The 123,150-nt window shown below is 34.2% G+C and overlaps 10 protein-coding genes and 2 pseudogenes across 14 annotated transcripts in view; 6 read left to right on the top strand and 6 right to left on the bottom strand.

The window, feature by feature from the left end:
• Window positions 1-20,845: 20,845 nt before the first annotated feature.
• On the top strand, window positions 20,846-27,353 carry LOC132605748 (laccase-2-like). Its single transcript, XM_060318969.1, has 6 exons — window positions 20,846-21,031; window positions 21,142-21,293; window positions 21,931-22,175; window positions 22,257-22,385; window positions 25,613-26,590; window positions 27,017-27,353. The coding sequence occupies exons 1-6, from the start codon at window positions 20,915-20,917 to the stop codon at window positions 27,145-27,147; spliced, it is 1,752 nt and encodes a 583-aa protein (XP_060174952.1). The 5' UTR covers window positions 20,846-20,914; the 3' UTR covers window positions 27,148-27,353.
• Window positions 27,354-37,458: 10,105 nt separating this feature from the next.
• Window positions 37,459-38,177, bottom strand: LOC132626405 (cyclin-dependent protein kinase inhibitor SMR5-like). The gene has a single exon (XM_060341269.1). The coding sequence runs from the start codon at window positions 38,001-38,003 to the stop codon at window positions 37,761-37,763; it is 243 nt and encodes an 80-aa protein (XP_060197252.1). The 5' UTR covers window positions 38,004-38,177; the 3' UTR covers window positions 37,459-37,760.
• Window positions 38,178-40,933: 2,756 nt separating this feature from the next.
• LOC132617739 (uncharacterized) lies at window positions 40,934-42,850 on the top strand (annotated as a pseudogene).
• An 18,008-nt stretch (window positions 42,851-60,858) lies between these two features.
• Window positions 60,859-64,037, top strand: LOC132605741 (uncharacterized protein C24B11.05). The gene is made up of 10 exons (XM_060318955.1): window positions 60,859-61,015; window positions 62,189-62,263; window positions 62,357-62,422; window positions 62,529-62,626; window positions 62,714-62,751; window positions 62,858-62,945; window positions 63,058-63,178; window positions 63,266-63,354; window positions 63,445-63,510; window positions 63,616-64,037. Exons 2-10 carry the CDS (start codon window positions 62,203-62,205, stop codon window positions 63,757-63,759), a joined length of 771 nt encoding a protein of 256 aa, XP_060174938.1. The 5' UTR covers window positions 60,859-61,015; window positions 62,189-62,202; the 3' UTR covers window positions 63,760-64,037.
• An 829-nt stretch (window positions 64,038-64,866) lies between these two features.
• On the bottom strand, window positions 64,867-66,981 carry LOC132626397 (scarecrow-like protein 14; annotated as a pseudogene).
• Window positions 66,982-71,022: 4,041 nt separating this feature from the next.
• LOC132605733 (scarecrow-like protein 33) lies at window positions 71,023-74,833 on the bottom strand. The gene is made up of 2 exons (XM_060318942.1): window positions 74,496-74,833; window positions 71,023-73,616 (listed from the first exon to the last, which is right to left on the bottom strand). The coding sequence occupies exon 2, from the start codon at window positions 73,593-73,595 to the stop codon at window positions 71,301-71,303; it is 2,295 nt and encodes a 764-aa protein (XP_060174925.1). The 5' UTR covers window positions 73,596-73,616; window positions 74,496-74,833; the 3' UTR covers window positions 71,023-71,300.
• Window positions 74,834-81,296: 6,463 nt separating this feature from the next.
• LOC132605720 (telomere repeat-binding protein 5-like) lies at window positions 81,297-87,844 on the bottom strand. Of its 3 annotated transcripts, none has more exons than XM_060318920.1 (10): window positions 87,400-87,841; window positions 85,472-85,688; window positions 84,566-85,373; window positions 84,274-84,489; window positions 84,051-84,140; window positions 83,651-83,730; window positions 83,284-83,525; window positions 82,431-82,748; window positions 82,222-82,285; window positions 81,297-81,851 (listed from the first exon to the last, which is right to left on the bottom strand). In XM_060318920.1, exons 2-10 carry the CDS (start codon window positions 85,550-85,552, stop codon window positions 81,681-81,683), a joined length of 2,070 nt encoding a protein of 689 aa, XP_060174903.1. In that variant the 5' UTR covers window positions 85,553-85,688; window positions 87,400-87,841; the 3' UTR covers window positions 81,297-81,680. The 3 variants fall into 3 exon arrangements, 2 of the variants coding, with proteins under 2 accessions (XP_060174903.1, XP_060174911.1); XM_060318928.1 differs by lacking the exon at window positions 87,400-87,841 and adding an exon at window positions 87,246-87,392; XR_009569418.1 differs by having other exon boundaries at window positions 81,768-81,851; window positions 82,400-82,748; window positions 87,400-87,844.
• Window positions 87,845-91,113: 3,269 nt separating this feature from the next.
• Window positions 91,114-95,041, top strand: LOC132605713 (uncharacterized). Its single transcript, XM_060318907.1, has 4 exons — window positions 91,114-91,449; window positions 92,049-92,152; window positions 94,416-94,545; window positions 94,682-95,041. Exons 1-4 carry the CDS (start codon window positions 91,339-91,341, stop codon window positions 94,718-94,720), a joined length of 384 nt encoding a protein of 127 aa, XP_060174890.1. The 5' UTR covers window positions 91,114-91,338; the 3' UTR covers window positions 94,721-95,041.
• A 668-nt stretch (window positions 95,042-95,709) lies between these two features.
• On the bottom strand, window positions 95,710-101,406 carry LOC132605707 (PGR5-like protein 1B, chloroplastic). Its single transcript, XM_060318894.1, has 7 exons — window positions 100,987-101,406; window positions 99,472-99,534; window positions 99,297-99,383; window positions 98,456-98,687; window positions 97,314-97,387; window positions 97,076-97,174; window positions 95,710-96,200 (listed from the first exon to the last, which is right to left on the bottom strand). Exons 1-7 carry the CDS (start codon window positions 101,194-101,196, stop codon window positions 96,123-96,125), a joined length of 843 nt encoding a protein of 280 aa, XP_060174877.1. The 5' UTR covers window positions 101,197-101,406; the 3' UTR covers window positions 95,710-96,122.
• A 989-nt stretch (window positions 101,407-102,395) lies between these two features.
• LOC132605684 (uncharacterized) lies at window positions 102,396-108,127 on the top strand. Of its 3 annotated transcripts, none has more exons than XM_060318885.1 (3): window positions 102,396-105,446; window positions 106,524-106,640; window positions 106,759-108,127. In XM_060318885.1, exon 1 carries the CDS (start codon window positions 103,526-103,528, stop codon window positions 104,510-104,512), a length of 987 nt encoding a protein of 328 aa, XP_060174868.1. In that variant the 5' UTR covers window positions 102,396-103,525; the 3' UTR covers window positions 104,513-105,446; window positions 106,524-106,640; window positions 106,759-108,127. The 3 variants fall into 3 exon arrangements, with proteins under 3 accessions (XP_060174868.1, XP_060174860.1, XP_060174854.1); XM_060318877.1 differs by having other exon boundaries at window positions 102,396-106,640; window positions 106,759-107,760; window positions 107,884-108,127; XM_060318871.1 differs by having other exon boundaries at window positions 102,396-106,640.
• A 9,174-nt stretch (window positions 108,128-117,301) lies between these two features.
• Window positions 117,302-120,174, top strand: LOC132605681 (expansin-A6-like). Its single transcript, XM_060318860.1, has 3 exons — window positions 117,302-117,521; window positions 117,827-118,145; window positions 119,465-120,174. Exons 1-3 carry the CDS (start codon window positions 117,371-117,373, stop codon window positions 119,772-119,774), a joined length of 780 nt encoding a protein of 259 aa, XP_060174843.1. The 5' UTR covers window positions 117,302-117,370; the 3' UTR covers window positions 119,775-120,174.
• Window positions 120,175-121,290: 1,116 nt separating this feature from the next.
• The window catches only part of LOC132605677 (factor of DNA methylation 4-like), a 6,941-nt gene continuing 5,081 nt past the window's right edge, over window positions 121,291-123,150 (bottom strand). The window contains exons 6-7 of the mRNA XM_060318848.1: window positions 122,007-122,219; window positions 121,291-121,915 (exon numbers count right to left, since the gene is read on the bottom strand). Coding sequence (XP_060174831.1) covers window positions 121,685-121,915; window positions 122,007-122,219 — 444 coding nt within the window. The 3' untranslated portion in view covers window positions 121,291-121,684. The remainder of the gene's footprint in view (window positions 121,916-122,006; window positions 122,220-123,150) is intronic.

The following is a 123,150-nucleotide window of genomic DNA, read 5'->3' as shown; positions in this document are numbered from 1 at the left end:
ATCTATTCATCGAATTGGGCCCACTGGTCTTAAATCTAGTTATGGATCTAAGCCCTAAGGTTTCCAGTCTGGCCCAGTATTCCTCCTTCCTACTCTGGTCCAGATTTTCACTCTCTTTGCCAAGCCATTTCTACAACGTAACCACCTAAATCTCTCATTTTACCTCCTCATGTGACACATCCACAATCTAAAAACAGGTTGGAAACCAAGAAATTACACGCAATGATCTTGAAGTGGGCGGTCTTGAATTTTTGACCTCGCTTGTCTTATGGACAGACCTTCAGGTCAAAAGTCCAAGACTAGTTAAATTTAAAATTGTACCCATGAGCAAGCAGAGGTCAAAAAAATTCAGAACCACCCCATCCAAACTTATTGTTGTAAATCAACCATCATAAAAGCTACTTGTGCCTCACCTCCCCCATCAAAATTCCCATTGTGCCTTCTAGCTTTGGTAATTCTTTAGGTGCTTATATATATGTCAGCTTTGTGCAAGCTAGATATATGAATATATTCTAATTTACCTTGCTTCTAAAAGTTGTAAATAGTATGTCTTTATCAAGTAGAAACCTCACTTAAAGTTCAAATGATTTCCCTTTATGGAAATACTCGCCCCATAAAAACTCATAACATAATTGATTCATCCTTTAGTTTACTATTGCAAATCCTTGATTTCATGACAAGTGTAAAACCCCCGGCTGAATCTACACTTGATAAGACATTAGACAACTATATAATTGTTAAAAGGGATTAATTAAGTAATATATATTGTCACTGTTTTATACCATCATGTCATATTGACTTGTTATAACAAGTAACTTGTTTTATTTTAAGATCATATATTTTATATTTTAAGAAAGCTTACTTGTATTTATCTTTTACATGAGCTAATAGTGTGAAAATATGTTTATGCTATGATGTATATAACCTAAACTCTAGTTTAATAAACGAACCTTTACCTTCATGGTTTTCTCACATTGACATTTAACAGTGTGATTGCTCGGACTTAAGTAACACATCAGTCTACACATAGTAACAGAGAGTAAGGAAGTTCAAAAGCAACATTAATCAAGATGTCTTTGAGATTCAAACTCCAAGACATCGTTACTTAAATTGTGGACCTGCCCAACATAAATTTCAACTGAAGTCTAAAGCCCTTAAATTATAAATCAATGTTTGATTAGAGAGTGAAGTTCAAAATTTGACTAAGTAGGCGTTTCATGAGATGAAATCCCAAATCATCTAAAAAGGTATGATTTGGGATTCCAAATCATGATTTCAAACTTTTTATATGTAAAAGTTGACCCATAAATTTATATTTTGTAAAAATAGATCCATAAGTTGGTAAAAATAGATATATTTACTAATCATGTATACCAATCATTTATATCAAATATTAAAATTAAAAGATCTACAAGTAGATAGTATGTTTATAACAAATTTACTCTTACCAACCATGTGAGAGGATTATATTAAAGGGTAGTTACACTATAACTCCTGTTTAATTTTTCATTTTATTGAACTAAAGTTTGATCAATTGATGTTATAAATTTTAGAAAGGTCTTCTAGTAGCGTATTAATTTTGTTATGAACTATGATTTGCTCATTTAGTAAGATTGTATAAGAATTGGAAAAGTTTTGATGGTTTTCACAATTTGTGAGGTTTTTATGTCTACAAGAAAAAATACAACTTAAAAATCCAAATTTTATGTTCAAACTTGATTTCATCTCGTAATTTTAAATCACGTCCAAATGGCTCCTAAATTTGTTGGGGGAGGCGGATGGACCATGTATTTGATGGGTCCATTTTTGGACAAGAAACATAAATGGACTTGTGAAAAATCACTAAGATATTCATAAATGTTATATCTCGAATTCATAATTTCAGAAATACAACGGGTTCAAAGATTAAAAAGTTAAAAGTTGAATTTATTAAGTATAAATTATAAATCCATCTTGTTCGGACCATTTGATATACAAGTTTGAGCAAAAGACATATGGAACTCTCATCACCACTAATTTAAAATATAATTTCGGTACTTTACATATATTTGGTAATGAGTTTTTTATGGGAAATATTATCGGAATGTTTAACCTAAAATCTAGATTAAAGATTAACAATTGAATTTATAAAATAAGGTCACAGACAAGTGAATTATCTAATTTTAATTAATATCTAGACAGTGGTTGTCACGTGTCGGCTTTATGATTACTTAATCTTTAATATTGAATTATTTTAGTTGTAACATGTTTTCTATACGAGTAAAAAGAAGAAAAATGTAAATACCGGCAACATCAATTTCAAAGAAGTATTAAGTAGATACAATCCTATACTATAGTAATATTTTTATAACTCATTAAATAAATATATATAATTACAAATAATATTATCTAATATCTTTTAAAGTGGTTGAGATTGACATGAAATAACGTGCAACTGCACGTTTATAATTATTTTAAAAGCATGAATATAAATGTTGGTAGACCAAAATATCCTTTAAATCTTAAATGACTTTTTGTCACGACCCAAATCGCGAGTCGTGGTGGTACCTACACTATCCCTCCGAGTAGGCGAACCACATTACCAATAACAAGTTAAATAAGCGGAAAATTAAAATAAGAAGAAGTTATCAAGTCTTAAATACTTATCATAACTAGAAATGTCACGACATCCCCAAAATCTAGTCAAAGGGTACAAGAGCGCTAAACATAATATGGAATAAAAGTCCGAAAATATCCGGAGGCTATATACTATCTGTCAAAATAAAAGAACACAGCATTAAATAAGAGGGTCCTTCAAGGGCCACGGATGACCAAGTAGCTCACCCTGGACGACAAAAGATGTCACTCTCGCGTATCAACCACGGGGCGTAGAACTGGAGCCTGGATCGTACTCTGCACTCGCAAAAAGTGCAAAAAGAGTAGTATCAGCACAACACTAGTACCAGTAAGCATCATAGGCCGACAATGATTAGATAACGTATGAAGAAGTGGAAACTAACAAGTAGCACATAGAGCACACGGGTATGGTCACGTCTCATATACAAGTAAAGTGTAGCTGAATCATGAAATCAACCAAGACAGATATAGCTCATCAAATGATCAGTCAAATAGATGAGTGGATGAATGCAATGCAATGCAACAGTCACCTCTCTCACTCCACTCTCGTATACACATGCTAAGGGCAGTGCTTCAAAGCCATGACCCATGGTGGACCCGCGAAGTCCATGTACCACTTGTGCTCTCCGGCAAAACCTCGGAGGCTATCAATCACTCTCAATCTCCGGCAAAGACCTCGGAGTCTCTCTGTTACTCACCTCACCATCGTCACAAGAAAATATGGAAGGCATGTCATGCATGATATCAGTCTCAATAATACCACCAATATAAAATCCACATATACGAGTCATATCACGGTCAACTGTGCATTTATGATGAGCTAGTATGTGGCAGAGGTACAAATAGGTAATAAAAACATAAATAACACGCATGGCGACAAGCTCACGTAACAACTAACAAAAGCCAATTTGATTGGAATTCACCTCCACCCCATGACCGAAGGCCCATATACTATCCCGTTAATTTCTACGATTACATACGACTCTCTAATCAGAGTCTAACTAAAGTTGACCGTAACCTACCTCGAAGGCCGAGCGGGTGCCGCGAACGATCAAGCCAGCATCTTCCCTTTGCGGAGAGCATCTGAACGATCAAAGTCTATCAAATATGAATTATACGTTAAAAAACGAATCCATGGATACCCATATTGCCACAGTTTTACTCAGAACCCAAAATATGACAAAAAAAAATGACCCCAAGCCCACAAGGGCAAGATTGGAATTTTATTGGAAATTAATTTCACCCATTATCTAAGGATCATGTATTTAAAAAAAAAAATAGTCAATTTCATCTATAAATGGACTTCCAAATCATTGATCTTCTTCCATAGGACTAGGACTCGAAACCTTTAATTACCCCAATATTTTAACTCAGACAAAAATGCTAAACCCAATCCGTGAATTCACTTAGGGGTGTTCATGGTTCGGTTTGGGTCGGTTATTGATTAAAACCATAACCAAACCAATTTAGTCGGTTTTTAAATGTCTAAAATCATAACCAAACCAAATAAAATAATAACCACCGGTTTGGTTATTGTCGGTTTGATTCGATTTTTCGGTTTATGACTAGCAACCATAAGACTTATCAGTAAAACATTAAAAAGTTGAAAAAGACATGTCTTCTTTTTGGTTCAAACGATAACTTTTATTTATAGTTTAAGGTGGAACATACATCATAGAAACATTTTCACTATTAGTGATAGTGTAGTACTCAAGTTACTCAAAGTTGTTAAACTTTTACATATAGAGCCAAAAACTAACTTAGTAGTGCTTGCACCATTTTTGTCATCTTAATACACATACCTGGAAATACAGTAGAGCATAGGAGCTTTTAGTTGTTGTTACAAACATACTTATTAATTAAACATAAAGACTACCTAAAATTAAAATGAAAATATATGAAATAAAAAAACTTTGTGTAGTGATCCAAACTTTGGGGCAGTACTTGCATTTTGCCCTTAATTCTCCCATTTTATTAAAAAAACTTTGTGTAATGATCCCAAACTTCAGATGTTTTTCTATCATTATCTCCAAGGCTAGGGTCTCGACTACAAGGAGTTGTTCTTTTCTGCTTTTTAGGAGTATTACCCACAGAGGAAGTATTAGGGCATTACTATGTGCTTGAGTTGCAGCAAATGCTGATGTTACTGAAGTATCTTCTATAGGAACCTCCAAATCTACAACTTCTGTCCTTTTTATATGAAAAATATTAGAAGTTTAGGACTCATTCAGACAAGAAAAAAGAAAGGTCTAAATTCAAAAAAAAAAAAAAAAAAAAAAACCTAAAATCAAATGGTTGACAAACAAAGGCTAAAAATTTAAGTTAAAAACATTAGACTCTAACGTGAGCTTTTGTTAGTAGGTTTATACTTAACATTTAAAAGAGTTAAAAGACTTAAAGACATGGTGTTAGTAGGTTTATACTTAACATTTAAAAGAGTTAAAAGACTTAAAGACATGGGCCTGGATATATTCTTAAAAACATGGGTCTGGACATATTATTAAAAACATGGGCCTTAAACAATCATGTGAAATAAGTAGATCAAAAATCAAATTAATGATTAAAATGTATAAAATATTTATAATTAGTTATGAAAAACTAATATTATACATATAAATAATTATAAAATTTATGTATATAATTTATCGGTTTGGTTCGGTTATTTATTCGGTTATTTTTTAATAGAACCATAACAAAACCAAATATTATCAGTTTTTAAAATTTAAAACCAAATCAAACCAAACCAAACCAAATGTCGGTTTTTTTATTCGATTTGGTTAAATTTTTGGTTTGGTTTTGGTTTTAACCAAAACTGTGAACAACCCTAAATTCACTATAAAGAAGAAGAAAAGGACGTACTGTGCAGTCAATGTAGGGAGGAAAACGTGTGAAATTTTCAAATTTTCTTTTCTTTGACGTGATGCCATTAAATGGATTTTCAATGCACTTTGCAAAAGCCAGTTAAATAACTGGTTATAAATCTTTTTTTTTTCCAGTTGATAGGCACCATCAATGTGTTAAGATTACTATTTGGTGCACCATCTATTTCACGTTTTCATTTTTTTTTTTTTAGTTATATATATATAAAGAAAGTCATAGATTACATTTAAAATAAAGGAAGAAGAACGAAAGTGGGCTGCCATTATTTCCCACCTGCTCGTCCTTTCCACTGCCAGCCACTGTTGTTAGCAGTGTACTGCTGCACGTGATTTACTCCTCCATAGACCAAATCCTTAGTACAAAAATTGCCATAACTACCACAGATTCATGAGAACCAATGCGTAACGAATCTTCAATAAGGGAGTCATACATCTTTTACGGAGCAAGCCGAGTGAAAAAGAGAATGAACCTAATGTAATACCTGTGTACGATAGTAGATAGTAGGAACTTCTACTCCTTCTCACTCTCAGTTAACGCTGCCAAATCCCCTTGCCTAATGTTATGATGTTACCTCCTTTCAAAAACGTGGCCTACACTATGGGGTGAATTGGCCCGCTCCTTTCCTTAAAAAAAAAAAAACAGTCCTTAATTATTCAATCTAAGTAAAGGGGTATCGGCCCATTATCTAGTAATTAACTGACTAGCCCAGACTCTATATATATATTCACACACATTAAATAAAAAAAAAAAGTCCAAACATCAACCATCAATTATATCGCCGTGCCACCCACTCCCGCAAGTCAAACTACCTTTTAAAAGTACGAAAGTGGTATTTTAGCGAAAAAGAATCCAAAAGTGTTAAACGATCAAACGGGTCGTTACACTTTTATACCTTTTTAGTCTAATTCTACTATATTTCTATTGACTATTTTGGTAAATATAAAAAGTGTCACAACTAAAACTAGAGTCTAAAGCAAATACTGCTTCTAATTTTTGATTTCGAATCAAATTAGTTAAAGAGTTGCTATCACATTCAAATTAGGAAGTATCAAACGGATGTCCTTATTTTCCTTGGAGTAAGTATGTGATTGAAAGTTATTTGTGCAGGTTAGAATTTGAAGTCTAACAAATAAAATGATTAGATAATTATTAGACCATAATTTGATAGGGTTAGGTATTTTTAGATTACTTTATATGTGTGGTCTTAAAAGATAGAATAAGAGTCGTTAAACTAAAGTAACATATTAATTTCAAGACAATGAGTAACATAAACGTTGACGAAAGTTATAATCTTAAATATTTTATCCAATATTTAGGACTTTGAATTCAATTAATAATAAAATATTATTAAATTAATTACTCCATTTGGAGAAATTAAGGTACGTGTAAGGAACTAAGTATTTAAGTTTCTATTTTTAATAGGTTAAAAGAGACGAAAGGAATTTCTTAAATATTTGGAAATCAACGAGAAAAACATTTGCAGTTGAAGGTTTATATTTTAGGTACGCAATTCGTAAAACGTATATAGAGACTACTAGCAGATCAATTTTTGTTTATTTAGTTATTTTACAAATTTGATAATCTGCATTGTGTAGGATATGGTATGAGTTTCTTTTCCCTATATCTATTTTTTGTGGTTTATTAATTATGTTAACTTATTTTTCATGCGGTGCTAATTCTTGAATTGATATTTATATTTATTTATGGATTGGTTGGATGTATTTTTTTTATGTATTACTTGAATTTTTAATAGAAAATATTATTATACCTTATTTTAGTGATCACTTTATTTTTAAGTTATTAACTAAATATTTTTAAAATTGATAGATATTCTTGTAATGTAATTTGGTTTAGCAATGATTTTCAACACCTTCGTATTTGTAAATGACAATAAACAAATATATGGTCACTTATTCTAAAATATTGTATTATCTTAGTCGTGACTCATGACATGTTTTCTATATGGGGAAAAAGAAGAAAAAATAAATACTGAGAACATCAATTTCAATGAAGTATAACATAGGTACAACAGTGGCGGATTCAGGATTTTCATTCAGGGGATTCGGAGAAAACAATAAAAGCTAAATATAAAAAATAATGTTGTCAATGGGAATCGAACCTAGGACGCTAGAGACTGTTGACACCCAATTTTGTCCCGCCTCTCCTCCAAAATACCTATTTACGCTTCTAATATTTTTAGAAAATTAAAAATATATATATTTATTTTTTACTAAATTATTAGCCTCTTATCAATACCGGCACTTTATTATTCTATTACAGTTACTAATTATTGTTATTATTATTATTATTATTATTATTATTATTATTATTATTATTACTATTACTATTATTATTATTATTATTATTATTATTATTATTATTAGTTCAAATCCGAGCCCAATCAACTCATACTATTTTGGACCAGTCCATTAATAACCAGCCCATATTTTAATTCATCAACACCCTATTCATAAAATCAGCCCACATTTTAATTCACCTCAGCCCAAAAATAAATAAATACTCAGCCGACATTTTCAGTCCATTCCTTCTACCCGACCCGGCCCACCACCCTACCCGACCCGGCCTAATATTCTTATTCCCTACCCTAATCCCTTTTCCCTCATCCTCTTTTCCCTCTCTCTTTCTCCTTCATCTCCTCATCGTCACCCCCACCACCGCCGCTCCTCTTCATCATCTCCCAACCCCACCACCACCGCCCCCTACACCCCACTCCCACTTCCCTCTGTTCCCCACCTTCGTCTTGTCCCCCCGCTCCTCTCTCTCCTTTTCCCGCTCCCTCTCCCTTTCTTCTACACAAAACCTAAAAAAAACCTATAAATAGTTGAGAGTGGAAACGTGTTTTGGACGAGATTTTGGAAGGCGAGAATCCCTTTACGAAAACAGGTTTTAAAACCCCAAAAAATTGCCAAAAAAAAAAACGGATCTGGAACCCCGAAATCCCCTAAGAATCAAGGCTTTTGAATCGCAAAATTCCCTTGAAATTATGTTCTGAAACAAGCTCCTTTTTGTTGTTTTTTTTTTTGAAATCTTCGAAAAATCTCTAAAATATAAGCCCTTTTTTGCCGCATAGAATTCCTTAAAAATCAGTTTCTTTAGCAGTCGTAATCTTATTTTAATATCGGGTCAAAATACTAGCTTCAATTCGTATTCGTTTGCCCTGTTGTTGTCGTGAATCCGAGCATCGCAAGCTCGGATTTAATAGTCTTCGAGGTAGATATCGAAACCTTCGCCTCACTTCGCTGCACCCGGAGAAGGTAATTCCCCTTTTTCTACTTGTTTTCGCATCCTTCAGTTGCTATTCTACATGCTGTTTAGTAGTAGAGTTGATTAGCTCAGTTTAAATAGTTTGTTTGCATGTTGATAGTAATTCAGACTTAATTTGTTTGGTATGATGGTTTGATTATCGAGCTTGGCTCTGTTTGTGTAATTACATGCATTAGGTGCGATAACTGGGCTTTAATTGATTCAAATGTGTGGGTTAATCATGTTAGCTGGTTTAAATGGCGTATTGTTATACAAATCTGGTTAATTGGTCAGTAGGATATTCGAACTCGTTTAAGGGTTGTTGTTAGGTCAGACATGATTAGTAGTCGAATCTGTGGCTGATTTCTGTTTTACTTCTGATTATATTAACGAAGAATACCTCTATAAGTTTGTTCAATGTGTTTTAATAATGTCATAGTAATAAGGTAGGTTAGCATAATCCTCGGAGATTCACTGATTACTTGTTTATGTTCAGTTTTAATTAGTTTTCAGTCACCTGTGATTTGTTGAAATGAAATCAGTATGATTAGACATGCTATTAGTATAGTCCATAGATCTTGTTTGATATTGAAGTAGCCTGGGGTGCTGTTTGGTTTTGTTAACTGAATCAGGATTCTGTATCGAATTATTGACTCATAATTTGTGAAAACATGGTTAGTTTAAACTTCAATAATGTAGAGGATTTTACCTAGTCCAATCCAGTTTGCACATGTCACTCTAAATTGGCCTTTGTGTCCAAATTCGTATGATGAATTACCTGCAATTTAGTGGTATATTTAATTAAGACCTTCTGCCTAATATTTAAGACTCTGGTTGTTTTGTTCTTGTCATGTTATACCTTCCCCTTCTTCTCTGCTATTTTCCTCTATTTCTAGGTAGCTAGTTCATGCCCTGTTAAATATAAGTCCAGTCTGCAAATCTGTTTGTTTGTATGTTGTGTGTTGTCTCTTTCGAGTGCTTGTTGCAGTGTCTCAAAATGATATCTTAAGTACGCTAACAAGTTGAAAATTGCTGCTGTTTGAGTATCCTTTGTCATCATAGATAGGACATTATCAAATATATTTTTTTTAAGGTCTAAATACAGGTTCGGCTGGGATTAGTATATTCAGTTGTAATGGGGCTCTCTTTGCTTTGTTTTGTTACCTGACCCTGCTGTCCCTGTTCTCTGTCAAAACTGCATTAAAACTAAGCAGCTTATTTCATTTCCTGATGTTGTACAAAGTCCCCAATTCCTATATAGAGATAGTGAAAGCCAGCAAATCAACCACTGCTCAACTCTGCAAATGTGCAGATTAACTTGTAAACCATGAGAAACTGTAATAGTTTCGTTATGATTGTTTGAGGTAATATAAATGTGAGGTTTAATTCACAGATCAGTGTGTGTTTATGTTTAATGTGGACACTGTTTGGTATAATTATTAGGATGTGTTAGCATCAGTTTCCTTCTATTATGATTAGTGTAAGTTGATTTAATGTGGAGCATGATTTAAACTTAAAAACCTCTTCTACCCGAAACTTTCTTTTGGGACAACTGATTAAGGATGTAGCCTTGTAACATGATCCTTGTGGTTATTATTGTTGTTGATTCCCATTTGCACTCTACATTTAGGTTGAGTATAATTAGTTGTTGAAACATTTTAGTTTGACTTCCCTCTGGTGGATTGGTTGCTGCATTAGGTTTTAATGTTCATTACTTTGTTATGTACTGATGTATCTAGTAGCCTTACTTTGTGTCGGTTGATGTCAAGTGTTGATCTTTGTATAGTTTGTTTGGGATTTACTGAATAGTAAATGGTTTAAGGGCCAAAGCAATGTTATTATGGACATGTGTAATAGGAAAAGGACATTTCATGATGTCATTCTTTCGTATCTCATCTTTGGTTCAAAAATTTAGTTCAATGCCCTTTCCCCTATCCCTTTACAACTGTTAGCCTTTGTAATACGTACATGCCCATTCTGAGATTTTAACTATAAGCTCTAAAGCATGAATTCTGCCAAAAAAAAAAAAAAAAAAGTAACAAAAAGTGCTTTAACCTTGACTTTGTATGATCACATCTTTCAAATCTATGCTTCCTTCTATTCTAACTAGTTGTTTTGAATACTAAGAGGAATTCCTAAAACGCCATACTCTGTGTACTGTCATCTTCAGTGTAGGTTCTAATAAACTGGAAATTGATTTGAACTGAAATTTGCCTCAGTGATATTTGGTGTCCTCTTAAGTGTATGAGTTGTTGAAATGAAAAAGGGGTCATTATCTTTGTTTGGTTTGCTGGCTTATTGCTGGTGCATTTGTAAGCTGCTGATACTTAAAATGTGTTAAATAGTAAAAGAATAGTTTCAGGTCTATATGAATGCTGTGATGAGTTTATCCTTGTTTAAGTCCATACATGTTTGTGCATTTGCAAGTGTGGGCTGTTTGATTATGTATATGTATATACATAATATATACATATATTACACATATAAATCAGTCGCCTGTTGAGATTGCTCTATTATATTGGCACGTCAAGGTCCTACTCTTGTTTATTAGTTATGTGATGGTTTATTTGGTTTCGATTACTTGTTTTTCTTTTTTCTTTTTTAGCGTGTCTTGCATATCTTCACTATATTAATCCTTTTCTTCCCTTTTTTTTTATGCATGGCTATCGCGTACGAGTCTAAGACTCGTTGTCTTCCGCAGTCGATGTTGGGCCAAGGTCCAACGAAACAGCCTTCTCTCTCTCCGTCCAGCCTTTATAGGAAAACAGGAAATCTTCTGGGCCAAAGCCCAACAGCAGCAGTGATCGCAACAGTCTAAGATGGGCTGAGCCCATTCCTGCTCGCAGCAGTTGGGCCTGGAAAATGGGCCAGATCCATTTAACTTTCTTCCCCTCTCCTTTATTTTATTGTTGTATATTATGATTTGCTTTGTATGACTAACCTTATCTTATTTTATTTTCTTAACCTAGATGAATCCTAATGAATTAGTAGGTTTAGTTTTAGTAGTGGGTAGTTTAGTTTAAGAAAGACCAACAATCAATTCCATAAATTTTACTCTCTTCTTTTCATGTTAAAACTATTTATAATGTCTAATATTTATTTTATCTGCAACAATTGATTTGCTAAATGGCATGACTATATATTTCAAGTAAAGGGAGTCATATTTTTATCATAAACGTTTCAAAACGTCACTAATACGCAAGTAAAAGTATATTTTATAAGTAACTCTTCAAGTTTTGAATCAATCATGCATATTTTTAGCTAAGCATAATTAATAAGAAATAATAAAAAAAGGAGAAAGAAAATTCACTTCCTTTTGAATCTTATTTATAAGCCTAGATTTTCTACATTGCTACATTCATATAATATAATTTATTCAAAGTTCAAAATTACTAAATCTTTTCTCAAAAGCTATTATTCATGGGCAAATTATCATATTTTATACAAATCTTATATTAAACAGCATTTTATTTTAAAGTTTAGCCACATTTATAAGTCTTCTTTAAATGACATTTTTTTCTTAACAATGCTTAAGTTTTATTTCATGCAAATTATCACATTTCCTATAAATCTTATTAAATATTATCTTTTATTTAAGGCTTCATCAATATTTTCAAGTCCCATTTAAATTTTTAGAATCTTCTTTTACACACGTTATTATGTTTTTCTACGAGTATTATTTTAAACAACACTATTATACTTTCGTCTAAAACCTTAACAACATTCATAAATCGTATTTTTTTTAAAATGGCATTCAAAGTCTCTGATTATTATATTTTCTGTAAATCTTATTTTAACTAACATTATTTTCTTTTAAAACTTTAGCAATATCTAAAAATCATTTTCTAAATTTTAAGCATTTTATTTACTCTCAATTAATTAACCTAAGTTTGGTCGGATAACCGTAAGTTAACGGATTCTAAAGGATGCCTAACCCCTTCCCTTTAGGATAATATAGAGCCCTTACTTAGAATCACACTGGTTAAGCAGACTATTAACGGAGGTTTAGTTTTAACTTTGCCTTAGTTAACATCTAGGTGTCCTAATTCACCGTCAAATTAATTAGGTGGCGACTCCTTAAGTAAAAAATAGGAATCACCAATACGTCATACTCCCTAACCTAAACCCATCCGGATTAAAATGGGGTGTGACAGAGACAATCTTGAACACCCTGGACCGCTTGAGCTAACCTTTTGCATTTGTTCAGGGTGTTCAAAAGTTAATATATGTACATAAACACGGAAAATCTACCCTATATATACACTGTAATTTTTTACCGAGGGTGTTCGGGTGAACACCCTCGGGCCCCTTTAAATCCGTCCCTGAGGTACAATCCTAAATCATATACTATAGTAACATTTTTGTAACTCACAAAATAAATTTAAATAATTACAAATAATGTTATCTAATAATTTTTTAGTATGATTAAGATTGACTAGGAATAACGCGTAACTGCACGTTTGAGAAGTATTAAGTGGCTACAACCAAATAATATTTTTTTACCTCATGAAATAAATAGTACGTATGTAATTTCAAACAATAATACCTAACATATGTTATGATTGACATGGATTAACGTGCGAAACACGTTCATAGACTAGTCTATACTATATTAAAAGCACGAAGGGTCTTAGAAATGTTGATTGAACTTTTTGCCCTTCATTAAAATACTTTACAACAGACAAAATTATCATTTACTATTTTCTTAAATATTAAATACGTATAATTGTTTTACAAAAACAAATAGGTTATTTTGGTAAGAAGTGTGATAAAAATAGAAGTCTTTCTAATGTCAAGATTCAAAAGTAACTTTAATTAAGGAGATACGAAATAATATCATACAAGTAATTAAGACCTCATTTGTTTGCACTTAATAGAGGTCTGAATCTGAATGGTTCAGATCTTAGGCCATTAAGTGCATCTGTTTACATTAAGATCTAAACACTTATTTGGTATGAATAGGTCTTAATTATTAAGATCTTGAACAAAGTCTTAATATCATTAAGAGGTATTTTGTATAGATATTTTTACCACCTGATCCACCCCACCCCTACTCCACCACCCACCATCCCAACCCCAACACCCCACCACTATCCACCTACCCCCACCTCAACACCCACCCACCACCACCCCATCCCCCACCCCACCTACCCACCACCCATCCCCCCACTACTACTCACTTAGCCTCACCTCATAACCCACTCACCACCACCACCCAACACCCACCCCATTCACCACCTCCACCCCACCCCCTACCTTACCCCCAACCACGCCTCTCACCACCATTCACCCCTCACCCTACCTCTCGACCCATCCCCCCAACACTACTCCCACAACCCCCCACCACTACCTATACCCCCAAAACTTCTACCCATTACCACTACAAAACATCTCCATCATTACTATCAAACATAAAATTTTCATTTTTTTTATCAACTAATATTTTTATTTTATTAAATTTGTATTTATTTTCTAATATGTAGTAACTTTTTTAAATTTTAATTATGTATTTATTATGTTTAAATAAATACATTATGCACATTCAGATGTTGAAAACAAACAGTCTTAATCATTCAGTGTTTAGATCTAGAGACAACATCTTAATCATTCAGATGTGCATTCAGATTCAAACATCTTAATCTTAATGAAAACAAATGAGGCCTAATAATAGGAGTCTTTACCTTAATTACATAGGTAGTAGAGCTCAAATATGGTATAGAATTTAATATAATTACTACTTCCTGAATTTTAGCTTCCAAACTAATTATTTTGACGGTCTTTGATCACTATTTGCTATCACGCAGTGGTCTTATTTACCTTGAAGTTTCTTTGCCAAATAATCCCACGTGTAGAAGTTGACGGCCAAAGACATGCACAAAAAGGAAGAAAAGAAAAGCTGTGTCCTTGGCTGAATCTGTTGGTAAGGAATTTAATATCCATGCTCAAAGTCTCTTTATTTATTACTTTTTGTAAACTTCATCTATATTTCTTCAGTAATGCAATAAATTTTAGATAAAGTGAAAGGTACTATTTTAAAATATTATTAAATGATTTTTTAGGACCATTTTTCGTTTGAATACTTATTCACTATTCACGACAACAATTTTTTTTTTCAGTCTTAGTTTGTTCGTTGTTGTTTGATTTGGAATTTCTTACGCTAGGAAATTATAATGACAATAATTTGATTTGCTTTGAAGGTACATTGATTTTGTAGGTATCTTAAAGACATGATGAATATATACACAGTTGATGAACAACACTTTGAAATCAGATTAGTTTTAGAGATCTTCTTCTCTTTAATCCGTGCTACCAAGCAGGAAGCCCGTTCGCTGCATTGAAGTTGAAGAATTTCGCAATCAGAAAGAGGAACTTTTCTTTCTTCCCTTGGTAAGACAAAACACAATTTTATAGGGTACTCCAATAGATATAGCTAATTGAAGATGGCGGGAGCTGGAAGAGTCTTGCTGATATCTTAAGATACATGTTGGAAGGTAAAATTTAGAAGCGAGCAGTTGATATTGTCCATACGAAAAACAACTTGAAAAATTTTAAAGTTTTGGTGAGATCGTGAACTTCACAAGAGAACAAAGAAACCTTGATAAGAGACTAGAGATGAGAAGAAACTTGATAGTCTTGAAATTGGAGGCATAACTATGGAATCATAATTAATTTTTGTAAGTTTGTCACAAATTTTTATTTTTCTTCGGGGATTTTTCAAAAGGTAGTTGTAGGTAATTCAAAAGATGAAAATTTAGTCCTTTGACCACGTTATTGCAAGTTAATAGAAAATTATTGTAGATCACCTTTTGAGTCAAAAGTGTAAATTTGATGCTACTCACTGCCCTAGCATAATAACTGTGAGTTTAACATTTTTTATTTTTTTTTATAACTTGAGATATTTTACAAGCACAATAGTATTAATTAGCATTCTCTTCATTTGTGTTCCTGTTCGTTTTCTTTCCCTCAGAAATTATCTTTGTTATGTATGATTGATTCTTTTATTTTAATCTCTGATACTTAAATCAGGCAATCAATAATTACATGAGAGTTTTCACATGTTATTTTCATTATTAGAAGTTAACGTTTTGAAACTAATTATAAAGTTTCTAGTATCTAAATATTGGTGTACTTAAGTTATTCTTTGGCTAATTAAGTTGTAACGTGAAAAAAGAAATTAATATTGTAACTTGACTAACTAAATTCTTTTATATTATGCATGATTTCCACATCACTATCTTTTTAAACGTCATCAGTTGTATCTATTATAACGTCAATTGCTATTTCATATAATTTTTAATGATTTACGCGTTAGATATGTGCAACGCGTGTACGCTAAACCTTAAGAAGCCTAAGGGATCAGTGGATGTAGTTTACAAAAAGTTTTAGATTCTTATATTAGGGCAATACATTAAATTTAGAATACAAACATAATTGGTACTAATATTTTTTAAAGGAATTAAATAAATGAATAGTGAATATTTTAATATTCTACGATTAATATAATATATTGTAAATAAATTAATTGGAAATAATTTTTTACCAAGTACCAACAACCATAGTGTTATTGACCAATTTTAATTAAAAAAGTACGAAGGGTCTTAGAAATATTGATTGAACTTTTTGCCCTTCATTAAAGAACTCTACAATAGACAAAATAGTCATTTAATAATTGTCTAATATTTAGGAGTTAAAAATTCATTAAAATTTGATTATTAAACCTTTCCTTATTGGAATAATGCACCTAAAATTTAGGACTTTGAAATCAACTAAAATTTTAATTATTAATTTTTCCTTTTTTGTTTATATAAAATATAACATATATGCAAAAAAAATAAAAAAAATAATAACACATGCGAAGTACATTACGAGATTATGAATAGTTTATGGTAATATTTTGCTAGCTTTGTATCAATGGCAATAACTACTGGCTATGATTTGTACGAGTTAAAATTAAATGCAAAGATACGTAAAAGTAGTATGCACTAAATAGGATTTTGACCAATTAAAGTTCCCTCCAAAAAAAAAAAAAAAAAAGATCTACATATATTTTAAAAATATATATATCATCAATTAAGTAGGATATCAGATTTGCTTGGCGTTCAACTCCTTTTAGGTTAAGACTTAAGAAGTACTTTTTTGGTTACAAAATTTTAGATTTAGGAGCTAAATCCTCTTTCTTTACTTAGAGTTGTTATTAGTTTTTTTTTACCTTCTTCTAATAAATCTGTATAAGTCATTATCGATTGATTCTTCATCATTCTTGTGCAGGCAAAACAAGATTGAAATATGTAATTGAGACTTCTTGCTGATTAAGCTCGAATTTAAGGGTATGCTTCTTTTCTGAATCTTATTTCTAATTCATTTTGTTCTATTTTTGTTAAGGTTTTTATCACCTATTTGAATATGTAATAGGTATTGAATGATAGTCTAATTATTAGACGTGGTTGCGAAACTGAAAAAAACGAGCTTCAAAGTTCAAACTTGTGGAAAGAAGTTGTTTAATATTTGAAGTTAACTAATATTAATTAAAAAATTTAAATTAATAATAGAATTGTGAAGTTAACTACATGCAACTATTTCAATTGTGAATAAATCATGAGATCTAGCATATCGTCATTATTTAATAATAGAAGCTAATAATAGAAGCTAATTTTTTTTTTTGGTACAGGCTCTAATGATTATGTTATCAAATGGCTGTTTAGCGGTATTTTTTTTTTTTATTATTATCAATTCAAATCAATTTCTTTCGCCGGTAGAGAAGTTGCATCTATATTTTGATGTCCATTGATATTTTACAATTTTTATTTATTTATAGAATTTTAATTTATTGACATATGCAATGCACGTACACTAAAGCTAGTATTTACCAATAAATGCAAATTGACATCCTCTTAAGTCTTAACACACACGAATGTGAAAAATGTCATAAAATTTGGACATAAACTTACAAGCCAGTAGGAATTGAACCCGAGGTCTTTAAGATTAACCTCTGAAGTTATAATAATGGCAAAGGCTCAAATATGCCCCTAACGTTTGCGAAATTGTACACATTTGCCCGTCGTTAAAGGTTGGTGCAAAGATGCCTCTAACGTTTTTTTTTTGCCATATGTGCCCTTGAGTTAACGGAAAATATTGGAGGGCATATTTGTTCAATTTCGCAAACGTTAGGGGCATATTTGAGTTATTGAAATTCCTGAATATTATGACACAAATAGTTCTCAGTTTTTTTTGTAGGGCACTTTATGCTAGCCAATGATTTATTGCAACTGCATTTTGAAACTCCACACTTATCATACAACCCCTCACTTTTCTCTCTTATTCTTTCACTTGTTCATGAAATGTCGGAAGCTTCGAGTTCTTCAAATAGCTGTGGAAGGGTTTGTGGATGTGGAGTTGTGGAAGGGTTTGTGGATGTGGAGTTGTGGAAGGGTTTGTGGACGTGGTGTTACTGCACTCCATCTCACTTATGGACTTCAAATAATTCTACTAAATTTTAGTTATGCGTGAAATTCGTGAAAGGGCCAAACCGCATTGAATGTTATGTAAGAAACCGTATAAATGCTTAAAATGTGATACTCTTTCTATTATTATTATCAAAATTTTGAGCACTGCGGGAGACATATTTTCATGTGTCATAAGTCTAACGTAAGTTATCTCCTTTTTTATGTTTATGTTTTATTGCGGCAATTGTTGCATTCATTATCATGTAGATATTGGGACTGAGAAGACGAAAAATATCCAGAAAGAACTATCCAGATCATCAACAAATTAAAAAATAAAAATGGTATTATCATTAATAAAAAAAATCTTTTGAAAAGGGGAAATGACGCTCTTATTTGTGAAAATAGTCTTTAAAAGATGGTTGTAATCGCATCTGCACTTTTAGTTGTATAATTTTGATGTGATGCAATGGTGGATGGATTGTAATTACAAATGTTTTGGATGCAATGATATTTTGTGCCATAATATTCAGGAATTTCAATGGCTCAAATATGCCCCTAACGTTTGCGAAACTGAAGAAATATGCCCTCAAATATTTTCCGTTAACTCAAAGGCACATATGGCCAAAAAAAAAAAAAAACGTTAGGAGCATCCTTGCACCAACCTTTTAACGAGCGGGCAAATGTGTACAATTTCGAAAACGTTAGGGGCATATTTGAGCCTTTGCCGTTATAATAATAACCCTTGGCCAAGACTTCAATATTAGCTTAGGTTATTTCATCGAAATATTCGAAAAACAAATTCACAGATTAAGGAGGAAGTTTCAAATATAATTATGTCCTCAGTGGGGCGAAGAGAATGTAACTTAATTGATTCTACTATCTAGGTGTAGGGTGATAAATTAGATAAACTCAGTTTTAACGTAGGTAACCACCAACTGCAATTTGTATCAATGGCCAATTAGTACCTCGGAAGGGGTGTGGTATGGAAGCATTTTCGCCGGTTATCCATTGTTTGGGACAACTGTTTAGTTTTTGGCCTGCTTTTTATTTCTTTTGTAATTTATGGGCCTTATAAACCACCCTATAAAGAAAATGTTTAGACCAAGTCTAAAATTTTGTGGATGTAAGACAATAGTCTTAATGTTTTGTCAGTTCCAAGGATTATATAATATCTGCACAACTTCCAACATTAAGGACAAAATCTAAATAATGGCCTAAAAAGCATTTACGTAACTCAGCCAAAACAACACGGAAAGAGAATTCTCACACTTAATGCCTCGTAAATCACTCATTCTTTGTCTCAATTTAGGTGACATATATCTTTTGTTTCAATTTATGTGACATACTTTCTTTCTTAGTTTGTTTCAAGAAAAATGTTACATATCTATATTTAGAAATAATTTATCTTTAAAATTTTCATTTTATTCACAATGAGATGATTAATAGTCATACAAATTTCCAAGACTTATTTTAGATCACAAGTTTAAGAAGTATTCTCATACAAATCTCTAAGACTTATTTTAGATCACAAGTTTAAGAAGCATATTCCCTTATTTCTTAAACTTCGTGCTCAATCAAAAATGCCACATAATATGTTGTATTAATCATGTGGTTTTCTCATATTCCGCTAGTTTAAATTGCTTTATTACAAAGAAACACAGCAAGTAGCTAGTGTGTTGATTACAATAGGTCATCACTAAGTGATGTTAGTAGCAGTATGTACCCAACAAGGTACGTAGTTGGTGTAACTGAAAAAACGATTAGCCATTGTATTGAACAATTTATCCTAGTTATGAATAACTAATTGCATAAAAAAGGAAATAGAATACACACTTTATACTTTGTAAAACACTACTAATCACGGGGTTCTCCTAAATTTGCTTTATTACAAAGAAATAGTAAGTTGTGTGTTGATCACAATACAAAATTCACGGAACGACATAATGTATTGTCAATCTTTTCTTGCTTGGAAGAAAGGTGTGGGTCAAATGTCACACTAATGTTTTTTTTTTTTAAAACAATTTTCTAATAAGGTACAGTCCTACACGAAAATGATGAATTAGAATATGACATATGAAGAGAATACACTATCTTGGTCAGCAAGATTAACAGTTGAAATTCGAGTGTTTTATCTAAATTATGCAAAATTGCTAGAACACCCTCCAAGATAGGCAACATAAGGAGTTTAATTATAACTTCTATATATTAATAGTATGAAAAGAATTTTAATTTGACACAATCAAGTTTTCTAAAAGATATTACAGGCATCTGCTGCAACATGTTAAACTACATTGACAGTACAATTTGTTTTTGCATTTTCGGTGTATCATAGTATAAGTGTAATCCCTACATATGTAATTTTCTGGTTAGAGTTATCATGTGTATTCTTGGTGAGAACTTTTTAATTGTTATGAGTAGATAAGGTTTTACTGAATAGACTTTAGGTACACTCTTACCAATTGGTGGGATATCTCTTTCCTAGTGATAGTCTTTTTTTTTTCCCTTTGTCTGGAGGTTTTTCTTCACAGTACTGAGAATTTAATAAGACAAATATTAGTACCTAATTATTAACCAAGCAATATCTAAACATGTCTATATAAGCATATCTCATGGGTTCCTCAAGAATCATTCCATGCAAAGAAACGTATTAAACTTTCACAGTATCTCTCTCTTATTTGCCAAACATAAAAAAAAAATAAAGAAGAATCAATATGGGTGCTTTTGTTTTTTCACGACCAGCACTTTTATTTGCTTTTTTCTGCATTTGTAGCATTATTCTATTTCCAGACTTTGTCACTGCTGGCATTACAAGGCATTACAAGTTCGATGTAGGTTTATTCAACTTACGTTGTCACTCTTGAAATTCAGTAAATTAATTATTAATTGTATTCATTTGAACGTTTCAGAACATTTTTTTCATGTTTTATAATTTTTGCAGATAAGATTGAAAAATGTGACTAGGTTATGCAAAACAAAGACCATTGTCACTGTGAATGGGAAATTCCCAGGACCAAGAGTTGTTGCTAGAGAAGGTGATCGTCTAGTGGTCAAGGTTGTTAATCATGTCTCCAACAATGTTAGCTTTCATTGGTATGAACTCTCATCTTTTTAATTTTCAATTGGAACACTATTATGACTAGTGACGAATCTAGAATTTAGAATCAATTCATAAAGAATGAATATAAAAGTCTAGCCATAACATTCATAAACTAGAGATTGATAGATAAATAGAGAAGTACAACCATAATATATCATTATAGATTTGTCAGGGAAGAGTTCAACTGCTTGTGTAGGCTGCATTGTCTGTCGTACCGTTGACTCTATCTATTCATTAAATTTTCCTTATTTCATCTTATATTTTATGTAGGCGTGATCCCTCTTTTTTCAATATCATTCATCCACTTTACTTTACTCCACATAGCCTTCTCTAATAGGAAAAAACCTTCTATTTTCGTCAAATGACTCAACCTCCTTCGCTGGATCTTATTATATGTATGTATTTTAACCCTTTTTCTTTGTGTCTCAATGTGCACATATACCATTGTTTGAACTTAAAACAATATCTGAGTAATTTATTTGAACCCACAGAACTCGTTCTAGATTCACCTATGCTATTATCACCAGTTTAATTTCTAACAATCTTTAGTTGTCCAAATATATGAATAATAAAATTATCTTTAGTGTTAATTATCTATATTTGGTTAATTAGTTTTTTTCAATAAAACAGGCATGGTATTAAACAACTTCGAAGTGGATGGGCGGATGGACCAGCATATATCACCCAATGCCCAATACAAACTGGCCAAAGTTATGTCTACAACTTCACCATTACTGGCCAAAGAGGAACCCTTTGGTGGCATGCTCATATTTCATGGATGAGGGCTACCCTCTATGGTCCTCTTATCATCTATCCCCAGCATAATACTTCTTATCCATTTGCCAAACCCCACAAAGAAGTCCCCCTCATGTTTGGTAATTAACACCACTCAATGTCTATATTATAGTTTTATGATGATTAAAAAGGATGTTAATACTAAATTACAATGCTTGCAGGTGAATGGTGGAATGCTAATGTTGAGGCTGTGATTAATCAATCACTTGTAACTGGAGCTGGACCTAATGTCTCTGATTCATACTCTATTAATGGTCTTCCTGGACCATTATACAATTGTTCTGCAAAGGGTATAGTATAGTTTTATACTTTCTTACTTTGGCATAGCTCCCGTATAATTTGGTCAATGAACCATCCCGGGTCCCGGCCATATAAAAGGAAAAATATTGTAAACTAGGAGGCAACGGCCCGTGCTGGTTATGAAAATTGAAACTATTAATATATCTTGGTCAAAACAAAATATCACGATTACAATATGCACAGCCTAATCTATATTTAATATTGAAAGCACGATCAGTTTTAGAAATGTTGATTGAATATTTTGCCTTTTATTAGTACTTTATGTAGTTACTTAATGATTACCCTTTTCTATATATTAGAAAGGACCGTTTCAACATGCATACTTAATGATTACCCTTAAGATTAGAAGAAACTAATAAATCTCTCTTGATTTGCTATTGAACAAGAAAAAAGAAAAACTTATTTTTAGTATAAGGGAAAATTAAGAACAAAGAAAAGGAATATATGACATTTAGTTACTTTTAGTAATTAATCATGATTAACTAATATGAATTATAACCTCATTAAGTTACTTAACTATACTTAATGATTACCCTTAAGATTAGAAAGAACCTAATCTCTCTTGATTTGCTAAAATGAACAAGTAAAAAGATAAACTTATTTTTAGTATAAGGGACAATTAAGAAAAAAGAAAAGGAATATATGACATGTAGTTACTTTTAGTAATTAATCATGATTAAATAATATGAATTATAACCTCATTAAGTTACTTAACTATACTTAATGATTACTCTTAAGATTAGAAATAACCTAATCTATCTTGATTTGCTAAAATGAACAAGTAAAGAGATAAACTTATTTTCAGTTTAAGGGAAGATTAAGAAGAAAGAAAAGGAATATATGACATTTGCTTTTAGTAATTAATCTTGATTAATATGAATCATAACCTCATTAAGTTACTTAACTATACTTAATGATTACCCTTAAGATTAAAAAGAACTTAATCTCTCTTGATTTGCTAAAATGAACGAGTAAAAAGATAAACTTATTTTTAGTATAAGGGACAATTAAGAAGAAAGAAAAGGAATATATGACATTTAGTTATTAGTAGTATTTAATCATCATTAACTAATATGAATTATAACCTCATTAAGTTACTTAACTATATTAAATTTACACAATTTTTTGATATAAACGTGGATATAGATGGTAAGTATTTACCCCTTTTTTTTCATAGTATTTACCCTTCACCAAATATATTTATATACGGAGAAAATTATTTACCGTTCACCAGATCCAAATGGGAAATATATGGAGGAAACTAAATAAATATGACATAATCACAGGTCTTACGTTAGTACGAGTCAATTTGAAAAGTTATATGGGCCCACCATATTCATGACATTTCAATGTGGGTCATGATTTGTAATTTAATAGGAAATGTTGGACTTTTTCTAAAGGTATATTCATAAGGTCCAAATAACTAAGCAAAACTGATCTGCGTCCAAAATGGTTTCAAAGACTAATACACGTAGATAGCTAATTGTTAAGGGCCTGTTTGAAAAGCCACCCAGGTAATTGGAATTGGGTGTAATTACACAGTTTGATCTGTTTGTTTGATCATGTAATTACACAGTTAGGTGGGAATTGAGTGTAATTACACTCTTCAATTCTCAAGGGGAGGGCTGAGAATTGGGTGTAATTACAGGGTTACTTTTTAGTTTTATTTTTTATATTTCTATTATTTAATTTCTTTTTTATTTTAATTTCTTTTCTTTTCTAATTTATTTTTTATTTCTATTATTTGATTTCTTTTTTATTTTTACTTTTTAATTATTTTTGTTTTTAAAAAATATATATTCTTTTTATAATATTTATATTTCATTTCCTTTCTTCTCATTCTCAACTTTTACTTCTCGTGGTTCCATGTAATTGCTCGTATTTTTTTATTTTATTCATTTAGCATAACCGTGTTAATATTCTAATTTTGGAAACTACATCTCTTAATATTAGAAAGAATCAGTCATTAACAAACTTGGCATATAATGAGTTACGTTATTACAGTAGAATTTTATTGTGAATGAGGTTATAGACTTAAATTTTTCCTTTCTTTTGAATTATAGGAGTATTTACTTATGTTACTTTAAAACTTACTTATGTAATGTTGAAATTTGACATAAGAGTATTACGTTAAAAAAATTTCCTTTGGATTCTGAATTTAGGTTATATTTTCGATTTTAATTTATTTGCTTTAGTACTATTGACTTGTTATTTCACATTGCATGCTGTTTATTTTTCACTTACGGTTGATAGAATTATTGTCAAACATTTGAATAATGTTATGACATTATATTTATAAATATTCTTTTTTTGTCAAACATCCAATCCCATAATGTTCTCACAGAAAAGGTATGCTTTTAAGTTTTATAATCAATTAAAATTAAAATATTATTAATTTGAAATTATATATCAATTATTTTTTTACAATATTAGTTTCAAATATATGATTATTAATTAACATATTTTCAAGAAACAATTTATTATTAAATAACTAATTTAATATCATTTATAAAGGCACATATTTTTTAAATATTAGTGTTAAATTTTTTTATAATTAAATTTTATTTTAAAATTAAACTAACTGTGTAATTACACTTGTGCAACCAAACAACACACTTGTAATTACACTGTAATTACATTATGACAAACAAACATGTCATTGTAATTGCAATACTATGTAATTACTAGGCTATGTAATTACTAGGGTAGTAATTACACCAATTCCAATTACCGGGTGGCTTTCCAAACAGGCTCTAAATGTCAGAATTGCCTTTAATTTCTATTACAATGACTTTAAGCATACATGTTGAAACCATGCTTCTAATATATAGAAAATTATATAGGCTAACCACTTTTTCAAGCGATTTTTTAAACATAAACAGTATCTGAAAATTCGTTGAAAAGTAATCACTTTTGATACTGAAATATCATGACAATGTCACAGATTTTAATCTTAATTAAGTGAAAATCTCAGGATACTGTTATGGATTTCAAATATTAAAAAAGTAAAATTCCATGATAGCATCCCCGGCAAAGTGTCACAGATTCCAACAATTGGCTATTTTAAATGACTTTTAAATTTATGACTATTTTTAATTACAAGTTTGAAAAATGACTATCTTTGAATTTTACCCAAAATTATCACTTAAACGTTCTTTTATACCGTTGATGTATAGATTGACTAACTGAGAAATTGTTTTGACGTTGCATTTTGTAGATACTTTTAAGTTGAAGGTAAAACCAGGAAAGACATATTTGCTGCGTATAATCAATGCTGCACTCAATGACGATCTTTTCTTCAGAATAGCTAATCATACTATGACAGTCGTTGAAGCAGATGCAAATTACGTCAAGCCCTTCGAAGCAGACACAATTCTAATTACTCCTGGACAAACCACAAATGTCCTCCTTAAAACACACCATAATCCTCAACAAACCACTTTCATAATGGCTGCTAGACCCTATTTCACTGGCCAGGGCACATTTGATAATTCCACAATTGCTGGAATTCTTATGTATGATCATAATTTACTTGGAACTAGCTCATCATCATCTCACACATCAATTAAAAATCTCCCGATCCCAATTCTTCCACCAATTAATTCCACCTCATTTGTAGCCAATTTTACTAGCAAATTTCGCGCTTTGGCTAGCGCAAAATTCCCAGCTAATGTTCCACAAAAAGTTGACAAGCATTTTTTCTTTACCGTAGGCCTGGGTAGTAACCCGTGCCCAAAAAACCAAACTTGTCAAGGTCCTAATAATTCCTCAAAATTTGCTGCTTCTGTTAATAATGTCTCTATGATTCTCCCAACCACAGCACTACTCCAATCCTACTTCTTCAAAAAATCAAATGGAATATACACTAGTGATTTTCCAAGTTTTCCTCTGATGCCCTTTAATTACACTGGCACCACTCCAAATAATACTAATGTCTCTAATGGCACAAAAGTTGTGGTGCTTCCTTACAATACTTCAGTGGAATTGGTAATGCAGGACACTAGTATTCTTGGTGCTGAAAGTCATCCTCTTCATCTTCATGGTTATAATTTCTATGTTGTTGGCCAAGGTTTTGGTAATTTTGATCCTAAGAGGGACCCTGCTAAATACAATCTTGTTGATCCTGTTGAAAGAAACACCATTGGAGTTCCAGCTGGTGGATGGGTAGCCATTCGTTTTCTAGCTGACAATCCAGGTGAGTTATCATTCCTATAGTCACTTTAAAAGTTCTATACATTGACATGGTAAAAAAACTTACAAAATCAGGTAACTAGTAAGTTAATTATAGGTAAATCTGTTATAATACACATTGATTCGTAACTTGGTAAAAATGATAATTAACTTGCTATTACATGTTAAACTACACCATCGTGTATATAACTTATTAAATCCTTAAGAAAACAAAAGTTTTGCCATATAAGTTCTCATTAGTTTTTAACTTCTTTACAACGACAGTATACTTTTTTTTTTTACGTCACCTAAAGAAGACTACAAGTAACTGTTCTATAAAAGTGGGATTAGTAACCTGGATATAAGGTTATTTGTTATAAACATGTTAAATTATACTGATAGCGTAAAAATAAATGCGATTAACCTTGTTTTTTCTTGGTGGTATAAACAGGAGTATGGCTCATGCATTGTCACTTTGACGTGCATTTGAGTTGGGGATTGAGGATGGCTTGGTTAGTGTTAGATGGAGATCTTCCTAACCAAAAGTTGCTCCCACCACCAGCTGATCTTCCCAAGTGTTAAGAAACTCATCAGTTCTCCAGCGTTTTTCTTCTTTCAATTATGTATTTGACTTCTTTTGGTTTAATTTTGTTGCAATCTTGTGTATTTTGTTTTTTTCTTGCTTGAGATTCTTCATTGAAGAATAAGAAAGGGAGGAGAGTGACGGAGATTTTGTTTATGTAAAACTTTTGCCGGATTAATCAATAAAACATTTTAAATTTCTCCTATTGGAAAAGTTCTCGATAGCGATTTCCCCCTAATTTTCCTATTATTCACTCTGCGCTGACATCCTTAAAGTTTACTTCAATTCAATCCACATTTCTCTTTTATGTTAAGTTTCTCTTTTATGATTGACTTGTGGTAAATCAGAAAAGGCTCAATTTTAATCGTGTCAATAACGGATCCATTATAGTGTACTTGCTTGAAAGAAAGGCGAGTCAAGTGTCCCTCTCCCACAGTTCCGTTCAAACTTCCAATATTATTTTTTAGTCCGTTACAAATATTATTTTTGTTTTATGACCTTTTTCACAGAAAATAAGTAAAAAAGTAACACATGAAATTTATTAAGAAAACACATGAAATTTTTGTTGGATCATTTTCTTTTATTTAGATTATAGGTAGACATTGAATTGAAGATCATTTCTTCGAGCTAAATTCGATTGAAATAGCTGGATTACCATACCAACACATACATACTATGAATATTCCTCATGAAGATGCATTAGACTTTCCCAAGATTTCAAATCATAAACAAAACATAGATTAACGTGATATTTACTCCCTCTTACAATTGTTGACAATTGAGTTAGTTCCTTAATTCCTAGCAATTAAGGCCATAATCTGTTATGTTTCGTGTAAAAAGAGCACATGATTATTTGACGGAATTAATTCCGAGGAGATTTTAGTACTGAAGGAATGGTATTTCGTCAAGAGTGTTATTGGAAAACAATTTTTTGTTATAGGATTTAAGTTTGACGACAGAAGGTGGTCAATGTGATAAAACTTATTCTAAAAAAAACACTGGATTTTATGGACCACCAGTTGATGTAGATTGATTTCCTTTTCATCCAATGTTTGGTTGAAAATTATTTTACTATGAATTGTAATTATAATCTCAGTGAACCAAATTATAAGTGGAAAAATTATTTACATAATCATATAACTTTAAAATCAATTACAAAAATGTGTGATTTACCGGTCAGTAACCTGGAAAGTTGATGCTAACTAATTGTAATTGGAACAGGTCGAATTACATTGAACATGGAAACTTTTTTTTAACACCACTAGAAGATAAAATTCTTAAAGAAACAACTTTTATAGTACTTGATCTTTGTACTCGTTGGAGTAACATAAGAACTGACTCAAAAAATTAAAATAGGCTATGTGGGTAAACCATATAAATTTATTAACACCTGGTGTTTACACTAAGCTAATAAATGCAAAATATGTTTCCTTCATATGTAGATTAATCACTTAACTATGGTTGGTTGAGTGATATGTATTCTTGAATTAAGTTTTAACTATTATTATTAAATTGTTTGATTTGATGTAAATATCGAATGTCAGCAACTATTTAACGTGCTTGAACATTCCTGGTATGCGAGAGACTAGAAACGTGAAAATGAATGCTCCGAAAGGGGGGGTGTATTCCTCCTTCAAACATTTTGGATTAAGTTCACTTTAATGGATACTTCTGCACTAAGGCCCTGTTTGGACATGGTTTGAAAACATGATTTCAAATCATGTTTGGACATGCAATTTGGATATTTTAAGTTGTATTTTCACTTATAGACATAAAACCCCCACAAATTGTGAAAACTATCAAAACATTCTTAATTCTTATACAATCTTACCAAATGAGCAAGTCATAGTTCATCACAAAATCAGTACACTATTAGAAGGCCTTTCTAAAAAATATAATATTAATTAATCAAACTTTAGTTCAATAAAAACGAAAATTTAACATGAATAGTAATATAACTACTCTTTAATATAATTCTTCCACATAAATTAAAGGTTGGTAGACATAAATAAAGGTTGGTGGAAGTTAATGAGATTAGTAAATGATTGATGAGGGTAATTGTTAAAAATATCTATCAACTTATGGTTTTTTTTTTACAAAATATAAACTTATGGGTTAAATTTTATATTTAAAAAAGTTGAAACCATGGTTTGAAACCCAAATCATGCATTTTTGGATGATTTGGGGTTTGAAAAACGCATATCCAAACGGTGGTTTGGAGTCATGATTTCAAACCGTTTGAAAACGCATGCCAAACGCCTACTGAGGTTCAGTTTTATTATGATCATGTGCCATATGTTTTCTAAGATTTACTGATCCCCATGATTTCCTTTCTGTATGGGGACAAAAGATGACCATTCCTCTATGTCCTCTTCTTTGGTAGTTCCAATTACAGAAAAAAGAATCTTTCTATATTGCAGATGAAAGAGTAAGTGATGCAGAAAATACAGCTTTCCCAGACAATACCATGTGACATTGTTTTACCGGTATTCTTCAAGGCAACTTAACCAAAATCCATAGAATTACATTTTCTTGGAATCTGTTTTACTATATATATTGCAGTTTCACCGCCTCCTGACATTGTCACCGAGGCACGGATCTAAAACATTGATTCAACTGAATTCACTAGTATATATGTAAAAAAAAAAAAAAGTAGCAGTGTACGAAACATTTCTCATTCATGCAGGGTTCAGTGTAGCTGTAAGGTCGGCAGCCTACATTGCTTGATGTAAATATGAGTGACAGATTTTATCGAACCCCTAATCTATGTATATATGCCAAAAAGAATTCAAAATGTATACGTAAGTAAAATCACACTCATTCTGAATTCACTGATTTTAAATCTTGAATCCATTTCGATGTACAAAAACAGAGTACAACTACTACGATCTGTTCTTCTCTATATGATGGCAGAGAAACATGTGTTCTCACACATAAAGGGTACTTTAGGAGATCTTACTTGTGGAAACTCTGCCAATAATATCAAGTAATTTCAAGAATCTCCATGTTTGTTCCATCGAACAAGCATACCAATGCACCTCTTTACAATATAAAATTTTGACTTCTGTTCTTTAGCCAAGTTACTGCATTTGCTTCTGAAATTGGCACACCTTTGTGACGCACTTTTTGTAAGTCGAGATTTTGAAGTAGTACTCTTTTGTGAAAAACTCCTCGAGAGTGAAGATTTGTATGGATTCTTTTGTGAAAAACTTCTAGGAAGAGAGGGAATATTTGAGTTGGGGCTTTTTTGTGAAAAGCTCCTAAGTAAAGATGATGACTTGGAGGATGAATATGAATGACAACATGGATCATCCTTTGATAGTTTCCATTTCTCATCCATGTAATACTCCATTTTGCTGGTCCTTAATTAACGAACTCCGCACAGTTGATCCTCGAACTTTCTGAAGGCTTTTTTCTTCGAAATTTCTGATAATTCTTGTAGCGTGTATCGAGAGAAAATGGAGGAGCGGAACAAAAATAGATGTCGATAATGTATGGAAGAAAAGGGAAGGTGGATAAATAGTTGATAACAGTATGACAGAATGATGCTGAACAGTCGGTATCTATTTATAGCAACTTGGGACAACGGTAGGACTTTATAAGGTTTTTTTCACCAAAAAAAAAAAAAAAAAAAAAAAGAAAGAAAGAAAGAAAGAAAAAGAAAAAGTGAAGTAGGTTTTTGAATTTTGACCAGTGTTTTTTAATAATGTGGTAGCATCGCACGTTAATGCTTACGTATAATGTCTGGTGTTCATCCTAGCTGTAACATTTTTATATATATTCCTGTACTGCTGTTGTGGCACAATGTAATTGGGCCTTGTCTTGAAGCATTGTCAGACTCGGGCCTTCATCTATTTTTGACGTTAGTTTTTGATAAGAGTAACAAATGAACAAGTTAAGCCACATTTGAACGAATTAAAATGGATCAATTCAATTAAAAAATCGAGTCATAACTTGTTTAATGTTTGCTTGGGTGAAAGACGGGCCAATTTGAGTTCAGTTAGTTATAACTCAACCTTCTGTACTAAAAATTATTTTTGTTTTTGTTTCCAATCCGAACAAATTATATTTTTTATGAGCTAATTTGACACGTCTAATTTCTGGTTCTTGAACCTCCTTATGGAGATCATCATCCTTTATGTAGATGCGATTCATGGATGGTGCTCCATTCGACACTCTTACATCTATCCCATATTGTGTTTGTTTTTAATTTGTTTGAAGAGGCAAAGGCACACGCATACACATGAGGAAGTGTTTGATGGTAGATGGGAAATGTGACAGGGATTTGAATATTTGATATATTTATTTAATACTATATCCTTCAAATTAAATGGTGTTGAAATTCGAAACCCATATCACAAAAATGGTCGGTAGGATTATTAAATGATTGAAGATTTTGCAGTCTTTCACTTGTATGATGGACAATTGGTCAATTACTGTGGTGATTTCTGTGTTCCTGAATTTCTGAGAGATGCTCTTTTTCTTTCGTCAGACTTCCCCTGTCACAAACTCCCTGCTAGATTTCAGTAAACTATATAAAGTGGAGTATCCAATGTTTAATACTTGCATATTAATTTCTCTTCGAAATTTGGATTAAGAATTTTTCAAAAAGTCAAGGACCGACCTTTTAGTTTGCAGGCTTGCAGCTAATTTACTGGTGTGAATGTGTTCAGCCACGGTACATATTGATCTTGAACTTAAAGTATATCAATAAAGATTTATATGTAATTGTTTTATAAGTGATCTGGTTATGTACAAGCTTTTTACCCGTTACTACATAGAATTTGTGCCGTCCCCATATGTGGTAAAAATAAATTTGTTAAGATTTCCTTTGGGGGAATTAACATGTTGATACTACTACTATTTATTTTATATAATTTCATATAAATTCCGTGTTTCTTGCCTTCCAAATTTTAGTTGTGCAAGTATTGATTGATGATCATAGTCCTAGAATTTGAGAATTAAATCACTAATCTGGTTTCGTCGGAAGATCACTTAATTAAGAATAGGACCTTTTCTATTGGTAAATTGCAGTGGAAAATGTTCTAGCACATGCCCGTGTACGGCGCTAAAATCAGAACTCATTAAGTATCAATTTTCAAATTGTAACATTATACTATAAGTTATGTCTAGCCTACTTAATTTGAAAACTTAATCAGGCTGCCAGGCGACTGACCAATAATATTGTTCCAATTATTAATCAGGATTTTGTATTGTTTTTTCTTTGATTGGATAATCTCATTTATGTGTTAGTTTAGAGGCGCCTCGCCTTATTTAACTTTTCACTAGCATGCTAAGAAGTAAGAAGTAACTTTGTCTATCAAAATTAATACAAATATAAAAAACAATCTATTAGGTGTTTTCGTATCTCAAGATGTAAACCATAGTCTCCCATCTCACTTTAGTGGCCACTAGATAATACCCTCAAATATACATTTATATTGATTTCAACTAGAAAAAAACAGATTGCACACTTTACCTAATAGTCGTGGTTATAAGTCGTAAAACAAAATAAAAGGTTTAGAAATTTCTAAATAACCAAATTAGGAACTTCTTTCAACCCAATTAAATAGTTCTCCCTCGGTCCATATTATTGTCACGTTTCTCTTTTGTACGCCTTTTAAGAAATTATAAATAAAAGTGTTTTTAATTAATTTACTCTTCTCTCTTTAATAATTATGGACTCTATATAAGAACAAGACTAAGTTAATCTTATTGGTACTTGAACAATCATAATATTAACGAATAATCACTTATTTGAACTTTTCAAATTTATAATTTCTATATTATGTAATCAATATTGGTTAATTACTTTCAAAAACATTTAATATTAAGGGCTAAATGGGCCAAAATTAATTAATTCATCTTGATTTTGTAAAATAAAAGTATATTGGGGCAATTATTTTTTAATAATCTTGACAACTAATATGGGACGGGGAGTAAAATGAAGAGTAAGATGTGATTGGATCCAGTCCCCATATGTGCACGACTGGTTCTGCTTACAAGCAATAGTTGCATGCAGGACTTTGTAAAAGTTTCAGTAGTACAGTTGCAAAATTTGACTTTGGTTTAATTCCTTCTGTATATCTATAGTGGGCGGGTATGGGTTTCACATGTAGTATTGATAACTACACTTCAAGTAAAGAAGCAATGTTAATATATGTGAATTACTCAGCTTGCTTGGCACCCGATGAAATGATACTACTATATACATTGAATATATAGTACATACTGCTATATAGTAAGGATTTCAAATTTCACTGGCTCATGTTATGTACAGAAAAAGAAATAAGAAGAGTGGAAAAGGACAGGGAGAACATGCTGTGTTTGTAACCGTTGTTGTCAGAGGATACCTCATGAGTGTGAAATGAAGATGTGAATGAGAAAAGAGGTTGAAATGCATGGCAACTTCTGTATTTGTCATTCCCACGCCACGAATGCTTTGACTGTATGACATGAATCCTATGCTGATTGTTTAATAGTTTATAAGGTTTCGGCTGTCTTCTGTCCAGTACACTGAGATATTGCAGGTTTTTTTATGTATTTATTTAACTATATATATTATGGTGTTTGAAATCCACGTATCCGATTAATTCAAATTCATACCGCATAAGATCCATCTAAAGGGGAAAATGCTCCCTATCGGGAATTTCTCCATTCCCGAGGTCGAACCTGAAATTTTTGGTTCAAGGTGAAGGAATCTATTCAACCCATCATTGTTTTTAAGGGAGGTCCAAATAAACATAGTGACACGAGGCATTAAAATTTGATCCTCGCAACAATGCGTTGTAATTTTAGTCAGAGTATGAAATATTTTTGTTAGTAATTTATACGAGTCCAGTCCACCACATATTATTTCTTATATTTTGTAAAAAAGAATTATTCATACATGCATATTTAAAACTGCATAATATTACTCAAAGGAAAAACTGCTTGATTCTGTATAATAACAAACAATGTCATTGTTTTTCAGGACGGAGGGAAATATTTGGTGTATATTGATAATTTACTCACACCATATTCATTTTCGCTGATAATCATTAATTTAATGAAAACAACAATTCACAATCACATGTAAATTATTAGACAGTGATGAATACTAACCTCGATCTTCTCAGGTTTTGGTACTGAATAGTTGGATCTTCTAAGAGCCCGTTTGAATGGGCTTATGACTTTTGACTTATGTGCCGAAAGCAATAAATTAGGAATCCTAACCTATGGCTTTTAACTTATTTTTGTTATTTTGATTTAAAAACAAGTGCTTAAAAATACTTTTTTCTCTTACCCAAAAAAGTTATTTTGGCTTACAAGCACCTAAAATAAGCTAATCCAAATAGGCTCTAAGTCTCTTAACACACTATATTTTGTGTCTTCTCAGAAATGAGGTAGAGAAAGAAAATTATGTGTTAAACTTAGGTACCAACCGTATATATTCTAATAACTCTTCAAAAATGACTCTTCACAATAGGTACATATATTTTCATCAAATATAAAAGAAAAGAAATAACAGCTATTTTCTAGGCCAGAAATGGACTTATCTATCTAATATGTTAGCCTATAAATAGAAAATTACTAACATAATTGGCTTTAGAGTATAATATGTCAATTAGCGCCTCAATTTTAGCATGGGAATCAAGTGTCGTAAAATGAGAGTGGTCAAAGAAAGAAGAAAGTTGGGTCAAACTTCAATGTCCAAATTGATCAACATTTTGCAGAATCACATGGTCTGTACGAAAGGCAAACCGAAAAAAGGTAAACCAATGCAATGCATCTTCCACACATTAGTATTTCTTTCGTATAAGTTTGTGAGGGGTAGCTATCTTGTGATTCTGGAATAATTGCATCTGGACGGCCCACATGACACCATTGAAAGAAAAATAATGTATTTTCTTTGGTCGAAAATATATAAATAGTATTGTTTCATGAGTAACTTCTTGAAAAATTCACTGGATTCGATATAGTATCCGAGAAAGAAATTTTTTGTTTGACTTTTGATCCCTTCCGCACAGGATAAAAGAAATACTTTCTCGTATTTAGTCTGGAGAAAAGGAATAAAATTGCACGTCACCCGCGTTGCAAACATGAAATAAAAATATAAAAACGCTAATACCTCTGATAATTTTTTATAATGAATCGGTGAGATTAATTAATACAAGCATTCATTTTGGTGTATAATCTTTTTTCTTTTGCGGAATCTAGTTACGCTGCAGTTGGTGCACTACTTGGGATGTTAGATGCCAAAAACTTCTCCATTTTTCAATGAAGACCGAAGACAAATTCTGGGTGTTAGTAGTGGCCCAATGGCCAAACCAATTTTAACCTACACGGGCCACCCACAAACCCACTAAACCAAACGCGAACATTTTAGGGTCATTTCACGATTGGCCTTCAAAGACACTGGTCTTTAATTTTGTCCCTCAAATTGATGGTCTTTAATTTTTAGACCTCGCTTAAAAATCTTTTAATTTTGAATTCGAATCCCGCTCAATCAATTTTAAAAAAAATCACAAGCTAGAATTTAAATTCTCAAGATAGCAAAATTCTACCTCAAGCAGAGTTTCAAATCCCTACCTCAAGGTAGAGTTTTACATGGACAAAAAATAAAAACCACCAATTTCAGGGACAAAAACCAGAGCAAAGGCCAATCCGCACAAAAAATGAACATTTTATTACAAAACCAACTTTTCTGTTGGTCTTATATTTTTGGAATTTTTATCAAAATAAGTCATTATTTCAGCCAATTCACCAAAATAATGCATTCTTTTGAAAATTTGCAGAAGTAGAATAAAGGCATTTCGCAATAACATATTAGGCATTATTTTATTCAAAAAATTTAACGGGCAAAAAAGTCAATGGTTAATGGTGTTAAAGGGTAATTCGTTACTGTGAGTAACGTTTTATGGTTAATTAATTTGGTTTCAATGTTCCACTGATTTGAGTTCTTTATTTTATCGTAGCTGATTTGAGTACTTTATTTTATGGAGTATATATGATTCACTAAGGTCTCTTAGTCTACAGCTTGATGGACACCATTCTTAGCTGTTGTTGTGCTTTATACAAATTTAGTTTCAGCGAAGTGAATTGAGAGACCAAATTTAGCTATTGTCATGCTTCTGAAAAATGTAGTATTTTTCGTTAAGCAGTAGATATGAAAGATGATTTCTTCTTAATTTTTATATATGAAAAGACCGTGATATATAAATATTAATTACTAGTAGTTATTATTGTAAACTTTAAGACGTATCTTTAATTTCTTTTGGATCTTAACCGTCTCGCACTTTAAAATGTATAAGAACATGCTGAAAGGGAGAATTAATCAACTTCTGCTCATATAGTTTCTCGATGTTGTTTTGAAACTAAAAAAAAAAATGCTTTATTTAGCTAATTAGTATTTTTTTTGTAAGACTAATCAATACTTTTTTTATCCTAATCAGTACCTTTTTTTTAAGGGTAATCAATATTATCGGTAACGTTTTATAGATACATCAATCAGAAGGGTTTGCAATTGCAGAATTCTTTACAGGATTTGACTGCTCGTGCCTGAATTTTGTGTAAACGTTACTATCAGTTACGTTTTAACCCGAAGTTGTCTGAGTTGCGACTTTATAATCAATCAATGTCAGCTTTTGTATTCTTTAGAGTCGTTACTCACAGTAACGTATTAATCATAAAACGTTACTCACATTAACACATTAACCATAAAACGTTACTCACATTAACGCATTAACCATAAAACGTTATTCACATTAACGAATTATTCTTTAACACCGTTAACCATTAACTTTTTTACCCGTTAAATTTTTTCAATAAAATAATACCTAATACGTTACTGCGGAATAGGTTTATTCTACTTCTGTAAATTTTCAAAATAATATATTATTTTGGTGAATTGGTTGAAATAATGACTTATTTTGGTCAAAATTCCTATATTTCTGAAAAGATCAATTACAATTAGGTAGCATCGGCACTTCCATAGTATCCCAAATAGCGAAAAAATTAGGAAGTAAATTCCAGTCATCTAGAAAAATTCTGTTAAATGTGGGTGCACCGGTTAAACCGATCCAACACAGTTTCATTCACAATGCAAGTAACCCAATAACTCTTCTGCAGTTCAATTAGAACAAAAGTTAAACTTCTTATAGTTGATTCGTATTTAAGAACAGTTGGTCCTAAGAAATAAATTGCTCTGGGTCTTCACTTATTCCTCTTGGATTCTTTGGTTAGAGGGAATAAATAATGGGGGATCGTCACATATATAATTTCTTTCACCAATATATGTGACAATAGGTTACATTTATTAAGGTGCTTGATTTAAATTTTAATTTGACGAGAACTATATAAGCCACCGAATGAAAGCTATATATACAGTACAGTACAACTTAAGCATCTCAACTACAAAATGCATTAGCAAGCATATTTATGTACACATGCATCTCCTATTTACTAGCAATACTAGTAGTTTATATCCCCCCAAAACACAAAAATACCCCAATAGCAAAACATCACGTACTCCTAAATATTTTAGCCGGCAAACAAAAACGAATTAACCAACCAAGTGGGGTCTTGATCAGAGAAGGGGCTATATAACACAACATTAGCAGTCATTAATTAACTAAGCAAAAGTGCCTTGACATCTAGGCTGCATGGCGAAGAAAAGTTCCAGCTCGGGGGATTGAAAATACCCATTTTCCGGCAGCTTTCTTTTATCTCCACCGCAATCGTACGTCCGCTTCTTCCTTGGCGGCGGTGGTGGGACCGTCATCGCCGGAATTTGACAATCGTCACGTTTAGGCGTCGAGCACCCTTCTTCTTCTACTTCCATCACCGTAACATCCTCGTACCCCTTAATCTCCATTATACTAGTACTAAATAATTCCACTAAAAATGAATAGAACACGCAATATTCCCTTTTTCGGATTAACCCAGGTTTATCTAAGAGTTATAATAATAGTCGTCGAATGAATATGAAAAACGTGTGAAACAAGTGTCGTATATAAGGAAGCAGTTGGGGTAGCTTACTTAGCACTTTTTAATTAAAGAAAGGTAATTCTGGAAAGTGCTAGGGAGAAATAGAATGGAGTGGGGGATGAGGACAGCTAAGTAGGATTTGATGTCCACGTGTGGGTACCAGAGAACATTCTGGGCCGACATGGATGAGGTACGTGGTTCGTCCTGAGCCGTTAATCCAAAAGGAAGAGGGTTTTTTCTGGCGGGAAGATCAAGGCAACGTTGGATTCGAATTTGAGCCACTAGTTAGCTGTCTCCAGAGTTCAGAATACTCATGTGGTAATATAAGAATTTTTTACTGTTAAGATATCTTTTGTACTGTCAATACACTAAATTTAGTAGACGTTTCGATATAAATGGATTGATTTTTTTTTTTTTGTTAAAAGTATAGCTGATGTCAAGTTAAAAAATTATATTTGAAATAAAACTTATGGTTGGACATAATAAAAATATAATTGAAGAGCAGATAATAAAGAATTGCAAGTTGATCCTTTAAAACGGTCAAATAATGGTATTATTGCAAGTTGATCCTTTAAAACGGTCAAATAATGCTCCATTCGCGGACTAAATTCATGCGTGAAAGGCAAAATGATTTCACGCATGAAATTAGTGCGTGAAAGGAGTATATCCTATTACATTTCATGCGTGAAAGGAGTATATGGTATTATTGCAAGTTGGTCCTTTAACGCATGAATTTTGTGCGTGAATACTACTTATGTTTTTTTTTTAATACTAATTTGGTTCAACTTTTTATTTTTTGTGCTACTTAAGTCGCGGATTCGGAGTTTTACTTGTTGAAGCTACGCACCCCAACACTGTGCTCGAGTTGTCACAAAGGTACGTTTCTTTAGGTATTATTTTTTTCCTTGAACTTTTTTAATTATATTTAAATAGTTATTAAAAATTAATGAGCGATTCCAAAACTAATCTTCCGGGCTAATCATTACCATTTTCTGTCAAAATACCATTTTCTGCCCAATATAATGGGCTACATTTTGTCTTCACAAGAATGGGAAACTGTTTACAGGCCAACTTAAGGCCCATGATATCATCTGTGCCGAACTGTTGTAAGCCCAGCTTCTTCCTTAATGTTATAAGCCCACTGCCAAACAATGGAATCTTTTACTCCATCAATTTACCAATATTTTATTTCTCAACAATTTGTATCTCAAAATGATAGGTTCCTGTCTTGACCGACTCTTATCTCGTCTCACTTATAAACCATGAAACATTTTAAAGATTTCAATAGTTTCATGTACAGTTTCGTTTTCAAAAAGATGTTATGGAAAGGAAAATGATCCGAGCCTTTCCTATGGATATGTTTATACTAACATTCTTATCTCTACTATTGAGTTTTTATATTAAGATTACTTTTTCATGAATCCAAATTAATGAGCCCTTATAGTTTTTATGAGCATCTTTCTAGTTTGGATAAGATTTGATCAAGGATCGACGTATCTGGTTCCTCGCTTTACAAACTTTCCAAGTCTGTTTAAATTATAGCCAAATGTTGTGATGTGAACGTGGCTATCCTACCATGGTTCCATTAGTACAAAATATCATGGAGTATAAAATAATACAAAATATCATGGAGTATAAAATATCATGTCGGTTGACTAATTTTGGAGAAGTGAAAACTTTTCCAGAACGTTATTACACTCCAAAAGTAAAATCTTTGGATGTGATTTTTGTTGGGTTTTGATATTGGTGAATGGAAAATGATGGGATGAAAAATGAAGGAAATGTAAAGGTCTTTTTTGCTTTGGTTAAAGCATTTGTCTCACATAAGAAAAAGAGAGGAAAAGAGAGGTGTATATATTACATTACACCTTCTCTAGTCACTAAAAAGGTTGAGGGGGGCAAGGACTCCTCGCGCCGTCGTCGTCGCTCGCTCCGCTTCCGCTTCGGCTTCGGCTTCGGATTTGGATTTGGAAAAGATTGATTGATTATCTTTTTGGACAAACTTTTTCTTAATTATTTAATTAAATGAAAAAAAAAAAAAAAAACATCCAACGCGGATCGACCCTGACCCGCGACTTGTGACCGACCGGGTCCATTTTTCTCTTCCCGGATATTTTTGAATTTCCCTCCGAAAAACCTGGTGACTGATCTGAATGGTTGCAAACGAATTTTCTGCGCTCAAAAACAAAATAAAATCTTTCTCTCCAAAACTCTCTTGTTTTATTCTGTGTGATACACTGCCGTTGAGTGGTTCGCCGCTACCTGAATTTGGAGTATTACTATTCTGGTAAGATAATCGTTCTATCTTGGGAGGGGATATTCCATCAACCTCGAGTACTGTGAGGGGAATAATTTCCTTAAGGACACACTTTAAACTAAGTGGGCTCGATTATATTCTGATTTTTTTTTCCAACACTGTTTCTGTTCATTTTTCCAGTTTCTGTAGTCTACTGGTTTTAAGTATTTTACTGTTGAGTATTTTATACTGTGTAATATGTTTTTACTAAGTGTTTTACAGATTGTGTTGAAACTTTATTTAAACTTATACAAATTACTTTGCCAACAATCTTAAGGAAATTACATATAATATTATAATCTGTATTCTGTTTAAGGACATTAAAACTTGTGTAGTTTTCTACTCCATATGAATATTAGCATTCTGACTCGAAGATATAAAAACTTCGTTGGAATACCAAAGTTCATAATTATACTGCGATTTGAAGAAATAAAATCTTCATCGTTTAAGTTTGTGACTTAATTGCTATTCTGGTTTTATTAACTAAAACAGTTTGTCGATTTGACAGTGACAAAGAAATAATGGCAATTGAGACTGGAACTCCCTCTGCGAATATTGCACCAGCGGTTACTCCTACAACCCGTACCGCTGTGCCACCGGCTGAGAAACCTGCGAAGTTCACCGGTGCCAACTTTAAAGGATGGCATCAAAGAATGATCTTTTGGCTTACCACCCTTGGTATGCAAAAGTTCACTAGTGAGGACCCTCCCGTGCCTGCCGCCGACATGCCTGACAACCAAAAGTTCATGGTTACTGAGGCTTGGAAACAGGCTGATTTTTTGTGCAAAGGCTACATTTTGAGTGCCTTAAAAGATGACTTGTACAACGTCTACAGTGCAGTAGAGACCTCCAAAGAACTATGGAGTGCACTTGAAAAGAAGTACAAAACCGAAGATGCTTGCTTGAAGAAGTTTGTGGTTGCCAAATTCCTAGACTACAAAATGGTGGATGGAAAAACCGTTGGAACCCAAGTTCAAGAGCTTCAACTTATCTTCCATGACCTTATTGCTGAAGATATGGTAGTGAATGAAGCGTTCCAAGTGGCTGCAATGATTGAGAAGTTGCCGCCCTCATGGAAAGATTTCAAGAATTATCTTAAGCACAAAAGAAAGGAAATGAAGTTGGAGGATCTTGTGATTCGTCTCAAGATCGAGGAAGATAACAAAACCGCTGAGAAGAGGTACCGTAAGAGTTCATCGATTGAAGGGGCAAACGTCGTTGAAGATGCTTCTCCGAAAAAAACAACAAAAGGAAGAGGCCTTCTGGAAAGGAGAAGGATCCTAACAAGAAAAAATTCAAGGGCAACTGTTATAATTGTGGTAAAGCAGGCCATAAAGCTCCCGACTATCATGCCCCCAAGAAGGACAAAGAGAAAAACAAGGGTTAGGCAAACATGGTGGAAGATGTTGATGACCTGTGTGCAATGTTGTCTGAGTGCAACCTGGTTGGTAACCCAAAGGAGTTGTGGCTTGATTCTGGCGCCACTCGACATGTGTGTGCCGTTAAGGAAGCATTTGCAACCTACACTCCCGCTGGACCCGAAGAGGAGCTATACATGGGAAATACTACAACAGCCAAAGTTGAAGGATATGGGAAGATACTTCTGAAGATGACTTCCGGCAAGGTGCTGACTCTCAACAATGTTCTGCACGTTCCAACAATTAGGAAGAATTTAGTTTCAGCCGGACTACTCGTCAAAAACGGGTTTAAGTGCGTGCTGGTTAGTGAGAAAATTGTAATAAGTAAGAATGATATGTTCATAGGAAAGGGCTACCTCACCGAGGGCCTTTTCAAACTCAATGTAATGGTTGTTGACAGTATTAATAAGAATTCAGCTTCGTCTTACTTATTGGAGTCAAATGATTTATGGCATGTTCGTTTAGGACATGTCAACTACAAAACCTTGCGAAAATTGATTAATTTAGAAGTATTGCCTAAATTCGAGTGTAATAAATCAAAATGTGAAATCTGTGTTGAATCTAAGTTTGTTAAACATCCATATAAGTCTATTTATAGGAGTTCAAATCTTTAGACTTAATCCACACATATATATGTGATATGAAGTCAATACCATCTCGCGGTGGGAAAAAGTATTTTATAACTTTTGTTAACTATTGCACTCGATATTGTTATGTGTATTTGCTTAATAGTAAGGATGAAGCAATTGATGCATTTAAGCAATACAAAAACGAAGTGGAAAATCAATTGAATAAAAAGATAAAAATGATTAGAAGTGATAGGGGTGGAGAATACGAATCTCCTTTTGCAGAGATATGTTTAGAATATGGGATTATTCATCAAACTACTGCCCCCTACACACCACAATCAAATGGAATTGCGGAAAGGAAAAACCGAACATTAAAGGAGATGATGAATGCTTTATTAATAAGTTTCGGTTTACCGCAGAGCTTGTGGGGGGAAGCTATCGTTACAGCTAATCGAATACTCAACAGGGTGCTCCGCAGCAAAACACAATCTATTCCATATGAACTATGGAAAGGAAGAAAACCCAACTCGAAATATTTCAAAGAGTGGGGGTGTTTAGCAAAGGTCCAAGTTCCTTTGCCCAAAAGGGTAAAAATCGGACCAAAAACCGTGGATTGTGTTTTTATTGGCTATGCTACAAACATCAAAGCTTGTCGGTTTTTGGTTCACAAATCGGACAATCCCGAAATTCATGTTAATACGGTAATTGAATCAGATAATGTTGAATTCTTTGAAAACATTTATCCGTATAAAACTGAACGTGAGTCGTCAAGTGAAAGATCTAAACGACCGCGGGAAGAACCAAAGGAAAGTACACCAAGTGAAGAGGATCCAAGGCGTAGCAAACGTCAAAGGACATCTACTTCCTTTGGACCAGATTTTGTGACATTCTTGCTTGAAAATGAGCCTCAAACATTTAAAGCAGCGATGTCATCTTCTGATTTAGCATTTTGGAAAGAGGCAGTCAATAGTGAGATTGAATCAATTTTGAACAACCATACATGGGAATTGGTTGATCTTCCTCCTGGAAATAAACCTTTAGGATCAAAATGGATTTTTAAAAGGAAAATGAAAGCTGATGGCACTATTGACAAATATAAGGCAAGACATGTGGTCAAAGGTTATAGACAAAAAGAAGGCCTTGATTTCTTTGACATATACTCGCCGGTAACAAGAATAACATCTATTCGGGTGTTAGTGGCACTGGCAGCTGTATATGGTCTTGAAATCCATCAAATGGATGTCAAGACAGCTTTCTTAAATGGAGAATTGGAGGAAGAAATTTACATGGAACAACTTGAGGGTTTTGTGGTTCCTGGTAAAGAAAGGAAAGTGTGCAAACTTGTTAAGTCACTTTATGGACTTAAACAAGCACCCATACAATGGCATGCGAAATTTGACCACACAATGTTGGCAAATGGATTTAAGATTAATGAGTGTGACAAATGTGTTTACATTAAAAATACTCCAAATCATGAAGTCATTGTTTATTTATATGTTGATGACATGTTGATAATGAGTAGAGATATTGCCGATGTAAATGCTACGAAGCGTATGCTCGCTAGCAAATTTGACATGAAAGACTTAGGGGTTGCTGATTTGATCTTTGGAATTAGGATCCATAAAACTCCACAAGGTCTAGCATTATCACAGTCACATTATATTGAAAAGGTACTTGACAAGTTCAAGTATTTAAATTTCAATGTTGCAAAGACTCCAATTGATGTAAGTTTTGCACTTCATAAGAATGAAGGTGAAAGTGACTCACAATTGGACTATGCACGAGTTTTGGGAAGTTTGATGTATATTATGAATTGTACATGACCAGATATAGCATGTGCTATTAGCAAGCTGAGTCGATTCACGAGTAATCCCAATCAAACTCATTGGATGACAATGAAACGAGTCTTGGGGTATTTAAAACACACCCAAAACTATGCTTTGCATTATAATAAATATCCCACAGTAATTGAGGGATATAGTGATGCAAACTGGATCACCGGATCATCTGAAGTTAAATCCACGAGTGGATATGTTTTCACCGTTGGTGGAGGAGCAGTGTCTTGGAAATCATCAAAACAGACATGCATCGCCCGCTCTACAATGGAATCTGAATTTATAGCTTTAGACAAGGCCGGTGAAGAAGCTGAATGGCTCCGGAATTTCTTAGAAGATTTTCCATTTTGGCCCAAACCTTTGGCTCCTATATGTATACATTGTGACAGTCAAGCAACAATAGGTAGGGCAGGGAGCGTAATGTATAACGGAAAATCTCGTCACATACGACGGAGACACAATACCGTTAGACAACTCCTCTCTAGTGGCGTTATCACGATTGACTATGTAAAGTCAAGAGATAACGTAGCGGATCCGCTTACAAAAGGCTTATCTAGAGAGAGAGTTAGTAGATCATCAATGGGAATGGGGTTAAGGCCGAGGACAAGTCATCATGGCGGTAACTCTACCTAGCAGACTGGAGATCCCAAGAGCTAGGTTCAAGGAGATCAAACAAAGTTGTGACTGACGGTTCAACATTGTCAAATAACTCAACCCATTCTCGGATGAAGACAATGTTCAGAAATAAGAATAAAACTTTATGGCTTGTTAATGAGTTAATAAAGCATTAAGATTTTTAATGATTATCTAAATCTGGCAGTGTATGACCAGATAATGTGGCTATAGGACCACATGTTTATAAATCACCTATGTGAGTGTTAAGTGTAAGCCGCTTTAAAGGGGAATGACAGTGAAGGCCCATTCTCTATGCACTCATGAAACCAGGCGGTGTTCATGGCTGAAACGAATACAACCGTGAGAACCATAAACGGTTGAGGGTTGATTGTGTGACTTATGTTGTCTAGGTATACAACAAAGTTCGACGGTTCAAAGATATCAAATCTACCGATTGATCGAGTATATCCGATATAAGTTCACTACGGAAAGTTCAAAGGGAAACCTACTTATCCAGATGCAGTCTATCTTTGCTTGTATATCACACTTGTCCGCACATTTTTTTATATTATGGCCATTCCCCATTCATGTGGGGGATTGCTGGGTTTTGATATTGGTGAATGGGAAATGATGGGATGAAAAGTGAAGGGAATGTAAAAGGTCCCTTTTGCTTTGGTTAAAGCATTTGTCCCACATAGGAAAAAGAGAGGTGTATACATTACATTACACCTTCTCTAGTCGCTAAAAGGGTTGAGGGGGCAAGGACCCCTCGCGCCGTCGTCGTCGCTCGCTCGGCTCGGCTTTGGCTTAGGCTTCGGCTTCGGATTTGGATTTAGAAAAGATCGATTGATTGATTATCTTTTTGGACAAACTTTTCCTTAATTATTTAATTAAATGGAAAAAAAAAAAAACATCCAACGCGGATCGACCCTGACCCGCGACTTGTGACCGACCCGGTCCGTTTTTCTCTTCCCAGATATTTTCGAATTTCCCTCCAAAAAACTTGGTGACTGATCTGAATGGTTGCAAACATTCAGAATCAGTACCTCCAACTGCTATAAATTCCTGATTTGTTCCAGAATTCACAACGAATTTTCTGCGCTAAAAAACAAAATAAAACCTTTCTCTTCAAAACTCTCTTGTTTTATTCTGTGTGATACACTGCCGTTGAGTGGTTCGCCGCTACCTGAGTTTGGAGTACTACTATTCTGGTAAGATAATCGTTCTATCCTGGGAGGGGATATTCCATCAACCTCGAGTACTGTGAGGGGAATAATTTCCTTAAGGACACACTTTGAACTAAGTGGGCTCGATTATATTCTGATTTTTTTTTTCAACACTGTTTCCGTTCATTTTTCCAGTTTCTGTAGTCTACTGGTTTTAAGTATTTTACTGTTAAGTATTTTATACTGTGTAATCTGTTTTTACTAAGTGTTTTACAGATTGTATTGAAACTTTATTTAAACTTATACAGATTACTTTGCCAACAATTTTAGTTAGGGGAAACAACAACAACAACAACAACAACAACAACAACAACATGCCAGTATAATCTCACCAGGTTGAATCTGGGAAGAATAGAGTATACACAGACATTACCTCAACTTTTTAACGGGTAGAGAGGCTGTTTCTGATAGACTTCTGGCTCAAAGAGAGATGAAAAAGCATCATGAATAATAAATAGTAATAATCAGCAATAATAACAGCAAGATAATATGATAAATAACATAGGAAAAGAAGAACTAAAATAGTACTAGCGACAAGAACAAACAGTTTAAAGCAGTATAAAAGGCATGGTGAATAAATACTATAGAAATTAAAACAATTTGATAATCGAAGTACAATCAACAACAAATAGTATCAGGAATCAGAAGACAAGGACCTACAAAGATAATACTACAACTGTTAGTATGAAATGATAGTGATTTTAGGGGGAAATATCTTAATATATGATTTCTTTTATCTTAATATTTGATTTCTATTTGATTTCTTTTATTTACAAAGAAGGGACTTTTCCCAAACAAGAAAGGATTAACCTATCATTTCTTATGGGTAAAGGAAACTTACACATCACGTTATTAGAATTGACCCCTTCATCGAAAATTGTCTTTCAAGTATAGGAATGGGCATACAGTAAAGTCATTGATTCAGAAAGTTGATCACCTTCGAGAATGTAAGAAAACACATATTGGAACGAGTTCGGATCCTAAATAACGGAAAAAGAGCCAAATGAACTGAAGTAAGGTGGAAAAAGAACTGTGGCGAATCTACTATGAAAGGTCGTTAATGTCTTTTTTTGTTTTTGTTTTAATAATAAAAGAAGTTGAATATATACAAGGCATGATACGAACTAGACTCCTGAGCGATGATTCAATATGATTCATAGGAACTACACTCAACAAACTCTTTATAACGGCATTCGCATATAACAATACCTCTCTATAACAATTACGTTTTTTCAGAACCGACTTTTTATGTTATATTTTAGTTTTTTATAACAGCATTTCACCAATAACAACAACATCCATCTTTATAACAGTTCGCTCTTTGTAAAATTATTCGCCATATAACAACTATCTTATTTTTTGATAATATAATAATTAACTATCTTTATAAAAATAGAATATTTATAATTACAATTAAAAAGTGTAGAGATTTTGACTAAATATTTAATCCTTTAATACATTATAATGACAAAAAAATATCATATATATATATGTGTGTGTGTATATAAAAGATTTTCTTTCGTTATACATAGTGTAATTAATCTTAGAATTTGACAATTAAAATGAAAAATTAAATTTTATGAATCTTTTTGACCGATAACAGCTAAATATTATTTAAATATCAATGCTGCTATAGATATATAACAGTCATTTTTTATAATAGTTAAAATTTTTCTAAATATAATAATGTTGTTATAGAGAGGTCTGAGAGTATTTGAAGATGTTCTTGTTTGACAACTACGTTTCCCGGTCAAAAGCAAGAAAGGAATCTCCCTAATAAATTAATTTGTATTCACATTTTAAATTAAGCAAATAAACGTGGTGTAATAAATGAATTTCACCAATTCTTAAGAAATTAAAATATAAAAAGCATTGTTGAAGAATAATTAAGCCATGTGAAAGCGGGGATTTTTGGTATTAAAAGGACGGTCTGAGCATGTGGCCGAAGATTGAATGCATTAATTAGAGACATAGGAATTTGTGGTGGCTGGATATAGCGTGTTGTCCTAATAAGAATACTCCAACACATAGTATTCGATTTCGTAATAATTAAGAATTTCTTTTTTGTTTTTGGAGGGAGGGCGTGGGGAAGGGGGTTTGGATGCATAATTAATTATAATAAAGATTTGACTTCTTTAAAAGGGGTGTTGGCCATTGAAGGTGGTATTCATGCCTCTTTGAAAATAAGTTGCGTTATTCCTCAGACGATCATTAAATTTATAAAAAAAATTTACTAAAGTAACTTTTGAATTTTTTTAAACAATAAGGTTATTAAATTATATCTTTATTTCCAATAAAGTAAATTAACCTATTTTTAGACATAAAATCCCTTAACCCATATATAAATTATAAAACCCATTACCTAGGCACAATTTTTAGATACTCCAAAATTCTTGTTCAAGTTTTAATAATAAAATAGAAATATTCAAGCTATAAGAATAAAACACTATAATCGTTCAAACTTTAAGTATGCTATAAGCTGATTTTCTTTGTTATATCAACATCTTTTGAACTATTTTGATATTTTTCTATTGTTCAAAGTCGGAAGTTAAATATTTTACTGAATAGAAGTGTTTGGACATAATTGAAACACATGAGACGTTATATAAATTCATGATGCATGTAGCTATTATTTTCGGTTTATATATATATAGAGAGAGAGAGAGAGAGAATTAGAACGAAATTGGTTTATTGGTAGAATATTTGGATAAATTTTCTCAAGAAAAAAATCGTGTTGGATAACGACGTCGCAAAAATGAAAACACTTTTACAATTAGTTGTATATATGCTTTCTAAAAATATAAATGTTTACATTAATTGTAATCCACTTACTTATAAAACTTAAATAAAATCAAAATATTACAAGTTCACCTCCAAGAAAATAAAAATACTAAATATTTTCTTTTATTATTGAAAATTTTATATATCGAGGAGAATAATTTACAATCAGTTAAAAAACCTATAGTTAAGCTTTGTGCTCAGTTCTATTACCATTCAACTGTATTCTCTTATTGTCCACTGAGTTATAGTTTTGCAATATTCTGAAATTATTATTCGAATTAATATTTCACATTTTGAAAGTAAAATAGAAATATTCAAATGGATTTTATAATTTAAAAATGAGTTAAGGGGTTTTTATGTCAAAAAATGGATGGTTTTACTTTTTTGAAAACATGGACATAGTTTGATGACCTTATTATCCAAAAAAATTCAAAAGTTATTTTAGGGGGACTTTCTTACAAGTTCAATGACCATTTGTGGATTGATTCAACTAAGCTTGAAGCATAGAATGAATTGGAGTAATCGGTTATTTATCAATTCATGTGATGTTTTTAAGAGTTATTGCACAGATACTACTACTTATGTTTCATTTTATGTGACAGGAGGCAAATAATTTTTTTTTTCAAACATTCTTCGGATATTGTGTTATTAATTGTTGTGCTTATAGTAAAATTAATTTTTCCCCCAATATATAAAGTTATATTTCAAAACTCGAAGAATATATATACTATTCCATATTGAAAACAAAGTAGCTTGACGTTCACACGCCAAACTTGCGACGAATGGAAGAAGTATCTGTTAATCTACTTAAACTTACGTATTTTTTTAATTTAGTGTCCATACCTACATTGAACCTGATTAACTAGGAGTTACTTTATTTAATTTTTCATATGATTAACGAAAAAGAAAAATATTATGCATATAAAAGGACTAGAGAAAATTAATATGCATATAAAAGGACTACAGAGTGTCTACTTGTAGAACTACGGTATATTTCAAACTTTTAATTAGATATGTAGTGGGATGGGTCAGATCATTTCATTCCTAATAAGAAAATTGCGCGGATTCCTCTTCATATGGATTGGTCTTTAATTTTTATCCTCAAATTGATGGTCTTTAATGTTTGTCCCTATTTTTCATTTAATGAAAATTTGTGGGCCAGAATACATTTATTCGCTGGTCTATGAAATCAGAGATTCTGGGTTAGAACCCAACCAAAGTAAAAAATAAGTAATAATTTCGCAAAACAAGATTTCATAGAAACTATGCTTATTCGGGACTGAAAGAAATGTTTTCCGTGCCTCATTTCATTCCTTGACTTGGTTAATATACAAACTATAGATTTTGGGTTCGAACCCAAGCAGAGTAAAAAATAAGTAATAATTTCGCAAAACAAGATTTTCATAGAAACTATGCTTATTCGGGACTGAAAGAAATGTTTTCCGTGCCTCATTTCATTCCTTGACTTGGTTAATATACAAACTATACAACCATAATGTTAGGCTAGAATCAAGGAGCTAATTCTACCAAATAATATGTTAAGCAAAGCTAACCTAAAATAGGAGATTACAAAATATTTTAACTAATATTTACATAATCTATCACACCCCCACAGTCGAAACGAGATGTTTATGAACGTTGAGACTGTCCCGAAAATCTTCAAATAAGACTTGTGGTAGTCCTTTGGTGAAAATATCGGCAATCTGATAACGGGATGGAACATGAAGGACACGAACCTGTCCTCGCGCAACCTTCTCACGAACAAAGTGGATGTCCATTTCAATGTGCTTGGTGCGCTGATGTTGCACTGGATTTCCTGAAAGATAAATGGCACTTACATTGTCATAATATACCATAGTAGCCTTATGAATAGGACAATGTAATTCCCACAGAAGATTTCGAATCCAGCATGACTCGGAGATAACATTAGCAACCCCCCTATACTCCGCCTCAACACTCGAACGAGAGAGGGTAGGTTGGCGTTTCAAAGACCAAGATATCAAGTTATCTCCAAGAAAGACACAATAACCAGACGTCGACCGACGTGTGTCAGCGTAGCCCCCCCAATCCGCATCAGTGTAGGAAAGGAGGTCAGTAACTGAGGATGGATAAAGATGCAAACCATAATCAAGTGTACCCTGAATGTAACGGATGATGCGCTTAAGAGCATGCATATGATCATCTCGCGGAGCATGCATGTGTAAGCATACCTGTTGAACAGCATAAGAAATATCCGGCCTCGTGAAAGTAAGATACTGAAGTGCACCTGCGAGACTGCGATAGTGAGTCAGGTCATCATATGGAGCATCCGATGTGCTGCTCACCTTCGGTTTAGTATCAACCGGAGTAGAAGTAGCCTTACAAGAAGACATCCCAGCTCGATCAATGATTTCTTCGGCATACTTACGTTGCGAAAGAAACATGCCATCCTTATGGCGAGTGACATCAATGCCAAGGAAATAATTCAAAGGACCCAAATCCTTCATAGCAAATTCCGAGGCAAGTAGAGCCATAATGGAGAATCAGAGAGAATCTGAGAAAGCAGTAAGAATAATATCATCAACATAAAGTAAAATGTATGCCATATCGGACCCCTTTTTGTAGATGAACAAAGAATTGTCAGATCTGTTGTTTGAAAAACCAAGAGAAGAGACATAATCTGCAAAACGCTTGTACCATGCCCTCGGGGCCTGCTTAAGTCCATATAAGGACTTACGGAGTAAACATACATAATCCGGATGAGTGGGATCTTTGAAACCCATAGGTTGATGCATATACACTGTTTCCTTGAGCTCACCGTGTAAGAAAGCATTCTTGACATCTAGCTGATGAATAGGCCACTTCTTTGATAATGAAAGGCTAAGAACGGTACGAATCGTAGCCGGCTTGACCACCGGACTGAAGGTCTCACCACAATCAATGCCAACCTGTTGAGTCTTTCCATCACCTACAAGACGGGCTTTATGCCTCTCAAAATCACCATTAGACTTTTCTTTATGAGTAAAAATCCACATAGAACGAATAACATTCATATTAGGTGGACGGGGCACCAACTCCCACATCTTATTTTTAATAAGAGCATCAAATTCATCATCCATAGCCATTTTCCAATTCGGGTCACGAAGGGCGGTCACAGAGTTACGAGGGAGAGGGGATTTCGTAACCGTGGCATTCAAGTTAAACGTACGTTTTGGCTTAAAAATACCATGTTGACTCCGAGTCACCATTCGGGGCTGATTGGTAGATTTGGGCGGCTGGGGTGATGTTTGTGTGGGTATGGGAGACGGACCAGATGGTTGTTGGCCCAAGGCAGAGGTGAGAGGGGAAGGTGGGTTTGTTTGTGGAGTTATCAACGGAGGGGGTTGGGCTGCAGGGGAGTGGGCTGGCCCATGCGCTTCCAATTGAGGGGAGTTGGCAGAAAGATCCAAGGTGGGAGGGAGGTATTTGGCTGGGCCACGGGTGCAGCGTGGGGTGGGTTGGGCTGATCATCCAGATCAGTAGCCATATGATGCATCCAAAATGGGAAAATCCCATCATCCAAAAAATCATAAGTAGTTGAAGTGGGAGAATGTAAATTGAAAAATGGGAAAACATTTTCATCAAAAATTACGTGACGAGAAATAATTATTTTGTTGGACGATAAATCATAACATTTATACCCTCTATGATGTTGACACCCAATTTTGTCCCGCCTCTCCTCCGAAATACCTATTTACGCTTCGAATATTTTTGGTAAATTAAAAAATATATTTGTATTTTATAGCCTCTTATCAATACCGGCGTTTCATCATTCTATTACAGTTACTAGCTATTATGATTATTATTATTATTATTATTATTATTATTATTATTATTATTATTATTATGTTACCAGTACTATTATAATTCACATTTTTTATCATTGCAACATTTTTTTACCAGCTTACGCACACACATCGCATTTTACCTTTGCATAATTAAATAATAGTGTTTATTTACTGTGGATTTTCGAAATATTATTGCACGGCTATTACAACGCCATTTTTTTTATTATCTAAGCACTAATAATTGCATATTTTATATTGAGTAATATTTTAACACAAGTTATTTAAATAGGTCTTTTATTTAAATGTAGTAGCCCAATCAACTCATACTATTTTTGGACCAATTCATAAGATCAACCCAACATTTTTCACTCCAGCCCACATTTAAATCGACTCGGTCCAAAAATGGACCAGACCCGTTTCTCAATTAAATGAAAAACGGGTAGGGTTCCCTCTCCTCTTTCTTTTCATCATCGTCGCTTCCCCCATCGTCTCTCTCTCTCTCTTCTCTCCTGCTCACCTCTCTCTTCTCCCTCATTCGGCTCTCTCTCTCTCTCTCTCTCCCTTTCCACGCCTCCACCACGCCTCTGTCTCCCATTTTCTCTTGTCCCCCACTTCCCTTTGCCCCCCGTTCCCTTCTCTCTCTTTCTCCTTCATCATCTTCATCCCCCACCACTGCCGCCTACACCCCGCTCCCACTTCCCTCTGTTCCCCACCTTCGTCTTGTCCCCCCGCTCCTCTCTTTCTCTTTCTTCAACACGAAAAACTAAAAAAACCTATAAATAGTTGTTTAGTTGAATCGAAAGGGGGGGGGGGGGGGGGGGGCTGGAACCAAACTTCTTTGTTTTCGATTCATGAAATTCCCCAACAACAGGTTCTAGAATCGCAAGAAATCCTTTAGGAAAACAGTTTTTAGAACCCCCAAAAATTGCCTCGCAAAAACGAGATCTTGATCCCGAAATCCCTAAAAAAAGGGGACGAGTTTTCGATTCAGGAAATTCCCTAAGAATCAAGGCTTAGGAATCACAAAATCCGTTACAAAAGAGGTTTTTAATCGCAGAAACCCCCTAGAAATTAAAGTTGAAAAAAAAAAATCCAAAGTTTCCAAAAAAAAAAGTCAAATTTGCAGTGGTTGTGGTAATTCAAAATATCGAGTCGAAATACTAAAACAATTTTTTTTTCGTCTGTTCTGTTATTGTGGTGAATCCGAGCCTCGCAAGCTCGGATTTGGTAGTGTTCGAGTGTGAATCGAAGACCCGCCCCACTTCGCTGCACTAAAAAAAGTTCTTTGCATGAACCTCGCGTACGAGTCCGAGGGACTCGTTCTTCTCCCACATTCGGTGTTGGGCTAAAAGTCCAACATAATATTCTCGAGTCATTTTCCCATCAGGCCTATTCGCAGCCAAAGAAATAAAAAGTGGAATTCTGGGTCAAAGCCCAAATAAAAATAGCAGCAGCAGTCTCAAAATGGGCTGGCCCATTTGATATTGTTGGCCTCTTTTATTTTATTTTTTGTGCATTTAACTTGTATTTATGCAACTAACCCTTTATCTTGTTTTATTCTCTTAACTTAGATGAGCTTTAGTATATTAGTGGGGTTTAGTTTAGTAATGGGTAATTTAGTTTAAGAAAGACTAACAATTCATTTCATAAGTTTATTTCTCTTCTTTTTCATGTTAAATGTCTAATATTTATTTTATTGGGAATGATTAATTTGCAAAATGGTATGACTATATATTTCAAGTAAAGGGAATCATATTTTTATCACAAACGTTTCAAAACGTCACTAATATGCAAATATAAGTTCAAATACATTCTATGAATAATTTTTCAAAGTTTATCCAATAATACACTTCTTTTAGCCAAATATAGATAATATAAAAGAAATTAAACTCATACCCTATCCATCACATTTTAAAGAAAATAAGTTTGGGTATTTTTACATCACCATATTGATATAACACAAAATTTTGTCTAAAGTTCACATTTTGGTAAAAGGTTATAGGCGAGTTGTTATATTTTTGCAAGTCTTATTTTCAAGAATATTATTACATTTTCATTCAAGGATTTAGCATGTCCAAGTTTTATTTTAAATAGCCTTTAAAATCTTCTTTTATGCAATACATCATATTTTCTACAAGTATTATTTCAAATGACATCATTATTACTTTCATTTAAAGTCTTACAAATATTTATAAGTCCTACTTTGAAAAAATAGCATTACTCTTCTCATTCAAAGTTTTAACAGCAGTCATAAGTCTCAGCGTTTCCTTTATGAAATTACTATATTTTTCTACAAGTTAATTCAAACGACATTATTATATTTTCCTTTGAAACCTTAGTAATATGTACAAGCTATTTTCTTAAAATTTAAACATTATATTTAACCTTAATTAATTAACCTAAGTTTGGCCGGATAACCGTAGTTAACGGATTCTAAAGGATGCCTAACCCCTTCCCTTTAGGATAATAAAGAACCCTTACCTAGAATCACATTGGTTAAGCAGACTATTAACGGAGGTTTAGTTTTAACTTTACCTTAGTTAACATCTAGGTGTCCTAATTCACCGTTAAATTAATTAGGTGGCGACTCCTTAAAACAAACAAAATAGGAATCACCAATATGTTGTACTCCTACTTTAACCCGGTTAAAATGGGGTGTAACATATGATTCGTAGGATACCCCAAAAATACACACGGTGTAGACCGGGCTTGCAATTTGTGGATAGTCGTAGAAGGAAAGAGGGGATAGCATAAACACCCAAAACCCCGAAGATGAGAGTAAGATGGCTTTCTTTGGTATAGCACTTGAAGAGGAGAAACATGACCCAATAATTTGCTTGGTAAAATATTAAGAAGATATGTTGCCATTTGTAAGGCGTGATGCCAAAACGAAGGGGGAAGAGAAGCACGAGCAAGGAGAGTCCGAGTGATATTATTGATAGATCGGATTTTTCTTTCGACTTTCCCATTTTGTGAGGACGTATGTGGACAAGAAAGAAGAAATGACATCCCATTAGACTCACAAAATTTCCCGAATTGACCATTATCATATTCCCTCCCATTATCACATTGGACATTTTTTATATGACGTTCAAATTGGGTATGAATGTGGGCTTTTAAAGCTAAGAATTTCGCATAAACATCGGATTTCTTAGCTAAAGGAAAAGTCGATAAAAACTTCGAAAAATCATCCAAAAAGAGAACATAATACCGATGACCCAATGAACTTAACACGGGAGAGGTCCACAAATCACTATGAATAATATCAAATGGCATCAAAGTTTCGGAAATAGAAGAATCAAACGGCAACTTAATGTGTTTACCAAGAACGCAAGAACGACAAATACTAGAATGAATAGATTTATTACATTCAATGCTTTTATTGAGCCTAAGACAATCCAAAATAGAATTTCCCGGATGACCCAAACGATCATGCCAAAAGGGAGAGGACAAAGCCGCAAAGGTTGATGGAGTGGTGGTTGGATATTTGATGGTGGTGATTGGATAAAGATCTCCCCGACTATCACACCTCATTAGTGCCATCCCCGTCTAAAAAATCCTTCACAGAAAACCCATATGGATCAAATTCAACAGTCACAGAATTATCAGTAGTAAACTTCCGCACTGAAATTAAATTCTTAATGAGTTTAGGAGCATGTAAGACATTCCGTAAGGATAAAGGGAGGTTTGGGGGAGGCAAACTAGTATGACCACAACCACGAATTGGAATCGAATGACCATTTCCCACAACAATACCATTATTTTGATTGCTCAAATTAAAATAAGACGAGAGATTACCGTTCGAGGATGTCATATGAGAAGTGGCCCCGGTATCCATGTACCAATTTTGATCGGGCGGGTTCAAGGTCATGGTGTGCATTGCGGACTCGATATCGGTTGGAACATACGACTCATGAGGTGCTACTGCTGCTGTGTATACCTGCTGGGCTGGAGGAGGGCCCAATATACCTTGCTGCCTTCTTGGGCCAGTTGGGGGACGAGCCCAAGAAGTGGTTGGGTAAGGACATGCGGGAGGAGCAGCAACCCATTGAGTCTGCGGTACCCACTGCCAGTGACCAAGTTGTCCGGCATGCCACTGCTGCGAAGAGGAGCCCGCTGGCTGTGCACCTCCGTTGATACGGCCTGAACCACTGCGTCCGCCGGAGTTGTTTTTACCGCCGCCTGAGCCACGGCCAGAACCCCCGGCCATTCCCAGAATTGTGGCGGTGGGAATTTTTGTTTTTCCCTCGGTGTGAGCCTGTGTTTTCAGATTGAAGTAGCGTCGTCGATCGTGGCTACCATATCCGAACCAAACCCGTGAGACACCATGGCTGCAAGTTCACGTTCTTCCAAAACAAGGGAAGACCAAGCCTCTGTGAATGGGGGGAAAGGCTTAGCATGGCGAATTTGTGTCCCAACCCCTTTGTATGCTTCAGTGAGACCCGAAACCAGTTGAAGGACAAGGCGGATATTCGTCACGGGAGCCCCGACGTTTTTCAGTTGATCCGCAAGGCTCTTTAGACGCTGACAATAGGCGGAGGCATTGGGAAAATCCTTCATACGGGTCATCGTGAATTCTTGTTCGAGAGTCACCGCACGAGAGTTTTGATGATCTTGGAATATATCACGCAAGCGGACCCAAGTGTCACGCCCCGAACCGTGGCCTGGGCGTAACACGGCACTCGGGCCTTGCTTGCATGTGTCCGAGCGAACCTCATGGCTTGCTTGTCAACATGGGCATCAAAACAATATAATATATATGATGCAATTTAAATGAATCATGAAAATGTAATTTGCGGAATAAAGTCTTGAAATTATCTCGTAGCATGAAATATCATGAAAACATAACAGGCTGCAAACATGAAAGCATAACTGACTCTGTGGACTAACATCTGTCTACGAAACCTCTAAAATATGTCTGAATACTAGCTACCAGGGCATGGCCCTGGACTACCATGAACTGAATACTAATGCAGACTCCATGTTGAACCCCGAGAGGAGTGGGGCTCACCAATAAGCTGATAACTGAAGTGATCCTACTGCGCAGGTGTATGCTCCTGAAAACCGGTATCTACACCGTGAAGTGCAGGCCCCGGACAAAAGGGACGTTAGTACATGGTGAATAATACTAGTATGTAAAACGTGCTGAAATGAAGAACATGGCACAACATAGGTATAGGACATGAACTGAAACTGAATGTAACTTGAACATGAGCATAAAATGTGAGTAAAGTCTGAAAACAGGAAATCAATGGAAATACATGTATGTAAAACTGCTTGTAACGTGGGGAACGCTATAGTATAACCGACAACATGATCTGGTACTTGCGTCCTACCAGCAGAACACTCACACCTTGCCAGGGATATGAGATTTAAGTAATAATAAGCATGTAAGGATCCAAACTGCATAATGAAGGTGTTGCCTCCTTGCTGACAACCCTTATCCTACGGTGGCAACGTAGTTTCAGGCTATCTGAGCCTTCTCGGTTAACTAAGCAATTCCCAAAAACATGAACATGATATAGTTGGCTAAGAAGCCCATGATTTTCGTGAAATAACTTGTAAATAACTTGTAATCATGATTTCACAAAATAATTTGTAACATGGTTTCATGAAATATCTTGTAATATGGTTTCTTGAGATAAGTTGTCAAAGTCTTGCAAACATGTTCTTGATTCATGAGTAATAACAATAGTTCATAATTATATATATAATTGACTTGAAAACATGCTTGTAACTTGCTAGATAAAATCATAAAGTTTCATATAAACATAATGAGAACACATGAGGAAGAATTCATGATTCATGGATTAAGCTAGGGTTCCTAATAACCGTAATGGAAGATTAGGAATACAATAACGAATATAGATACAAAATTCATGTACATAAATACATAAATACGGGCTACCAATATGTTGGGTTTAATGCCCCAGGATTTGAACTTCATGAATATCAAGAAACAGAGCATGGGGAAGAACGTAGAGATTCCCACATGTGGATGGAAGTTCTACATACCTTAATTGCTCCAAAACTTGAATTAAAGACTTGAGTATTGGAGAAGATTTCCTAAATCTTGATTCTTGAACCTTGAGATGGGTTTTCTTGAAAACCCTAGATTAGGAGCAATAATTTCTTGCTTAGATTATTAGAATATATGTTAGAATTGAGTTGGAAGGGTTTGGATTCACTTACCTTGATGTTTTGGATTGTTGCTAGGGCTTGGAATTGTGAATAATGAAATAAAAGAACTCAAGGCTTGAATTTATACAAAAGTGGGGCGGAAGTTATATGGACGTATTATGCGGTCTGTATAAAGTTATACGGTCCGTATAATATGGCAATATTTCATCATGGCTGAACAGAACGTCGATTTGGAGCGTCATGAAGTACGAACGACTTATACGGTCCGTATAAAATTATATGGGCCGTATAAGTAGTACGTATAACATGACCAGTGAACGGACTGCTCTGTACTCCTTCAGTAAAATTGCCATAACTTTTTGTACAGATGTCCCCTTGACCCCCCATAATATACCGTTGGAAAGGTATTTCAAAGGGCTACAACTTTCAAGAAGGAAATTTTCACAAATTCCTAACGCAAGTACCCGAAAACAGGACATAAGTACAGACTGTCCTAGACTTAGACAAATTTAGAAGGCCTTAAGAACTTCACTTTTTGGTTTGACTTCAAAACGACTGTTTATCACCCGAGTTCATCCCAAATATATTCGTATAGCTAAAATATCACCTTTATACTAGATTCATACATTTATACCTAATTCGGATTTACGGGATGTTACACCAAGCTTCCATTGCAGTAGCATCTGGTTCGATTATGGTGTTTAACAGATCATTCGAAATTGTCGAATATATCCATTGAAGCACGGTGGCGTCAATGGTCATCCATAATTCGACTTCCTCATCAGTTTTGGGAGCCGGCTTCTCCTTACCTGTGGGGGGAGGAATGATGTGATGAAGGACCTTGTGAGAACGAGCATGAATCTTGAAAAGCTCGGCCCATGTTCCGTATTGTGAGTTCTCCATCTCAAGAACAACAGAGATGTGATTCTTGATATTCGAGACCGCGAAGGCCGGGTGGAACGAGGACTTAACCGGAGTGGGTGTTTCATCAGGCATGGCTGATGGATTAGAGAGTGAAGATGACAGAAAGAGGAAGAAGAAGGAGGGACTAGGGCGCAGCGGAAGAATAAGGAAGAAGAAAAACCCTGCTCTGATACCATGAAAGAAATGTTTTCCGTGCCTCATTTCATTCCTTGACTTGGTTAATATACAAACTATACAACCATAAAGTTAGGCTAGAATCAAGGAGCTAATTCTACCAAATAATATGTTAAGCAAAGCTAACCTAAAATAGGAGATTACAAAATATTCTAACTAATATTTACATAATCTATCAGGGACAAAGGTATGCCTTGTCCGGCATAGTTTTGTAGAATACTACAGGACTATGCCTTACGGCTAGCTTTGCCCAAATATGTATAGTTTCAATAAAAACCTTGTCTTTTGAGTCTTTTTTTTTTTACTCTGTTAAGGTTCGAACTCAGAATATCGGGATATTTTCGGCTACTTCTTTATTACTTAAAGTGCCGAAGGACAATAATTAAAGATAAAAAATTTGATGGATAAAAATTAAAGGCCAACCCACGATAGGGACAATCGTGCGAATTACCCATTCTTAGTGGGATGTTTCCAATTTAAATTTGGGGAATAGAGAAACACTCGATTTGTGCGGTTTCCATTTTAAATGGGTTCATAGCGCAAATTTAAGCTAGTCAAAATAAATGACCTCTTCTCTAATTTGAAAATAAATTCACTTTACGAAGTGATTTATAACGACACAAATATTCAAAACTTATTTTGAACCACAAGTTTTAAAAGTGTTTACTCTTTCTTAAATATGGTGCTCAGTCAAATGGGTTCACATAAATTAAAACGGAGGGAGTAAGAATTAATTTTCAAGTAGGAGAAATATATTACTGTACTGACTACTGTATACTGCAATTGCTGTCAATTGGGGGAGTCATAACATATGTGGTTGGAGAGAAGGAAAGAAAAGATTCATTTGAAAAACAATTGGTCAGAATTCTAGATGTAGGACCCAAGACTTGTTCAATTTCTTTTGGCCCCGCTTTCCTTACTTTAAGAAAGAAGTAAACGTGTCTTTTCATATTCGGTTCCATTTATTTCAAAGTTTGTGCTATAAATAGCCTCCTAACATTGCACACTTTCGTTGTCCACCGCGTTTATTTCCCATCCTCCTTTCTTATTATAGCGAAGAAATAAATAGAAAACTGCTCAAAGTAACTTCCACATTCTCGTGTAGAGAGATCTGGTAATCATTTCTGTTTCTCTTCTTTCATTTGGGTTCCCCATTTTTATGATTTTGTTGCAGTTTTATGTGTATTCTTGTTTATAATTTCAAGTATCCTTAACTATGAAGTAATGCTCTTTTTTTCTTTTTCTCCAAATGGGGTTTCTTGTTTTCAGATTTCATTGCAATTTTATGAGTTTTCTTGTTTGTACTTCCCAAGATAATCTCCTTTATTATTTTTATTTAATTTTCTCCTTTGTTAAAGAAATGTGATTGAATGTCTTGTCCATTTGAATCATTGTGTGGTAAAGGTTCAATTTTTATAAGGATTGATCTTCTTCCTTGTTTGTTTCTACCCTTTTTTTTTTATAGCAAGAATGGTTAATGATGAATAAACTATACCAATATTATGGGCATAGTCGGTTAAAGAGGAAATTAGTGGTGCTCTGTTTGATTGTTTCCTGTTGTATGATTTTTTTCTTATTTCTCAAAGGTCAAGATTGAATTTTTATCAACAGTAAATACAATCACTGTGTGAGTTTTTGAGTCTATCTTTTATATCCTAATGTTTGTAACCTTCCAATTTTATAGGAAGAGATATGCAATGAAATTTCATTTCTTGTCTGCTAAGACGTTTTAAACTATGTTCTTTACTAGAGAAATTGGAAAAGCCATGTTTGAGGTTTTAGATCTTCTCCTGTATTATCTGGACATTTTGGTCTCCCTTATGTTGATCTGCTTATGATAATGAGTCCATCACCTTAACCCTTTCTAAGGATGCTTCTTTTGCAGTCCTAGCCATACTCCTATTACTGTCAAACCCCTATATAACAGTGTCGTTTGTTAAGATAATTTTTGGCTGCTATAGTGAGATGCTGTTATGGAGAACATATGATAAGACATAAGATAATATGAAAGTCGGTTCTAAAAGAAAACTTGGCCATTATATTGAAATGGTGTTACAGAGGAACTGTTACCTAGAGGTTTTACTGGATAGGAGCATTGCGGATGTATCCATTTCTTCTTTCTATTATTGTTGAGGGAACACTACTTATTATCAGTGCTATATATCATGAACTCCAATTTTCAATTGAGCTTTATACGCTCTCTCAATAGCCTTTTAGACGAATTTCTGTCACACGTATATCCAATTTGTGAGCCAAATACTAAATTTTGATGTTTATGTTGTTTAAGATCCTTATAACAAAATGGAGCACGAAGACAGCTACCAGCGAGTTTCAGAGCCAAAATACGAGTGCCTTCTCTTTGGTAAGATTTTAAAATCCCTTTACGTGTTCTCTTTACAAAAGGAAAATTGCCTTGTGTATTCATTTCTAAAAACGCCTCTACCTCAATTTGCAGATGTTGATGATACACTTTATCCACAGAGCTCTGGTATTTCAGCACAATGCACGAAGAATATCATTGGTAATTTAGCAGTTTTCTGTCATTTGATTTTCCTCATATAATTGCTTCCTAGATAAATGATTTTGGATCGAATAAATAATAATATTTCCATGGATGTATCTTTTAGATTATATGATTGAAAAGCTTGGCATAGACGAGACTAAAGTTCCGGAAATGTGTATAAGCTTATATAAGGAGTATGGAACAACCATGGCTGGTCTCAGGGTAAAGATTATCTCGCTTGTTTAAATGAACTTTGCACAGTTAAGTCTAGGTTGTACATATGCTAAACTTGACATTCATTTTTTTTAGGCTATTGGTTACGACTTTGATTATGATGACTACCATAGGTACCACTTCTTGTCTATGTTTCTTTACACTTCTGTCTATGTTTCCTTACACGTCTCTTTATATTGTTTTGAAATGAGAAGTAAACAATCCGATCTTTGTTGACAGTTTTGTACATGGGAGATTACCTTATGAACTTTTAAAGCATGACTATGTTTTGAGGAATCTTTTGCATAGCTTGCCTGTTCGAAAAGTTGTAAGTTACACATACTTTTTCCATATCACTACAAACAAGCAAGTACCTTAGTGACGGTATACTCTTTTGTGTGACAACGTTGGTGTAATGAGCATTCTTGTGATTGAAACAGATATTTTCAAATGCAAATGAAGCCCATGTGGCGAAAGTTCTTAGCAGGCTGGGATTAGAGGACTGTTTTGATGATATCATATGCTTTGAGACTTTGAATCCTACTAACAGTAACAATGCTGGTGAGTCTGTAGCCAAATTTAATTCCATTTCACGCTTGAGACATTTCAAATGTATTGACTAATACTAGATACTTCTTCTCCTTCCAGAATCCCCTAGGAGTCTTATTGTTTGCAAACCCTTCGAAGAAGCCTATGAACAAGCCTTTAAGATAGCCAATATTAACCCTCAAAAGACGGTATGTAATTAGCCTTGATTTCTGCATTTCCATCTTTTACCGATTTACCTGAATTCTAACCTAATGCTTTTATCTTTATGCTTTCCTCAGCTTTTCTTTGATGACTCTGTCCGTAACCTTCAGACTGCTAAGCTAATGGGCCTTCATACTGTTTGGGTAAGTTGAATTACTAACTTTCTGAGCAACAAAAAGAAAAAAACTCATTTTTCTTCCTTCTTAGTTCTTACTAATATGCATATGAATTTCACTTATTTGGTGTAGGTGGGTGCCTCACATAGAACACAAGGTATAGATAATTCACTAGAGAGTATTCATAACATGAAGGAAGCATTACCGGAGTTATGGGAAGATGTTAAACCAGACATTCGCTACTCAGAAAAGATTGCAATTGAAGTCAGAGTTTAGTTGTGTTATCTCGCAATAAAGACAACCATATAGTAGTATTTATTTAAAATTTTATTTTCTAGTTCCTTTTTTTTTTCGCCTGTAAACCTGAATAATAGTTGTTTCATTGATTTCACGGTCCCTAGCTGTATTATTATTGCTTAGTGGACGTGAAATCTCTCATGTGACTATAGTTGTAAAAACTTCTCCCTAGAAGCAAGTTTTGGCATGCGAAACGCGTTGAATATTAAGTATTTGGGTGTGAAATGACTTTCAATCCAAATAACTTTCATCTTCAATATCTAGCTCCGCATTATTATTTATTCTTCTTTTGTTGTTGAATTACTTTCCGGAGTAGAGGCACCATAAATGTGATCCACATTGTGGAAGAACAACCTCTCCCCCCCCCCCCCCCCCCAGGCGCGCCGTCCCCCTCTTCTTTTTTCCCACACCATAAATGTGATCTACATTGTGGAAGAACAACCTCTCTCCCTCTCGCCCCCCACACCCCCCCCCCTCCGCGCGCGCCGTCCCCCTCTTCTTTTTTCCCACACCATAAATGTGATCTACATTGTGGAAGAACAACCTCTCTCCCCCTCGCCCCCCACTCACCCCCGGCCCAACCGCGCGCGCCGTCCCCCTCTTCTTTTTTCCCCTTGTAATTCCTATTAGGCAATTGAATCTTGTTGGTAGAAATGAATCAATTTAGATAGTCCTTTGGGATTCTGATACCGTTCTTTATTAGGTAGTTGTTTTAGTATCTCACAGATACTGCAATGTGACCTACATAAAAAATTTCTCGTCAACAGCATCACTACAAAAGTTGAGGTCAAAGGGTTTATTTCGTTTGGCTTAATAGCAATATAGCATGGCAAGGATTACTATTCAAACTTGACATTGTACGGGACACCTTGTTCATTACTACAAACCTCAGCATATTGAAAACCATTTTATGGGTCTTAACCGTAGTTCTAGCCCCTTAAGAATCGGAGTCACGCAAAAGCAACGTGTGATTGAAATAATGGAGTAAACAAGGATTCATAGTCAAGAAAGATCACTTCACATCAATGAATGTTTCGGGCTTAATCAAAAAAGCGAGAACTCTAGGAATGTTGTAACTGATATATGTCAAATATCTAGCTTCTTGTGTCTCAAGTTCATCAAAAGCAAACATGAACATATATTTAATTGGAAATCAGTTTGAAAGACAGCTTAAACATCCTTGAAACAGAAGCAAAGGGAGACCATATAAGTGCCAACACACATGAATGAGTATCAAAATGTTCAGTTTGTTAAAATTTAATTAGACTTCTGAATGATCATTATCAACAGGTTTCCAACAAGAGAGAGCATATAGAACTCTGCCTTTCCATCCCTGCAGCATCCAGTGGCCATCTTCACCAACCAAAAGTTCCTTGTGGTATCGCCTATGCACCTTGGCCCTCACTTCTTTAATTATGTCCTTGTCTAATGGAAGCTGCCTAAAGCCAGCTCTCTGGTTTCTTAACTGGCACTGCTTATATGGTTCTGGTCTCTCAACTCTTGCAGTACCTTCACAAGCCACAATGTTCATAATTTCCAAAATCACCTTCTCAAACAGTATTCTCTCTTGATTTTCACGCCGTACAGTTGCCTCCATCATGTCAAAATGAGAAGAGAAGTGGAATAATGCCTCTTTAAATCGAGTTATAAAGAAAGTTGAGTTATATGCCCCGTTAACTATCCCATGAAGGAAAACATCAGGCTTCATTTGCTTAATCAATCTTAGAACATCATCCCTCGGACTGTTTTCATATACTGTTTCATCAGACACTATTATAAGCCTGTATAAGCAATTAACTACAAGCATCTCATCTTTTGTTGTCTTCAGATCCTCCAGCTGGATAGAATCCCATTTCTTAGCTATAGCATTATACTCAAAAGGGACATTAAATCTCTTGCAGTAGTTTGCTAGTCGATGCCCCGTCTCCTCAACTCTCTCTGCTGGTCTAAATCCTGGTTGTGGAAAATCTATTCCTGTAACGCGAAGTTTTGGAGGTCCTGATGGCCTTTGGGAAATCCCTGAATAAAACATGGCCATTGAAAACCATACAAAATACCAAAATCAATAATGTGTATACTTTTGGCTTCCCTTGTAGACATCCCAATTGACTTGTTAGCAAATATGTTTGACATCTTCCCAAACGGGCATGCTGTAACGTTTACCTGAAACAAAGACGAATTTAGGATCTAAAGTTAGTGGATTCAGAATGATTGTAAACTTATTATATTGTACATGTTTTAAAAACTTTTTGCATATGTATACATAGTTCCACGAGAAAGCAATAAGACTGCCTCTGACCTGAAAGGCTTTTAATATGTCTGCCGCAGATATTGTCCTCTTTGCAAATGCTGTATACAGTTCTATTCCAGTGCTGGCTAAGCGAGCCTTGAGGGCATCAGCAAAGTAGTGTGCCATTCTTTCTGTTGCTTCACCATGTGGAGAACAGTGTAACCTAATCAGCTTGAGCTTTTCATAGGCAGTCCTAGTATCATAATTTGTCACGGCTTGTGCACATTGAGTTAAGAGACTCCACAAATATACTGCATTCGCGATGACTCGTTTTGAACCAGCTTGTGGCCTCCCTCGCTTTGGTATTCTTGATTGGACATACAATGGCTTATAAGCTAGTTTTTCCTCTATTGAACAATCACTCTGACAACATGGTGGATCACTATAAAATCCAGGATTCTTGGAAGAACAAAGAAGTGTCGTATCATACAACTCTGTCTGATCCAATTCTTCTAAACTACTTGCCAAATACTTACTACTCGTTGGCCTTTCTACAGAATCATTAAAATCCTCATAGCCACATCTCTTGCCCCTTGTGCCAATAACAGATTGGTGTTCTTGTGTGGCCATAAAATAATTCACACAAATATGTTGAATTTTTAATTGATGATCTGCAGAAAGGGCATCATAGAAGGATTTCTCAGCAGCTTGTAGAGCTAAGGAGTCTTGAAGCATATATGGCCTATTCTCTAAGTCCTCTTCCATAAGCATCTGGTTAATGTACCTAAGGACCCCCTCAAAGTAATCACATGCTAGAAGATTGACATCCTCTTCAAATAAAACTACCTTAATTGGACATGATGCACGGGCAGAAGAATTAGCAATTTCATGAGTAGTAAGTTCGAATTCACATTCCTGATTATTGCTTGAGAATGTTGTAGTTAAGTGATTATTGGATTCCATTTCAAGAATCAAGCAGGTTTAATTTTTTACCCATAATTGTTTCAAATTAGTACAAGAAAAAATGGTGACAAATGTTGGTTTGTTTGTTTAAGACAAATAACAATGTCACAAATAGTACTCCAATTTTGAGGCTCAATTTCTTGGAAACAAAGGTAAAAAGCCACTTTCACTTTGGGAGTATCGTTTGCCGCCCCTATGCAGGCTGCAGTAGTTACTGTTCCCACCAGTGTGGGTCTTTTCTTTTATCTCGGTTAAGGAGGATTAATAACTAAATAGAACTAAATAGAGCTATTAGGGTCGTTAGTTAATTGATTTGAAGGTGAGTTATGCATATATTAAATCCAACATAAGTAATGTCACATTTAGTAGCTAGTTAGGAGGTAAGTTATTCATGTATAAATTTAATATGGTGTTTGGGTTGCAATTTAGAAACTCGCATAACTAATACATGTATGGGTTATGAGAAAATCAATATATTATTTTATGCAGGATAGAAGGTGAAATAACTAATCGCTGCATAAATAATAATAAATAAATTCTCTTATAACTAGTCTCTTTATTACTAATACCTGCATAACCCTACCTAGCTACCAAACGACCCCTTAGTGTTCATGCTACCTTGAGCATAATGGTTCCCCAGGCGGATCAAGACATTACAAGTATTTAGTCGAACTAAAATGCATGCGAGTATTTTCCGTGGTCCTACAAATTGAGCTTCCGAAAGGGGTTTTTGCTAGAGCAGCTCAACGAGATGTGGTTTCAGTTCTGGTTATGCCTCATCCGAGTAGGTATATGTTCTTTGGGCCAGCTAAACTAACTCTGATCTAGTATGCTCCCCGCTCTTGCTTAGGCTCATTCAACAAAAAGCTTAGAGCCCGTTTGGCTTAGCTTATAAGTTGTTGAAAACAACTTATAAGCTGTTTTTAGTTTTTTTGAGTGTTTGGCTGGCCAGCTTATAAGCCATTTTGTGCTTAAAATAAGCCTAAAAAAATAAGTTGGGGTAGTCCAACTTATTTTTTTTAGCTTATAAGCTGTTTTTTTAAGCTAAGTCAAACGGGCCCTTACTCTCTTCTAAAATTTTAGTTCTAAAGTCGTTTCATTTTGGCGAAGTATATTTATTTTGAAAATGAAAGTTGACTATTCAAAGTAACCTGAGATTTAAAAATGGAATAACTACGTAGCATAACTAACATTACTACATATTTATATTTAGTAGCTATAGTTTAAAATAATTACATTCCATAGCTAATAATTATATGTTAAATACAACTTATAGCTATATATGTATATACAAAGTAAAATACGCCATCATCACATTATTCACTTCCAACCCAATCCTCCCATCTCTCTCTCCCTCTTCTCCCCCACCCCTGCTCTGCCGCCGGCCACCACGACCTTTCTCCGGCAAACTTTTACGGTCAGATCTTGGCAGGATCTGACGGGATATACATCAGTTCTTCACCGATTGGCCTCTCATCCTTCTCCGACGAACTTTGACGGTCAGATCTTGGCCGGATCTGATCGAATATAAATCAGATCTTCACCGATTGGCCTTCCATCCTTCTCTGGCGAACTTTGACGGTCAGATCTGGTCAAATCTTTGCCGGATCTGACCGGATATACATCGGATCTTCACCGTCAACAAGTGTTGCTTTGTCGGAGTCTGGCCGACGATGGCTTTTCCGGTCAAATTCCGGTACCGGAAATGAAAAATCACGTTTCTTTTTCAGTGTATTCATTATTTTTTTAGCATACAATTCAGTGTATTCATTAATTTTTTCACTGTATTTGTTGTATATTTACCGTGTATACAATGTTTTTCGCTTGTATTTGTTAATTTTTTGGTGTATCTATGTTATATACAGTATTTTTTGCCTGTATCTGTTGTATACATAACGGAAAATATGATGTATTTGTGTAATTATTGGTGTATATGCATTCAGTTTTTTACTTGTTGTATTCATGAATAAAATAAGCCAATTTATGAATACAGATAATTATTTCATGAATACAATGCGAAAAAAATTATTTTAGTCATGAATACAGCGAAAACAAAGATTAAATACAGTAAAAAAAATGTGTTTTCCAATCGAACCGTCAATTCTCTCTCAAGCTGAATGTTTAGTCCAAACTTAATTGACAAAACTACAGCAATAATTAGATTATGGTCCAGCTTGGTCCCCACCAACAGCTAAAATGTCCCGATTTCCATATGAGGCTGCGAAGGCCTACAAATCCAAAAAATGTTGTTAATGATAATATTTGAATTAAGATGTTGACACCATTTAATAATTTATCATTTTAGTTGTGAATATAAAATACTTTATGGTTTGCACGATTCTACGTGCAAGGGCGGCTCAATAAGATTGGTGGCTTAAAGCTAACTTTAACGGGAGACCTTTTTTTTTCTCAATATTTTTTTTTTAAAATTAACCTATAAATATATTGTAGGTAAAAGTTAGGTCTCATCCTCCCTTAACTAGAGGTTTTGGGTTCGAGTGTGTGATTAAAAAAATCTTGTTGGGGAGTGATTCTCTTTTTAATCGGCCTTGCGTGTCTCGAAATCGAATTAATTGGAAAAATCAATATAGATACCGAACACCAAATAAAAAATGAGGGCCCCAAAAAGCTCCCGCTTTAATGACTTGGCCCTCTGGCCGGCCCTGTCTATGTTTATGTGTTAATTATGTTTATAAATCTATAAGCCTGACTCATGACATAAATTTCCCTTCATAATTTGGGTATTGACACAGGAGAAGAATCAAACTTCTACCGAGAAAGATTTTTGCAATTATAAAATAAATAAATAAATAAATAAATAAATAAATAAATAAAAGTAGTATTTCATATCTTACCGAATTCTCAACCGTTATGTGAAGGGATCTAGAGTGAGATCTAAATTTCTTATTGCTGACAAATCAAGTCCAATGTTACAACTCACAAATATTATCATACTCTCTCCGGTTCAAAAAGAGTGTCCGCTTAGTCTTTATATTTTACTTAAAAAAAGATTATCCACTTATCAAATCAAGAAAGAATTAATCTTAATTTTTCAAATTTGTCCTTATTAAGTATTAAGTAACCAAATCTCAATGCCTATTTAATTAGGGGCATTTTAGTCAAATTACTCATTTTTGTTTAGAAGTTAGTATTTTCTTAAGAGGTGTGTGAATGGCTAAGTGGACACTCTTTTTGAACCGAACGGAGTATCATATAGCAGAGAACTAAATTTCCTTACCTCTAATCCTTATTATGCTCGTAATAAAAAGAATAAATACTCCATTCGTTTCATAATAAGTTGTGTTTTTAGTTTATGCACACTTTTTAAGAAATTGCTCGCTCCTAGAAAATTATGAGTGTTTTTACTAACTTACCCCTAATCAAATGCCTAGGAAAAAAAAAGCTATTTAATAATTTTTGATTTTGTAAATAAAACTAATTTTAGAAGAATAATATTAATTTCCTCTTAAAATCTTAAATCACCACTTATCTTGAAATAAAATGAAAAGGCTAAAACATCATTTACTTAGAAATGGAGGGAGTAATGGTAAAAAAAAATGTAATATATATAAAATGAAATCAATAGTATTCTTAAAGGTAGTGTAAGGGCAAATATCGGCTAAAACTTGTCTCAGAATCAACGAATCTATTTACTGACATTATCTTCTTTTTTTAAGCATATTCACATGTCTTCGTCAGTTTTTTCAGTACTTCTACGTCAGGATTTATTTTTAGTTTTTCGTTGGTTAAACAAAACAATGCTAGGAGTATGTTGTTCGACCTTTCTAAACATGTTGCCGCACTTATGTTGAATTCTTTAAAAATGCATTATTATTGGAGAATGTGACACACACCCGTCGACATTCATGAAGAGTCAAAGCAATAGGAAAGTTCTACCAAAAGTCCTATTATCATAAGAATATGTTAGACGATAGGAAGGAAAACTAGAGAGAACTAATGCCAAGGACATGAGAAAGAACAGATAAAAAATGTAGCTTCAAAAACCAAAGTTGAAAAATGTAGCTTCAAAAACCAAAGTTGCAACATAATGGCTTTCAAATATCCTCTTTTCTCCGTAATGAAAATTGAACTCAATAGACAACAACTCCATTAGGCCAATTTTACAGAACAATCACAAGTAGACTGACAAGCAACGCTAAGTCACACTAACATTTCATACATGTGTTTCACCACACCAAATCAAGATCAGCGACTAATCCTTTCTAGAGCCAGCATTATGTACAAAATAGCTAAGAACACGTCGTTTTTGGCTACATAACAGCATCCTTATAAACTAAGTCTGACTAAAACAATGTTTCAGATACTTCTATGCTGGCACCCAACACGAACTAGCACATATTATCCGGCCTTTCCAACCCTGTAACATCCATTTGCCATCCTCATCGAACACAAAATCTCGATTGTATCCCCCTTTCACCTTGCACCTTAACTTCTGCATGAGGAATTGGTTCAACGGAAGAAGCTTGAATCCAGCCCTCATATTACGGACCTGCCATTGCTTGTACGTCTCAGGCCTTTCAACCCTCTCAGAACCCTCACAAGCAATGACATTCATTGCCTCGCGTCTAAGAAAATCTTGTTCGAAATGCAACCTCTGCTGATCATCACGGGGTAAAGTAGCATCAAACATGTCAAAAAGAGTTGAGAAATGGAAGAGAGCCTCCCTGAAGCGAGTAACAAAGAAGGGTGCACTATAAGATCCATTGATTACAGCTTGCACGAAAATATCTGGATTCATCTTTCTAATTAAGCTCAGAACCGCATCCCTCGGACTGTCTATCACAACTGTTTCATCCAGAAGGTTCTTAAAACGAAAAAGACAGTTCACAGCGACAGTCTCACCGCTTACAAGTTTCAAGTCCTCGATTTTAATATTCTCCCAATTCTGTGTTGCTATAGCGTTATATTCGAACGGTACTTCAAAGCGCTCGCAATATTTCGCCAAGCGGGTCCCCGTCTGTTCTAAGCTTTCTGCTGGCCTGAAGCCGGATTGGGGAAGGTCTATTCCAGTAATACGAAGCTTTGGAGGCCCACCAGGTAACTGTGAGAGAAGTTGGATGAGTATTGGCCACTGGAAACCATAAAGTATACCGAAATCTATGAGATGTAATGTCTTGGCATTTGATGCTGTGTGAAAGATCATTTTATTTGCAAAGAATATTGATATTTTCTTGAACGGGCATGCCGAAAGGTAAACCTGGTATGCTTTCAATTTCTCAGCAGCTGTTATCTTTTTCGGAGCAAGGGCAGCATATAGTTGAGTGCCGGTGCCAGCCAACCGGGCTTCAAGGCCATCAGCAAATACACTGGCCAGCCTTTGGTATGCATCACCAGTAGAAGAACAATGCTGCCTGATCTGCTTTAGCTGTTCATATGCCGTTCTGTAGTCATCAGAAGCAATCGATTGTGCACAGCTAATTAAGAGAGTCCTTAGATCCACAGCTTCGTTTTTAGTCCCTTGTTTCTTAGCAGGAGTTTTTCCATGTCCATTCTGATCCAAACTCTTGTCTACTTTAGATGGCATTTCAGACTTGTCATTCCCATCACAACATATTGTATCGCCCAGCAGGAGAACCCTGTCGAACATCTCTGATAACTCAACCTCCTCCTCAACATATATTGCTGATTGTTTATTGCTCCTTTCATCTCCATAATCACTGTCCTCAGGATACTGATGCTTTCTTCCTTTCGTGCCATTAGGTGAGTGATTCCTGTCATCCTTCTCTACCTTGACCACAGCCTCTTTGGTCACTTCTTCCGTCTTTGGAGGCAACGTATAGTTATCCAAATCAATGACAAATTGACTAAGATTTGGAAGGAATTTATTAGCTTCCTCCATCCCCCTCTTGAACTGTAAGATAGACTCGCTATCAGTAAACACGCTTGAAACAACATTAGGGTTTAAAAAAGAGTTCATAGGGCCATTCGAGTTAGCAAAGTTGTTTAAAGAACCACGGGACCCCTCTGAGTTACTCTGCAGCAAAGGTTGGATGGACCCCACAGGCAACCTAGATTCACCTGGATCAACAATCCAGTGACGATCGGTGGAATTACTATGCGTATTGCTACTACTTGTACTATGGTCACTGGAAGTCGGGAAACTGCTGTCTGGACTTGGGCTTTCTAACTGAGAAGGGGTACGATATGGTGAAGGAGGGTACGTTTTGCCAAGGGCTTCATATAAGGATTTCTCAGCAGCTTTTAGAGCAAGCGGATCATGAAACATGCTCGGCTTATGTTCAATATTCTCCTCCATTAGTATCTGATTTAGGTATTTCTCAGCAGCTTTTAGAGCAAGCGGATCATGAAACATGCTCGGCTTATGTTCAATATTCTCCTCCATTAGTATCTGATTTAGGTACTTGAATAGAGAATCAGAGTAGTGATCATCTGGAGAGTCTACTTCCGAGCTAGCGTTTGAGGATGGAGCAAAATTATCAATGTTTTGGCTTGGTGCAGTGTAAGGGACACCAAAAGATGCATAGTCATTGTTATAATTCTGAGGAAATTCCAGAGATTCCTCAAAGCTTGGCAAATTGATCTGATCTTCAAACTCGAAAGTGTTCCCAGGATCAGGCAACGGATTGAATCGAGGATCCATTGCAGTTGTTTACAAAAAAATCTACAAAACAAAAAAAAGAGGAATGCAACAGGATATTGTAAGGTTGAAATATACAATGAGAATGCCCTAGGATATGCATATATTGAAAAGGGGATAACTATTTCATTTACCGAAAACTTATACTGGCTAATATCATTATAAGACTTCAAGACAATAGAAAAAACAGATAATGGTGGAAACAAAACCTAAGACTTTGCATAATCATTAAATTAATTACTGAAATTATGAAGAAAATCAATCAACTTTTTTCCAACTTCATGTCTGGTTTAACATCTGAAAGAGGCCCAACAATAAAGGGCCAAAAGGCAAAAGGTTACTATTTCTCCAGAGATTATTAACATGAAGTAACTAAAAAAAAAGGACTGCATACTACTAATAGAGATACAAATTCAACAAGCACAAAAAACATTAGTGGAAACAGAATACTGATCTAAGACCCATTAATGGCAATAAACCAAAACAACCATTAACGATATCACCAAATGAATCAAAGCATAGAGTTAATAATATGACTCAAAATGGAAACACAAAAATAAAATTAAATAAAAAAGAAGACAAAGAACAAATCTACAGTATATCAGCCTAGAAAATGCGAAGTCCTGAAAAACAGTCAATTCAAAGATGTACATACATACACCCACATAAAAGAAAAGAAAAGAAAGAATAAAGATCAAATCCGAGTTGCAAAACTTCAAGAAATGAAAGAAAACACCAAACTGAAAGATAAAGAAAGAAACACCATGATTTTCTTCTTTCTTGAAGTTTTTAAGGGGAAAAAACTTCAAGAAAAATCAACATTAAAAGAAAAGAAAAACCCAATTTAGGAAAAATCTCAACTTTAAAAGTTAAACCCCGTTTCTTTGTTTAATATGTGCATACCTTAGAGTGAAGTGAAGAGATGACAGCAAAAGTAACTTTGAGCGGTGAAGTGAAAAATGGGAGGCAGAGGGCTCTCTCACTTTATTTTTTTGGAAGAGAAATAAGAAAGGCAAAAATAGTTTTAGATGCACAAGAGCGAAGAGTCAAGGCTGCGCCTTTATTAAGCCAAGAAAAGGAAAAGGAACCTTCTGTGAAGGAGAAGGAAAGAAACAAAGTTAAAAAGTATTGAAGAGATAAAACTTGACGGGTCGAGGTTTTAACCCGTTAACGGCAGTCAATTGGACACCTCAGAAGTATTGATGGGTATCAAATCTTCTTTTTGTCCGTCTCCCTCTCATAAGTGTCTCTGCACTGTACCAACCCTGATTAGTGCGAGCATCCCCACACTTCCACTTAAAGCTATCTATCTAACGGGAGGGAACGGGACTTAATGGGTTTTTTATCTGTTTTTATTAATATTTAAGCATTAAAAAATCATAAAAAGTTATAGTGTGATATAAGACTACATAAATTTAGTAAATGGACACAAATTTATAATAAATTTCAAACTTGAATTGATAACATTACAAAACCAAAACATACAAATATGATTTTTCTAATTTAAGTAGGATGAACGGGGGATTGAATGATTTAGTGGGACAGGACGATTTTACTGTGATGGGATGGGATGATTTCTTAACGGAGTTAGGGGGGAGACAGGGGGAACGAACCCCTAGGCCCCTCTCATCGGTGACTCTGTGCAGACAATTGGTATAGGCGAAAAAAGTAAAGAAATTGAATATTTACATCAAATCACATTGATAATAGAAACTTATATGTTCTTCGTAAAGCAAAAGCGAAAGACGGAATGCAAATCATATTAATCACAAAAACTTACAGGTTCTTCGTATAGCGAAAACGGAAGACATGATGAACGGCGATCTTTTGTACCACGGTCTAAACCCTAGTTCTATCTCTAGTGTGTCTCTTAATTGTACATGAGGTGTAATATATAGGAAACTATTTAGGTTAGGGATACGTATGTATCATGAATTCATCGTGTTACTATAAATATTGAATTTGATAAATTTTTACCCAATTAATAAAGATTATGATGAGTTTCTTTGTAGCAGATGAATTTAAGTTGATGAACTTATGAAATTATATAATATCAATGAGGTATAATATGTGATTACAATTAATTACTACTAATTTTATTCAAGTCATTAATTTATGTTTATTATAAATATTTATTTGTAACTTCCTTATACATAATCCGATCACGTAGATAATTTTTATATCATAAGTGCATTAAGCTTCAATTCTAAACGCTTATATATTAACTACATAATGATTATATTATTAAATTATTTTCTTAACTATAAAATTATTTTTAGTTAGTAACCGCTTACAAAATATGGTAAGTAACTTGTTATAATTAATAAATTATATTTATAGATAAAAGTCATTTATATATATATTATGAGTATACATAATTTATTAAATCCACGGTGAATTGCCTTTATATCATCAGTGATCTTTTCGTTCAGCCAGTAAGGAAAAGGCAATATATAATTCATGAGTATATATAATTCTCCAGTCACTTTGTTTCGTGTACGAAATGTGGTAACAGGTTTTAAAGGATAATTTAGTGATTAAGATGTTATAATTTGAATTCGTGGTGCTAGTTTGAATTGAACATTGTTTAGTTAGATTTTAATACTCTTTTATTAACTATGTAAAAATACGAAAATAGATCAAACCTGAAATGAGGATAACGAGGTTATTATGTTAAACATTTTGTTTTGTGTTTGTGAATTTAGAAATTGTCAGATAATGTTTTCTGATACCAAGGAATTGTGAAATCGCACATAGATAATTTATCAAATGGTCAGATATTTACTTTAATTTAATTTTCTATTAAAACCCGTGTTCACACCGTGTTGTTTACATCACACTACCTTTATATAGGTGGAGTAATACTTGGAGAGGAAGCAAATTGGTCAAATTTGGAACGGAATTATCTTATATATTTCCTCACTTTTAGTCAAGAAAGATGTTATATAAAAGTAAGGCCATAATAATGATTACAATAAGTCGAATATTCTAATGCGATTCAACCAAAAAATGTTCCAACTTTATTCCAATCTTCAGATAGTTTCTTTTTCATTTTCTCCGCATAGTTCATAAGATCTAAATTATGAGCCTATAAATAACGTTAAAGAATAGTAACTCGAGTTAGATAGAAATAAATTATACTTAATTAGAAAATTCTAAAAATAGAATATTGCTAGACTATGAACAGCAATTGGAACAAAATTGAACTGATAATTGAAACCATTGCTCGTCCACGCCCTCGACTTTCTCATTTTCTTTTTTTTCAGGTTCAATGACTCATACAACGAGCTCCCTCAGCCCAATTTAATTGCCGAGCTACTGAAAATAGTTGGTTCAAAATAGCTATCATTATTAATTATTAGTTTTCAACTTTATTCTTATCCTATAAATGTGGTGAAAAAAAGAATAGTCATAAATTGAGTTAATAATTTAATCAAATTAGTTAATGTTGTTTTAACAAATGTGTAAAAAAAAATAGGGAAAAGGATACAAATGGCCATCCGGGTGAAACTATTGACACCCGATGGCCCAAGAATCTAAAAAGTCGTTTTTCAGCCTTTGCAAAATAATTTCATTTTCTAACCATTTTTCAACTAATTCCAGCATATGTATATAAACTGTATCATTGTTGTATATGTATCACTACTGTATATGTATAGAAAATGTCTCATACATATAGAAACTGTATCATTGTTGTATGGAATATGTATCACTACTGTATATGTATAGAAAAAATGTATCACACGTATAGAAACTGTATCATTATCGTATAGAATATGTGTCTCTAAAGTATATGTATAGAAAATATATCATAGTTGTATAATTTGTGTATAATAAATGTATAATCAACATACAAAATTATGCTTACTAGATGTATAGTTAATGTATACTTACTAATTATACACATACTATACTTGGTTTGGGATATTTCTTGAAAGCTCAATTAATGTATACTTACTAAGTACACACATATTATACATGTTTTGGGATATTTTTTGAAGGCTCAATTAACATATACTTACTAAGTATACACATATTATACATATTTTGGGATATTTTTTTGAAGGCTTAAATGTTTTTGTTGATCTTTAGCGGCGACTAAAGTCGCCACAAATAGTCCTGTTCTTTTTGTAGCGAACCTTTTTAGTGACGACTTTTTGATCCACAAAAAGTCCTTTTTTTTTTTTTGCGGTGAATGGACTGGGCGACTAGCGCTTGACATTACTTTGGGCCGAACGACCAACTCGGGGTATTAAACCCAAAATGGGACCTATTTGAGCCTTTTTTTTTTTTGCTGATGGCTTCTCAATGTCCTTTTTCCCAAAAAATATATGACAAATAAAATGGACCGGAAGGATTACTGCTCAGTCAAGGGTGGATTCACGTATTGCCGACTGAGTACTCGAGTACCCATTAACCCCAACATAAATTATATATATCTATATAGAAACTGATGGAAAAAAATATATGTTGACGTAGTAGCACCCAGTGAACGAAAAGCCTATCGGGTGCTTTGGTCAGGTGGTTGGCTTGAAGGTCGTACTTTGTGAAGTGTGTTGAGGGTTCGATTCTCAGCTGGCATAAATGTTTTTATAAACCAAACTCATTTTAGCTGACACTTTGTATGTTCCTCCTTTTACCCCCAATATAGTCTTCCCTGTTCTTCCTTTTTGCTTTCTTTGTTTACTTGTACGTTTAGTTTTTAATTTCCTTTTACATTTATGTAATCTCTTGTGGCATAGAAAAAGAGAAAAATCATTTTCCAATCACTTTTCTAATTTCTCTTGAGAAGTTTTGGCAATTTTGCTAAGAAATCCTTCAACCTAATTCTTTTTTTTCTTTTTCAAAAAGTGAAAAGTCTTTTTTTTTGTAATGGTAATATAAATAGTATTTTTCTCATTAATTTTTTAAATTATCACGTTTAAATAGTTGTGCACTTATACTATGCAATTTGTAATAATTTTATATTAAAAGAAGTGAGCACCCACGAGCCGAAAATTCTGAATCTGCCACTGTGCTCAGTCATAACAAACTGCTAATTATTATTCTAACATTGGATACCCACTCAAGTCTTAACCACACGAAATTAAGTATTATGCCATTATTTATATATCAAGTGAAAATCTTGGTACCATAGGGAATCATGAACGTCTTATTTTACTTCCAACAACACAACAACAACAACAACAATCCAGTGAAATCCCAAAACGTGGGGTCTGGGGAGGGTAGAGTGTACGCAGACCTTACTCCTACCAAGGTAGGACGGTTATTTCCGAGAGACCCTCGGCTCAATAAAAATATAAAAAGAGGTCAGATACGGCTAAGAGATTCAAAGCGATATGGAAATGAAGTAACGCAAGCGACACATATAATATAGAATAATCAAAGCACAGGAAATAACAGATAATAGCATAATAGCATAAATTAGAGCACAAGAAATTATACTACGATAATGCAACTATTAACAAGAACGTCTTATTTTACTTCCCTAGTCAAAAAACTTAATAAATTTATGATGGAGGGGACAAATGATTGAACAAAGACACTTTATAAGGATTTGAGCAAATCAATTATATTAATTGAAATATGCTTTCTTCATATGGATTATTGATGAAAACTTCATCCACTTAACAGAAAACTAGCAAAAATATGAACCGGATGATTCGTGAAAGGTTCCAAAATTAAATATTTTTGACTAGTCGGTAATAACTTTGCATGGTGAGTGCGTGGGGCCAACATATCTGGCTGCGCATTGTTATTTCAAAGTTAAATATTTAGGTCATCATAGATAGTCACTAGCAGCGGCGGATCCACCGTAAAGTGTCGGGTGCATGACACCCCATATATTAATAATTTCTTTATATATTTATATTGTAATTTGCTTAAATTAGATTAAATATTTGATCTTGTCACTCCCAGTCTTAAATTAGATAAATGTGCTATGGCTGATAGACACAAGTTTGAATATATCTTGAACATTTCTGACTCCCATTTTTCTTGTGCTTTTTACTTCCTTTGTATCATTAATTCTCTTTTCGGCTCTCTCAATTTTCTATTTATCTTTTTATTATTTATATTATTTTTCCACTTTTCTATTATTTTATTTGTGATCTCTAGCAAGAACACACAAATAAAACTTCAAAATCTCTTAAATTAAGCATTTTTCTTAATCTCAAATTTGTGAGTATTTAAATCAAAAAACTTGGGTCTCAATGGGAATTTTGGATTGAGATCAAAATTCATTTTTTTTAATAATTTCTTTTGTTTATTACTCCCTCCGTCCATATTTACTTGTCTATATTTGACTTGGGAAACTCTTAATAAGCAACAAAAAAAATGAGAAATGAATTGGAGTACTTAATAATAAGGGTAAAATGGTAAATTATGTCTTGGTTTTTCAAACCATATAACTTACAAGTAAAAGTGGACTTATATTTTTAATATAATGGACAAATAAAAATGGATGGAGGGAGTGTATTATAAAAATTTATGCTATTGTATAATTGTTAAATTTAATTTAAATCACTTTACTAGTTAAATTTTGATGGAAATTTCATAAGCATTGCTTAGAAAAAACATGAAATTTATGATTTATTTTTGAGAACTCGTAGTTTATCTAATTCTACATTTATTTATGGGGTGTATTTACTTATTGAAGAATTTTTCTATTATTTTTCTTATTTTGATTGGTGTAATTCCCTTATTGAAGATGTTATTTTACTTGTGCAAATTCATCTTTTAAATATACATAAGAGATGCAAGTCCGGTGGTGAAAATGTTGATTTTACTTTGTTGTTAATGAGTGTCATTCCTTGTTTAAGATGCTAATTATGTTCGTTTCTTGATTTTTGAGATGTAATTTCATATTTGAAAATTTAAAAAAGTCTATTATGTTGACCCGAATAAACTAAAAAGAGATGGACCCGACTCAAATACACGTTCCTAACAAGATGTACATTGAAGAAAATTGTGGCATCCCCCTTCAAATCCTAGATCCGCCTCTGGTCACTAGTACTAGTAACTACTACAATTAAAAGTGAATGAACTGCAAATTAAAAGAAAGAAATGTAAAGATTTCAAGATCGTCGATCATCCTTTGTTGAATAATAGAGAATAAAAAGAAAATTGAACATACAAGAAAGACGATCGAAACGTGAAACTTCAAACACTTTTTAATTGTAAGAGTTGTTGTCAGACTTTGGGACAGTAGACATCGCTTTTTCAGCATATAATAAGTCTATTACTATCAATTATCAAAACAATGATTCATTTAAAAGTGACAACAAATTTCCTGTTTAAATAAGGTAAACAATAATATAGTTTAAAAGGATTATGACATTCCAGAACATAAGTGTCTTGTTAATTGGTAGACATGTTTACACAAATAAAATTGACATAATCTTAGTACTTAAAAGTTAAAGTGGTAATACACATCACTTATCGTGTGTAGATGGATGCGTTGTTTTTCATCAAGAATCTCATTTGCTTTGTATAACCCTCTAATATCTGATACCCATTACCCGACTAATCAAGATTCATAAGGTACATTAAAAAGAGAAACACTTCCTATCAGGTTTCTCCCCGGAGCTTAAACCCAAAACATAGCTCTGAGTAGTTCAAGGTAGCAGTACTAGTACACAAGATGAACCAAAATAAATATTAATTGTTCTATCTATTAAAATCTGAAAATTGAAACTGATCATGTCCAAAAAAAACATAGAATCATATTATAATATTGAACTAAGTTTTACAATCAAATAGGGAATATGACTACATTTCTCTTTTCCTTTTTCCATTGAACGACCAGTTAACTACAAAAGTACAACACCCTTACCCTAGAAAGAATTTCTTTCCAAGAAAAGAAGCATTTAGTGCCAAATTAGTCTTGGCACAAAAAAATTCTGTTAGCAAAGCACTTTATTCTATCAAAACATTTACAAGTGCCAGATTCCACCCCCACTCCATGCGAGGAACTGTATGTGGTTCTAACTAATTTATCTTCCCTGGTAATACTTCTTTTAACATAAGACTTTTTACATTAACAAAATAATCAAAACTCTTCTTCACTCCCCCATCTACATCTTATTCCTAGAGGAGAAGGTAAGTCTCCGATGGTTGTTTCATCTGTTGCTTGGCTTGTTGTTGGGACCAGTAAGCGTGAGCGGTGAGGACCCTGTCCAAGAGCTCCTGTGGCACGGGCTCACCCCTCCTTTGCTGAGGGGATATTCTTGCTGTGTGCACCAGAGTTTTCCATTTGTCCTGAACAACCGTCAATTAAATTCCATGTCATGCGATTACAATGAGTATATCGTAGAAGATTTTGTTAAGTAATGTAAATGTAATGGAAATAAAATAAAAGACGCAAGTTAGCAACTTTAAAAACCAAATAAGTTTTTAGCTTGAAGAAGCAACAAATTTTAGGATGAGACTCCACAGATTTATAATTAATTATGCAAAGAATGAACCAGCTATAGTTAAGAAAGCTAAGCATAAAAGAGGTAATGGGACTATAATTTAGTGACTGATTTGCAATGAAGTTCATAGCCAATTCCAGTTTTTCTTGTAGTGGATTCGCTGTGCTGTGGACGATAGGATGTTGAAAAGCAAGAGCAAGTGAAAAATGTTATACCTTCAAATCGACATAAGTTCTATGTTTGGCATTATCAAAAGCTCGCAGTTTCACATCACGCCATCTGCGAAACAACAAAACAATAACTGAAAAACATAAAAAAGAACTCAAGAGGTAAGCTTTCGATACACAACAGAGCATTAGCTCATTTCAGCAGAAGGTGTATGAATGGCCTTACCTGTGAAATAGTGTTATTTTTCTTAACATACCTTCCTGTTCCAAGCTTCTCAACAGCTTGAACAAGTGCTTCCACTTCAGCAACAGAAAAAGGTCTACGGATTCGACGCTGTGTGGACTCGGATCGCTTGGGCTTCCGCAATGGAACCACAGACAAGGCTTCTGCATTTACTGCAGTAGCTGGAACCAATGCTCTTGAATTTGCAGAAATTTTCTCCAATGCCGTGTAATGAGAAGATGGTGCTGACTCATGGTCACTTTCAAGAAAGTTACTCAAACTTGTTCCTGTATGATCATCAGATCTACCCTGCTGAATGCCAGTATGAACCACAGTAGCAGGAGATTGGCACCTGGTCACATAAACAGTGCAAAATCATCAGGACTTTTGATTCTAGAACGTTTTTAAGAGGACGTAATTCCCAAAGTAAAGCTTAAAAGCTTAAAGACACCCCCTTTCCACAAAGAAAGTACTAACAAAGACAAAAAAAAAAAGGGGGGGGGGGGGGGGGGGGTGCTTGGGCTTTTCATTTTTAGTTCGTCGACCAAAATTAATTACGGCCCCTAGCCAAAATATACGAAACATACACACCGATATGTATATTTATGTATACAATATGTATATTTATACTTAATATACAAAACCTATACATTTGTTGACTATTATTTTTTTTAGCGGTCCAAAAATGTAATTATCCCAAAAAAGTGGGGGAGGGGGACAAGATACTAGAAAGGTTAGAAAGACTAGAAACAACCCGCGAAGAGTTGAAAGAAGTTATTGACTTCTAATTTACCCATATAACTGGCAGTTATTGAAGCAGCAGCAGCAGCTCAATAATAGAAATGGCTATAATCCTAATACCCACCAGAGATCGACAAATGGAATACCTTGTTAGTGGTCGAGGTGTATCATAAGGAAGTACACAAGAACGACAGTCTGGACCAAGAGGTTGGGAAGTTTGAACAGGATTGGGCTCCAGTGAAAAGCCCAGAGCATCAAGCTTGTAATCATGAGAAATTCCGGTCTGCAGTAAAGTTTTGTTATCATCTCTAACCTTCTTACCCTGAAAAACTACACCGATGCGCAGTCCTCCACCAAGTATAGCAGTCACTGCTTCCATTACGGTCCTCTGCAAAATATTAGAAGCATGAATAGTGCTTTTCCACATTGAAATTTGAGCACGAGGAAGAATACTGATCATAGGATCCTGTTGAGAAAGTGGATTATTATTTGGGGCTAATGCTTTTCACATGCCTTTAAAGAACCAATAGTTGCATTTTCTGGAATCTCAACGAAAAGCTCAGGAACCCTGAAGGACTTGATTCTAAACTTAACTGTACAAAGAGAAAAAAAAGTCTGTATTAGAACCTCTTGAATGATAGAGCAGGGATACAAAAGAATTGATGTGATATCTCCAAAAGAATGATATTGATCCGATTCAAGATCATCGAGAGGTAATATTCAGTCATTGAATTTACAGGCTAAAGATTTAACATATCTATGGGAGGTGCAAATCCACCGGTCGATCTATCTATCAGCATATAGATATATGATCTAGCGTGCCCAATTGTGAAATAAAAATAAAATTAAGTCGATAAAGTATAAATCCAATTTCAAAAATTCGAAAGCGGTAAATGTGCAATATGTGACTCACCTGAAGATCTTAATCTCTCACCATGGGAATCCTCAGGCCTGAAGGACGCACGACCTCCATTGAAGACTGACGTCCCAGCCGCTGCACAGCCTGTCGGTGTCAATATGCAGATGGAAATAAGTATCAATAGGAATTGAAACACATACACGTTTATGCATGCAAGTGACAACCGAGTCATGTGCATGTTTTTGCATAAAAAGCATGAACTCTAAAGAGAACAAACCTCCTGAAGATGCTTTACTACTACCGGAAGCATTTCCATGTAAGTCATTTGTGGGAAAACTATTTATTCCTCCATCAGTACTCATCTCTCCATCAGAATTAGAGAACGAGCCACATTTAAAGAGCTTTCTTTTCTTGAAAGGAAAATCCCTTTGAGACCTTTGGTGCTTATAGCCAATGTTTCTGTTGTGGTAAACATGCATTGTTTTCCCACTACCTGGGAAAGTCCTCCTCGTGTCAAACTCCACAAAGCAAGTGAATACGAAGGATTGCATAAATAAGCAAATACTTACCAGAATTGGCATGCCCCTCGTGATCAGATTTTAGATTTTCTTCCCAATACTTGGAAGCTAGTAACTTCTTAATTGGCCAATCTCGTACACGTGGTGCCGACCCAGAGGCCTTATTTGGGGTGCTAGGTTGAGTGCACCCAGAGTTTTCGTCATCGTCTTTATTAGCTAGATTTACATCATTCCGAATCGCCGGAAAGGACCTACAAGGAGCAGGATATGTAGACAGAGATAACTTTACACTTTCATCTGAAGTAACACGTGTCGAAGGTTTCTTATCCCAAACATCAGGGAACTCTGAAGCCCCCTTATTAGTAGAAACTTTAGTATTATTTAACAGCTCAATTTTAATCTGTTTATCATTTTCGGTGTCTAATGTACAACTGGAAAAGACTCCACAGCCAGATGCCTCCCGTTCTGTCTTTGAAGAAAGGTTTCCATGTTCCTCGCTGCTTTCACCATTTACAAATTGTTTAGCAAAGGGAAACTTCTCCGAGCAATCAGAACTCATAGTGACAGATGAAGGTCCAGAGATCGTATCATTTTGTGCATGTGGCAGTTCGCTTAAAGAACGATTTACAACTGGAGCTTGTGAGACAAGCTCAGAAATGATGAACCCCGGCTCGTAACAGCCTTCAGTATAATGTTTTTCCTTAAGAGATCTATCCTCGTGCTCTTTTACCTTTTCATCTTTCACAATTGCAACTTGCTCCTTTTCTCCCTCCCCGAGCAGCTTGCCAGCTACAGTAGCTAACAAGTCAAAGGGACAGCTTCCATCGCCATCAGCTTTCCCCCTAATAATGCCCCTTCTCTAAAGAAATTGACAAGGGAAATAAGATCAGGATAAGTGGCACGATAGCAGAGGAATATACTGAAAAGGCAACTATTGCATCTGAAAAGTGAGATTACCCTAGCCGATCTGGTAGCTCGAGGTATAGGAGGCACCTGATAGCCATTGAATCCATAATCTAACCTCTTCTGCAACACCATATCTCATCAACCATACCAAGAAAGATCCGAAGAACACAAAATAACAGCGAATTTTTGGTCAATTTTACAGCCTAAAAACTTCATGTTACACAACTCCTGTGGTCAACTGCACCAAATAGTCTAAACAGAAAGAGGCCTGCAAAATCAGAAGCATTATAAATCGAGACATTTACGCAAAATAACATTGTGTTCATCATTAACTAAGTCATACCTAAGCTAAAACGTAAATTGAAACAAAACAATCCTCGAGTTGAAGTTCCCTTTATTCAGGGCAAAAAGGGTAAATAAACAGAATCACCGGCGTTTGATATAGCACTAGATGCCAGTAGAAACAAATCCAACAAAACTAGCACCTTGTATTAGAAACATTATGCTAAACTCACCCCCTCAGTGTCATAATCTTAATTTATTGACACTTAAATGCTGGTTATCGACCAAGCTATTAGATTAACATCTGATATATTTAAATCATATCTAGAGCTGTTGTCATACCATAAGTTCTGCTAGATTTTAAATGAAAGCTTCACATTTAGAAACACAGTCAAACTACACATTTCAACCATGATTTGCCGCTTGATCCCGAGAAAATTGACTGATGTCATCATAGTCCGATTCTAATTTCAATGGGCAGGTAAATACATACAAAAATTGCAAAGAATCATATAGCAAATGAATGATGAACATAAAAGCTATTTCCAATTCTATGTTTGCTCGAAGCGCAGATTACTTAGAATTGCAAGATCTCTATGATATTTCAAGGTCCTACTCTCCAGTAAATAGACAAAAAAGAGAAGCAAGTTTGAAAAAGGCACCAAGGTTATTTATTTCCTATATCAGAGTTTGGGAAAAGATGAAAATAACCATTACCAGAACAACACAATAAGAATGACAAGAAACATATAGACGTTCGAATACGGCATTTTCATGATCAGTCGGAATCAAAGCATATTAGTTACAAAATCTAGTCTTGTGCATCTTAATAGAAACTTTCAACACCAATAAAGAACATACATAGAACCCTCTTCCATGCATCCTTTGTTTAGGGGGATAAAGAAAGCATTTTCTAACGAGGGATAAAGTAAATTGTGCAAATTTAAAAAGGGGATACTAAAAACTGAAAAGGCCCCACCCAGAACCTGTCAGAATAATGAATATCCCAATACCTACCCCAGTGGCGAAAGTAGGATTCTGGGTTCGTCATTAACTATATATACATAAAAAAGAAATATTGTATATACAGTGTGATTTTCCGAGCGAAGGGGGTTTGGATGAACCCCTTCTGCCCCTGCCTACACCACGCACCCACCCCTCCCCTCACAATAGCAGAGTATCGGATCAACAAAACTAAAACAAGAGAAAGACACATAGATCTAATCCAACATACCCTGAATTTTAAAAAGAGAAAAGCTTTTGGATCCAAGAAATGAGGACAGAAAAATAAAGGTTCACGACAAGATGTTCCGAATTCAGACGAAAGGTAAAAGGTTGACAGTTAAGAATCCAAAGAATGCTCTGCTGGTCTCACAGAAACCTTATAAAAAACACAAACCATGAAAATTTACCAAGTCATTCTCAAAATAAACGGTTTCTTTAACCTTAGCGAGATTTTTCTCTCCAAGCAAACCAAGTTCTTAAGCAAAGATTGTAACCTTATCAATTTAAGAAACAAATCAAACAAAATGAACAACCCCACCTTAGAGCGACCAAATTTACGTCTACATTCATATCCAAGAATCACCATGAAAAAAGAATCCCATAGAGCAACAAAACAATTCAAGATCAGAAAATTTAAGGGATAATTCTGAGAAGAAATAAGCATTTGAAAAGCATCAGGAAAATAAGTCTACCCCATAATAATTGTTATGTGATGATGAATGTCTTTGTTCATGGGAAAATATAAAACCCTGAAGAGAAACCACGCATGTATGTATGTGTCTTAAACCCCCAGTTCTTTATACAGTTACTGGCTCTAACGGTTAAAGCCCGTAGATGCACTTGCAAGTACCAGGTTTGTGTCACAGAAACCACCTAAAGACCCGGTTACTCGACAAATGGTGGGCCCATATAATCCCTGCCAGCTTGGACGTGGATCATGCCACGTGTTACAACTTACCGATCAACTGGTCATCGAGAAAAACGTTCAGTCACCGAAGCCAGCCAATTTTATTTCAATTTTGTGCTTTTCTTTTTTCTTTTTCATTTTATTTTCGAATTATTTCTAAGTGACTTCACTAACTAAGCATGTGTAATTTAATACTCCCTCCGTCCCGTATGACGTTTTTTCTTTTTAATCAGTCTGAAAAAAAAAATCTATATTCAATAACATTTTCATTTTTATCCTTAAAAAATGATTTTTAACCACAAAAAATGTCTAACATGTTTTAGACCACAAAATTCAAAAAATTTCTTTTCTTTGTTAAACTTCGTGTCCAGTTAAACATCTTCATATTAATTAAGACGGAGGGAGTAATACTGTTCAACTAGTTAGAGATGAAGCATTCTAAATTTTAAAGATATAACCAAAGAGAAAACATAGTTGAATTTAGTGGTAGTATTTGTTCTTTTATAAGCATCAATATCTTAGCAGTAGCAATTCATTTGAGATTGTATGTTTCCTATATATGATAATATCTTTTCTGAGGAATAAAATTACCTTGATTAAGTGTATACATTAACTTATGGTAATTTACTATGATAAAGTAATTAATTGAGTAAGAATATATTAATGAACAATGTTATTAGTAATGGAATTTATGTAAACATGACACGCACTTGTGATATAGTGTATGCGAGAGTGCGGATAAATTTCTTATTTATCATGATATGTTTAATATTATAAAATTTAAAAGCTAAATAAATTTTGAGTTCAATCAAATTATGTCTCGTAAGTTATTGATGAGATATAGACCCAATATGATATTCAAGTCAGTTGAGTTAATATAATTAATCAATAACATAGTAATATCAACCTTCCAAAAAAGCTTCAATATAACCTAAAGTGACGGTTAATGTTTGTATATTGTCTTTGTAATAGACAGTTGACACTTGGCACTTGTCCGTACGATGACAGAGGAAAACGGAATACCCATACTTTCTTATCCAAAAAAAAAAAAAAAAGGGTGGTAAAAAAGAAAAATTACTGGTGACTGAGGATTAAAGTAGTTTCTAATTGGGGTTTTTACTGGTTTTACAGTTGAATTCGACTTGTTGGGAGGTTTTGTAGTGAAAGAAGGGTAAATAGAAACTAAAGAATAACCAAAAAAAAAAAAAAAAAACCTTTTGGACAGATTTCCTCTAAAATAGGAACAACAAAGCCCTTAATTTCGACAAAAGAATGGATAAACCTTTGTTTGTTCTCACTACTGTCCTATAAGTCCATTAATTTTTTGAAGGGTTTGTTGTGGGTTCTTTGTTTCAGAATTTTAGGGGTTTGTTTTCATTATCCTTTTCTAGTTCATCCATTTTGTTTCTAATTTTTCCTTTTTCTTTCTTTTCTTAAAATGGTTACGACTTACACAAGTAATTTAGTTTATACTCACACGCTTGAAATGGAAATATTTCTAAATATTTAGTTAAGTAATAGATTTACAAACCGCAAATTACATTCTCCTCTTAATATTTGACTAGTACTTTAGTAGCATGGTTAGAGATTAGATTTCTTGATTAGTCAAGTTAGATCATCAAAATTATATTGAATTGATAAGTGGCAATCTCATATTTTGTTTCATTTATAATTGATTTTCATACTTATTTCTATAATCATTTGGTATTCATAATTTACAGGTCGACTAATTTAGATTCGCGTTGCGTAAAACCTATTTAAATGGGAGGCACTCCTTATAATAAATATTCTTGTATTTTTAATTGGTTTTCAGATTTTAAAGGATTTTGATTCCAAAAATTTCTAATAACAGAACAGTCCATGGTCTGTGTGCTAGTTATCCTAATCAATTTGTGCATGTTGTATGCCATCCGCAATTCATATCTTCATAAACCATGTCGTTACTTTTTTAGCATTTAACACTTTGATAATTCTCTAATTAGTATAACCGATTATTTTGCCCTTTCCGAGAAAAAGAAAGTTACTTGTAATGAAAATTGATCAAAGCTACTCCACACTAATCAATTCATTTTTATTTATTTTTCTAAAAAAGACATTTTTAAAGTTTCTAGTTTCGCTTTCATATAATTAAAAAGGGAAAGAAAGACGATAATATAGTGATACAGGTGATATTGACATCACATTCAGAATTTATTTTTCCCTTATTGTTTATTCTACATATTGAAGCATCTCCAAACCTTCTTTTTATGTGTGTATAGAAATAAATATGCTCACGATAAAGTGACACACTTATACTTTCATTTCGAATGATGGCTTTTAGACCATAGTTATGATAAAATTTAGATTTAGTGAATCAAAGTCCCATATATACTATTTATTCATCGTAAGGAGTATAAGCTTAACAAAAATCTCGTTTACAAAAATCATTAGCTTTTAACGCATTCCTATCAAAGATATATCGTTGTCACGAGAAAAATATTTGTTCAGTATTTACATAAGATAAATAATAAGTCCTTTCTAGAAGCCTAATGGCTTGGAAACGTTGATTTCATGATTTTTTTCACAAAGTAAAATTAAGTATTTATGATGCTTCAACCACAATTAAATGATAAAAAGCCGACATACAAGAAAAATATCATGATTCATTTGCTTAATATGAAACATATACTTTTATCTTGGCGCTTCATATATTTACATCAACGACAACCCAGTGTGATTCCACATGGGATCTGGGGAGAGTAGAATGTACGCTAATATTATCCTTACCTTGAGAAGGTAGAGGGATGTTTCCATAGACCCTTGGCTCTAAAAAAGGTGAAAAAGGAAGGCAGTAGCAACAAGCATAATAGTCTAAAACAGTATAAGAATATAATAATTGAGGCTAAAGAAACAATAAGTAGTATAGAAATCTAAGAATGCGAAAATACATAATACTAATACTCCGGGAATGAGTTGAAGTTGTGTCATATCCTGTCTAATCACCTCATCCAATTATTTTTAGGCCTATATCTATCCCTCCTTTCCCACTTTGTGAGATTTCACTAGGTATTTTGTTGTTGTACCTCTACGCACCCCTCATCAAGCCGGCTACAACCAACTTCTCACACACCATTACCGGGCGTCTACACATCAATTCTTCACATCTCCGAATCATCTAAACTTCACTTTCCGCATCTTATCCTCCACAGAGGCCACTCCCATTTTGTCCCGAATATTTTCATTCCTAATCGTATTATGTTTTACATCAAACTAATAAATGCATGATATATGTTTGCACATATACTTTTATCACTTAATTATACTTAATTAATATATAATAAGTTATATTTTAGTATTAAATTACTTAATGATTGATAAGTTAAATTAATTTGATTTACAAATCCTATTTGTGTCAAGTCACCTCCTAAGGAAAAGCACTAAAATAAAGTCCATATAAATCAAAAGTATCCACGTGCCAATCAGCCTACAAAACCAAATCAAGCCCCAAAAAAGAAAAAGAAATATACCCAAAGTAGAACACCACCAAACATTACAGCATTCTCCATCATCATTTATTTATATTCAATCTAGATCTACAATCATTTTTTTCCTAATTTTATAATACATACTTCCTCCACCATTAATTCAACTCCCTCACCTCATCAACACATTGGTTTTGTCGATTTCATCAAAACCCTAAACAAGTGTGATTTTCTTGCTTTAACATTTATTCTTTTATCTAACCATGAGACAAAGGAAGAAATCAAATTCAGATGTTACACAACAAGACCAACATCAGAATGGTCACTTGTCTAAGTTCAGACAACTTTTCGATCCCGAAGCTTCTTGGGATAAGGTTTGATTTTTCATTTGTTTCTTTTTGAACTCTGGATAGTTGTACATTGTTTAATCTTATTGATGTTTTTTTCCTCTTTTATGTTGCTAACTTCGAAATTTGACTTATGGGTGTTCGGTTTTAAGTAGATTTATTCCTTCTAATAATAGAAAATTCCCACATTCTTGGAAATCTGAGAGAGAAACCATGAATCTAAGAACCCCACAAATAGATTAGCACTTAATAGGCTTTTGATCATATCGGAGTGTGTAGTGGGAAATTTGGAGTAGTGGGTGGCGTGACTAGTGAGTAAGACATTAAAATTTAGTATTGTTTTGTGATTTATTCAAGTTTCATGGCTGCTCTTCACAAAATTGCATATATTACAGTTATAAGTAGTTGTAAATGTATTTTACTAATCTTAGAAGGTGGTTCAAGCTGGTGAGGAGCATTGGAGCTGTTATCTTTAAAACTTAGAGAATTTTCAATCAGGAGACGTTTTAACTTTTTCTTTGTTACAATATTAATCTGAAAGGAAATATTTCTTAGACTTTTAGCTTCCGTTTTTGCTGTATTATACATTGGTCAAGTTAGTAATTGTTTTTATCTTGTACTTGCAGGATCAACTGGGTGATGTATTGCATTGGATGAGACAATTGATGGCTCTTGTTTGTGGATTAATATGGGGTGCCATTCCTTTGGTTGGTGGAGTCTGGTTTATGCTGTAAGTTTTCTTCTTTACCTCGCCTTCTTCTCCTTTGAAGCCATGGAATTTGCTATTGACTTGCTGTATGTCAAATATACGCTTCTTCATTCCCGTAGCTGCACTTTATTTCACTTCATTAGCTCTTGTTAGTTGTTGCTTGTATGTTGAGTTTATTGCAATTCTTTTGCTCTTGTTGATTTCTGTATGCCCTTTTCAAACCGCTTTGAAATGCCTTTTACCTAAGCCAAAGGTCTATCGGAAACAACCTCCCTATCTCTATGAGGTAGGCGTAACGTCTGTGTACACTCTACCCTCCCCAGACCCCACTTGTGGGATTACACTGGGTATGTTGTTGTATTAGCTCTTATTGATTGCCTACTATCAGTTGAGTTTATTTCAAGTCATTACCGCTCGTTGTTTGATTATTATCAGTTGACTTTATTTGAATTCATTAGCTTTTGTAAGAAGTACTTGGGTTAGTGTATGTACTTATTGTTCTGCTTTGTTTACATGGACTAGGACAAAATGCCGTAGCATGGAATTGAAATAATATACTTCTACGCAGAAAGTGCTCCAGAATTTTAGGCCAATATTAAAGCTATGATGGCTCTAATGATTCATTCACTTAGGAGGATTGAGTGTATTTTGTTTGCAAAGTTATGGGCTGTCTGTATAAGGACACATTGAGGCAGCGAGCCATGCAGTATCATAAATAAAACAAAAAACTAGAACATGCCAGGAGGTTAGATGAAGGATTAGTTTTTCTCCCTATAAACATTCTAGAGAAAAGGGTGAAATTTGAGCATACAAGAGAAGTTGGTTGTGGGGGGGCGTGTGTGTGTGTGTGTTTGTTGTTGTGGTGGTGGTGTGTGTGTGTGTGTGGGGGGGGGGGGGTAGTAGTTCGAACAGAAAGCAACTAAAAGGCTATACCCTTTCACTCAACTAGTGAAAGGACTGCACAGGAAAGAAGGATATGCAAAAATGAAGATGGGATGATACTCCAGGAACAAGGATAAGAAAGTAAATGAGCATGCATAGTTGGCATGAACTTATTTGATCATGTATGTACTTCAATTACCATAGGGGCATCTCTGTCTTCAATCTTATCTATGTTTGAGTATGGGCCTTTCGACTTCACTAATTTTTTTAAAAGTAATTGCTAAAAGATTCTACTTCGGTAGTTTATATGGCTTCATTAAAGTACTCCAATAACTTCTTTAGGACATTTAAGGCTTTATGGTTTGGATCACTGTTTCTAATTATGCTTTGGTAAGAAATTAATGAATAATTCATGTAAGAATTATTATTTATTGAAATAGTAATTGGTAGTATGAAATAAAAAAATTGATATGATTAAATAAGGTAAAAAGAATCAAAACCGAAGATCTCTTTATTTAGAGCCTGTAAAGGCATGAACTAATTTTTACTTGAGCCTTTAATCACTAGTTGATTGGAAGAGTGTTTCTTTTTTATTTCTATAATGGTGGTGTTAAGAGTCAGCTTGCATATAGTTGGACTATTCCACTGACCTGCTACCTCCCTCTAGCGTGCTTTGTCTGTGTTGGGATTTGAATCTTGATTTCCCATGATTTTCGTCCACTCCATTGACCGCTAGATCCACCCCCTTGGATGATGACGGGAAGAACACTCTTTTCTTATTTTTGAGTTAGAATTTCTTTTTGAGGAGTGAGGTGAACCTCTTTGTCCTTTCTGTTTCTCTGTGATTCTTTTCTAAGTACAACAACATACCCAGTGTAACCCCACAAGTGGGTTCTGGGGAGTGAGTGATTGAATACAAAACTTTTGATAAGGGAGAGAAAAAGTTGAAAGAGAATTACTTAAATGTAGGACAAAGTATGCGGTAATTTTGCTTCATATGGTGGAGATTGTGATAAAGTTTAACACAATAAAATTTCAAGCTCGTAGTGTTTCTGCATTTTGGTAGTTATTTAGCATTGATAATACTTATTTCCGAGCTAAATCAATTAGGAAGTCCATGCCGAAGTGGATACAGTTTCTAGTTATACAATTTGATTCACGATGAACCGCTATATAGTAATCCAAATACTGGCAGGAAATCCAGTAGAGATCTGCTTCTTATTCTTTTTTTTTTTTTTTTTTTGGAAACTGGTAAATTATCTGCTTCTTATTCTTTTAATGGAAGTATGCTGGTTGCTTGAGTTGAAGATCATCCAAATTTTCAAATATTTGGCCGTAATTTTAATATCCTGTAGTGATTAACCGATTCTCACCATAGTAATTGAACTCTTCTTAAACTTAGGTTTCTTGCACTTTCAACCGGTATTATCTACTGTTACTATGCGGTGGTGCTAAAAGTTGACGAAGAAGAATTTGGTGGGCATGGAGCTCTCCTTCAAGAAGGGCTTTTTGCTTCTATGACACTCTTTCTGGTACTTTGAACTTCCTTTTGACCCCCTTTTTAACCGTTTATATAAGTGAAAAAACAAGTTATGTCCTTCACCTTTGTCTCTCATATTGTTGCTAATATCTTTTCTTTCTCCTGTTTCTTCTATTATGTTTGCACAGCTTTTTTGGACCCTAGTCTACAGTTTGGCTCACTTCTGATTCCGGCTTCTCAACTCGACTGAGCTTCCTGTCTCTTTTCAAATCAGAACTCATATTTTGGTAGATGTACCAGGTGTTATTTTTGTTATTGGGATGGAGTTCCCAAAAGACAACGCTGGCTGATGAAATGGCCAATTTTCGACTGTGCATTATTATCTTCAGTGTAATCTGAGACATGGTAGCTTTCCCTTTCAAACATAGTTTAAGATGTATTTGTTCAGCATTCTTTGCTCTAAGTGCAGATCATGCTTTGACCCAATAACTATGCTTGTTTCTTAGTTTTTCTTAGGTGGTAGAATTAATTACATCTTTATCCTTTTATGTGTTGATTCTTCATGGAGGTCTCCACTCCAGGCTACTATATCCAGTTCAAGCATCTTATTGGAAACAAATTCAGCAGTGTCCAAGTCACCACACTTAAAACATGTCCAATAATTCCATCTCAATTATATTCAAATCAATTTTCGTCTAGCAGTGTTGCATCCCAGCTTGTGCACAAGCGTAGAATATGCTAATCAAGATAAGATCATGAGGTGACACATTCTCTGTTTGCGTTTGAAGGAAGCACCTCATAGCTTCATTAATCTGCTCATTGCGCACAATGCCTCCAGTTACTGTATTCCAAGATGCAACAACATCTAAATAAACAATGCCAAGGCAGCATTCTTGACAAGCAGCCTCAAATTGTGCGGGGAAACAAGGATAGTAGTACCTTGAAACTTGATGATATGCCTAATTTACAAGATCTTTCTCTGCTACTTTTCAGACAAGTATCGAGCTTTTTCCTTGTTAAGTATTTTAACTTAGTCAGATAATATTGCGTTTGTCATCTAAGAATTGGCCAATTTTGAAGAGGCTACCTATGCTTGTCATTGTTTCGAAGTTGGGAATATAATACATTATGATGTATATGGACATAGGAGAGATGCTGAATGAGAGGAGCCAGTCTAATTCTGGATTATGCTACTATCAAATTAACAGCTCACATATACACAAATGAGATTTATTCATTTCATAAAAACAATTATCTGTTCAACCAAATGGCTAGTTCACATATAGACAAATGAGATATTTTCATCTTACAAAAAACAACTCTGTTCACTAAATTTTCTGCAAGCATGACCAAATACACTATAGTTTCTAAATATCTGGGCAGAATTCTTCTATTATAGTACCAGTAAATGTTTCATGATGTGAGATGTGCCACTGAGTTGGATTTAAGAACTCAAACAGCTTTTCAACCACTTGCAGCAGAATTTTCAAATCTATTTAGTATGGAGATATTGGCACAAGAAGGCAAACTGTCATTGTATCACAATTTTTAGCTCTGGCTGATAAGGAGTTGTACATAACGCTTTGTGATCATCAGGAGTAACTGAGCGGAATTCAATCAACATCATCGTCACGCCCATCTTTGCCTCTGTCTAATTAAGTAAACGCGACCATAAACCCAACGTTTGCCAGGTCTTGCGACGGATTGCTGCAGTAAAAGAACATGGTATTAGGGCAACTATATACTTGGATGAGAGAGAATCTGAATGGTGCAAAAATGAAATGAATTAGGCATTTCATAAAGATGTCGAGAAAAATTGTTAATAACGAAAAAATATAAAACAGTAAAAAAAACAAAAAAGGAGTGAGAATAACAATTTAAGGAGCTAACTAGAAGAAAAAAACAATTTAAGTAGCAGGTTAGATCATCACTAGAAGAAAAAAACAATTTAAGTAGCAGGTTAGATCATCACTAGAAGAAAAAGAAAAAAACTAATTCAAGTTAGTTAGAACTATGAACTAAAATAAATAGAAAACACATTCAAACTCAAAGATAGATTCAACACCTTAAGATGTATAGTTTAATCTTCTCTTATAGACCATTCGACGGCATAACAAAATATGATCTTGCAAAAGTTCTAAAATTGAGAAATAGAATATCATGTCAAGAAAAATACTAATTATTTTCAGACACAAGAAACAGAAAATGTGACCAGACCATTATTTACATGTAATGAGGTAAGCTGAAGCAGTAAGTATACAAAGAGTTCTATGACCGCTTTAAGAGAATGCAAATACAATTATTTAGAGTGAAATTTCATAATCTATCATCGCAACAATTATTAGCTTAATTATTTCTCAAAGGGTTATCATGTGTTTGCAAACTAGTGTATCCAAAGAAAAGGGAAAAGCTTAAGTATACATGAATAACAATATCTGACCTGTAAAGGGAATGATCTCCACTTTCTAGCAAGTGAAAAAAAAATGTAACAGTGACAGCAAAAAGGAAATGTGCAAAATTCCTCCAACCAAATACGCATGTAGTGTGAAGTAAGATGAGAACCGAAGTCATGTCAAAAGTACCTCAACATTGGTTTGAAATTCTAATCTGCTTCCACAAACATGACAATCAGCTCTATGTGGGGAACGGTTGGACTTCTCTGCTTTCAGGAAAGCAAAAACCTGAAGGTAATAGTGTTAAGAGCTATAAGATTCATCCATTTCTGTACAAGGAGAATACGATTTAACCCTTCTTTACTGGAATCATATCAATAACTTCTAGAAATATTTGTGGACATGTGAGAAGCTAGTTCTTGATTACCTCTTCACCACAGTTTGGGCATGACCCTTTCAGAGCTACCAAGTCATTTTTCCAAAGTCCTTGAAGTGCTCCAACTGTGATTAGTTATCTCAAGTTATAAACTGTACTTGGAATGCATTGAAGAAATAATTCTCAGAAAATTATGGACACAGACAACATTGCTTCTAGACATGGTTCAACAACCACATTTACACTGGTGAAGATCACCCAACAGTACAACATGGAGGTAAGTTATAAAAAAATTATAATTAAAGAAACACCATTTCCTAATAGTAACCTTCTTAATGAAATTATTGCAAACCTCACTCTAGTACCTAATTATGCAACAGTACCAACATGATGCAGAATTAGAACGGGAATGAAACTATTAAGGATCAATATACTAAGGTGCTGTTTGGCCATAACAATTATTCACTTTTTCCCGGAAAAGTTTTTCACTTTTTTCCGGAATTAGCGTTTGGCCATGAAAATTCCGAATACAACTTGAAGTTGTATTCCGGAATACCAAAAACTCAAAAAACTAGTTTTTCAAAATAAAATTCACTTTTTTCACTTTTTTACAACTACATTTCACCAAAAACTACAATTTCAAAAACTATGGCCAAACACAACTCCAACTCCAACTCCAAAATTCCAAAAAAAGTGAAATGTTTTGGTATTTATGGCCAAACGGCACCTAAATTTTCCTCTCCAATTCTTGACAATATATGACTGGACTTTCCCCTTTTCAATTCTAGCATTGTTGGTTCAAACAAGGATATTAAAGTCAAAATCTCTTTTAGATGCTTAAGATCCAATTCTAGCATTGTTGGTTCAAACAAGGATATTAAAGTCAAAATCTCTTTTCTGCACACATGAATGGAGGTATTCTCATACACTTATTCCCCAACTTTTGAAGAAAACACTCATTTTTTCCTTATAAGTAGCCTTTTCATATTGAGAAACCAAAAGATTCTTATAATTCTCACCAACTTACTACTTGCACTAGAACTCCTAACTAATGAGCACCAACAACACCAAAATATCGCAGAACTAATTTCTAGACGCGTAATTTATAAAGTATATCAATATGAGACTTTATCTCAAACAATTGATAATGGTTAAACTTGACAAATGAAGGTTCAAGAAATAAAACACATTACCAGATGCCGAAGCAATTGGAAAGCCTATAATAGATCCCAACACCATAAAGAGGATTCCATTGAGCACTGTAAACAACTCAAAAGATTGATCGGTGTAGGACATTCCTGAATCAAATGTGTCTTGATAAGCCTGAACGATGGTGTAGATTAAAGGCACAATCAAGAATGAACTCCCAAACCCAAGAATCAACAACCATACGCTTGCTAATGCAAATGCCTGTGAAGGATCTTCCTGCCCTACATCCACATTAATCAATATTCAAGTGTAGGACGAAAGCCTGGTCTACAAGTAGAAAAACTACTCCAGGATGAAAAATTATTGTTCTACGGAATGACACAGCTGAACTAGATTTGCAAATAGCACAACTAAAATTGTGGGATAAGTAATGTTTGTATACATCCATAATGTTTTCTTTCTCCTTTGTCATGGCAGATGCAGAGACTTCATCTACAAAGAACAATTATTAGGTCCAAGGAAAATATCAATCTAATAGGATTTAGTGAAGACATACAAGGCACAAGCAAAGTCGATGGATCAAGTATGGAACATGATAGTTTAATAGACTTCAATATATCAAACAAGTTAGAGGCAACAGAAAAGAAAAGGTAGAGAGTAATATTATAACAAGGTACAATATTAACGGAAATTTAAGATACTTCCACTTGGAGTTTGAAGTACTCACGTTTACAGTATTCTAAAATGAATGGAAGTAATATTCCAAACACACAAATAGTAATGACCAACAAAAAGTTAAAGAAAAAACTCAAAGGGATATCACAATAAGCAATTGATATAACCTATGTATAGCACAATAAGCAATTCATTTCACAGTAGTATCACCTCTGCATCAGCATAAGTTGATTGCCGCCTGAGACTACAGCGGGGATACTTGACTACATGCTTTGAACCATACCACCGCAATCTTAACTGTAGTAAAAAACATTGTGCATGAGGATCAGAACATAAAAGGAAAATTCAAGATTTCATTAGCTATCCACTATATTTAGAAACTTACCTCTACTCTGTCAAACATATCATCAACTATTAAAGGCGTTCCACTGTAATAAGCATCACGTGCCTAAGAGAAACAGAAGTACAAAATCAGAGAGCAGCCGGACAGGGGAGAAAAATAAAAAATGGAGGAAAAAGAAATCAAGTTTCTCTGTGTTTCTACCAGTCTTTAGTTTAAAGGGGATTTTGACAAACACTATCTACTAATAAATCCTTGTTGAAATACATACAGTTTATAATGCCAGTTTTTTGGCCAAGGACTAAAACTGCTCCATCATGAACACAAAATCACAGAGATGGACCTCATATATACCGCTCAGATCTTCTTTAGCTCCTCACCAAATTATCAAAAAAATTCGGGTAAAAATGATTTTAGTCCTCCAACTTAACTTTAAAAATCAAAGACCTCCCCCAACATTGAACAATCGACATTTTCATCCCCTTATCTCAACTTCCGTACATTGACCGGTAACTTTATATTATTTGATTGTCATCAAAGGGGTAAAAGGGAATTTCACTAATATTTTTAATTAATTAGTTAGTACCCTAATTAATAATATATAAATTTTCCATAGTTTCCTCCGTTAATTAATTCTAACTCTTTCTGCTGTCTTCAATTTTTCTCCAATCTCCATAACCTAAGCAGTTCTTCAGATAAACGGGAGGTCTTTGATTTTTAAAGTAAAGTTGGAGGACTAAAATCATTTTTACCCAAAAAATTCAACCAACAAGTATAAAGTATTCAAAAGCATAGAAAGCTTTTAACCACGCAAACTATCAAACATGCCACTCCCTCCGCTCCAATGTATGTGGCACACTTTCCTTTTTAATCTGTGATATCACCTTTCTATATTTAGAAACAACTTAACTTTAAAATTTCCATTTCACCCTTAATGAAATGATTTATTTATTTTTTGATTAAGCACCGGGTGTCCGGGTCTCTTAGAGCCCCGACTAATCCCGGGGGTGCACAGGCCCTCGGCAAGGAGTTTCCCGCAAGTGCACCACGGTTAATTCAGGTTTTACCCAGTCCGATGGCCCTCAGAAATTGTTTGCACCCAGTGGGTTTCGAACTTGAGACCTTGAAAGGGAGCACCCCAAGGCTCAAGTCAATTGCCACCAAGCCAACCCCTGAGGGTTAATGAAATGATTTATATCCACACAAATATCTAGATTTGTTTTAGACCACAAATTTCAAATTTCAAAATTCTCAATTTCTTTCTTAAACTTTGTAACTAGTTAGGCAGTGCCACATAAATTGAGACGGATGAAGTAAGTCATTAAACTCAAGTGATTCAACACATGTTAGGTTCCTTACTTCACATATCTAATATATGTGAACGCCTGAAGGCACATAACACTAATCATTTCTTTGACTTAATTAAAGCAAAGGCTCAAACATGCACTGCTCAGAAACTAATCAATATATCGATAGTTCTACAAGGCAACTTAGGTCTTGAATAGACGTCGTCAATGTAAAACGAAATCCTACTGATTGTAAGAGTGAGATGAGTAATACCTGGCGGTAGAGGGCTTCTAAGGTTTCTTTGCTAGCTGTCTCAATAGGTCCCACGAATATACATGAAGGTCCTTCAGGCTCTTCGCTAGTTGATAATCCATGCCTCCTTGTGGATATCCGGACCGGAAACGAAGCTCCGGTTCGGGTAAGCTCGATGACAGTGCAACCGACCACGCGCCCAGTGACGGGAGACGACCACGCGCCGGCCATAAACCGGGAAATGATGTTTGTGGTTACGAGAGGAGTGGTCAGGCTATTGTGAATTTTGACGGGTCTCTATTTCGTTATGGCCACGAATTCGGGTGTTTATAAAGCGGAGCCCGGTGCCGAAAATGCCCCCTGTGGTTGTTATTTGATTTGCTAAAATATCTCGTTAGTCGCTGATGGGGCAAGTGGGAGAACTTCTTTTCCTGGACACTTGAAGTCCGTTGAGTGAGGAGAACAAAAACTCATAAAATTCAACTTTATTGATTAGACACACACCTCATGTTGCCTGATCTTATTCGGATTTAGGAGTATTATTCTTCGTTTTAAGTGAAGACATCATTTAACAATCAACTACACCTTAACTTATGTGGTGTAGTTTAATTGATTATTTTTAAAAAATGAAATACTTAGGACGTATGCATTGGCAGAGCTAGCTTGAGATAAGAGTTCATTTGAATCTCTTTCACCAGAAAATTATACTGTGTAAATAAAATAAATTTATTTTGTTGTGTTTACACTGTTGAATTCCCCTATATATAGCGGAAGATTCTAGTTTTATGATAAACAGGTTAAAAAAATTGCTTTAAGTTAGAAGTCAAAATTTTAGGTGGGCCGCTTAAGTTTTTTATTTTTAATCCTCTTATATGAAATTCTAATTCAGCCGCAGATGTCATGAAATTTCTATCACAATAAAAGCAAGCTAACAATAAGGAAATAAAAGATTTAAAGTTAATTATTTTTAAATAGAGAAATGTGCCTTTTTTTTAAAAAAAATTGAACTTATAAAAATATAAGTAGTATCATAAAAATGAAACGGATGAAATAACTTCTTTTGTAAGTGCTAGATATGTTTAAATTTGAAAACAGAAAAAAGTTTTTTATATATTTATTTGAAACAATTTTATGTGATTTAAGAAAGCTAGTTTTGTTTTCCAAATTAATCCCGGAAATAAGAAAGTCTACTGTATAAATTAAGGGCCCATTTGGTCAGTAGAATTTTTCACTTTTTTCCTATTTTTTTTCACTTTATTAAAAAATTAATAAAAATTTTAAATACAACTTGAAGTTATATTTCACTTTCGTTATTTAAACAATCAAATATTCTTTACAAAAATTATAACCAAACTCTACTCTAACTCGAAAGTTCCAAATAAAGTGAATAATTTTTTGTTTTCATGACCAAACGCCTACTTAATGTAAGATTTTGAAATTAACACAAAAAGTACGGTTAAAATTTGATCATCACATTTCAATACACAAATGCAATGAACACTCAAATCTGCTTAAGAGCTCATTCTGGAATAGTATTGGATACTGCGCTTCACCAACAGATAAGTTAATGTTCTATTTCTGTCAAACTGGCCAAATTTTCCTTGATAGATGAAATTTATTCAATGTCTTAGCGTTCGAATTTCGGGTTAGGGTTTCTACAGTTGCATTGATGAATCGCCTTCATTCCGATAATTGCTACATTTCATTTTTGCTTGCTCAACTTTTAATTCCGGATGTTTTTTTAGTATCTTCTCTTTTACGGGACTTGTGTTGTGTGTGTGTCACTGTTGTGTGAATTTTTTACCGGACACGTGTGTGTGTGAGAGTGTTGTGTGTATATGTAATATGTGTCTGTGTGTATCTTTGGATGTGAGTGTTGTGTGTGTCTATATGTAATATGTGTCTGTGTGTATCTTTGGGTGTGAGTGTGTGTATATGTGTGTGTGAGTGTTGTGTGTATCTATGTGTGTGCGCGCGCGTGTGAGTGTTGTGAGGGTGTGTGTATGAGTGTTGTGAGGGTGTGTATGTATACGTAATGTGTGTGAATGCTGTGTGTGTATGTGTATGTGTGCGTGAATGTTGTTGTGTGTGTATGTGTATGTGTGCGTGAATGTTGTGTGTGTATGTGTATATGTGTGCGTGAGTGTTGTGTCTGTATGTAGGTGTGTGTGTATAATTTTTTTTTTTTTTTTGTGTGTGTGTGTGTGTGCCCGTATATGTGTGTGTTACTCGTGGACAGATATAGCTAACATTTTGATAATTTCACAGCTGTTTGATCTTTGTGTTGAACTTAGTGTCCTGTGCTATAGAAGTAGGTGATGGTTCGTCTGTATGCTTCAACTGATAAATCAGTTTCGGAAGATAATAATGCTGCTTTTCTGAAAATGAATGACACAAATGAGATAAGGAATAATCTAGAAGCAACTATAGTTGTCTTTGAAATAGGAGGTTTAGAGGAGGCTTCTGTGGAAACATCACTAAATGAGCAAAGTATGATAGTTTCTCCGGATGATGGAACTCCAGTTAAAAAAAAAAAAAAAAAAATGAAACTGAAGTTGAGATGGCGAATGAGGAATATTCATTAAAGGAACATGAATATATTCAAACAGATGGTGGAGTCGTGGGAGAAGAAGGAGAAAACAGCGGTAAGGAAAGGTACGAAGAAGATGCAGTTAGTAACAGCAAAGATAATGGCCTAGAAAATGGAGAAAATATGAAGGAGAAAAACGAGGGAGGTACTAAAATACTGAATGTAGGGTATTTGTTAATGGAAGTTGGATATAATCTGACAGATGCAGTGGTGGGAGGAGAAGACGAAAGCAGTGGAATTGATAACAGTGAAGATAATAACCAAGAAAATGTAAAAATTATGGAAGAGAAAAATGAGGGAGGTGCTGCAGGTGTACACATAGATCACGAAGGAAGCATAATGGATAAAGATGCTATTGGTAACAATGAAGATAGCGACCAAGAAAATGGGCAAAATAAAGAAGAGAAGAGTGGAGGTACTGCAGGTGTAGACAAAGATGACAAAAGAGACACACTGGGTAAAGATGAATATGAAGGAAACGAAGAAGAAGAAGAGAATATAGAAAACTTGGAAGCAATTACAAATCAAGCGACCAAAAACTCTATGGAAGGGAAAACAAAGAGAAAGGCAGATGGAAATTCTGAAGCTATGGGTGACTTTAAGCAGGTTCTGAAGAAAGTACCCTCTGAAAGCAACGGTAAGGAGTGCTGTGGAAACTTGGCATCCAAAGATGACAATGATCAGGATTCTAAGGGAACCGAAACAGGAAATGTGGTCTCTACATGTGATGACGATGGAAGCTCTGAGAAGGTTATCTCTGGAGGTGAAGCTAAGATGAGCCCTGAGAAAATGGATAGTGAAGGCAGAGATAGTCCTGATCAGGTTGATAGCAGGGGTATGATCTTCATGTGCAACTCGGAGACAAAGAAGGACTGCTATCGGTATAACATTCTGGGACTCCCAGCAAACAAGAGAGAGATGGTGGAAAAAGTTTATACAGGGATGAAACTCTTTTAATATGACGTTAATTTGAAATTGACGTTAATTCGTAAGATCTTGAATACATAATCAATAAGGTTAACATTTAGCGACTGTTCTTTTGCCACCTGCTCTAATTGTCCTCCTTCCTTCTCTGGTGTTCTCCTCTTTGGCCTAATGATTGCTTTACTGTCTGATGGGAAGAGGGGGGGTGAGGAAGTCTACAGTTCCTAAGAAGGGATTTTGCATGGCAATTAACTCTATGATTTTGTTGACTTTGTTACTTGACTGAAATCGGTCATAGAGATGAAATTATAGTCAATTTAGGTTGAGGTACTGTATTTTTCTTCCAATAGGCTGTGACGTACTTAAAATATATGTTGATGTATGTGTTTCGCTTCTGTGTGGAATAGCAAATATTTATTTACGCACCAAAGATATACGATTGAGCTTGAAAAGTATTGATGGATAAAAATAGTTATTTGATAATCATGGATCTAATTTCTATCTTAGAGCCATTGATTTAAGTAAAGACGGTATTTTGAGAGAGCAGAATTTTGTATTACTAGGATGTTTTTGGATGCTTTGCACTGATGCCCTAATCAAGTTTCCTGTGGTGAGTTATTGTGCTTTATTCTGGAGACTAAGAACTGAGTTAGCTATATATTTGGTTGAATATGTGCATAATCCAATATCAAGATTAAAAAGGTGTACAAATGTCCATTTTTGCATATACCAATTTTTGGAAAACTTATTCTTTCCTCTTGTGCTGCCTTTGTGCGGTTTATGGTAGTTTAAATCTGAAGTTATTTTAAAAGATAAGGTCTCAGGTGTATACTGAGTACTAGAAATTTTCTTTATTCAGTTGCTTTCCCGTTTGATAATTAACTAGAATTTTGGTTGCCGTGGATGATGTATAGACAATGAGACAAAAGGATGGCTTTACACATTAAAAGATGATTGTTCTTTGAGGGTAAGAAATACTTTTCCAATATTACATGATGATCAGTTGTCTTTTTTCTGATTAAATGAATGAATAGTCTTATGGATTATAATCTTCCCTCTTTCTAAATATTTTTGTGCTCTCAATGTTATGGATTTTCCTAAGAACATTTAGACTTGTTGGAATTGGGTGCTGATGGAACATTTGGTTAAGTTCAACAATTACAGCTACAACACCATTATAGAGAGATAAAGAAGGGGTGATGACTATCATCTTTTCCCATTGAAAAGAAGGGGCGAGTGATAAACTCCAACTCTCCCCCTAACATCTCTCCATCCAGAGAGCACCTTATACATGCGTAAGCCATATAAAATTGTCATTCAATGTGGAGATGTGGATATCAAAAAGATATCCTCGGTAAAAAGTAAAAACAGTGAAAGGAGGTAAATTTCTGCATCTATGTATGCTTTATAAAAACTTAACAATGGAATGTCTTGAATGGTTTGCAATGCTTGATGCTCATATCTATGATGGTTTGTTAGTGGTTCATAGTTGTTTGTATGGACCTCAAATTCTTTTTTCAATACGGAGAAAAGTTATGACATAGGCAGTTAGGCACAAAGCCAACTAAGATGGTTAGAAGTTCTGCACTTCTTCCATTTTATTTGAAGAAGGGGCCAAGATATATCATAGTACATATGACAAAAGCAACGTGCAATTTAATTTAACTGTTGACTCTCTCTCTCTCTCTCTCTCTCCCCTCTTGTGTGTGTGATTATGTGATAGAATTGCACAGAAGAGACAGGCTGCTTGAGGAGAACAATTTTGAATCTTGAATCCTAACTATCTTTCTGTTAGTTTGTTGCTCAAGCCATAATAGCTATTTATGTCACTAGAACTGGTGCATTTACTAGTCAAAGCAAGTATAATGTGCTTCCAGTTTAGCGCTATGACCTCAAATTAGAGATGGATTCTTTTATTTTCTTGATAAGTAAAGGTTGGTGGTTTTGGGTTTTAGAATTGTATTGGTGCTTATGTTTAGTGCAGTTCATGGATATGAATGTTTGAATGGCCACTTTGTCTTAACTTTATCTTTGATGGTTTCAGGTTCGTTTTTCCATTGTTGATGATTGCTTGCCATTAGCAGAGGAGAAGTTTAGGGAAGACATTAGAAAGAACTATTACACGAAGACAAAGTTTGAGTGTAAATTGACCTCTGAACAGGTACCTGGACATTGTATTTGCATTTATTGGAAATCCTTACATTTGTTTGGCTGTTAATATTTGTAAGTTTCCTTGAGGATCATGCCAACAATTTGTGTATATTGTTGCAACTCAATAGGTGAAGAATTTGGGTAAGCTTTTCATTTTTGCTAGCAAAGAGTCTTGTGTACAACTCAAATCAGAGACCAGTATGGATAAACAAAGACAACCTGAAGATGTTCGACAAGCTAAGTGGGTGGAAGAGTCTAGCTACCACACAAATCCACTGTTATCCACATCTGCATGAAAGGAATGTAGTTACAACTCCATTGGCGCCATTAGCTTGGCCTCAAAATTCACTACCACTTGCTGCTGGTCAATCACAGAACAGAACTTTGGAACCGGTGTTTATGGATGGGACACGATGACACATTATCGTGATACTTACAGAGAGGGACGACTGTTGGAGCCTCATGATTCTTACAGAGGAGAGGCTTTAGCAGAGTATTGTGGTTATTCCAGACAGGATGGATTAGTAGAGGGTCACGAATATCAGCTAGTAAATTTGGAAACAGGGCGCCAGGATGTTGTAAACCATTATCCCTATGCTTTATACTCAGAGCATTTGTCCTTCCAGGATCCTGTGTACCCTCCAGGCAGACATCCCGAGTATATTCCTCCAGCAGGCTTACGACCTGAATACCGTCTTGGTGGTCTATCAAGTGGAGTACAGCTCTACTAGAGGCAAGCCTCCTGACTACCATTCATCTACAGACTCTCTGCCCGAGTTCCATCATCATTAACCTGTATACAGATATTAGGTTCCATCAAATGTAGTATTAAGAGAAAGCTAACTCTTCCCACTAGATTTTAGCTTGAAACTTTGACCATTTAGTGATTCAATCTTCACGGGGTTTCTGTAATACTGATTGTTTACTACGTAGTTTGAGCTGAATTTCATTAGATAGCGGCCCTTGGCTCTTCAAAAGTTTTGTTGCTATCATTTTGTAGAGGAGACATCCGTTAGGCCAGATTTCATCTTGATCTTTATGGTTATCGCCAACTTTTACTTTCAGATTCGAGAAAACTTTTACTTTCAGATTGCATTCCCTGTATGAATCTCTCTCATCTCTTTTGTAAGGTCAGATTTCACTGGTTTTTAACTTTTTATGTTCTTATAACTTCTCATCGTCTCACTGGATTTGATTAACCTAACTACTCAGTCTAATCATCTTCTTAACTTTTGTGTCAAATTCTGATGTAGGATGTTGCCGAGCAGAGCTTAGAGTGGAATTTTACACACTCAAAAGTTAGTGATCTAATACTATTTTTTCTTTTTTGGAAAATTCAGTATACACAATATGTTGAAATTGTTTGACCCTAGTTCTGTAAGTATCACCAAAGGGGAGATCATTGTTCCATTTTGATTGACGTTGTTGCCAGAAAATGTTCAACTTTGAGAATATTTCACGCATGAGGCTTTCATTTGCTCAGGCATTGCCACCATATATCTTTCTTGTTCAATAGTATCTTATACTTTTAGTCTTCCTTTGACACGGTGATAATAGATAGTGAGGCACTGCTATGAAAATTGTGGTTTGACCCTCTGGCCTCAGAATACAGAGACTAATGACTAAACGAGGTCTAAGCCTCAGTGCATCAGTTTGCAATCTTAATAAAATAGGAGCAAAAAAATCCCTTATCACTCTAGCTACTCATGCACTTAAAGATTAAATGTAAATTGTTAATTAAGGTAGTTGTTTCTCAATCGTATAATAACATCTATTAATTGGTCGGTTACGGTCTTACACTTTACTTAAGAAAACAACCAGAAACAAATAACTGAGTTACAGTCTAATGGCTGCATGCTACACACTGCGCGTATTGTGTGTGTCTGTGTATTTATGATGAATTTATTGAATAAAATATTCCTGAAGATCTCCTTTGGTATAACAAATTATGAGAATTTCCTCTTCATTACAAATTGTTGATGTGTGGGCACGACTGTGGATGATTATTTATTTTGAGGGACCAAAAAAGTACTCTTGTATGGCTTGTAGGTTACTTAAGATGGTAGTTGTGGTAGTTTGGTCCTGGATTGGTTATGAGTAGCCGAGCCCCTAGCTTGATGTTGGCATGTCTCATGACGAAGTGCATTCAATGCAATGGTCCTAGAGAGCAAAAGAGAAAATGAGCGAATGATAAACGTGGAATTACTGCACGGGTTAGCCATTTCTGCCTTTTGACGAAAACTTACATGGTCCCAATGGAACATGTTGATGAGTAAATGACCCCAACGTTAGAATCTTTCTCGAATTAGCTTTTCACGCATTTAAGTATGGATCGGTTTTTTTATTTGGAGCTTTGAGAGTTTTCCAGGAGAAAAACTTACACTTTATGTTTAGTAAAAAATCAATGAATGTAAGACATGTATCTTACATATGAATGTCACTTGGAGATCATTGCCTATAGAGTCAAGAAGTTATTTGTTGGTTAAGAAATACTCCATGTATTCTCACGTTAATTTAATAACTCCTTGAATTGACTTACTTAATTGTGTATAAATATCGGGCACGGATGATTATTTTCTGTTTCTATCCCTTTAAGAGGTAGCGGGGGTGTGGTTCGATTGGAGGGAAAGTGGGTTAAAAGTGAAGCTAGTGGTGGCAAAATTAGTATAATAAAGTCATGAGCCACCTAACCCACTCAAGTTTGGACGGAACAATAATCCATCATTTATTAACTCAATCCATTTTAACCCGTCGAAATTCAACTTAATCCGTCCATTTAACACCCCTAATTAGTGAAATCGTGAAGGGGAAAGTTTGATGGCAAGACGGGAGCATTCTCCACGTTCTAAAATGGTCCCCAAAACCAACTCCAAACTGGTGATTGGGAAGTACACCAATAAAACAAATTCCTAACGGTGATTTTGGAAGTACACTTACTTTTCCCGAGTCATAATTTTGCATTATAGTCTCAGAACGTTATCATTCTATTATGCTTAAAATATTTATACAATAGTATATTTATTTATATAATTACCAACAAATTTCTATAACAAAACTTAGTTGGCAACATATATAATATTACTGGTGACTAACATGCTAAAATAATACTACAGCTTAACTAGACTTGAGAGTTTTTTTCTTAAATGCTACGTCTCCCTTGAGTTGTGGGGGCATCTTAGTTACAACTCTCAGTCAATAACTTGACTTGCTAGCACACCTCAGTGAGAAGGACCGTGTAGCATTTATGAATCAGCTTGATCCATTTCCAAATTCCAATAGCTTGTTTGGTAGGCTACACGTAATGCTTTCAATTTTGGCTTAGCATGCAGTTGAATCCAAAAACATTGTGTCGGTCCAAATAGGTTTTGAAGAGTTTTGAGTTACATGCACTTGGTAGTGTATTTTTTTTTTTTCATTATTAGGTTAAATTTGCTTACAATAGCAAATAGCTTTTCATGCTCTAAAAGGGTAACTTGAAATATAGAATACAAACAACTTACTCCCTCTATTTTAATTTATGTAAATATATTTAATTGGGCACAAAATTTAAAACAAAAGAAAGTTTTTTTTTTTTTTTGTGATTTTACACGTCATAGAAGTAATATTTTTTTGGTTATAAAGCTTTTGACACTTGTGCACCTAAATTTAAACATGCCAATATCAATTACATAGCTATAAAAGAGAAATATATCACTCTCTTGGAACAAATTAAAAAGAAAATATATGTTTCACATAAATTGAAATGAAGAGAATGTGTCATTCAGTTAATCAAACTAATAATATAAAAACGGTATACTATCGATGTATATAACTTAAATCCGATTTAAAATGACTCAACCGTCCATGTCCCTTTCCATTGGATTCCATTTGGGATACACAGCTTTTCAAGATCACTTAGTCCATGCAGATAGTTGTAGCCTAACAGGTGGACACAAGCACGATGTTGGAAGGGCTCTTTCACTCATCTCATGTGCCTTTTAATTCCATTTACTAATTCAGTCAAAACATATAGGCCTTATGAATTATGCCACCGGCTCCTGTCTCTCTCTCTCTCTTTTTTTTTTTTTTTTTTTTTTACAGTAGTGTAAAACTATTGATAGTATATTTCAACTTCTTACTGTTGAAAGTAGTACGCTATCTCAATTAAAGTCTCATTATACTGGTCGGTGCAATCATGCGAATTGATTATCATGTGAATTCAGATTTATAGCACATGCTATTACCATTAACTTGAACTACATATAAATAGGGGAAAAAGGGTAAAAAATGTCACACTACTTTGAGAAAAGAGCTAAAAATATCCTCCGTTACAAATTTGTGTTAAAAATACTCCTCCCATCATTAAACTTTTCAAATATACCCCCTATCTTAACGGAAATCCCCAAATCCCCCAAAATAACCCGATTTCATTTTTAAACCCGCTCCATTTAAACTTAACCCAACTACATAAAAAACGCATATGCAACCAACTTGTTCCCGAGTCCTACAACTGGAGCTACTAGGCACAGGAGCGGGTAACTCATATGCATTATTTATTTAGTTAGGTCGGGTCTAAAAATGAAATCGGGTTATGTTAGGAATTTCCGTTAAGACAGGGATATATTTGAAAACTTTAATGACGGGAGGAGTATTTTTGACCCAAATTGAAAAATAATTTTAACCCTTTTTCCAAAGTAGAGGAGCATTTTTTACCCTTTCCCTATAAATATAGTTGAATAATCTAAAATAATATGTTTTTATGCTCAAAGTAGTGATGTGTGAGATGATATTCTTCACTTGCTAAAAATTCTAGCTTAGACTCTTTCTTCTTTTAACTTAGCTTTATTTCACTTTCAATACAATATGAAGTCAAAACAAGTTAAGCTCCCTGCAACACCAAGTGAGAAAATTTAACGGGAAAAACATCTCAAAACTTGACAAATTAAAGCTATTGATTTGATGAGATAAAATTGGTTTAATTCTTCTCCTTCCATCCTCGCTCTATATCTACATACACATACGCACACCAAGTTAAAACACATTGGTATCGGGCCAGCCCATTATGATATTGTCCGTTTTGACTAAGCTCACACGATTTTAAAACACATCATTAGTGTCTAGGGTTTATTTCCTAATATATCCAGTATCTTTTCCATGGTCTCAGCGTCATCGTCGAGATTTGCCCCACTAGCACCTCAAAGATGTAGGATTTGTATAAACTCAGTTGACTACTGAAGTTTATCCACCATTTACCAAGATTGCATGCGAAGAGGATCTGATACCATCTGTAACAATCCAATCTAAGCCACTAGCGAAATTATTCACTTTGGGCCTAGATCGTCATGGATTTAAAATCCATCACTAAGGTTTAATAAGAGTTTCATATATATATATATATATAGGGTGTTTTTCTATTTATTTCCGATGTGATTTTTTAGAATTTGACAATATTTGTACATCATTATACAAAAGTATCTATGCGGAGAAAGTTGAATGTTGATCATGTTTTATGTATCTCATCTTCAAGAAATGAGAGATACACAATCCAATTTCAAATTTCAATCACCCCATGCACCATTATCACCGAGATACAATGAAATTCTTATTATAGAAGAAATATGCTCTTTACTACAAGAAGTCTATGTACTTGCACATAATAAGGGTGAAGTTAGAAGCCCTTATTATGTGCAAATATATATTAAGAAATTCATCAAATATCTACATTCAATATCCAGTTACTAACACCTGTTGTTGCTATTCAAAATTTAGAACTCATAAAGTTTAAATTCTGGCTCTGTCTCTGTTAGCTAGTTAGGAGCTGCAAATATATATTAAGTACTCCCTCTGTCCCAAAATAATTGTCAGCTTTTGTTTCTCGAGAGTCAATTTGACTAATTTTCAAAGTTGAATTCGATTAAATTAATTTAATATTTGAAATTTAAAATATAGATATTCAAAAAATGAAAACTACTAATAAGTTAGCAATTTTTTTTTATATCAATACGGTAAAAAAATCATAAAATATTATTAAATTGCAAATAATTTAACTTTGGATAAGCGGAAGGTAAAAGTGTTTTGGGACGAAAAAAGTACTAATTAATTGTTATTCTGTGATTATGGAAGTGATATAGGAAGATAGAGATGAGTTCGGTAAAGAGTTCAAAGATGTTGAATGTTAGGTGGGCTCTATGAAATGCTACAAATCTACTCTATTACAACAGGAATTTAAGCAATATACACAGATGAAGTAACTTTTTTTATCTGTGCAATTAACTAATCACGGTGCGTTAATACTTTAATTTTCAAATTCCGTCAATCTTGCTAGAAGAGTTGAATTGCATTTTAGGTCAACTTAATATGATGATTTAAATTTTTTATAAAGTAGTACACAAAATATAAACTCATAGGAAAAAAATTAAAACTTTAAAAGAAGAACTATCATATTTTGCACCATCTTTAAAAGTTAAGATAATTATTTCTTTGTTTAAATTCTTGGACATTCTTTTTTTTTATCCTCAAGCAAAGAAATCATCTTTCTTGTCTTTTTATTTTATTTTATTTTATTTTATCTTAGTAGAGTATCAATCAGAAATTAAAGTCGTTTGCACTAGGAGATTCTATTTTAGTAGCACCATTGAAGTACAAATGAAAGTAACAATACCTAACACCTAACACTATACAATATGGCCATTGACAATAAATTTAAAGACGTTAAGAAAATTCCAAATACTAAAGGTGAAGAGCAACAGACTAAGCTAAGAACACGATAAAAACAAATTCGAGGTGAACTATTAGAGTAAATAATTAAGGAATTATTAACCAATTATCTACCGAAAGATACGTTTTCCAAACATGAAGTTACACCTTAATTACGTCAAACATTTTTAACTTATGCAAGCACTTTTTCTTTTTAGGAATTGACCCCAAAATTAAAATCTATGTAACTACAAAACTCAAAGCAATGTTGCACGAAAAAGAGTTTAAATGCTTGTTATTTAAATAGGCAAAAACAAAGCATCTTCATTTTTCAAAGACTTCAAGGTTCGTCCTTACTGTCGGCTGCCCATATTTTTTTCTTCTTCTGGGAATTCTTTAGTTGAAAAAAATAAAAGAGTAGTTGAGATTGAAGTTCAAGGAACAAATTATTTTACAAGTTTAAATTGTGTGTATACATGAACTTTACTTGGAAAATTTTTTAGTGAAAATTAAAGATTTGATAATACATTAAAATCGTTATTTCGGTATTTCAATTGAGAGTTCAGAATTTGTAAATGTTCATGGTCAAACATGTTTGCTTTTGGACTTATGTTAATTGTTTATAACTTGAAAGGATAATGGCATGACTTAAATAGTAGATAAAATAAGAGGTCTGATTAATCAAATTTGTTGTGAATAAGCAAGACGTAATAATTATTGGCCTATAATAGGTAGACACTCTCTATAAATAGAGTTCAACCTGTCTTTTCCTATCTATCAGAAAGAACCACTCTGTTCTTGAATACGTGATAATGTTTAGCCTCCCATCAGTCTCAATTTTCCAGATTGAGAAAGTGTTGTAGCTAGCGAAAGTTAGCTTCAGGATTAACTGCTTAACTACCGATTGATGTCGCTACTAAAATCATTAAGTTAAATTGTATATTATTTTAACCAAAACTTAAGATTATGTGTTTTGTATGTATATAATGTGTCTTGATCTTTGCTATGGCTATCAATTTAATATCTAACAAAACAAATATTGAAAATATTGAAGTTTCACAGTTATAATCAAGTACTCTGTATTTATGCCAAAACTGTTTATAGATTATTTTGGTTAATCCGACAAATGAAACAGGCTTGACACGTGCAACATTTTTTTTTTTATTCTCTTTCTTTGAGAAAAAAAATGTTTTTTTTGGGGCAGAAAAATATGTTTATCATAAGTCTATTGGAATGAGTACAAGCTATATATTAGGATTTACGTGTTGAGTAGTTCAACTAACTTGATCTCATACAGATATCACATTTTTAAAATTGCTAAAAACTTCTTAAGTGTGTACATTTCGATATATATATATATAATTGGATGAGATACTTAAAGAAGTCTCATTACTCTCAACTTTTCACATTTTCATTTAGCAAAAGAATGATTATTGCATGATCTACCTTATACAAGGGGAAAGGAAACCCCGTGATTGTCTCCTCTCTCGTGAATATTTTATTTTTCTCAATATTGCTTCTTCTTTTTCTCCTTTAAAAAAAAAAAGAAGAAAAAAATAACATTAAATAAGAAAGACCTAATCATAACTTATTAAGATTTGAGCTCACGCAATTGCGATTCGAATTGTTTTTCTTGAAAAGAGGTTGTCCCACTAGGAACTTTATCTCAATTTTTTTTAGATGATCTTGGACTTACTCAAATATACTGAGAGCTAATTTGATTAATGCGTCATATTATGGCTTTACTTCGTAGTACTAATATTAAACTAAATACACACTCTCTTTTTCAAGTAAAATTGTGGTGTGTTATCTGAAATTTCATTTCAATATTTAAAATAAACAAAAAAATAAGTGAAAAGGAAGGAAATTACAATGCAGTGGGGCATTATTGAATGCAACTTTCTTAGTGCGAGTTCAATCGGATACAGTAATTTAACACATAGCTCAAATAAATATGGGGCAAATGTAATCCGAATTCATAATTTCAAAAGTATAATAACTTCAATACTAAATTTTTTAAAATTATAACCCATTATTTAAGAGTAAAAAATAAATAACTTGAAGAAAGCATGAAGGAGTTGTAGTGTAGCCTGTGGTTTTGGAGGAACACAATCATTAGATTTCCATGTAGATTGTCCATGAAACTTCTTAAAATCTTAACCCTTCTCCTGCCTAAAATTGTTTTCAAAACTGAAAAGAGGTACATACAGAACATTCTATATCCGGTGGGGAAAAAGTTAAAATAATAATTTGGTCCCTAAAGTTTTCTAAAAAAAAGGGGGGGGGGGGGGGGGGGGAAAGAACAGAACCTTACAACCTTGTTCCTTTGTTTTTAACTTTTCACCTTCTCTTTTTTTTTCAATAAGGTTTTTTTGCTATATTATTTTGGCCACAATAGTCCATATAGGATAAATTTATATGACTATTTAGGTCAAATTTAATAATTTATGCTTACTTAATGTCATTTTTTCTTAAAATTTATCTTAATTTAAGATTATTCAATAGAGGTTATAGTAATTTTTATATAAATATGATTAAATTTAAATTAAATTGACGTGACAATTTAGCAATTTTTTTTACCAAAGTGCGTTAGTGTGCGTCGCGCGTGCGGCTCGAGAGACGCGTTTGTCTTTTTGGGCCCACAGAAAGCCCACAGTGTTATCGCATTCGGCCCGTGAATTATGGTGATGTTACACTGGTCCCTATCAAGTCATCCAGCTGGTTTCGTCCGGTTTCCCTTTGCTTTTTAAACATGTCAAGTAAAGGTAAATAATCTCTGATTAACTATAAACAATCTTTTATGTTATATTTATGGATTTTTTGTGAAAAAAGGAGTAAATAATATTCCCTGTGATTCAATTTATGTGACATCATTTAATTAAACATTAACTTTAAGAAAAAAAGGGAGACTTTTGAAATTTATGGTTCAAAACAAGCTTTGAAAATCATCTCATAAATTTAAATTATTTTTAAATATAAAAATGTGTTATTTTTTTGGAACAGATTAAAAAGAAAAGTGTGTGATATAATTGGTATGAGGAGTAATATATTTGTGATGGATCATAAAACTTCTTTGAATTTCTAACCTCATTGTTTCAAGTTCATTTTTTCATGTAGACACTACTTGCTTCTTTATCAATTTATTTCATGTGAAAAGATTGTGACTGGAGAAAAAGTGTTTATTGGATCATACTGTAAAAATTAAAAGAAAGTATTTACTCGTATCATGCAACAACATGTAATTGTTTATAATAAGTCTAGTTTTTGAAAACTAAAGAGAATAATGTGATAGAATAACTAGTTAAAATAAATGGAAAAGCCTCAAACATGCCGTCGAATTATAAAAAATGACTCAATTTGGCTCATTTATGTCATCGTTCGTTACCAAAATGACTCATCCATGTCATTTTTTATTAACGCCGGTTTTACAATATTAGATATGACACGTGACCTCCAACTAGATTATGTTTGTGGGTGGGTAGGGTGTATGGATCAGATTTTTTATTAATTTGGGATTTAAAATTGGGCTAGTTTAATTAAACGATGTAGACCTCTAATTAGATGTCACATGTCATATCTGGTATTATAAAACCAACGTTAATAAAAAAATGACATGAATGAGTCATTTTGGTAACGCACGATGACATAAATGAGCCAAACTACAGATGAGTGGCACAAATGAGCCATTTCCGATAGTTCGAGAGTATAAATGAGCTAAACTATTGATCATGAATTATTTTCAATAGTTTGACATATTTAAGTCTTTTCAATAAAATAAATGAGCGTATAACTTAAATTGAAAATAAAAATGCCAAAAAGAAAACATTTTCATTAGAGCGTGAAGCACACACCGAAGAAAAGCTAAATTATCGTTTACTACTCTAGTGTTAAATATTTCCATTTACAAAATGGGATATCCAATGAGACCATAATTACATAAAGTGCCACTAGGTTCACTTTCCTAGCTCCCTCCATAAGTAGTCCTCTTTCCCTCCACCAATTCCTCCTCATCTTCATACATTTTTCCAGTTTTTTCTCCCTGTTTCCATCTTTTTTTCCACGGAAATGGGGTTTTTGAATGTGGCCTGTATTGTTTCTCTTTTCTCAGTAATGTTATTTGCAGCTGAAGCAAGAATCCCAGGTGTTTATACTGGCGGTGCCTGGCAGAGTGCTCATGCTACCTTCTATGGCGGTAGTGATGCCTCTGGTACTATGGGTATGTTACCATTTCACTTGCCTTACCCTAGAGCCACCCATATATATAATGTACTTGAAATGCTCCATTTTTACTCTATTCTCTCTAGCATTTTTGTTCTATGTTCAAAGAAATGCAAGTCAACTAGTAAATCTGCATTTTTAGGGTTTTTCCTTTTTGTTCTTCTTCTCTACACAATGTACTTGAAAGGCTCTGTTTCTATCTGTTTTCTAGCTATGTTCAGAGAATTCAAGTCAATATATAGATGTAAAAGTGTAATGTATCTAAATTTAAGAGTAATTTTGTGATTTGTGATGGATTTACAGGTGGGGCGTGTGGGTACGGTAACTTATACAGTCAAGGGTATGGAGTGAACAATGGAGCACTAAGCACAGCGTTATTCAACAATGGCTTAAGTTGTGGAGCATGCTTTGAGATTAAGTGTGACAATTACCCACAATGGTGCCATCCAGGAAGTCCTTCCATTTTCATTACCGCAACTAATTTCTGCCCTCCAAATTTTGCTCTGCCAAACGACAATGGCGGCTGGTGTAACCCACCTCGTTCACATTTCGACCTAGCCATGCCTATGTTTCTCCACATTGCTGAGTATCGTGCCGGAATTGTCCCCGTTGTTTACCGCCGGTAACCATTTTGTGCTTTTTCTTCCTTCTTTTGTCTCAATTCCCTTTTTTTTTTACCGAACGGAATCCTCTGCCCCATAGTCAACCTCTAGTACAGTTCAAGGTGCCGATAATTCATCTTCGAAAATCAGGTATGTATGAAAAGAATGTCAGATTTTTATAATTAGAAATGACTTAACTTTAAAATTCGCTTTTTACCTTAATAGGTTTTTGGCCATAGAAATCAAATATTTTTCACTTAATTTAAAATTTTTGATGTGAGTTGAAGATATATTTTGGCTTGGTTATAGTTTTTGCAAAGAATTTTTGATCGGTTAGAATCACTAAATTGACAAAAAGTGAAAAGAAAAAGTAAAAACGGAGTTTTATAGTTGTTTTTCAAATTCAATTTTCATGGCCAAAAATTAATGTTCAAATAACGTAAAATAATTTTAAGAAAAAAAGATAATAATTCTCATGGCCAAACAAGTCTTAATAGGAGTAATTTATAAATTCACAAATTTGAATTTTTTTCCTTTCTTCGTAAATTTCAATTCCCCACCCCCACGCCTCACTCCCCCCGTGTTATTTGTGCTTTTGGTATGTTCTGCCGGTGGGTGGGGTTATTATTATGTGTTTTGGTTTTTTCTTTATTGCCTTAGTCAGTTTTTTCTGTTCACTCATGGGGTAGAAGGAAAATAACCTGTCAAACGTACAATTTGCATGCTTTTCTTCCATTTCCCTGTAAATTACTGTAATTGTACCGCGTGCTGGTACAGAGTTGTCACAATTGGGCTAATAATAAACATAGGTAAAATTCTCTCACCTACTATACGAACAAAGGATATTGAGGGAATTACATATTACACTAATATGTAGTATATTGAAACAGGTAAGGCATAAGATAGGTGTGAATCATATCCTAACTGAAATTCCGAAATAACTGTCTCCATTGATTGTTAGTTGCGCGTGGTTAGGTAAACTTGCGCCTAAATAATTGATTCTCCAACAATTTTTCCCATTGGCAGTAAACACACCGAATAAGGACCAATCCTTGCATATTATTAACTGCTATATCTTTAATAATCTTTTTAATGATATGGTAATGTAAAAATAAATCATGACTCCGTTAAATCAAGCTGATGTTAGTAAAAATCAAACGAAGCACAGTAGTCCGCTAGAATGTCAAACACCAAACCCTAGGTAGTGCAGCACAGTCTCCTATTTTCTCTAGTCCTTTTCCTACTGGGTCCTCATATTTACATTCCGCGTTAACATACTTGCCCTCTGGTTATGCCGAAATGACTAAAATAAACTGGTGTGTTTTATTTATTTACGCAGGGTGCCATGCAGGAAGAAAGGTGGAATAAGGTTCACAATTAACGGTTTCCGTTACTTCAACTTAGTTTTGGTTACCAACGTCGCGGGTGCAGGGGATATCGTGAGTCTTAGCGTTAAAGGTGCAAAGACTGGTTGGATAAGTATGAGTCGTAACTGGGGTCAAAATTGGCAAACAAACTCAGTTTTGACTGGTCAAGCACTGTCATTTAGGGTCAGAGCCAGTGATAGACGTAGCTCTACTTCATGGAATATTGCTCCTGCACATTGGCAATTTGGTCAAACTTTCATTGGGAAAAACTTCAGGGTTTAAAAGGGAAAGTGAAAACAAATAGCTTATAATTTTAAGACTTTTTTATCTGTCTGTTTGACTATTGTGGTAAAAGGGTATTTTGGGGGATTGCGAAAGTTGTTAGAAAAATGCTTTTTCAGACTTGGGATTATGGAAAAGTAAGTCTTCTATTGATTATGGGGTTTTTTGTTTTTTTTTGGGGGACCTTTTTTTGTTTGGATGGGTTAAGTTGAAAGAGTTAAGGAGTTTTTATGGAGAAATTAGGGATTTGGAAAGGGATGAAGTGTGGATGATATAGAAGAGCTGAAGTGGCTGCAAAAACATGTTAGCCCGCAGCTAGTAGTAGGACTATATATTACTAATATTAACTGTATTTCAGTAATTTGTAGTTTAATTGAAAATATGTATGTTGTTTTTGGTATCTTGCAAGTTACAATTTGCTCGCATTTGATTGGTTTAAGTCCATTTTTCGTAGCTGTTTAGCCTTAATCAACAATTTAGGGCTTTAAACATGCAAAACATTAGATAGTTAATGAAATAATTGAGCTGCAAACCATAAACTTCCGTAGAAAAAGCTAAATATTAAGAGGAAATTCATGGGTGAAAGCCATGACATAAAGTATTTTCCTTTTAAGTATGTTGAAGACTGGATAATAATCAATAATGGATTCCAACTCCATGGCTTTTTTCCCCTTCGTTTTCAATAGACTGGTGAGATAAAAACCAATAAGATTCTTTAAGGAATGGCTTCGAAATCCCTTTTAATTTGTCGTCTATATCTCGTACATTGTTAGACAAGCACATCTCGGTTTATCTTTTATACATATACTAATACTATTGGAAGGAGCAGCCTAATACTCTTCTGTTCATTTTTATTTGTTCGGTATTTTAAAAATAGATTTTTATTTTACTTATCACTTTTAGTATATCAGGAAAAAATAATTTTTTTTTGTTTTACCCATAGTATTTATTATTCACTTCAAATTATTTTTCAAAGCTAATAAAAATATGCACTAATTCATATTTGCACATTAGTAAATTATGTACTTTATTTTTTTTTTTTTAGACAGCGTGAAGAGTCTAAAGTGAACGGAGGGAGTACATAGCTTAATTCAGACCTCAGGGATAAACTAAGCTCAAAGTAGGCTGTTTCCGTATTTCACGTTGTCTCTATGAAAGGTCAGCAGAAAGCACAATTTCATGGGGATTTTGAAGAAATTATTTCAACTAAGGTATAGAGATCCATGAAATGTCTAGGTAATTGAGTAGAGTTGCGCATTCCTGAAGATAATCATATTTACTTGGGGTCATCATTGATCTCATTCTTCGTGTTACTCTAGCAGCATATAATAAGATTCGTTGCTCATTTACTCGATCCACACAATTTACCTTTGTTTGCCTGGACAAAGAAATACCTAATGACACGCAAAGAATAAATCCGACAAAGAGAAACAGAGTAGTCGTATAGAGAGTGGTCATCAGTGTGAAAGAATGAAGAATCAGGCAGTATTCCTCGTTTTCAATAAAGAAAAACCAATGGCAGAGAAAAATAGGAACATAATATAATGGATAGGAGGTGTTGATAAAGAGAATGAAAGAGCACCATGCTGCAGATTATGGAGTACTCCTCTGTAAACCAGGTTTCTAAAGTAAACTATTCAATGACTTAACCCATATATTTCTAGTTGTTGCCTGTCTGTGGTCAGAATTTACACAATACTTGAGCTGCAATGTATCTAATGACAAAAACCATCAGAGATGAAGAACAAACTGTCTCATCTGAATTTAGAGCAAAAAGAAGGGCTGCATAAATGATGATGTTTTTGCAAGACTGAGAATTCCCGGTAATGGTTGAGCTTGCCTACTTGAATTAATCATGTAATGATAATCAATTTTCCTGCTTCTTTCCCCTCAAAGTTCAGTCAAATGCTTCATCTTGTTTTCCTCTTATGCGCCTTCCACTGTTTCAATATGTGCTCAACTCCTTCGTTCAATGATGCAGTTCTCTTTTCCTTGTTATTCCACAACTTTGGTACGGGGTACCTACCACTCGGGTTATGCTCATTCAGCTCATTTAAGGCAGTTACCACTGATTGATACACTTCATCACCATACTCGGCTTTTAATTCCTTCAATTTCTCATCATCTTCATCAATTATTTCCTGAGAAGTCAAAAGTAAACAAAAATCACATAAGTAAAGAAAAAAGGAAACCAAAAAGAATACACATAACAATAGTTAAAAGAGTACAGACCTCAGCAGCTTGACCCTTTTGGATAACCTTATACGGATGCCAGTTTGGATTTCTCAGGTGATCCTCCCACAAGGAACATACTTCCACTGCTTTCTCTGCTGCTTCTTCAGAGTTATACATTCTTTTTGCAGCAGCATGGAATGGCTTCTCATTAAGTTCTCCCATTCTCTTGACACAGATATTAGCACGGGCTGCACGGCTATCCTTTAAACACTGTAAGAAAATAAATCAAAGCAATAGTTAACTAGAGCAAAGGGAAGAACATGACAAAAAGGGCAGCCCGGTGCACTAAGCTCCCGCTATGGGCGGGGCCGGACCCCAAGGGTCTATTGTACGCAACCTTACCTTGCATTTCTGCAAGAGGCTGTTTTCACGGCTCGAACCCGTGACCTCCTGGTCACATGGCAGCAACTTTACCAGTTACGCCAAGGCTCCCCTTCGGGAAGAACATGAAAATTGCACATTAAATTGCTGTTCCTACAGTACTGGTGGGTACGTTGAGATTGAAATCATCTTCATGTTACAAAGATACTTTTACAAACATTAGAATCCCTGTGGCATGCTTGTGGGTCTGCAATTCTTTTCCTTTATTCTAGATATCCAGCAATGTAAATCTAAAGCTATAACAGCTTGCAGCTACTACTGCGCATGTCGTCTTCAGATGCCAATTTAATGCATGAGCCATATTGCAGATATCAATCATTTGCACTTGCTTGCAGTAATAGCAAGCTTTAGCTGATTATGAATGAGAATCTCCGAGAAACAAACATTACACGGGAAGAAGTCACAGAAACATATTAAGAGAGCATGTCATGAAGAAAGGTAAGAACTTAAGAAGATAAATACACCTAACAACCTCCACGCATGAAGTATGATAGATTCAGAAGACCAAAAAAGTTGTTTATGAGAAACCATGTATAACACTAGATTGAAAAAGCAACGACGTACTTGGGAAAAAAAACAATTCTAGGAGTAAAATAAACTATGAAGTCAGGTTTACCATCTCCAGAAGGATACAACAGAATATTATAGAGCTAGTTTCAAACATTTAGCAGATACAAACTTGTAAATGATCATGGCATATAATGTAGGTGGCCATACTGTTACAAGCAGAGGAAGACGGCAGCTAAAATTTCACCCACAA

The sequence above is a fragment of the Lycium barbarum genome, chromosome 1 (assembly GCF_019175385.1).
Source record: "Lycium barbarum isolate Lr01 chromosome 1, ASM1917538v2, whole genome shotgun sequence".
Lineage (NCBI taxonomy): Eukaryota > Viridiplantae > Streptophyta > Magnoliopsida > Solanales > Solanaceae > Lycium > Lycium barbarum.
The sequence above is the reverse complement of the archived record's forward strand: the minus strand, read 5'-3'. Positions and strand labels throughout refer to the sequence as shown.

Bases quoted from the DNA above. Each gene is read 5' to 3' on its own strand.
- LOC132605748 (XM_060318969.1), top strand. From the start codon at position 20,915: ATGGGTGCTTTTGTTTTTTCACGACCAGCACTTTTATTTGCTTTTTTC. The intron at 22,176-22,256 runs GTAATTAACACC...CAATGCTTGCAG, and splicing joins AGAAGTCCCCCTCATGTTTG to GTGAATGGTGGAATGCTAAT. The intron at 26,591-27,016 runs GTGAGTTATCAT...TGGTATAAACAG, and splicing joins TTTTCTAGCTGACAATCCAG to GAGTATGGCTCATGCATTGT.
- LOC132626405 (XM_060341269.1), bottom strand. From the start codon at position 38,003: ATGGAGATTAAGGGGTACGAGGATGTTACGGTGATGGAAGTAGAAGAA.
- LOC132605741 (XM_060318955.1), top strand. From the start codon at position 62,203: ATGGAGCACGAAGACAGCTACCAGCGAGTTTCAGAGCCAAAATACGAG. The intron at 62,423-62,528 runs GTAATTTAGCAG...TGTATCTTTTAG, and splicing joins ATGCACGAAGAATATCATTG to ATTATATGATTGAAAAGCTT. The intron at 62,752-62,857 runs GTACCACTTCTT...CTTTGTTGACAG, and splicing joins GATTATGATGACTACCATAG to TTTTGTACATGGGAGATTAC.
- LOC132605733 (XM_060318942.1), bottom strand. From the start codon at position 73,595: ATGGATCCTCGATTCAATCCGTTGCCTGATCCTGGGAACACTTTCGAG.
- LOC132605720 (XM_060318920.1), bottom strand. From the start codon at position 85,552: ATGGTGTTGCAGAAGAGGTTAGATTATGGATTCAATGGCTATCAGGTG. The intron at 85,374-85,471 runs GTAATCTCACTT...CAATTTCTTTAG, and splicing joins GAGCTACCAGATCGGCTAGG to AGAAGGGGCATTATTAGGGG. The intron at 81,852-82,221 runs GTATAACATTTT...ACGGTTGTTCAG, and splicing joins GAACTTATGTCGATTTGAAG to GACAAATGGAAAACTCTGGT.
- LOC132605713 (XM_060318907.1), top strand. From the start codon at position 91,339: ATGAGACAAAGGAAGAAATCAAATTCAGATGTTACACAACAAGACCAA. The intron at 92,153-94,415 runs GTAAGTTTTCTT...TCTTAAACTTAG, and splicing joins GGTGGAGTCTGGTTTATGCT to GTTTCTTGCACTTTCAACCG. The intron at 94,546-94,681 runs GTACTTTGAACT...ATGTTTGCACAG, and splicing joins CTTCTATGACACTCTTTCTG to CTTTTTTGGACCCTAGTCTA.
- LOC132605707 (XM_060318894.1), bottom strand. From the start codon at position 101,196: ATGGCCGGCGCGTGGTCGTCTCCCGTCACTGGGCGCGTGGTCGGTTGC. The intron at 99,535-100,986 runs GTATTACTCATC...TGTTTCTCTTAG, and splicing joins TAGAAGCCCTCTACCGCCAG to GCACGTGATGCTTATTACAG. The intron at 97,388-98,455 runs GTAATGTGTTTT...AACTAATCACAG, and splicing joins TCCAATTGCTTCGGCATCTG to TTGGAGCACTTCAAGGACTT.
- LOC132605684 (XM_060318885.1), top strand. From the start codon at position 103,526: ATGGCGAATGAGGAATATTCATTAAAGGAACATGAATATATTCAAACA.
- LOC132605681 (XM_060318860.1), top strand. From the start codon at position 117,371: ATGGGGTTTTTGAATGTGGCCTGTATTGTTTCTCTTTTCTCAGTAATG. The intron at 117,522-117,826 runs GTATGTTACCAT...ATGGATTTACAG, and splicing joins TGATGCCTCTGGTACTATGG to GTGGGGCGTGTGGGTACGGT. The intron at 118,146-119,464 runs GTAACCATTTTG...TTATTTACGCAG, and splicing joins GTCCCCGTTGTTTACCGCCG to GGTGCCATGCAGGAAGAAAG.